At 41.0% G+C, this 111523-nt stretch overlaps 1 protein-coding gene across 6 annotated transcripts; it reads left to right on the forward strand.

Moving 5' to 3' along the window:
• The first annotated feature begins 1579 nt into the window (after positions 1-1579).
• tom1 (target of myb1 membrane trafficking protein) lies at positions 1580-107427 on the forward strand. 6 transcript variants are annotated; one of them, XM_072588494.1, is made up of 17 exons: positions 1612-1723; positions 10844-10976; positions 18983-19067; positions 44824-44902; positions 52991-53140; positions 58696-58830; positions 61900-62028; positions 62961-63077; positions 64139-64272; positions 65071-65110; positions 71098-71212; positions 76629-76758; positions 85136-85211; positions 88856-88924; positions 93766-93825; positions 102964-103006; positions 104227-107427. In XM_072588494.1, exons 3-17 carry the CDS (start codon positions 19030-19032, stop codon positions 104370-104372), a joined length of 1461 nt encoding a protein of 486 aa, XP_072444595.1. In that variant the 5' UTR covers positions 1612-1723; positions 10844-10976; positions 18983-19029; the 3' UTR covers positions 104373-107427. The 6 variants fall into 6 exon arrangements, with proteins under 6 accessions (XP_072444593.1, XP_072444594.1, XP_072444597.1 ...); XM_072588492.1 differs by lacking the exon at positions 10844-10976 and having other exon boundaries at positions 1580-1723; XM_072588493.1 differs by lacking the exons at positions 10844-10976; positions 88856-88924 and having other exon boundaries at positions 1580-1723.
• The last annotated feature ends 4096 nt before the right edge of the window (positions 107428-111523 follow it).

Here is a 111523-nt window from a genome sequence, read left to right on the forward strand (position 1 = left end):
GCAGTGACCTGAACTGTACTCATTACTCCAGATGTGGCCTTACTAGTGTCTTGTACTGTTTAGTAGAAAGCATCCTATCGGGATTAATCACAGCTTGGTGTAGCAACTGCTCTGTCCAGGACCATAAGAAACCAGAGCTGTGAACCACAGCCCAGTCCATTATACAAGTCAACCTTCCATCCATTGACTCCACCTATACGACTTGCTGCCTTGGAAAGGCAGCCAACATCATTAAAGACCCCTCCCATCCCAGTTATAATCTCTTTCAACTTCTTCTATCAGGCAGAAGATACAAAAGCTTAACCACTCCTACCAAAAGGCTGAAGAATGGTTATTAGACTTCTGAATGGACCTCTCAGTTTTCAAAGTTAAAGTTAATGTTGATCTTTTTGTGTTCCTTACAAACTTTGTATGGTATGATCTACCTGTACTGCATGCAAAACAAAACTTTTCACTATACCCAGGTACATGTGACAATAATAAATCAAATCAAAGTCAGCACCACCTCACAACTGTCTCTGCTGTCCCCAACCCTACAGGGTAGATAGGGAGAAAGTGTTCCCTCTTGTGAGAGGTCAAAGAATGAGAGGCCATAGATCTAAAGTGATTGGCAAAAGGAGCTAAAGTGACATGATGAAACACTTTCACGCAGCAAACTACTGGGTTCTGAAGCGCACTGTGCGAGAGTGGGGTGACCGAAAGTTTACCTTAGTCCTTGAAAGAACTATGGATGGAAAGCAGAAACAAAAACAGAAATTGCTGGAAAAACTCAGCATGTCTGGCAGCATCTGTGGAGAGAAATCAGAGTTAACATTTAAGGTCCAGTTACCCTTCTTCAGAGCAGACCATTCTTTGAAAATGGTGTTAAGTTGTAAATTAAAAGGGTATATGCGAGGTTACAGGATGCAGGAAAGTGGCCCAAATGAGATGCCCATTCCAAGAGCCAGCACAGACACAATGGACCGAATGGCCTTTTTTCCTGTGACAAAATTCTGATTTTTATTTTAAATGGACTATTGGAGCAGTGCAGTTGATTGTTGGACAACATTTCAGCAATAAAGTAGACAATAAAGTTGGGGCTCTTATGACACAGGGGTAGTGCCTACTTCTGAGCTAGTAAGCCCTGGTTCAAGTCCAGAAGAAGGGTCACACTCTAAACGTTGGCTTCTTCACCCCTGATGCTGCCTGGCCTGCTGTGTTCTTCCAACCTCCTGCTTGTCTACTTTGGATCCCAGCATCTGCAGTTTGACTTTCTCTCTCAGGGGGTTCAAGTTCAAGCTGCTCCAGTGAACTTGTCTTTTGACTCACCGCTGCGATTCCTCAGCCAAGGCAGCAGAGGGCGCCGCAGCACTCGGTTCATGGCGACGGTCATTTCTTGGTACCTCTGGGCACTTGTCACCAACTGTGTGCCTCAAAGAAAAAAAAAGGAGCGGAATGGAAACGAAAACAACGGGGTTTTTTTTTTAAATTAAAAACGTTTCTCTCGCTCTCGATATTTGTAATGAAGACGAAGGACATTTTCTGAGGAAATGTTATTTTTCCGCCGGTTTGACGGTTAATACCCACAGTGCCTTGCGATGGTTTGTAAACATCACGTGGCCAGGATCACGTGCCCCGGCGGGGGTCAGCTGCTCCCTCCCTCCCTCCGATTCACTCCGTCACTCTCTCGAGATGGAGTTTCTTTACGGCAATCCCTTCAGCACCCAAGTCGGGCAGCGGGTTGGTAAGAAACACGTAGACGTACATTCTCGCGAAACAGCGGCGTTGCTTCCCCGGTCCGCTCTCTCAGAGCCCGGTCGGGGGCTCTGGCCCGATTTGAAATCTATTTGCGAAGGGGTTTTCCTTCAACGGCTGAAGTTAATGGGACCGGTGAGAGGGAGAGGGGCAGTCGCGTTAGCCAATCACGTCAGGCCCTTCCTGACCGACGGCCAATGGGCATAGAGGTGGGCGGTGTCCTCCCGATTGATTGTCAGGTGGGGAGCTGGGGGTTTGTCAGTTCTCCTGCATTTGTTGTTTGGAGGAGCCAGTGTTTGTGTGGGGGGTGGGTGCAAACTTAAAGATTACACCATACCAGGTTATAGTCCAACAGGTTTATTTGGGAGCACTAGCTTTCGAAGCGCTGATTCTTCTTCAGGTGGTTGACCTGATGAAGAAGCAGTGCTTCTAAATAAACCTGTTGGTCTATAACCTGGTGTTGTGATTTTTTTTTAGCTTTCCTACAGTTGAGAGATTTCCAACCTGCCCTACCCAGCGTCCAGTTGTCAATATTACATATTCACACAGCGAGTGCACATCTTACAGGAACGTTTGAAGTTGCCTAAAGTGTGTAGTTTGTTTTTCACTTTTAAAAAATTTAATGGCATGTATCTAGAACGTGAAATATTTTGTTATATTTGAGACAAAGTCATTGGGCACATTCAGATCCTAATCTGCAGTGGCTGGTGAAATGTGAGTTCAGTTGATAAGTCTGGAATCATAAGGTAGCCTTAGTGGTGAAGATTGAAACTATCGTGGTTGCAAAATCCCAAATGGTTCACTGAAGTCCCTTAGGGAAGGAAACCTACTGCCCTTTACCTGGTCTGGCCTACAGGTTGTTGCTTAGTTGCTGTCTGAAATGGAGTACAAGTCACTCTGTCATCCATGTCCCATGACCCTTGAACAAATGGAGGTCTTGCCAATGCCATTCACATACCAAGTATGGGTGGGAATAGTATGTTTTTTTTTCAGGGGATGAATAGATGAGAAAGGAGTGGAAGAAATCAAAACAACAAAAATTCAGGTGGTCTAGCAGAGGGAAGATGAATTTTTATGTGCTGGAAAAAGTTCTGAACTTCCATTAAGTGCATAGCCAGGAGTAGGCTATGAGGAACAGTTGGTAGCAGGGTGCTAAGTAGCAAGAATTACATGGCTATCCAATGACTATTCCACTTCGTGTCCCTCTACCTGTTTAATTCCCATTAATCTTTAATTCTGATGAAAGGCTAACTCTGTTTTATGTTTCTGCTTTCCCTAAAGAACATTGGTGAACCAGATGAATTTTCACAACATTTGATCATAATTAGTACAGATGCCATTACTGATACTAGGTTTCAATTCCTGATATATTAATTGAAGTTAAATTCCACTAGTTACTGTGGATTTGAACACATGCCCATGGAGCATTTGCCTGTACCTCTGGATTACTGGTCCAGCATCATCAATCCTTACCTGAGATATACTTTGTGTTCTGTTTTAATTTCAGATTGCCAAGATATGGAGTATTTTACTTTAGTAGTAGAATATTATATTTAAGAATTACCAAGATATGCTTACAAGTATGGTGGGAGGAGGCTTGCTGGAACACAAACATCCCAGCAGACTGGTTGGGCAGAATGGCATGTTTCAGTGCAGCACATTGTGTGGTGCTGTGAGTATGACTCCTCTTGTCAAATTTTGATGTGTGTCACCGTCACTTTGTTTAGGTGCCAGATGTTAGATGTTAAATGTTTGGCTCTGTATTGTTTTGGAATACTCTGAGCTCATGGTTTATAAATACACAGTGGTTTGCTTCCTGTTTTTAACATGCTTGAAGAAGCTGAGTTTTCTGTGGAAGAGACTAACACAGTGAAGTTGCTGGATGAATTTAGTTTATTTTAAAATTACTAGTTGTATGCCCTTGGGTCAGATGTTTACTCAACATCGTATCACAATCACGTGCAGTTGGTCTGAATTTGGAAATGGTGAATTGTTCTTAAAAATTAGTTGATTTTTCTAGAAAGGACATAACTGTACGTTATGCTCTCCTGGATTTCCCAGTGGGACTGTTGTCTTAGATGCATGGGGAAGGGGGCACAACTGTTGCCTGAGATTTTATGCCAATATCTGATTTCCACCCTTAGCTGATATCATGATGTAGTAGGCAAAAGTGAGGATTGCAGATGCTGGAAACCAGAGATTTTAGATCAAAGTGGTGCTGGAAAAGCACAGCAGGTCAGGCAGCATCCAAGAAGCAGGAAGATCTACATTTTGGGCCAGAGCCCTTCGTCAGGAATAGCTATTCCTGACGAAGGGCTCATGTCCAAAATGTCTTTTTTTTTGTTTGTTTGTTTTTCCCCTGCTCCTCAGATGCTGCCTGACCTGCTGTGCTTTTCCAGCATCACTCTGATCTAAAATCATGATGTTGTAGCCAGGAATGGAAAGCTTGACAGATTCTCTTCCTCCAAGCCCAGGGTTTGAGACAGATTGTGCACCCACATCCACACCCACTTCAAAGGAAATCACTAACTCAGCACAGACCAGGAACTGGGACATGGCCATTTTCATAGCCTTCAGCAAATAGAACCATTGTGGAAGAAGGGAGTAATTCCTAACTCGGTCAGATGGGATGTGTATGAAAGCAAATGCTGCAAGTAGGAGAGGTCTGAAATAAATACAGAAGATGATGTGGATCACTTGTGGAGAGTTACAGAGAAACAGAGTTAATATTATGAATGGATGACCTTGCATTTGTAATTTCCTCCACTTAAGCATTTAAGTGCCTGTATAAAGTCAAGTAGGTTCTGTGAGGGAGATTGTAAAGAAGAGGAGGGCATATACAAGTAAGGCAGAATTATTTCTATACAGCATCTAAACATTTCTGAAATATACTTAGGCATGGGTTTGTCTATCAGTTTAGTATTATTAGGCCTGATGACAAGGTGACCAAAAGTATACCCCGCTACCTCCCAACATGTGCGCTTCTAATCAATGTTGTAAGTTGGGATCTTGCTGGTTTGTTTGCCTCATGAGCCCAGGGAAGTTTTGTTGATGCTACTGCGTCAGCCAAACTCAGTTGTTGATTGATTCTGGGTATGTTTGCAGGGATTATAGCTGTATCTCTTTGGGAAGCATTTACCTGTGACATTGTTGGGAGAGCCTAAAATGAATTTATGCAGCACAAACAGATACATTGTCATTGGATCTTCATTACACTCTTAATGCTGAGTATCTGTTGATATAACTGTCCATCAATGACACCTTGCGACAGGTTTCTCTGCTAACAGATGTTCATACCAGTGGAACATTTCATTAACTCAACAAAGCAAAAGAAGTTAGTTTACAGTGCCTATTTGAAGAATAAAATCTCTTCCTACTGTAGCAAACAGAACTTGAGAACAAAACTGGAGCAACTCAGTTTCCATACAGTACAGTGAGTGCAAGACAGTTATGTAGCACAAACAATTGATGAGGGTAATCAGTAGAGTGTATGCCTCCACCACATTTTGTTAACTCAATGTTAATTAATGCATTTGCTCCTAGAATTTTTTTTCTCTCTGGTTACTTGATACTCTGTAACTACAATGTTGGAGATTTTTTAAAGACCTTCCATCGCACTGAGAAAGCTTCAGGCCAATCCACATCCAATAACCTGCTGTGAAACCTCTGTAAATGCTTTACAGCTCTAACACCGTACCAACAACAATCCACAACATTCTAAAATAAAGCCAATTTGGCCATCTCTCAGTAACACATTGTTTTAAAATGTTCCAAGATCTTGATCCACATCATCAAAACCTATTAAACTCTTCCTAGGGCTGTTCCTTGTTTGTACAGCATGTTTTGTTAAAATATGTTCACTAGATTTTAGATATTTTGTTTATAGACATGGACAAGTTGGACTGAAGGGTCTGTCTGCTGTATGACTCTATGATTGACAGAAATGAAAACATTACATTGAGGTTAAGACATAAGGTATGAGTCTTAGGTTCATAAGATCAAGTCCAGTCACTTAAACCATGCAAGGTCCAGATGTGATCGGCATGGGAATTTCCCAATCATCTTCGATCTGTCCAAAAATCATGGTGTCTATATGTTTGACCACCTGCAGGCTATCAATTGAGCATGTTAAATCAAGATCAGAACTTGTCCCAGAATGGGTTGTCAAACACTTTTTTTTTTATTTTCTGATGTAGTGAAACCTAGATGAAGGTTTATAGCCATGAAAGTTGAAGTGAGCATGAGAGAAGCTGAAGTAAATTGAGAAGTTGTGATAAAGTGTAAAAGCAACCTTAGCCTTAATTTATTTTCAGCATTAATTCGTAATTCATTTTGTTTTTTGCCCTTTTGAAAGAGTGGTCAAATTTAGTTCTGTTTGCTGTTTCTCTGTATCCCGGGAAGCTTTTCCCTTGTGATGTCTGCATTACTGGTTCACAACTCTGTTTTTACCTAGGGTTAAGCCAGTGAATAACCTGCATTGTGAATCGTACCCATTCTGTTAGTTCAACGATTTTTTTTCTCTTGAGTCAATTTTAAATGAATAATCATTGTGAACCTCTACCATGAGGTACAGTGTAAATAGGTTTTTAAAACCTGCACACCCTAGTCTGAATAATGCAAAGCTGCTGAGATTTATACTAAACAGCCCACTGACCATTCCTGTTCGGTTGCTTTCATTATTGAAAATTTGTAGCATGTAATTTGATGAAGTGAGATTCTACTTATATTCAGCCTGAAAGAAATGCACCATCTCTGACCTTTAAAGGAATTTGAAAAATAGCATTACGATAAAATGTTAGATGCATTGGAAAATATTTGTTTGAGGCTGCAATATTTTTGGGTAAATTATTGTGCTCTCCAACATTGATAGTTTGGAGAAGGCAGTATTTTTCCATTCTGCCCATTAGGAATCTGATTTTTTTTAAAATCGGAGGCAGGGAACAGGAGTGAGGAAAGTTTTTTCCACTTGCATAAAAAGGGTGACTGGAGGAAACCTCAACAAGGAGGTTTCCTATCAGGCACTTTAAAAAAAATTTTAAATTAAAATGAAAATTGAAAATGCACCATGGTATGTTAATGGTACTCCCACTCAGACTTGGGGATGGTCTGCAATCCTACCAGGAGTGCAGGCTGTGTCCACTTCTAGGCGCATGGCCTGCACTAATCCTTGATCAGAGATTGCAGTGGAAAATAGGGAACCCATTAGCTCCTTTAAATCTTGATCATCAAGAGTCTTGATGGGTTTTATTGCCAACCTGCCACTCATGGCTTTGGGCAATCTCCCTGGGTACTGAACAGAAGTTGATCAAATGGCCAGGGTCAGGAAGTTACTGACCTTGTAATTTTTGGACTCTAATTGTTGGAAAAAGTAAATGTAGTGGAACAAAGTTGTTATTTAGTCAATCAGTTTGATTTGATCTTGTAATTTAAGTTGTTTAATCTTCTCTTTGTATTTATGATAATTGTGAAAAAAAACTTGCCAAACATATTGCTAGAGTACGTTAAGAAAATAAGCTTAATGCAAACTGGAGGAACCTCCTGAGGAAGGGTCACCAGATCCGAAATGTTAACTCTGATTTCTCTTCACAGATGCTGCCAGACCAGCTGAGCTTTTCCAGCAACTTCAGTTTTGTTTGTTGAGGAACCTCACCTCGTTTTCTACTTCGGCACTTTATAGTCTCTTGGACTTAATATGGGCTTTTACAAGTTCAGTGTTTGATTTCTAGTCCACGTTTCTCAAATCCCATAGCCATAGGACATTGGAGAAGCAGTACACCTTTGAACCCATCGAGTCTGCTCCATAATTCAATGAGATCATGGGTGATCGTATAATCCTCAATTTATTTTCCTGCCTTTTCCCTTACTGATTAAAATCTGTCTCATTCTCTTGGCTGTGACTTGTTGGCTTTATTCTCCTTTTTCACTGCCAGCATTTCCACCTATTTTATGTCTTTATCACCGTTATCACTGCCTTTGCCTTTTGTCTTGGGCGTACTCATTATCTATTCCACTTGGTCCATCTCACCTCTGTCACTAGTATATAAAACATAATTTTCCTGTAAAGGTGTGAGGAATGTTGGATTGAAAGGCAATGCAGGCTTGAGGGACTAGACACCTACTCCTCTACCTATTTCTCATGGCTTATCTCTATTAGCTTTTTCCAAGATGAGATTTCCTTATCATGTGGGTGTTTTTCCTGGCTGTAGTGAGTCGTGATGACATTTAGGCAATTTATGTAGGCTCCAGAATGGGAGGAAAAAACCATTGAAGTTTTGAGATTTAAAAAAAACACTCCACAAAAAGTCTCTTTGTGACTTAAAACTTTTAAATGCACGTCTCAATAAGCACATGCTTTTTCGTTCAAAATTTCTACCAGTCTGTGCTCTCAAAGTTTGCCACAGCATTGTTTTAAAAATAATAGAAATGGATAGTGATAACTTACAAGTTTTGTGAACTCTTTTAACTTGAAGCTATGACTCCATGTCATGTGTTGCTGTAGCTCTTTATTACTTTTTCAGAAAATCACGCCTGTCTGTGTTTTTATTTTACTAGTAATAACATGATCTCACCGCACCTGCCTTGTTTGTGTACTAATGTTAGATCATGCTGTTGTACAAAAGCATGCTAGTTCAGTTGAAAAAATATAAATGGCAGTAATTCTTGTCTGTAATCTGGTGTTTGCTCATAGCTCTTTTTGATAATTCAGAGAATCTGAGGTGTTAAGGGGTTAATTTGCTCTGCTAACCTGTAGAAATTGGATGCCCCAGGGATAGGGTGGTATATTTCTCTGTTTTGCAGATGCAATGTAGAAACATTGACATTATCATCTCCTATTATTCAGAGTAAAAACATTTACTTTATCACCTATTCAGAATCGATAAGAGCATTGCAGTTGGAATTCTGACCACACCCTGCCATTTAAAAAAGAATTTACATCAGAAACATTTGTCTTGAGTGGCATCTGACTCTGGTTGTCTTGTGGGCGTTACTGACTGTGATATGAGATTTTGTATAAAGGATGAACTGGTTCCTTTGTTCAGAGAGCTTCTCTTGACATGCTTTGCAAGTGTTGCGAAGAGTGTTAAGTGATCCTCCAAAGCTTGTACTGGCTTAATAAACTTTGGCTGTTCACAGAAGTTGGCATATTGCAGTTGCATTAAGTGTGCAAGAATCTCAAGAAAAAGAACCTAACACCTGGACGTCTCAGAATCCTGGATATTAAGTAAAGCTCTGTGGAAGAAAACAGAGGCTTTTGAAATGTGGATGTTGAGACCTCTGGCAAAAATTTCAATTCAGGATCATAAGACCAATGGGTGTAGAAATTGAGAGCAAAAAGGCTCCTGAAATATCAATTCCAAATAAGAAAGTCAGTATTTTTATAACTTGTTCAGAGCCAAAAACCACTAAGATCTCTTCTTTAAGAAGAAAGAAATGGAGGGCAGTGGAAGAAAGGCCCAGCCTCGGCATAGTTGAATGACTCAGCAGTGTAGACGAGCGACAGTGGATATGAGGATGGCGCAAACCATGTAACTGTGACACCATGCCAGCAGATCTCCTGACAGCTGTAGCTACTGGCAACACCAGTTCATTCATCTCCTGCAGATGGTTAGTTTAAGTCAAAGTCCTTTCTCTGTGTGAGATTGCTGAGTTAGTACATCTATATTATTGAGAATGTTCACCACCCACCAGTGTCCCTCTAAAGAACCATGAGGAAGCTGGAGAAATCTGTATAAAGGAAAAACTTGCAGAATGTTTCAGGGAACACCTCTGGGACACCCGCACCAACCGCCCCGTGGCTGAACACTTTAGCTCCCCCTCCCACTCCGTCAATGACACGCAGGTCCTTGGCCACCTCCATCGCCAGACCCTGGCCACACGCCGTCTGGAGGAAGAGCGCCTCATTTTCCGCCTAGGAACCCTCCAACCACACGGGATGAATGTAGATTTCTCCAGCTTCCTTATTTCCACCCCACCCCCCCCCCCCCCCCCCCCTCACCTTATCTCAGTCCCAACCCTTGGATTCAGCATCGCCCTCTTGACCTGCAATCATCTTCCCAACCTCTCTGCCCCCACCCCCTTGTCTGGCCTATAACCCTCACCCTCACCTCCTTCCACCTGTTGTATTCCCAGCACCCCTCCTCCCTACCTTTTATCTCAGCCAGCTTGGCACACCAGCCTCATCCCTGAAGAAGGGCTTATGCCCGAAACATCGATTCTCCTGCTCCTCGGATGCTGCCTGGTCTGCTGTGTTTTTCCAGCAACACATTTTTCAACTATTGGGATTAAAATCCCTGTTGTGACTTAGAAAAAGAAAATCAACCTGATTTGTGCAATTTCAATGAGAGTCATTCTTTACATTTGAGTAGCAACAAGATCTGCACTTGCACATTCTACCAGCAGTATGGTTTTTAAAGTACAATTGGATAGTAATAACTGCCTGGATCTTGAATTTTCTTTCAAGAAACTCTGAATCAAAGCTGTTTGCTAGTGAGCACACTCTAGCGATTTAAGTAAAAGTGAGATGTCCCTGTTGAGAACGACCTTTTATTTGGTGTTGGGCCAAAATAATTTACTAGTATGGATTGCTAAGCAACTTGGCTTTGGGTTTGTACGTATCTTAAGCCTGATTGGAACCATCCTTGTTATGTGTGGTGATTCAGATCCTTGCACATGAAGAGCAATACTGTGCTTGAGTATAGGTAGTACCTGTCATGAAGACCATCAGGTGGAGGAACATTGGATCCAAATCTAATCATATTCCAAGCAAGAATCCCATTTGTGGATGCTGTACGATCATCATTGGAGAGGCTTGACCCTGTTTTCCTTTTCCAGGTGAAAGGTCACTTGAACTGTTGTCCAACTGCTGGTATTTAACTGTGATAGTTTAGACAATTATTCTAGCATACTTTATCCTCCCCTAATCTGCAGAAATCTGACCTGTGGGGAATCGAGATCACAGACACTTGCATCAATGGGATAATGGCTATGATGTATATCTTTCCCATTTTACTTTGTGCCAAAGGCTGCCTGTGTCACAAGGGATTTTGTATGCTCACTATCTTGAAAATAATTGTTCTATTAATATTTGTTTTTTGAATTTATTCTACAGTTGAATAGTAAACTGGCCCAAAGTCCTTCAGAGGAATGGTATGAAGCAAATCTTAACATTGAGCCTCATTAAAAGTAAAATATATCATTCAGGAGCGCACTAGGCTTGTGGATTATTTGTTCATGCTGTTAAGGTTAGTAGTGTAAAGTTCCTATTCCGTCCTCCGACAAATTCTGATCTGTCATCTCCCACTGTCTATTTCCAGCTTGCTCATCTCAGTTCCAGCCCAACCTGATGAATCCCACTTTCAGGCCTTTATTATATGTAATTCCTTTTTAGCCAGCTTCCCAGCTTACACCAAATGTACACTAAAGCTCATCTGAAATTGCCTGTTCTAAACTGTTTATCTCATCTTGCTCCGTTCCTCTTTCAAATTGACTTCTTTCTGACCAAACTTTCAGTTACCTGTCCTAGTATCTCCTAATTTGGCTTCATGTCAAATATTCTTTGACCATTGCTACTTTAAACAGAGCAGCAAATTACTACAGATATTGGAATGTGTACTGAAAACAAGAAATGCTGGAGATCACAGTGGATCAGTCAGCATCCATGGAGAAAAAGAAAGCTAACATTTCGAGTCTAGATGACTCTTCAAAATTGAATGTCCCATGTAACATCTTTTACCATATTGAATAAAAGTTGCTGCTGAGTTGCAATTTCTCTTTTTCTTGTAAGGAAAGCCGGTATGCTCCGTTCTCCCAAATTACAGCAAGCAGTGAGGATGACACGCAATGTACAGAGGGATATAGAAAGATTTAAGTGGGCCAGAGATTGGCTGATGGGATGTAAAGTGGGAAAATGTGAGGCTTTGCACTTAAGCAGGAAATATAGAGCAGCTAGATGTTAAATGAGGAAAGACTGCAGAAAGTTGCAGGACAAATGTTGTTAGGATGCTCATCTGTGAATCACAAAAAGCTGACATCCAAGTTTGACAGGTAATAGGGAAGGCAAATGGAATTTTGGCCTTTATTTCAAAGGAATGGAATACAAGAAATAGGGCAGTTAGCCTGCATCCCCAGTAATGTGGACTTTTGATCCCTCTACTGAAGGAAATACATTGGCGTTCAAGGCATTTCAGAGAAGATTGACCCAAGTTGATTCCAGGGACAGAAGGATGATTTTATGCGAAAAGGTTAAGTTGGTAGGGCTTGTATTCATTGAAGATTAGAAGGATAAGAGGAGTCTTTATTGAGACACCAGATTCCTAGATGTCTTTACAGGATAGACATGGAGAGGTTGTTTCCCAATGTGAGAGTGTCTTGGTCTAAAAGGCGTAATCTCAGAGTAAGGGGTCAGCCATTTGCGAGAGAGAGAGAGAGAGACCAGGAGAAATTTCTTGAGGTTACTGAATCTCTGGAATTCTTTACCACAGAGTAGCTGAAATTACGACATTAAGTATTTAAAGATGAAAAAGGCAGATTTGTAATCTGTAAGGAAATTAGAAATTATGGGGAGAAGGAAGAGGAGTGGAGCTGAGAATGATCAGATTAGCCAATACCTCATTGAATGGCAGAGCAGACTTGACAGGCTGAATGGTCTACTTTTGCTCTGTCCTATCTGCCAAGATTTTGCCCACAAACATGTCCTTACATAGATACTTGGGGTCATCGTCACAACTTGCCTTCCCATCTATTTTTGTCATCTGCAAACTTGGCTTAGGATGTTCACTTTCCTTATCCAAATCATTAATATATATTGTAAATAATTGTGGCTCCAGTAGTGATCTCTAGCACTGCACTAGTTACAAATTGTCATCCTGAAAATGCCCACTTTATCGAACTCTGTCTTTTATTACTTGGCTAATCTCTTTCCTTACTATTGTACTGCTGCTAACCATGGGCTCTGATCTTAAGTATCCTGATGTGTAGTGTGTTATCAAATACCTTTTGAATATCCAAATACATTACATTTTCTGGTAGTCCCTCTTTATCTATCCTGCTTGTTATCTCCACAAAGATTTTTAACAAATTTGTCAAAAATGTTTTCTCCTTTGTGAAGCCATGCCGACTCTTCTTGACGATATACATTTCTAAATGATCTACCATTGTATCCTTTATAATAAACTAACATGTTTCCAGTGACAGATGTTGTACTAAGTGGGCCTACAGTTGCCTGTTTTTGTTTTTGTCTCCTTCCCTTTTTAAATAAAGGTGTTACATCGGTATGGGTGAGTTGAACCAAAGGGTCTGTTTCATTGCCCATGTCTATGACTCTATCAGCAATTTTCCAATGCTCTGAGACTTTTCCAGAATCCAAGGCTTCTTAGAACATTAGGCAGTCCCTTGAGACCAAGGATTTTTTTTCATTCTGGACTTGTGGATCTTGAGGTGAATAAATGTTGCAATGCTGGACCCATATACTCTGCTGTAGGTGATGGTTGAAGAGTAGGGTGCTTGGGCTTTTGCGTGCTCCTTTTGCTGTTTGCACTTAGCTGCCACCTAGGGTTCATTAGAAATACTACCAGTGGTTGACATATTCATGGATGCTTTTCCAGTTTGGACAGTCTTGGACATGTGATTCCCATGAGTCACATAAGGATATTACATGTTTCCATGGAGGCCAAGTTGGTGTCCGTGAAGTTTTTTTTTTCTGCCTTCCTGCTAAATACTTGTCATAATGATGGCGATTGGAGTAGAGGGCCTTTTTTTGGATGTCTTGTACTCCTACCAAAATTGTGGCCCTCCTGAAGCAGCTGATAGGCAGGAACCAGTGCCTCAATGTTGAAGATATTGGCTAGAGAGAGGACACTGATAGTGGAGGTCTTGTCTTGCCTTTGGATTTGCAGTATTTTGTGGAGGCATTGCTTCTTTGGGAACTAAAATGTTGTTTGTGTCTTTGCACATAGAAGGGTAGTTAACACTAGAGTCTTGTAGATAATTATCGGTTCAGGATTTCAGGTCTTTGTCATCAAACACTCTGTTCCTCTGGAAATTCTGACAAAAATAGTGCTGATCTTGGTCATTCAAAGCAGCAAGGCTCCAGGTCTTAACACTGAGTGATCAGATCTCAGCTGAAGATGAGGTAAGAGGACATAAAATTGACTGTATCCCCTTGATGGAGAAATGAATGGCTAATTGTCAGTCTAAAATTTCCTAATTGTGGACCCTTGTGTGTGAAGCGATTGTTACTCTGACTGAGAATTGAATAATTTTAGAATTATCAGCATAACTTGTGCATCTATTTCTCAAATTCACTATTGTGTCATTTGTATTTTACAAACCAAAGTTATTTACTTCATATAGAGTAAATTAATTGATTTTTATCTTTAATTATTTTTCTCTGTTCCTCTACTCTTCATCTTTGTGGATTATTCTTACAATTACTGAATGCAACAGTCCTTCCACCACTCCATGTATTTACTAATTCAGTAAGGGTCATCATAAAATAAAAAGTGGCCTCAGGTTTCTGCTACTTTGTGCAATTTGCTCAGGAGTTGGCCAGATCAGAATGTAGAACGAAGCAGTTTTAGATGGAAAAAAGATTTGGCATGAATTTTTATGCTGTTTTCTAAGACCTGTGGGAACAGGCCCCAACTACATGGCTATTCCATGTCCTTGGATTGAAGTAGCAAGCATGACAAGTTCTGCAAGTTGCACCTACTTGTAGTCATTAAACAGAATAATCAATTTTAGCTTTTTTCAGTAATGGGCATATTTAACTATTCCGCTTCCAATTTACAAAAAAAAAATGACCACTGTGCCAATGAAATAACTTTGTACAATTTTTCAAAGTCCCTTGCAATTATTTTAAATCTGGTTGCTTATAGGGAGAGGACTAGACACTCTTATTTTTAAAAAAAAAAAGTTTTTTCTTTCTTGACCCTATTTGAAGCTGTCTTAAATTGGTGCAATTTTATTATCATTTAAAAAATATACTCTTTGATGTCTTTAATGTGAGGCAGGGAAGAAAATATATCGGCTCCGACATTGTCTGATTGTGCTGGCTAGTGGAAAATGTTGTGCCTGGCACTTATACAAATATGTTTAAACAGAAGTATACACACACAGCCCTGCTTTAAGGTCAGTTGTTGTCCATTGTCCTCCTCACCCACCCCCTTTTCTGTTTTGAAAGAGGAGTGTGCTAGGCTTATTCCATAACCAGCCAGTTTTCTACTTTGTGTGGAGCATTTCTTATACTACTTATGGCAGTGTTTATTGGGACTCTCTGGACAACCTGTGTGTAAGGGAGGACTGTTGTGACTAAATCTGTGAGGGTTCAGAGAATGACTCTTCAGTTTTTACTCGTGTGATTCTCATGTCACTGACCCTCAGCGGTCTTATGACGTGTGTGCCAGGACATGTGTGCTTTTTCGATTTCAGCAAGGATCATTTAGTCAAATATTCTTTGTTCTTGGTGATTCTCTGCCAGAAGAACTCTGGATTTTTGCCTGGAGCACAGAGTAGATTTATGAACGGTTACCTGAGCTATGCAGGGAAGCTCTGGATGGTTACAGTACTTAACTACAGGGAATGAGTTCTGGTCATTAACACATTGGCTATGATGTGGTTCTGGTTGGTCCTGTCTTTCCTTCTACTACTGTACAGAGTTGATGGCAAACTGCAAAGGACGCAATGGGCTTCTGCCATGGTCCTGACTCTCCAACTTCGGAATTGGCAGTTAGCAGTCATGCCTTCAATGATTTCATGATTAAAAGTCTGTGTTTGAACTCTATGGGAATGACTGTATTGTGATGATCCTCCTAGACAGTGGATAGTGAACATTTGCAATGGTTTCCTTCAGCCAGCTGCACTGCCTGAATTATGGTAGCTCCTGATCATGGTCATTGTCCTAATGTTGCTTATGTTAAGTTTTTATTATTTTTGAATTGGAGCATGTTTGTTCCAAGCATTGATGCAGTCTGAAGAGGGTGTTTGTTTTCTCCAGTGAAAAATCAAAATCAACTAACTGACTTATATTTTGTTCTTAAGGTTTGAGCGGACTTCTCTGTGTCGTGGGAAAATCACACTGTGTTTTTCCTTTTATTGACAGACTGGTATTCAATTGACACTGCTGTTCCTCAATTTGCACTTGTAGAATTTTCTACAATATGAAGTGGCCATTACTGTTAATTATACTCCTTTTCTGGTTCTACAACTGTGTGTGTGTGTGTGTGTGTGCCATTTTACTTGTTGTCTCGTTCCGTCCCTTTTCCTGTCTTGATTGCAAAGCGAACAAATGGAACAACATTTTTTCTGAGATTCTTATGCACTTGATGCAATTGCAGATACCAACTTCTGTGAACAACCAAAATTTTATTAAGCACGGTACAGTACAAGCTTTCTGGAGAAACCCATAACACTTGGCAATGCTTGCAAAGCCATGTCAAGGGATCTCTCTGAACAATGGAAACAGTCATTCTTTTATACAAAATCTTGACCTCACACTCCGTGATGCCCACAAGACAATTCCATAGTCACGTGCCTCTGAAGAGACAGTGCAGTGACCACATCATTTCCAAAAATAATATAATGTAAATCATCCATCCCTTAATGGTCAAATCTGTTGTGAATCTTTTTTTTTAATTACAGAGAGTAGTCAAAATTCCACCTGCAATGTTCTTATGATTTTGAATAGGATGATGATGCAATTCTTTTACTCTAAACAACTAGGAAATGGACCTGAATGGCAAGGGATAGTAACGTGAATTCCTTACAATCTATATGTAAGTCAAAGGCATCCCACCCTAACCTCGGGACTTCCAATTTCCTGCAGGTCAGCAGAGCAAATTAACCCTTTAATGTCTCATTGGACAATTAAACAAGTAACAAAAGGTGGAGGTTCCACAAATGCTCCTATCCCCAAGAGTGGGGGATCCCAGAGCTTAATGCAAAAACGTGAGGTTGATATATTTACCTTGACCTTCAGCCAAAAATGCTGAGTAGGTGATCCATCTTGACCTCGCCCTCCTGTTGTGCCCAGAAGCTAATCTTAAACCAGTTTGATTTCAGATTATATCAAGAAATGACTGAAGATGCTGAGTAGTGCAAAAGCTTTGAGCCCTGACAACAGTTTAGCATTAGTATGAAGACCTGTGCTCCAGAACCAGCTATGTCCCTACCCAAGTTGTTCCAGTACAGCTTCACAACTGACATCTACCTGATGACAATGAAGAGAGTTGACCAAGTATAATCTGTGCATGTGAAACAGGATGAATCCAACCTTGACAATGATCAATCATCTTGGCCCTATGGCATCATTTCAGGAACAGGGGGTCTTGGTGTTCAAGTATATAAATCCCTCAAAGTTGCCACCCAAGTGGACAGAGTTGTAAAGAAAGCATTTGGTGTTTTGGCTTTCATTAACAGGGATCTAGTTTAAGAGCTGCGAGGTTTTGCTACAGCTCTGCAAGTCCCTGGTGAGACCACACTTGGAATATTGTGTCCAGTTCTGGTCGACCTACTATAGGAAAGATAGAGGCTTTGGAGAGGGTGCAAAGAAGGTTCACCAGGATGCTGCCTGGACTTGGAGGGCTTGCCTTATGAAAAGAGGTTGACTAAGCTCGGACTTTTCTCTCTGGAGAGAAGGAGGAAGAGAGGTAACCTGATCGAGGTATACAAGGTAATGAGAGGCATGGATAGAGTCAATAGCCAGAGACTTTTCCCCAGGGCAGAATTGACTGGCATGAGGGGTCATTCTTTTAAGATATTACGAGAAAGGTATAAAAGGGATGTCATAGGAAGGTTCTTTATGCTGAATGCATTGCTGGTGGTGGTGGAAGCAGAGTCATTAGGGACATTTAAGCAACTGCTGGACATGCATATGGATAGCAGTGAATTGAGGGGTGCATAGGTTGGTATTTTATTTTACATTAGGATACATCATGGGCCAAAGGGCCTGTTTCGTGATAGAACATAGAAAAGTATATTTCTATTTGTGGGAGATTACAGGGAACAAATTTGCGACTGCAGATTTTACATTATAGCAATTAACTTAATTGACTGGAAATGTGAGAGATGTGATTGTTGTGGCCATGTGCTATATAATTGCAAATCTTTTTTGCAATAAACAACACCTAAGACAATTCCCACTCATTTTTGCATTGCACCAGTGATTAAAGGGTTTGCCTGTTGACTGGAGGGTTTTTATAAGGAGAGGCTGGATAGCCTGGGATTTATTTCAGTGGAGGATAAGAGATTGAGGGATAACCTCAGGTTTATAAAATCATGAGGGGTATGGACAAGATGAATGGCAGGTGTCTTTTCCCGTGGATGGGGGATTCAAAACTAGAGGGCATATTTTTGAGACGGTGGGGGGTGTAAGATTTTTTAAAAAACAGAGACTTTTTTTAATGTAGAGTGGTCCATGTGTGGAATGAATTTCCAGAGGAAGTGGTGGACGCTGGTACAGTTAGAAAGCTTAAACATTTGGGTAGGTACACTAGTAAGAACGGTGTTTAAGGGATATGGCTAAGCGCAGGGAGGTGGGACTAGTTTAGTTTGGGATTATGGTTGGCATGGATTGGTTGGACCAAAGGGTCATACAACATGGAAACATACCCAATGCTGCACTTAATTTGAATATGTTTGGAAAATGTTAACCATAAGTCACCGTGATTGTCTGAAAATATGAAAGGAAATATGTGGATGAAAATGTTTCTGTTCTACAACAAGTCATCTGAGACTTGGTATTTCTGTTTGGTCTGTTATTTTGTATAAAATATTTATTGGGGTGGGAAGGAAATTAGAAAGGCAGCAAGAATGTTCTAAATGGGTGTAGACCCCTGGGTTAGGGAATTGGATTCCTGACATGAATGTGCACTTGTTAGTGTGTGCATGTCAGTCTTGGTTGAGGACAGAGTGGCGATTGGCTATAATGTGACATTATAGATTTTCCATTAAGGATTACCCAAAAGTGTGGACCTTTTTTGTAATGAGGTAACAGAGGGTAATTGCTAGCACTGAGTGTGTGGTTAGAGTAGGACCCACTATTCAGAAGGAAGAGCCAAATTGGCAAGGGAAAAGCTACAAAAAGATTAGATTAGAATGACAGAATAATTTTAGTTGCAAATTCTAACTTCCCTAATAAAGTACTAAAAGATTGTAAAACAATTTTATTTTGTGAGGCATTGGAGATGACTTGTTTTGCTGCTGATGGTTTTCACTTAAGATACTTCTTAACATATTGCATTTTTTCTTTCAGAACAAGCAACAGATGGCTCTTTGCAGACAGAGGATTGGGGCCTCAACATGGAGATATGTGATATCATTAATGAGACTGAGGAGGGGTGAGTAATATTATAAATTGAGCTACGATACAACAGGTGAACTTAAAGTGACAATGTAATATTGCTTGCAGAACTGTTGTTCTCTTGTGGAGGACAATAGTGAAACATTTGTTGGACATAATGGTTTGGATGTGGAGTATGTTGCTAGAAACTCTTGCAATAGCGATAATTATGTTTATAACGTAGAGCACAGTTAGAAAGAAAATACCAGGGTTTAATAAAAGGAATGTTGCTTTACTTGTTTAAGTTAATGACCTACACTTTTGACACAAAATTTAGTGTTATGAAGTGTGAGGCTTGTGATAGACTTCAAAAGGCTATTCTTTGATGGAATGAACAGATTTGTAATTAAGAAAATTTAATGTGGAGAAGTGTGAAATGATTCATTTTGATGCAAGATGAATTTTTTAAAAACTATGTAACGGGTTACAGACTCTAGTGAGGTAGATTCATTTTTGATTTTAAAAAAGGAATTCTGTAATTATTTGGAGAAATTTGCAAGCTTATAATACAAGTTGGGGGAAGGGAGTGGGGTTAGCTGAGTTGCTGTTACAGAGAGAGCCAACATAGACACCATGGTACTGAAGAGTGTCATTTGGCTTGGAACCATTCTCTGATTCATTGATTCCTTTCTCTCTCTTAACTTTGATTAAACTTATGCTATTTACCTCAACTACTATATAATAGTGAATTAAACTGTGTTAAGATGTTTCTCCCAAATGGCTTGTGAAATGTATTAGAGACAATTTATGTCTCCTTCAACATCTTTCCATATATTCTATTATACCCCTTAAGTAATTATAAAGACTGCTGTTAGGGAACCTGCAAATTCCCTTCTAAACCTGACCACATCCTGACTCAAAGCTATATTGTCATTTCTTCACTATTAGTTGATCACAATTCTGGAACTCTCTTCAAAACAGTACTGTAGTGTGCTTATAACAGATAGACTGTTCAGCGACACTTTCTCCAGGGCAATTGGAGATGGACAAAAAAACTGCAGCCTAAGCAGTGCCGATAATGTCTCAATTTTGCTTGTAAAAGTAAACTCTCTGCTTTATCTGAGAGTAGCCTGCAACCTGTTCAGTGTTTCCTGACAATTATAACTTCCCATATCAGCTATAAATAGAGTCACAGAGATATACTGCACAGAAAAAGAACCTTTTGGTCCAACTCCATGCTAATCAGATATCCTACATCAATCTAGTCCCATTTGCCAGCCCCATATCCCTCTAAACCCTTCCTATTCAATCCATATGCCTTTTGAAATGCCGTAATTATACGAGCCTTAATCACTTCCTCTGGCAGTTCATTCCATCTGTGCACCACCCTCTGAAAAGTTTGTGCCCCTTTGGTATCTTTTAAATCTTTCCCCTTTCACCTAAAACCCAAGCCCTCTAAGTTTTGGACTCCCCTACATATAGAACATAGAACATTAGACTCTTGGGGGGGGAAAAACCTTGACTTTTCACCCTATCCATGCCCCTCAAACATGAATTGAATTAATTAGCTTTATTGTCACATGTACTCATTTGATTACAGTGAAAAGTTCATAAGTTGTGACTTAAAGCACCATCTTAGATACAAAGGTACCTAGGTACAGCTTCAGTTACAGATTACTTACAGGGCAACAATATCACCAACACCCGGCACCATCTTAGGTACAGAGTATAGAAAACAAGAAACAAGTTAAAAGACAAACATCACCGTCTCACTGCAGCAGACAATGAAGCGAGCCTCCACGCGGTCTGTCATGGACTGCTGCTGCCATGTTCCATCCCTGGCTGCTGGTTGCTAACATCCCCGCACTGTGCCACTGGTCATGATTTTATAAACTTCCATAAGGTCATTCCTCAGCGTTCGCTCCAGGGAAAATAAATACAGCCTATTCATCCTTTGCCCATCGCTCAAATGTTCCAACCCTTGCAACGTCCTTGTAAATCTTTTCCAAACCCTTTCAAGTTTCGCTACATCCTTCCTATAGCAGGGAGACCAGAATTGGACACACTATTTCAAAACTGACCTAACCAATGTCCTGTACAGTCCCAATGTGACATCCCAGCTCCTATACTCAATGCGCTGACCAATAATGACAAGCATACCAAGCAACAACTTCGCCACCCTGTCTACCTGTGACTCCACTTTTAAGGAATAAAAACGTATGAACCTGCACTCCAAGGTTTCTTTGTTCAGCAACGCTCCCCAGGACCTTACCATTAAATATATAAGTCCTACCCTGAATTACCCTACCAAAATATAGCGCACCTCATTTATCTAAATTAAACTCCATCTGCTACTCCTCAGTCCATTGGCCCATCTGATCAAGGTCCCATCATACTCTTCGGTAACCTTTTTTGCTGTCCGCTATACCAACTATTTTGATGTCGTCTGCAAACTTGCCACCCGTGATCCTATGTTTACATCCAAATTATTTATATAAATGACAAAAGGCAGTGGACCCAGCACTGATCCTTGTGGTACATCTGTAGTCACAGGCCTTCAATCTGAAAAGCAACCCTCTTCCACCACCCTCTGACTCCTACCTTTGAGCCAATTTTGCATCCAAATGGCTAGTTCTCTGTATATTCCATGTGATATAACTTTGTTAACCAGTCTGCCATGAGGAACCTTATCGAATGCCTTACTGAAATCCTTATAGACAATGTCTCCCATGCTGCCTTCTTCAGTCCTCTTCGTTACTACTTCAAAAAACCCAATCAAGTTATTGAGACAAGACTTCCCACGCACAAAGCCATGTTGACTATCCCTAATGGCAGGTCTATAATACAATTCCAATAAGGTGATCATCCTTTTCTTATTTCTCAGTTTCACCCAAATGACTTCACTGGACACAATATCCTCCATAAGTACAGCCGTAATGTTACCCCAATCAAAAACGCCACTCCCAGCCGCCTCCTCCCTCTTTCTCCTCCTCTCTTCCCCCCCCCCCCCCCCCCCCCCCGTCATTTTCTATTCTTCCTATAACATGGAACATTAAGCTGCTAGTGCTGTCCATCCCTGAGCCACGTCTCTGTAACATCAATGAAATCCCAGTCCCATGTTCCCAACCATGCCCTAAGCTCATCTGCCTTGTCAGGCCTCTTGCATTTGAAATAAATGCAGTTTCAGTCCTACCTCATTTTCTGCTTTGCTCCTGCCTGCCTTAATTGTTTGGTTTGCTACTTTTCTCAAGTGCACCAGCCTCAGACTGATCAATTTTCTCGCTATCATTGAGGGTCACCAACACCACCACCAACCAACCTCCTCCCCAAAAACAAGCTTCAATCTTCTCTGGTGTCTCGAGCAAATCTCCCTTCCAATTCATGTGCAGCCCGTCCCTTTTATTAGATTAGATTAGATTACTTACAGTGTGGAAACCGGCCCTTCGGCCCAACAAGTCCACACCGCCCCGCCGAAGCGCAACCCACCCATACCCCTACATTTACCCCTTACCTAACACTACGGGCAATTTAGCATGGCCAATTCACCTGACCTGCACATCTTTGGACTGTGGGAGGAAACCGGAGCACCCGGAGGAAACCCACGCAGACACGGGGAGAACGTGCAAACTCCACACAGTTAGTCGCCTGAGGCGGGAATTGAACCCGGATCTCTGGCGCTGTGAGGCAGCAGTGCTAACCACTGTGCCACCATTATACATGTCAATTATTCCCTAAAAGACGTTCCAATGATCCAGAAGTGTGAATCCCTCTCTCCTGCGCCAACACCTCAGTCACGCATTCATCTACTGTATCCTGCTTTTCCTACACTCATTAGCTCATGGCACTGGGAGTAATCCAGACATTACTGCTCTTGAGGACCTACTTTTTAACCTCCTGCCTAATTTCCTATATTATCTCCTCAGACCTTTTCCTTTCCTGTGTTGTTGGTTCCATTATGTATAACGACCTCTTGCTGGTTACTTTCACCTTGGAGAATATTTTGCACCCTCTCCAAGACTTCCTTGACCCCAGCTGCCTGGAGGCAACACACCATTTTGGTATCTCATTGCCAGCCACAGAAACATCTGTCTGTGCCTCTGACTAAAGAGTCCCCGATTGTTTGGAATCTGGCCTACCCCTTGATACAGTAGAGCTAGTCTCAGTACTAGAAACTTAACTGTCAGTGCTACATTCCCCTGAGACTCCATCACCCCCTACATTTTCCAAAACAGCATACTTGTTTGAGATGGAGAGAGCCACAGGAGACAAATGCACTACCTGCCTATCTCTCTCCTACCTTTTCTACACTCTGTGGTTTTTCTACCTTCCTGAAACTTCCATTCATCACACCCTCTGGCTCCTATAAATTTCTCATTACCTTCAGCTGCTGCTCTAACCTTAACTATGCAATCCTGTAGGATTTGCAACCAAACACTTTTCCTGCCAACGCAATCATCAGGAACATTGAAATTCTCCCTAACTCCTACATCCGATAGAAAGAGCTCATCACTCTCTATTAAAGGCCATCTTTGTACCTTAACAATCTACAGATCCAGAAATTAACAAGTCTTGCTGCTTTAAAAACACTGTAGGATAACTTGGTACCTATGTTTATATTTTTAAAAAAATTAATCTGGAGACATATCTCAATAAAACATAAACCAAAAAAGCCATGCTACTCACTATTGGAGATTTACCAAAAAAATTAAGGCTAGACCTAAGACAAAAGACAGCTGTTCCCATGCTGTGAGCAGCTCCCATTACTGAGGTTTCTCCCAAGTCAGCTGTGAATTCCACTGTTTGTTTATCTTTTGTCGACCTAACTGGGATGTCCAGGGATGCTTGTAAGTACACAGCACGGGCAGTCAGTTGTTAAAGTTCACTGCCTGGTGAATCAGCTGTGCAAGTTCACTGCTTTTTGTTTTCACATCCCTGCTCTCCCTCTTTTCTCCAGTTTTAAAGTACCATTTTTTGATTTTCTTTTTCAAAGTTCCAAAACAATGCAGCAGTTTATAAAACAGTCATTCCTGCTCCAAGAAATAGGCGAAATCAGTTCCAACACTGAACAAAGAAAATTTACGGCCCAGGAACAGGCCCTTCAGCCCTCCAAGCCTGAGCCGATCCAAATGTACTGTCTAAATCTATTGGTCAATTCCTAAGCATCTGTATCCCTCTACTCCCCACCTACTCAAGCACTTATCCAGACGCATCTTAAATGAATCTACAGTGCCTGCCTCTACCAACTCTGCTGGCAATGCATTCCAAACGCCCACACCCTCTGTGTGAAGTACTTGGCACTTGTATCCCCCTTAAACTTTGGACAGGGTGGATAGAGACCAGCTTTTTCCCAGGGTGAGAAACCTCAAAAAAAAAAAGCAGCTCTTACAGCCACAAATTTCCCTCATTCTTCATCTTGGATTGTTAATCCTTATTCAGTGTCTCTCTACCCAATTACAGACTGGAATATTCTCACTTTTGCAAGTCATCAAATTTTGGTTTGAAAGAAGTTAAACGTGACGTCTCTGTTTTGATATCTGTTACTCAAGGAATAAACCTACGACTTTGGCATTTTTATAGCAACATTAACCTGCATATGTGAATCTGTTCCTCTCTCCCAGTTAGACTATATTTTGAATGTGATCCCCCCCCATTTCTTGTACCAAAGTTCACCACCTTGCATTTAACATTTCCTCATCCATTCTGTGTGCCTGTAAATGCTTTGTATTTCATTGCAGCCTTACATGCCAACTATATCCCCTCACTTTTGTTACCTTTAAATTTCTGTGTTGTGCTTCTGACACACAAATGCCAATCATTTCTATGAATAGTGACCAGCAGTGATCTCAGAATTTGATCCCCACAGACCATTATTTCACATCTTTTTCTGCCTGTCTGAATAACTACTTCTTAACCCCTACTCCATTTTCAGTGTTGTAGCCAGCTTGCTTATCCGTTCTTTCTCTTGCTCCTTGAATCTATTTTGCAGTATCTTATTTTGAAAATTCAAGTACATCATATCTGGTGTATTGCTCATGTCTGATCTTTGTTCCTTTGAAAAATGTATTCAAGTTAGTCAAGGTTGATCTCGGATTTTTTAAAATCTGTGTCTCTTGTATTATTTTGATTTATTCATTGTTTACTTTTCTATCCTTAGTGAATTAATTTTTATGCTGCTGAATTAAGCTAATTAGTCTGCTGTTCGCTGGATTTAGCTGTTTTATTTTTGTATATGCAGATGTGATCCATCTGGATTCCGGGTTTTATTCTTAAATTTATTTTTATCAGCATCCCCTGTCTTTTTATCTTAATACATATATATTTTTCTAATGCCCAGTTGGTTGCTGTACTGCATAAGTATTAGAGTAAAGCAAGCAGTTCTTGAGATTTTACTTGGATTACCTGTGATTTTATTGAGAGTATCTCAACAATGCTATCCCAATTCTGATTTTACATTTCTTCACTTTTCTTAAGAATACTTTACTATGTAGTTTTATAGTTGATCATTTACTTTGAGTTTCACTTTGTTTTTCTAATTGACGTATTTCCAAATGTGTCATCACTTTAATATATGTATGTTATTTTCTTTTATCTCCCTATTCATTTGTAATGTTTCATTATTGACTTGTTTTTGTTCTGAGCGAAATATTTTTCATGCAATGTTTGAGCAACTTTTAAAAATATTTGTTACACTGTTTAACAGACTAAAAGGTAGCAGGTAATGATTTGGGCAGCAAAGGATTTTCAGACATTTTCAGTTCCATTGGAAATCTATATTTTTTTTTCACTTGCATGAGGTCACTCTGTCTTGCCCTCTGTCTCTCCTCTTCTCACCTGCCTGCCCTCTGGTGTGCCTGCTCGCCTGGCCTCTTGTTTCTCTCTCCCCACAAGCCACTGTGCAAGAATCCTTTTTTTTTAAAAACTTCACAAGTTTTCATTTTAAACCAAATAATTCGTGGGATGAAGGTGCTGTTGGCTAGGCCAGCATTTAATACTATTACTAAATTGTTAACTGTCAGCCTCATGGCTGTAGGTCAGTAATCACATATAGGTCAAACCAGGTATGGGTGGCAGTTTCTTTGCTTGAAGGACTTTAGTGATCCAAACGGGTTTTCTAACAATCAACAGTTGTTTCACGGTCATCACTTGGCTCTTAATTCCAGGTTAGTTTATTGTGGGCAGCATGGTGGCTCAGTGGCTAGCACTGCTGCCTCACAGCACCAGGGACCCAGGTTCGATTCCAGCCTCTGGCAACTGTGTGGAGTTTGCACATTCTCTGTGTCTGCGTGAGTTTCCTCGAGGTGATCTGGTTTGCTCCCACGTTCTAAAGATGTGCCGGTTTGGAGAATTGGCCATGCAAAATTGCCCATAGTGTTCAGGGATATGTAGGTTAGGTGCATTAGTCAGGGGAAATATAGAATAATTGGGTAGGGAAATGTGTATGGGTGGGATGCTCTTTGGAGGGTGGGTGTGGACTTGTTGGGCCAAAAGGCCTGTTTCCACACTGTAGGGATTCTATAAATTCAAATCCCATCATTTTCTGTGGCAGGATTCAAACCTGGGTCCCCAGAACATCACTGTCTTAATGGTCTAGGGATAATATAATCACCTCCCGGTGCTATTTATTAACTTTTTGTTGTGTAGATTCACGATCTGCTTATATAGTGCTAGAGGAAGCCATTATAGCATGTAAAATCATACAGCACGGAAACAGACCCATCAGGCAAACTCCTCCATACTGACCAAGTTTCCCAAACTAAACTAATCCTACTTGCTTGTATTTGGCCTCTCTCTCCCTCTAAACTTTCCATATTCATGTACCTGTCCAAATGTCTTTTAAATGTTGTAACTGTACCTGCATCTATCACTTCCTCTGGCAGATCATTTCACATACAAGCCGCCTATTGTGTGGAAAAGGTAGCCCCTCAGGTCCCAATTAATTTTTTCTCCTCTTAAAAATATGTCCCCTAGTTTTGAATTCCCCAACATGAGGGAAAAGGTCTTTGCTACTCACTTTGTCAATGCCCCTCATGATTTTATAAACCTCGAAAAGGTCCCCCCTCAACCTCCCCTGTTCCAGTGGGGGGGGGAAGAAAAGTCCCAATTTATCCAAACCTTCCAGTCCCAGCAACATTCTGATAGATCTTTTTTGAGCCGCTTCCAATTTATTAATATCTTTCCTAAAGCAGGGTGACCAGAACTGTGCACAGTATTCCAGAAGGAGCCTCACCAACATCTTGTACAACATCAACATGATTTTTCAACTCCTATATTTGATCTGAGCAATGGAGGCAAGGGTGCTAAATGCTTCCTTAACCGTCTGTCTACCTGTGACATAATTTTCAAAGAACTATGTACCTAAACCCCTAGGTGTCTCTGTTTGACAGCATTGCTCAGGGTCCTACCATTCACTATAAGTCCTGCCATTATTGGCTTTACCAAAGTACAATACCTCACATTTGTCCAAATTCAATTCTGTCTGCCACTCCTCTGCCCAATTACTTAATTGATCAAGATGCTTTTGTAATCTCAAAGCTTTCCTCACTACCGACTACGTCACTAATTTTGGTGTCATGTGCAAACTTACTAGCCGTTCCTCCCAAATTCTCCTCCAAATAGTTCATACAAATGATAAACAGCACCAGATCTAGCACCGATCCCTGTGGAACGCGATTGGTCACAGGCTTCCAGTCCAAAAAAAAAATCCACCCCATCAACATCCTCTGTCTCCTATTGAAGCCAATTTTGTATCCAATTGACCAGCTCTCTCTGAATCCCATGTGATCCAACTTTACTAATCAGTCTACCGTGCAGAACCTTGTCAAAGGCTTGGTTGAAGTTTATTAGACCATGTGCAATGCACTGCCCTCATCAATCCTTTTGGTTGCATCCTCAAAAGATTCAATCAATCTGGGCTGCAGAATTGTCCTTCCAGGATTTCATTATTGAATCTGTGATATCCAACCTTCAGCTATCTATTACCACTTGTACCAGTTGTGTTTTACCCTTCGGACTCAATACATCATTTAAATATCCTCTTTCTGTTGGCAGAGTAGGCGCGTTTACTGCAGGTTAAATTCCTTGGCCTCACATTGGTTCTTGTCCTGCCTCTTACCAAATACTGATGTTCCCTTTTTAATTTTCACATGCACTCGAGGGGCCAGGTACAACTCAGTGAGCAACTCTTGTTCTGGAGATGTTCTGATTTACCTTGAAGGGGAAAACTTTATTTCCAGCTGATATTCTACATCTATTCCTTAATTTTATTCCAGTCCATTTTCCCTGAATACATGTCAACCCCTCAAAATAATCTGTTTTTCGATTGAGTACTTTGGCTTTTGTCTTTCTATGTCAATGTTTTTGTCGTTATCTTAAATTTTAATATATTATCATTACTTTTGTCGAGTTACACCTCATCCTTATTTGTCTTGTCTGTTGTGGTTCATTTCCCATTTCTATATTCAGCAACGGTTTTTCTATTGGGTCTCTTGCATACTAAGTAAGAAATTAAGCACGGTTTTAAAAAAAAGTTGCTTTTTTTCCCCTTTCACTACCTCTTGCCAGATTATTTAGTGGGTATAGAAATCTTCTGTAATGATTGTCATTTATTTATTTCATAGTGCCTACAGTTGAGGCCCTTTTTCTTTTGCTGCCATTTTGTTCTGGTTGACTGGTAGAAGAGTTTCTGTATCAGCAATATTTTAGTGGATTGCTCTTTTGCCTATTGGAAGGTTGTGGATTCAAGTCCCACTTCACGATTTGATTCCACCTTGTTTTTTTGTGTTCAAGGGAGTATTGCATTGTTGGATGAGACTTTGAACCACATCCTGTCTCCCTCACATATGGGTGTATAAGATTTGATTTTTGAATGAAAATGGCATATTATCCTGACTGATATGTATCCTCAATTAACCCCTCAAAAGCAGGTTGCCAGGTCATTGCTCCATTTGATTGTAGGAGCTTGGTATGTGCAATCTTAGTGTCCTGCTTTCTGTGTTGCCACAGTTACTACACTTTGTGAAAGCCATTTATAAATGCAGGTCATTTTTCTTCGTCCTCTTTTAGTTGTTCTTTTTCTTTTTCTAAATAAATTAAATACTGCATTTTTTAAGCTCCTAACTTATTTAAATGGAATCAATTTCCAAAATTCTTTTAATTTCTGGTTCCTTGCTACTGATTTTTACCCCAGTGCTTCATTTTATTTAAGATGCTGGGTATGTTGCTGAACAGAACTTAATTCATTGATCGCTCTTATATTTTCTTTGGTTTACACTTGTGTTCTAAAACATTTATCCATTTCTTGAGCTTTGTGTTACTCATTCCTTTCCTTGATCTCAGCTTTACTTTCACTTCCTGAAAATAAAAAGAAAATAGAAGTTAGGCTTTTGCAGTTTTCACCAGATATATTTCTCTTTTCTGTTTTTTACCCTCTCTCACTTTTTTTTTTCTCGCTTTTCTCTCTCTTTCTCTCCCTCTCTCGCTTTTCACACGCTCGCTCTTCTCGCTAACTCGCGCTTTTTTTCTATCTCTCTCTCTTTTCTCTTTCTCTGTCTCGCTTTTCACTCTATCTCTCGCGCTTCTCTATCTCTCGCTCTCTGCTCTCTCCCTCTCGCGCGCGCTCTCTGCTCTTGCTTTTACTCAGCTGAATTCAAGTTTTAATAGCTGCTCTTTTGGATTTTAAGCCCATGTCCCCAGAGCATTAGCTGGGCCCACATTATTGCCAGTTCAATAACATTATCACTTAGCCATCCCCATAAGGAGACAATGGCTTGAATAAGAGTCTTGAAATTATTAAGCTAGAGGTCTTCTTTTAAAAATAAAATTGCTTCAGCTTGTGCTATTTCCTCAACAGGAATTTTTCTTACTTATGTTATTCTCCCTCTTATGGACCATGTAACAAGTTCTCCTTCAGTTTTTCTGATGGATTGTTTTATTGCGGCACCACAGGCAATGCATTGCACTGTCCTGGGTCTTTATTTGCAACTGTAGAGGATGCTATCTATCCCTTTAATTAATCCACAGACTCCAACAAACTTCAATCCTGGCTAACTGATTATTTGCTAGTTCGTAGTTTATTTCTAGAACTAATTGAGGAACTTGCAGTCTAGACTTAGCCTTGTATTAAAATTAATTAGTAATTAATTTGTATACTTTACATAAAATGAAACAAGTAGTAATTAAAGTTTAAAATTTCAGTTAAACAGTTGGCTTAGGTTTATTTACTCCTTCTGTTACTGCATCACAATATTTTATATATGAATGAAGTTGAGTTGAATTATGCATCTGTAGGTGAACTGAATCATCTTGGTATTTTTTCTGGATTAATTTGCTTGTCTGTCCATAGTCATTGTGGTCCATGAATCAGATTAGCTAACTAAATTCAGAATAGTTGGCCCCTGTTTTCTTTCTCTCTCCACACATGCCAGATTTGCCAAGTTTCTCCAACACATTCTCTCTTTATTGCAGATTTCCAGCATCTGCAGTATTTGCTTTCACCACAATGCTTCAGCTGTTCATTGCCTAGTCCATAGCAGATCTTCTCGTACCTGTTATTCCAGGTTCACTCCCTCAGTTCAAGGATCTTTGGTCACTGGAAGTGTCCCTGCCTCTGAGTTAGAAGTTTTAGGTTTCAAATCCTAGACTCATGCCATAATGTATGTCAATAGTTGATTATAACTACCGACTCCTGTTTACAATTCACTTACTGTTGGAAGAGTATGTGGTGGATTACAGGTTGCTTTGCCCAGTTGTTAGACTGCGATCTGTCTCTGGAAATCTGAGTCAGTCTGTCAAGAAAGATTTTGCATTTCCATAGCACCTCTTCCCACCCTGGGTGATTATGAAGTGGTTCTCTGCCAATGGTGAACCCTCTACTGATGTGTGATGTAGAAAACCCAGCATCCAGTTTGTGGGCACAAGGAGTTCCACAAGCAGCTAACAGGAACTAAGTAGCCACCCTTTTGAGTATTGCGTGCAGTTCTGGTCACTGCATTATAGGAAGGATCTGAAAGCTTTGGAAAGGGTACAGAGGAGATTTACCAGGATGTTGCTTGGTATGAAGGGAAGGTCTTATGAGGAAAGGCTGAGGGACTTGAGACCCTTTTCATGAGAGAGGAGGTGGTTGAGAGGTGACTTAATTGACACATTATAAGATAATCAAAGGGTTATATTGGGTGGACAGTGAGTCGTTTTCCTAGGATGGTGATGGCTAGCACGAGGGGACATCACTTCAAATTGAGGGGTGATAGTTTCTTTACTCAATAATAGGGGTGTGGAATGCACTGCCTGTAACAGTTGTAGACCTGCCAATTTTAGGGGTATTTAAATGGTCATTGGAAAGGCATATGGACAAGAATGGAGTAGTGTAGGTTAGATGGGCTTCAGATTGGTTTCACAGGGTGCGCAACATTGAGAATGGAAGGAAGGGCCTGTCCTGTGCTGTAATGTTTTATGTCTGTGTTCTAGGATAGTTTACTTTTAATGATATTGGGTTCTTTCAAAACTGTGGCTGTGGGATCTGTCGTACTGCTTGAGAGGGCAGATCCAGCCACGGCTCAAAGTCCCATCTGAAAGATGGTACTGCCTCAGTATTGGCACTGAGTGTATCAACCTGCGTTTTGTGCTCCTGTCCAGGATTGGAGGTTTGAACTCCTAACTCCACTGACTCCAAAGGCAGCAAGCTGTTCACAGTTGTAGGTAGCCATGTTCTTGACTGGACATTTGGTGTGTATGATAGGTAGCGGAAGTGGCCAAGGGGGCAGTGAGAGTCCTGACATCTTGGCTCAGGAAGATAAGGTCAGCGTAGACCAGTTGTTGAATGTGGACTTGTGGTTCGCTGTCTGTCATTTCACCTCCATCCCTGACTGATTGCTGTTTGAAGCAGAGCGATGCTAATCTGAAGCTTTTGGGGCTGTTGTCAAGGACACTGGTGAGCAATAATCTGGTGATTGTCAGGAAATGAGAACATTGCACGTGCTGGGTTTTAGAATTTCAATTGGGTTTTAAAAATTTGGAAATAGTTCTTTTTAATAATTATAATAAATGGCCGAGTTTATTTAATAGAGTCATAGAGTGCTGCAGCACGGAGACTGGGCCAGTTTGGGCCAAAGGGCCTTTCTAGTCAAAATGGTGTAAAAACAATGACTGCAGATGCTGGAAAGCAAATACTGGATTAGTGGTGCTGGAAGAGCACAGCAGTTCAGGCAGCATCCATTTCGCTGCTCGTTGGATGCTGCCTGAACTGCTGTGCTCTTCCAGCACCACTAATCCAGTATATCCATTCTAGTCAAAATGTCCATCCACATTAATCCTATTTCCTTGCACTTGTCCCATATTCTTCTAAACCTTGCCTATCCATTCTGAACCTTTTTCATTCAACAGTAATGCTGTTTTTTTTTTGAAAGAGGTAAACCTGCTGATTTTGGGCCTATATGTCACTCCAGTCCCACACCAACCTGATTGATTTCCAACTGCCCTCGAGCAGGAGCTCAATCAGTCACTCAAATTGGATCAAACGTTTGGTAGAAGCTGAATGTTTCTCAGGACAGTTAAGGATTGGTGATTAATGCCAGCCTTGCCAATGATGTCCTCATCCTCAGAATTCATCACTGGGCTGTAATGGGGGAATGTCCCTCTGGTAGGAGATGTCATCTTGGGTTGTGCTGACTCTTTGTGCTTTTTTTTTGTTGTTTTAAATGCAGTTTTAATCTGGGATCTTGTTGACCTTTTGTTCTTGCTGACTGAAAGTGTAGCTGATAGTTACAATGCTGTGGATAGTCACTGTAGTTCAGAACGGTTTGGTACCACTCATGGGTCTTTACTCAACCAGAGTTCAATGTTCACTTGCAGCTGGGCCTGTAACCTGATGAAGCTGTTACCTTCCTATATTTGCAGCTGTCCATACTTCAGGCCCACTGAGTACATCAGCCTGTAAAGCTGTGCCCAGTGATGGGAGAATTCAACTATTTCCTTTATTTTGAAAATGATTTTCTTTGTTTGGGAAGTGGGTGGGTGTACGTAAAATCAGCAGAATTCTCCGAGTCGGGGGGGTTGCAATAAATTGTGGAGCCTTTTGACTAAGCTGTTTATCTCTCTCACTGTGAGCCTGAGATGAGCTTTGTTTTTAGACATAAGATGTAAACAAATTGTTACAGTCAGAATGGAGATTTCAAACACTGGTGGGCGAAGTTTCTCAGTTAGTCAGTCAGCCACTCGCGCACTCTCATTCACTCACTCTTTCTCACTTATCTCTTCACTCTCACCCCCTCACTCATCCCTTCTTACTTCTCAACTTGAAGTATTTGATGGTGACGATGTGGACAGGCAGGTGTCTGCTTTTGTATATCTGTTTGGAAGCCCATTCCTGCCCTTGGGAATATCAATTACTGGGAGGTTTCTGAATGTTGAGCATCTGTTAACTGAATGTGGGAATTCGCTCTTACACTGGGTTGGGGCATGTTGTTGCTGTCCAGGTTGTGGTGGTTTATTGGGGTGGAAAGAGACCACTCAGCTCATTGTCCCTCTGCTAAGAATGTTAAATGGGCATCATTGCCTCATGCCAATTGCCAGCTCCAATCCACGACCACCAGCACCGACCAAACCCCACCATACGTAAATACCTATTCATTGAATATTGCATGCAGTTCTGATCTCCTTCCTATCAGAAGGATGTTGTGAAACTTGAAAGTGTTCAGAAAAGATTTGCAAGGATGTTGCCAGGGTTTTGAGTATTTGAGCTCTAGGGAGAGGCTGAATAGGCTGAGGCTGTTTTCCCTGGAGTGCCGGAGGCTGAGAGATGACCTCGTCGAGGTTTATAAAATGGATAGGATAAATAGACAAAGTCTTTTCCCTGGGGTGGGGAAGTCCAGAACTAGAGGGCATAGGTTTTGGGTGAGAGGGGAAAGATTTAAAAGGGACCTAAGGGGCAACCTTTTCATGCAGAAGGTGGTATTTGTAAGGAATGAGCCACCAGAGGAAGTGGTGGAGGCTGGTACAGTTGCAACATTTAAAAGGCATTTGGATGGGTATATGAATAGGAAGGGTTTGGAGGGATATGGGCCGCATGTTGGCAGGTGGGATTAGATTGGGTTGGGATATCTGGTTGGTATGGACAAATTGGACCAAAGGATCTGTTTCTGTGCTGTACATCTCTACGACTCTAATAGCTGTTAAATCTGACCTTCCTAGTCTCTGTGGCTTAGTAATGCTTAGTCTGCATTTAATTAAGCCATTGTTGCGTACCTTTTCAGCCAGATATTTGGTAAATATAGGAACATATGGTAAGAATTTCAAGTTGGAGCCTCTTTTTGTTTTAAAAAGAAAATCTTCATGTTGTACAGCAAAGGACCAGGACAAGTGTGGCACAAAAATCTTGGCTATATATGTAGGGTTTGAGGTTCCAAATGTGCACTGGAACAGTACTGGAATTTAGCTAAAAAACTGCACCTTATTGGTGCAATCAGCAGTAGACGCCTGTCATGAGGACATCGGACTATGGGTTTTTCTGGAGCCAAGTAGGAAACATTCCATGCCTCAGTGAGAGGTCTACCTTACAAGTTCAACTGCTGGGCTAATCCAGATAACAGTATTATTTAAGAGCTGCCTGCTTTAATTATTTCACTATTGTTTTGAATCTTTCTTTTTCCAAGGCATGTCACTTTGGGCCATTTTAACTCCATTGGATCCATCCTACGTACTGAATTATCAAGGGAGCTAAGAATTACTTAACAATGTCAAGCCTGACAATTTTTTTCCCTGTTTGTCTTTAATGTAATCCCCTTTGGATCATTGTTTTGCAGCCATTTTAGTGGAACAAACAAGCTGGTTTATTGTAAGGAAATTATGCTGCTTTACATCAAAGAAAACCAGTTTGTTTTGTTAACTGTTTGTTTAACAGATGCTCTTGTGCATTTTATTGCATTTCCACTTCATATTGACTGAGAATTTTGCTAATTGAGAGGCAGAAAAGCATTAGTTGAGTGAGAAAATGGAAATGTTCATTTGCAACAGTGCATAGGATTCTCCTTGCACGTAAACTTCAGGTTGATGACCTTCTAGCATGCCCTGGAATCTCCCAAGAATTTCTGTTAACAACCCCAGAGATTTGTTGCCTGAGCTCTGGATCAGATTCAGCACACAGCCGGTTTCCATCTCATGACTGTCCATCGAGAATATGCTGACAAATGATTAATACCACAGAAATGTTGACAGTTTGGCATGTAAGTATTTGTCTGTTAAACCGCAGTGGGGAGCAGGGCACATCACTTCTATGATGGTCTTGCTGTTGGAAAATGTGTGATTGGCTTCACTTCATTTTAAGCCTTGATACTGATTAGAGGATTGCTCCAGTGGAATTACTTAGCGAAGAGGTGTGAGGTAAAAGGTGCAGAACCTCTGTTCTGGTCTCGAAAGTAGTCTGGGTTAATGGGTGCCAACATTGTCAGCTTGAATATCCATTGTTTGAGAGAGAGGAGAGGCCAGTCATCTGGAGGTTCACAAAGTAGTAAAGGGGAACCTCGATTATCTGAAGAACACAGGCAGGAAGAGTTTGTTTGGTTAATCAAATGCCGGATAACTGTTTAGCCAAGCATCTTGTGGATAATCCAATATTTGGGTAATCGAATGCCGGATAATTAAGGTTCCTCTGTACACACTTACTTTCCTAAGGAATTTCAAACCAAGAAAGAGAATGTCCTAAAATACTTTAAGGATAATTAAGCACTTTCAAACTGTAGCTCCCCAAGTACAGCGATCTATATGCAGATGTAAGGTTTCTAACTGTACCATGTGATATTGAGCAGATAATCCTTTTCTAGTCAAATCATTGAGCCATTATTGGCCACAGGACAGTCAAAATCTGCACTACTGCTTCTAATCCCACAGTTACTTTAGTTTACTTGATTTTATCTCCTCCCAAAAGCAGTACTTCTGACACTGTAACACACCCTTAATCTTCCAGTGGGATCAAATTCCAATGTTGAGCTGAAAGCATTGGAAAGGATCTTGAACTCTGAATCTTCAGAGATGACTGCTACAATTGAACCATTGAACAATGCTGCAGTGGCAGCATTAGCCAAAAGAACTTGTGGTACCATCATGCCAGAAGCTACTAGAGCACAAGTTCGAGCACAAGTTCTAGCACATGTATACATTCTGCATACCTGCAGCTTTCTGGAGCAATCTGGTACAAATTCAAATTTGTAAATTCATATTTATATATGTTGATAAGTGCGATCAATTAATTTTCTTAACTGGCATTAAGCTGGTGAGACACTCTGCTCACTAGCATTTGCCAAGTCACTAATTCTGACATTGTGTTTTTTTTAATTAATTTGTGGGATTGGGTGTCGCTGGCTGGACAGCATTGATAGCTCATCCTTATTTGCCCTTGAGAAGATGGTGGTGAGCTGCAGGGAGGGAATTCCAGGATTTTGACCGAACGACTGTGAAGGAACAGCGGTTTATTTCCAAGTCAGGGTTGTGAGTGGCTTGGAGGGGAACTTGCAGGTGGTGGTGTTCCCAAGTGCCCACTGCACTTGTCCTTCTGGATGGAAGTGGTCTTGGTTATGGAAGGTGCTGTCTAAGGATCTTTGGTCAACTTCTACAGTGCATCTTGTAGACAGTATACACTGCTGCTACTGCGTACCCATGGTGAAGGGATTGAATGTTTGTAGATGTGGTGCCAATCAAGTGGGTTGCTTTGTCCTGGATGGTGTCAAGCTTCTTGACTGTTGTTGGAGCTGCACCCATCCAGGCAAGTGGTGAGTATTCCATCACACAACTCACTTGTGCCTTGTAGGTGATAGACTTTGGGGTGTCAGGAGGTGAGTTACCTGCCACAGTATCCCTAGTCTCTGACCTGCTGTTGTAGCCATTGTGTTGATGTGGTGAGTCCAACTGAGTTTCTGGTCAATTGTAACCCTAAGGATGTTGACACTAATTGTGATGGTAATACCATTGAATGTCATGGGGTGATAATTAGTTTCTATTATTGGTGATGGTCACTGTCTGGCATTTGTGTGGCGCAAATGATACTTGCCAGTTGTCGGCCCAAGCCTGGATATTGTCCAGATCTTGTTGCATTTGAGCACTGCTTCAGTATCTGAGGAGTCACAAATGGTGCTGAACACTCTTCAATCATCTGCAAACATCCCCACTTCTGACCTTATGACAGAGGGAAGGTTGGGCCTAGAACATTACCCTGAGGGACGCCTGCAGAGATGCCCTGGAGCTGAGTTGACTAACCCTCTTCCTTTATGCCACATATGATTCTAACCAGCGAAGTGTTTGCCCCCGATACCCATTGATTCCAGTTTTGCCAGGGCTCCTTGATGCCATACTTGGTCAAATGCGGCCTTGATGTCAAGGGCTGCCACTCTCACTTCTGGAATTCAACCCTTTTGTCCATGCTTGAACCAAGGCTGTAATGAGATCAGGAGCTGAGTGACCCTAACAAAACCCAACCTGGTGTCACTGAGCAGGTGCTGTTTGATAACACTGTTGATGACCCCTTCCATCACCTTACTCGTGTTGGAGAGTAGACTGGCCAGTAATTGGCAGGGTGGGATTTGTCCTCCCTTTTTGTGTCTAGGACATAACTGAACACCTTTCCACGTTGTCAGGTAGATGCCAGTGTTGTAACTATACTGGAAGAGCTTGGCTAGGGAATCAGCAAATTCTGGAGTATAGGTCTTCAGTACAATTGCCGGAATGTTATCAGGGCCTATTGCCTTTGCAGTATCCAGTGCCTCCAGTTGTTTCTTAATACCACATGGAGTGAATCGAATTGGCTGGAGACTGGTATCTGTGATCCTGGGGAGGTCTGGATGAGCCTGAGATGAATCATCCACTTAGCACTTCTGACTGAAGATTGTTGCAATTGTATCAGCCTTATCATTTGCACTGATGTGCCGGGCTCCTCCATTGTCAAAGATAGGGATATTTGTGGAGTCGCCCCCTCCAGTGAGTTGTTTAATTGTTCACCACTTTCATGACTGGATGTGGAAGGATTGCAGAGCTTAGATCTGATCCATTGGTTATGAGATCACTTAGCTCTGTATACCACTTGCTGTTTGTTATTTGGCACACAAGTAATCCTGTTTGGTAGTTTCACCAGGTTAACACCTCATTTTTAGGAATGCGTGGTGCTGCTCTTGGCATGCCCTTCTACACTCTCCATTGATCCAGGGTTGATCCTCTGGATTGATGGTAATGGTTGAGTGGGGGATATGCCAAGCCATGAGGTTACAGATTGTGCTGGAGTACAGTTCTGCTGCTGTTGATGGTTCACAGCGCCTCATTGATGCCCAGTCTTCAACTGCTAGGTTTGAAGTCTGTCCTATTTAGCACAGTGGTAGTGCCACGCAACACGATGGTTATTCTCAATGTGAAGGTGGGATTTCATCTTCGCAAGGACAGTGTGGTGGTCGCTTTTACCTATACTGTTTTGGACAGGTACTTCTGCAGCTGGCAGATTAGTAAGGATGAGGTCAAGTAAGTTTTTTGCTCTTGTTGGTTCTTTCACCACCTGCCACAGACAGAGTCTAACACTCCTATCCTTTAGGACCTAATCACCTCAATCAGTAATGCTGCTGCCGAGCCACTCTTGGTGGTGGATATTGAAATCCCCCGCCCCCCCCCCCCCCACACAGTATATTTTGTGTCCTTGCCACCCTCCGTGCTTCCCCCAAGTGTTGCTCAACATGGAGGAGTACTGATTCGTCAGCCGAAGGATGACAGTACGTGGTAGCCAGTAAGAGATTTCCTTGCCCATCTTTAACATAAGATTTCATGAGATCCAGAGTTGATGTCAAGGATTCCCAGAGCAACTCCCTCCCAACTGTATCCTATCGTGCTGCCACCTCTGCTGGGTCTGTCCTGCCGATCAGACAGGACATATCCAGGGATTGTAATGGTAGTGTCTGGGGCGTTATCTGTGAGGTATGATTCAGTAAGATTGACTATGGCAGCTAGTTGATTGACTACTCTGTGAGACAGCTCTCCCAATTTCAGCACTAGCCCCCAGATGTTGGTAAGGAGGACTTTGCATGGTCGACAAGGCTGTTTGTGTCGCTGCCATTGACTTTTCCGGTTCCACGGTCGATGCCAGACGGTCTATCCAGTTTCATTTCTTTATGACTTTCTAATACTTGATACAATTGAGTGGCTTGCTAGGCCATTGCAGAGGGCAGTTGGTGGGGTGAGAGGATACAACTGTGAGAAAAAGGTCTCTGGTTTTACAAAATATTTAAAACCTATAATATTATTTACATGCAAACATCTCCAGGAGTGAATTTGCAAACTTGCTGATACCTGAATAATCAGTTATTAACCTTTTTTATTTACTCAGGGGACATGGGTGTCGCTGACTGGCTATCCCTAGTTCCTCTTGAGAGGGTGGTGAAGCACTGCAGTCCACGTACGTAAATAAAGCTAGTGTTACCGGGGAGAATTCCGGATTTTGAGTCAGCGACACTGAAGGAATGGCAAGATGTATTTGAGTCAGAATGGTGAGAGGCTTGAAGGGGAACTTGCAGGTGGTGTTCCTATGTGACTCCTTTCCAAAGGTGCTAAGGACCTTTGACAATTTCTGCTCTGCATCTTGTATTGCAACACACTATTACTGAGCAATGGTGGTGACCGAGTGGATTTTTTTGTGTAGATGGGTTGACAGTCAAACAGGCTACTTTGTCCAGATGGTATCAGGCTTTGTGTTATTGGAGCTGCACCCATTGAGGTAAATGGGGAGTGTTTCATCGTACTTCTGTTTTGTACTTTGTATGTTGTGATGATACTGTCACTTTAAAAGGTCATTTTCACCTGAGCGTTTTGAAGGGAGGTTGTAAATGCAGAGGTGCAGAACTGGCTACTAAAGACTGCTTAAGTAAATGATGTGTGAGGCCTTTAGGTTTTTTAAAATGTTGGAACAATGGAAGAAGCTTGAATGGGAGTGGCCAGCTATAATATCAGAAGCTGTTTGGAGTCTGAGTTGGAAGCTTCAGTGAATGATTCCTCACTGCTACTTTCGCTGGAATTTCTCTTGAGATATGTTCCTCCTCGATTAGAGAACGGCATGTCAGAATCTGTCTGCATTTTCCTTTTTGCCAAGGGGTGTGTTTATGGGATGTTACTATATTGTTACTTGGTATAGGTATTGTATCTGTTATTCAGTTAAGCTTTCCAATAGTTATAAATTCCTCTTTCTTTTGTTTGTATTTTAACTATAGTATTTAAATAAATTGTGTTTTGCTTAATATTATGTAGTTTGACCAGTCGCATCACATCTGGAACACTAACTTCACATCTACCTTTTAAAATAATAAAAAGTTAGGGTCTAGGCTTCCTTCTTAAATATTTTGAGGGGGTCTGGTCTGATCCATAACAAATGGTAGTTCATAGGCTTTGGGGCATCAATTGATAGGTAGCATTGTTAATGACATTGCTTTACTGATAACATACCTGTTGGGTAGATGCCATTATTGTAACTGTACTGGAACAGCTTTGCCAAGGGAACAGCAGGTTCTGGAGCACAAGTCTTCAGTACTAATGCTGGAATGTTGTCACGGCCCATAGCCTTTATAGTATCCAGTGCTTCCAACTATTTCTTGATATCATGTGTGGTGAATTGAATTGACTTAAGACTGGCATCTGTGATACTGAGAACCACTGGAGGAGGTAAATATATTTGTAAGCTGCTGAAATATAATCAATGTAACAACTTGACTTTTGTATCTTCTTTTGGAAAGAAAAGGGCAAGGACACTTATTAAGTGATTTAGTGTCTTCACATCTCAAAACGCTGACTTGCTTTGAGTTTTTCTGGTGCCGTATTTGTCCCTATTGCAGCAGCCATTCGGTACACAGTGATCCCAGGAGCAAATTTGATTTTTGTTCTTTGTATAAGATGGTTTGAATTACAATAGTGAATGTTTATAATTCCCATTTGGGTGGGAAATTGTTTGATGGAAATTGCTTCAGCTCTGTGACAGAACTAAACCACCCTGTTCCCTTTGTGATTGAACAACATTGTCTTCAGGTGGGAACATCTGGTTGTGCATTCTTGCCATACATGGCCCTTGGCAGTTTATCTTATGACAATCTAGGTGTGGCTGTTTGTGGAATGTGATATTAATTACACTAGGTATGAAAGATTGCATTACAGCTCTTGCAATTTAAGGTCATATTCTAGTGGTGAGAGTTCAAATTCAATCTTGTCAACTAGGAAATTTAAATTGTTAATTTGATAATTAAATTTGGGTTAAAAAATCTAATATCAATCATGGCAATCACAAAATTGATCTGTTCACTAACGTCCATTCTTTGAGGGGATAAAATTTGTTTCTTACCTCATTTGACTAGTATGAATTCTGGACAGCAATGATTTTTAACCACTTTTTTTGTAAATGACCTGTTAAGCCACTGTGTCTCAAGATGTGTGCAGACGTAGTGTTGGACTTGCCACTTATTTTCATCTTGTGAATCAGTTAATAAAAGAAAACCAGCTTGCTGTAGATTCTGTATGCTATTACTGATGCTTGGTTTACACCACTAATATTCTCTGAGACATATCAATGAGATACATCAATTTCCTCACCCAATATGTCCCCATTAACTACAACTTCTATCTACTAATCTTGATTTGAACTGTTTTGGTGTTGTTTGTATAAGCTTTTTCTTTCAATCAGTTTTTAATCAGCTGTATTGCAGTTTGTTTGCAATGAATCATAAATTTAAGTATTCATGCCTTGTGAATGTCTAGCTTATACCTATTGAAAGCCTTATGTTTTCAGCACTCAATCTGCAGGCAGGTGAAATCATTGAAAATTTACAGCCAATGCTGAGTATTTGATAAAAACTTCGAGGAGAAAGTGAGGACTGCAGATGCTGGAGATCAGAGCTGAAAATGTGTTGCTGGAAAAGCGCAGCAGGTCAGGCAGCATCCAAGGAACAGGAGAATCAATGTTTCGGGCATAAGTCCTACTTTCCCCATTCCTGAAGAAGGGCTTATGCCCGAAACGTCAATTCTCCTGTTCCTTGGATGCTGCCTGACCTGCGCTTTTCCAGCAATACATTTTCAGCCCCGTATTTGATAAAAAGCCATGCATCTTGTAAGTTTTTTTTATGAACCACCTGCATTGAATCACAACACCTCTTTAAAAATAAGGTTGCATGCAAATCTGTGGTCTTAAAAAGGAATGTGGCCTTTTCGTCATTTTCAACTCCTCCACCCAGAATGTTCAATTCTCACCGTCTTTTTAGCACTGAGTCAAGCAGCTAAAGACCTCCATTTATTGTCTGTTTAAAAGGATGGTGCTTTTAACAGTTCAAAAATTCTGCAGTTAAAGTTAAGCCCAAAATATTTTGATCCTGACTGATAGGGTTTCCAATTGAACAAAGGACATGAGTGAGTGACTGATCGGGGAAAAATAGTGTCTGTTTTTAAAAGGTTAAAATCTGAAGTTGATGTGATTACCTGTGTGAAACCCCTATAGGAATCAACTGAAATATTGCTGACCTTGTGCGCTGGGCAATAGATTGGCTGGCTTGATTTCCACGCTGTGATTTGTGTCTACTGAGTGGGAGGCTTGAGATGAAAAGTTCCCTAGGTTGGCCAGAGGTTTTGGAGGATGTTAATATCAAAAGCCCTTTCTCCCCAACAGTCCTATTCAAAGTTCATGCACCTGTGGCCCTAAGTCCAGAGAGCATACAATCCTTGGCTATCGCTTCTGAAAATAGTGTCAAGTTCCACAGGTACATGAGATAACAGTGGATATTGGCTACAGCTATCACTCTCAACCCCTCCACTGTTTCTGATTTTGTTTATACTGCTTTTCTGATATTCCAGTTTGGATGAACATAAATATATATAAATTACGAGAAGACTAAAGGCATTGTCAAACCCCATTTCTTAACCACTGCTTGATTTTAATTAGATTACCTATAGTATGGAAACAGGCGCTTTGGCCTAAGAGATCCACACTGACCCTCCGAAGAGTAACCCACCCAGACCCATTTCCCTACCCTATATTTACCCCTGACTAATCCACCTAACACTATGGGCAATTTAGCATGGCTAATTCACCTGATCTGCACATCTTTGGATTATGGGAGTAAACTGAAGCACCAGGAGGAAACCCACACAGACACAGGGAGAATGTGCAGACGCCACACTGACAGTCGCCTGAGGCGGGAATCGAACCCAGGTCCTTGGTGCTGTGAGGCAGCAGTGCTAACCACTGAGCCACGATGCCGCCCCCTCAAAAAACAAAGATGATCACAGCACAAAGAGGTCAGGCAAGCCTGTTCATGACCTTTTGACGTATTTTGTACCTTATTTAGTTCTGACCATATATCGAGTCCATTAGCAAGATCTCTGGAACCTCACACTGTACGTTTTCATCTGTTAAATACTTGATCTGTGTTTGTTACCTTTAGACTTGCCTATATTTATTCTAGCTGAAAATGTGTTGCTGGAAAAGCGCAGCAGGTTTTTATTCTACTAATTTACCTCAGCTCCCAGTCTGTTAATGTCACTGTAAACTTACCATTATGTTTTTGAATATTTGAGTTTGCTCTGTAATCTCTTCAACATGATGAGACAGTTGTTGCAATTTTCACATTTGCATCCCTGACTTCCTTTCTTCCATCTTTGGCAATACTGTTAGCTCCATAGGCTCTAAGCTCTAGAATGCCTTCCTTAATTATATCCATCTCTGTCCTCTTCTAAGATGCTTCTGAAAGCTTACTTCATTGACCAGCCTTACTACTTCTCTTAATAGTCATAAAGGTCTACTTCACAAAAAAAGGCCTTTAGCACATTGAGCTGCGCTGTTCAGAAGCAACCACCTAACTATTCTGGTTCCTCATGTGCCTTATTTTGTTTGATTATCCTTCTGTGAAGTAACTTGGAACATTTATGCTATATTAATGGTGCCAAATAAATCCAAATCATTGATTAGTAAGGTGGCTATGCCACTGAACAGCTGTCTTTCATTGTTGTTTTTAGAAGCATCTTGGTGGAGGAGAGATGAACTAGAATAAAGCTTGAAAATCACCACATTAGTTCCATTAACAGTGGATGATTATAAATTTAACCTTGTTTTGTCTATTGTATGTTAGACTTTGAGCATTACTTTGTTCTAACTATATTAGGTGAATGCCAAGTAATGCTGAGAAATGATGTTTTCTAAGTTTAGATTTGAGTCACTTAGATCTTTATTTTATTCTGTGATAGTCAGTAGTACCATCCTTGTAATCCCCAAATGTGAACCTTGTGATGGCATTAATTATGTTATTATGAGTATAGTCAGAGAAGGTGTTTATATTTATATCTTGCAACCATCTGGCAAATGAGTTGCACTTCACTCAGTGTTACGTAATAATCCTTATGGGACTGACCTAGTTTATTTACTCAGGTTTAAAGATTAGATTATGTGGGACGTTTTGAAGAAGGCTTGACTTGGTCAAAAGACCCAAAACTCTAGGCAAGGGGATTCTAAATCTTGGTCTAATATTCTGATACTTTGTTTAAAAGTGGTAGGGATGAAGTAAAGAAGTAGATCCAGTGGCTCATTAAATTGTGTGCTTATTATTTTAATCTGATTTTTCTTGCATAATGTAGAATTAAGTGTTCCTATTATGATGTAGCAGTGCTATAAAATTTGGAACCTCGTTGGACCCTGTATTTTTTTAATTCCAAAATCTTATGAATCATTTGGATGTTGAATGAACACTTAAAATCTATTGCTAATTATACCTTGTAAACTGTTGAGTCTTGTTGCCTTATTTCTTTTGTAAATATATTTCTGCTTCCTTTCTCAGACCAAAGGATGCAATCAGGGCCTTGAGGAAGAGGCTTTCAGGAAACAAAAACTTTCGGGAGGTGATGCTGTGCCTCACGGTTAGTCTTGTGATTTAATTTTAAGGTACAGGTAGTTCTCCTATAACGCCTTCGTTGCATTCCAGCAAAACCTCGCTTAATAGAAAATTGCTTAATAAAAATAATGGGGCCTATGAGAAAAGTGGGGTTAGGGGCTGACCAGCAAAAATATCACTCACGATTGCTCAAAAATCGCCCGAATGCAAAGTATAGCGCAGCCTGAATGAAGGTTGAAATTATTTATTAACGAAGCAAAAATAAATTTAACACAGTACATTTAAAAAAATGTAAGAAAGCTGCTGTCTATTCTCAGTACCTTTCAGAAAGCTGTTCTGTCAGCTGCTGAAATTGGCGCATGCGCAGGACGGCACAAAGACCGGCTCTGACAACGCACATGTGTAGAACGGCACAAAGACTTCGGCGTGGATATCAGCGCATGTGCAGAATGACATGAAGACCGGCACCGAATGTGCTCGTGCGCAGACACAGGCGTGTATGCAGAAGGGCAAGAACATTGGCGCGTGCGCAGCACAAAATGTGCAAACCGATCCCTGCTGGAATTGCGCTGTTGCCAACAGACGCAGGCATTCTCCAAAATACCATTCTCTAATTCTTCAGAAATGCTCTAGGCAAAACGTGCGTCATCACGGACTTATCTCTACTGGTTCTTTTGTGGCAAGAATATTGCAATGGCACTTGTTTTAGCAAGTGTGTTAGCTGCCATTAACTTAAGTAGTATCGCCTCTTTGCAATGCTACACGTAGGTCTTTGGTAGCATTGATTATATAGATGAATATTTTTGTGTAATGTTCTATTGTACCACATGACACACCGCATTCTGATTCAAAAGTGGAGCTGAGATTCAGGTGGCCTATCCCTCAGTCTAATTACTGAAAACAATGCCAGTCTGATAAATATGTGGAATAACTGGGCACATAATGTGCTTGCAAAAGAAGTGTCTCATTACAATATTCTGAACATTGAAGAGTCAGAAAGAATCCGCATAAAAATGTGAGGTGCTGCATTTTGGGAAAGCAAATCTTAGCAAGACTTATACACTTAATGGTTAGGTCTTAGGGAGTGTTGCTTAATAAAGAGACCTTGGAGTGCAGGTTTGTAGCTCCTTGAAAGTAGAGTTGCAGGTAGATGGGATAGTGCAAAAGGCGTTTGGTATGCTTTCATTTATTGGGCAGAGTATTGAGTACAGGAGTTGGGAGATCATGTTACGGCTGTATAGGACGTTGGTTAGGTCACTTGGAATATTGTGTACAATTCTGGTCTCCTTTCTATCAGAAAGATGTTGTGAAACTTGAAAGGGTTCAGAAAAGATTTGCAAGGATGTTGCTAGGGTTGGAGAATTTGAGTTGTAGGGAGAGGTTGGATAGGCTGGGGCTGTTTTTCCTGGACCGTCGGAGGCTGAGGGGTGACCTTTATAGAGATTTACAGAATTATGAGGGGCATGGATAGGATAAGTAGGCAAAGTCCAGAGCTAGAGGGCATAGTGAGAGGGGAATGATATAAAAGAGACCTAAGGGGCAACTTTTTCACGCAGAGGATGGTACGGGTATGGAATGAGTTGCCAGAGGAGGTGGTGGAGGCTGGTACAATTGCAGCATGTAAGAGGCATATGGATGGGTATATGAATTGGAAGGGTTTGGAGGGATATGGGCTGGGTGCTGGCAGGTGGGACTAGATTGGGTTGGGATATCTGGTCGGCATGGATGGGTTGGACTGAAGGGTCATTTCCATGCTGTACATCTCTGACTCTATGACTCTAATTGCCTTTATTTGTTGTTTTTGTAATATCCTTTTCACCTTGAATCATGGCAATTGAAACTTCTGTTCATAAAATAAAGTTAAGAATTAAAATACATTGATCCAAACTTGGTAATTTAAAGAAATCCAGGTCTGCCTTGTTAGATGGGCAGTTTTTGTTTTGACTTGTACACAGGTTGTACACAATCAAAAACATGGAACAAGCTTTGTGAATGTATGAGAAATGAAGTATCATAGAGTCACACAGCATAGAAACAAACCCATTGGCCCACCATGTCTGTGCTAGCCAACAAACGCTAAGCTGCATTAATCCTATTTACCTTCTGTTGGTCCATAGTCTACTGTGTCCTGGCATTTTAAGTACATGTCCAGATGCTGCTTAAATTCTGCGGGAGTATCTGCCTCCCCCACCCTCTCAGGCAGCCCATTCCATATTTCCACCATCCTCTGGGTGAATTTTTTATTTCCTTAGATCTCCTCTAAATCACTTACTCTTCATCTTTAAACTTATATCCTCTGGTCTTAGACAAACTTGCCTTGAGGAAGAAGTTCTCACAATCTACTCTGCATAATTTTGTACACTTCAATTAATCGCCTCTCAGCCTCTTCTACTCCAAGAAACACAAACCCAGCCTATCCAGTCTCTCCTCATAACTGAGGCTTTTCAACCCAGGCAACATCTTGGTAAATATCCTCTGCACCCTTTCCAGTGCAGTCACCTTTTCTGATATTGTGATGATCAAAACCGCACACAGTATTCCAACTGTGGCCTGCTTAAGGTTTTTATAAAGTTGGAGCAAGACATCCTTGCTCCTGTACCCTTCACCTTAGCTAATGAAGGCAAGCAACCCAAATGCTGCTTTCACTACTCTCTGTCTATGCTGACACCTTCAGGGATCTATGGATTTGCAGATCTTTGTTCCTCAGTACCCCCAAGGGATCTAGCATTCATTGTGTATACCCTTCCCTTGTTAGACCTCTCAAAAGGCCTCACCCCACACTTGGATTAAATTCCATCTGCCGTTGCTTTGTTCAATTTACCAGCTGATCAATATTAGTCTGTAGCCTGTGACCATCCTCCTCTCTATCAAGAACACCCATTTTCATGGTGTTACTGATTTAAATGTTTGAATATGAATGTAAAAGGTATAATGTAAATAACAAACAGCAAGGGTCCCAGTACTGATCCCTGTGGTTCATGAGCCAGGCTTCCAACTAAAACAAGAACCTTCCACCATCACTGTCTGCCTCCTATTTATAATCTAGTTTTGGATCCAGTTTGCAAACCTGCCTTAGATTCCATGGATCTTACCTTTTTGGCGCAACCTTTCATGTGGTACCTTGTCAAAGGCCTGACTGAACACATCAATTGCACTGCCCTCATAAGTATAGAGTTATAGAGACTAACAGTATGGAAACAGGCCTTTCGGTCCAACTCGTCCATGCTGACCAGATATCGTAAATTTATCTAGTCTCATTTGCCAGCACGTGGCACATATTTCTCAACTCTTCCTATTCATATACCCATCCAGGTGCTGTTTGAATGTTGTAATTGTTCCAGTCGTCCTCTGCTTCCTCTGGCAGCTCATTTCATACACTCACCACCCTCTGCATGAAAAAGTTGCCCCTTCATTCCCTTTTAAATCTTTCCCCTCTCACCCTAAACCCATATGCCCCCTAGTTCTCAAGTCCCCCAGCACAGGAAAAGATCTTGTTTATTTACCTTATAAGGTCACCCTGCAGCCTCTGATGCTCCAGGGAAAACAGCCCCACTCTATCATCTCTCCTTGTAGCTCAAACCTCCAACCCTGGCAACATTCTTGTAAATATTTTCTGAGCTCTTTCAGAAAGTTTCACAACAACCTTCCTGTAGGAGGGAGACCAGAATTTTGCACAATATTCCAAAACTGGCTTGTACAGCTGTATTTATTTTCCATTTTCAAAAAACAATTCAATTAGTCAGACAGGATCTCTCAAACAAATCCATGCTGACCTTCCCAGACTAATCTTTGCCTTTCTAAGTTTTGATTAATTCTGTCCTTCAGAATTTTTTCCAATAATTTCCCTACCACTTTCGTCAAACTAACTGGTCAGTAATTACTTGATCTATTCCTACTGCCCTTCTCGAACAAAGGAACTAAGTTAGCTCTCCTCCAGTCATCTAACACTTCATTTGTGGCCAGCAAGGTATTAATTATTATCCACGAGTGCTCCAGCAGTGTCTGTCCTTACCTCCCACAGCAGCCTAGAACACAATTTGTACACCTGTATATCTGTTAAATGTCTAATACCTCCTTGTTAATATTAGTGTTCTAGAACATTACTACTTCAACTGAAATCCCCAGCTACAATGTCTTTCTCCTCTAAATATGCTTGAGAAGTATTCATTTCAGACCTCACCCATGTCCACTGGCTCCACACACAGGATGCCTTTTTTTTCTAATAGGTCCCACCCTTTCTCTTACTCTTAATATACTTGAAGAAACCATGGGATTTTTCTTGATGCCATCTGTCAAAGATATTTCATGACCCTTCTTTGCCCTTCTAATTTCCTTTTTTAAGTAGCCTCCTAGACTTTCTATAATTTCAAGGGCCTTCCCTGTTTTTAATGCACTGTGTCTGAGATAGGCTTCCTTCCTTTTCTTTATCAAGCTCTGTATCCCTTGATATCCAGGTTTGCCTGGACCTGCTGCCCTTGCCCTTCAGTCTTGGAGGAACATACTGACCCTGAATTCTTGCTATCCTACTTTCAATGGGGAGGTGATGGCCTAGTGATGTTATCACTGGGCTGTTATACCGGGAACCTGGGTTTGAACCTCACCATGGCAGGTAGTGGAATTTTAATTCAATAAAATCTGGAGTTAAGAGTCTAATGATGATCATTAATCCATTGTCTGAAAAGCCCACTTGGTTTACTAGAGAAGGAAACTGCCATCCTTACCCAATCTGGACAACATATGGCACCAGACACTCAGCAATGTGGTGGACTCTCAACTGCCTTTTGGGCAATTAGGAAAGGGCAATAAATGTTGGCCCAGTCTGCAACACCCATCTCCTGTGAATGAATTTAAAAAAAGACCCCACTTTCCAAATGTAAACTTAACTGAATGTATCAGCTCCCAGTCGATGTTGCCAGATTTTATCTAATGACATTGAAATCAGCCTTGCCTTAAGTTGTGTGTTTTAACCTGTGCACTTATTGACTTTGAAACTGCATTTTGGTCACTGTTCCCAAAGTGTTTGTTCACTGGAACTTCAGCCATTTGATCAGCTTTGTTCCCAAGTATTCTGTCTAGTACTGCCCCCATCTCCAATAAGGCTATCTATGTGCTGCACTTCAAAAAATGTCTGATTCTTTCACACTAAGATGATCCTGGTTAATGTTAGGAAAGTTGTAATCTCCTGTTTCTCTCATAACTTTTTAAGATTTGCTTCAATATTTGCTGTTCTGTCTCTCTCTGACTGTTTGAAGGCCTGTGGTATAATCCCAAAAGATTAACTGTCCTTTTTTTATTTCTAATCTTTTAAAAATGGCTTCATTTGAAGGCCCTCTCAGGATGCCCTTCCTCATTACTGCAGTGATGGTTTCCTTTATCAATCATGTAAGGCCCCCACTTCTCAAACCACCACCACCCACAAATATCACACCTAAAACTTCTATATCCTGGAAAGTTAGCTACCAATTCTGTCCTTTGTTCAACTATGTCTCAGATTGTAACAACATTATATTCCCATGTACTGATCAGTGCTGTAAGTCCATCTGCTTTACCAATCAAGCTCCTTGCATTGAAATAGGCACAATTTAGCTTTCCAGACCTGCCAAGTGCCTTATCCTGCTCATGTCTTCTCCCTTTTATTGGACTGTACTGGCATTCCTTCTATATTTGATTGGACCTTCTTGCCAGTTATACATTGACTCTGGCTTTGTGCCCCATTTCCCTGCCTGATAATTTTAAAACTTCCCCAATAGCACAAGCAAAGCTCTCAGAAAGTTAATTGGACCCATTCCAGTTTAGGAATTACCTATCCAGCTTGTTCAGGTATCACCTATCTTGAAAGCTATCCCAATGATCCAAAAATCTAAAGACTGCCCTGACTCTGGTGTTAGTGAGACAACATAGCATTCAAGGTTCACATTTACTGCTGCAGAACCACCTGTCAGTTACCCTTACAATTGAATCCCCTGTCATGAAAGCTCTCTTGTCATTGATGGGAGAGAGTATGTAATTCAATACTGAGTGAGATATCTGTACCATCTTCCTCACAAATATCCCTTCCCTCAAAAATCATCTACAAAGCTGGCTGGAAGAAGAGCAAAAACCCAAGCCGAGAAGCAGACTGCATCCAATCTCCATTTTTGTATGATTTCAGCAGAGACTAACTTGAAAGGTGCATGAACAGTGGTAAATGCTATTTTAGTGTTACTAAATGTAACTCTTTTTGGTCTGCTCTCTGCCTCATTCCCTGCTGGTGAGCATTTAAGGTCTCATCTGGCTCTTTCTAGTTTTACTACTTAACTGAAAATAAAAAAAGAGAAGTTTTTTAAGTCCACTCTGCTGCGTGTCATTTATCTTAATACCCCACCCTCCCAGAAGGATAGAATTTGAATTGTGGCTCTGTCATGTAAAAGGTTACACAAATATTTATTGAATTGGCAAAGCAACAAATAAAAATGCCAGAAAAAGTGGTACCAAGGTTACCAAATAAACCCTAAAAAGAGGAAAACAGAAAATGAATGTAATTTGTGAAAACTGTAAAGGCAGACTGTAGAAGTTTCTTTGTGAAAAGGAAAAGATTAGGTAGAACAATGATAGTCCATTGCAGGAGACTGGTGAATTGGTGGTGGAGAACAGGGCAATGGTAAGAATGTAAACAATTACTTGGTCCCTATAGAACCCGAAACAGAGAGTCTCCCAGTAATGTTGTGCAGCCAACAGACTTGTGAAACTGAAGAACTGAAAGGAATTAGTAAAGGTGTCGTGTTTGAAAAATTTAACTGGATTCAAAGATCTTGGATGGAATAAGTTTTTTTTTATCCCAGAATTTTGAAGGAGGTAGATATAGACATAGAGGATGCATTGATGGATGTCTTTCAAGATTCTGGAAAGGTTCCTGCACACTGGAAAGTAGCAAATCTGATCCTAGCTAAAAACAGAAATTGCTGGAAAAGCTCAGCAGGTCTGGCAGCATCTGTAGAGAGAAATCAGAGTTAACATCGAGTGATCCGAAACCCTACCTCTGATTTCTCTCCACAAATGCTGCCAGACCTGCTGAGCTTTTTCAGCAATTTCTGTTTTTGGTTCGACTTTTATTTAGAATGTAACCCCAGTATTTAAAAAGGGAAGGAGAGGGAGCATTAAGAGCTCTCGATCTGTTCGTTTGTCAATACTTAGGAAAATGCCAGAATCTATTACAAAGGATGTAATAACTGAGCACTTGGGGAAAATCTCTCTCTCTTGAGGGTGATGAGTCTTTGGAAGTCTCTAGCCCAGTTATGGTCTCTCTTATACTACATCACTATAGTCTAGGCAGTCACTTTGATTTGGATGGGGCAAGCCCAAATTTATTCAAACATGGTCCTGGCAATGCAATAAGTAAATCACCAAATCCCTGGCTTTGCTGGTTTCTTCCTGTGCTTGTATGAATCCCCATTAAATGTTTGACCACTGTCTCTTGACGATAGCCTTGGTTTTGGCTGCTTTAAAATTTTGCCTAGTTTTGGGTGGTTTCCATATGTTGGGTCATACCTAGGTCTTAGGAAGTGCTTCCAGGAGGTGGTTATCCAGTTTAAAAGCCCTTAGTTACTATAGTTGACTGATTCACAGTGGAGCTTTCTTATTTTAGTAAAACATAGACTTGAAATTTTGATTGAGGTTGGTGAAATGAAGAGCATTAGATTCAATTCAAGTGGATTGGCTTAGTTTAGTTGGGATATTTTGGGCCCAAATACATACTATTTAGGATATATGTCAAGAAGAACCCCCATTATAGCCATTGTCTCATGGGCAAATTATTGTTTACAGAAAGTTGGTTTTGCATCAGGCATGAATGGGACTAACATAACTATGGGAAACACATTGTGTGGAGAACAGTTTTGTTCATAAAAATAAATGAAGTTTAAGACTAATTTGTTGACTGTAAGCTCTTTTTGAAGCATTCTAAAAATCTGATTTTAAAATTTCTTCCTTCCTCTTTCCCTACGTGCGCATTTGTAGCTTAGACAATTATATATCATGCAGTTTAGTTACAATTAGATTGGCTGCTTTTAAAATCCATGCTCAACATATGAACATGTTCTGTTTTGAATTTCTGAATTTTTAAAATCAAATACAGGTTCTAGAAACTTGTGTGAAGAACTGTGGTCATCGATTCCATGTCATGGTGGCAAGTCGAGACTTTGTGGAGGATGTCCTGGTAAAAACTATTCTCCCTAAGAATAATCCACCCACAATCGTGCAGGATAAAGTTTTGAGTTTAATCCAGGTAAGTGATGCTGATAGCTCACAAGTGTCTGGAACCTCTGAATAGTCAGCAGAGGTCATAAAAATATAAGAAAACAAGAGTTGGAGTTGGCCATTAGACCCCTCAAGCCTGATCTGCCATTCAGTAAGATCATGGTGAAGCTAATCATAGCCTTTACTCTTGGGTAGAAAAAAATCTATCTTGCTCAGCTGTGAATATATTTAGTCTGAAGAACCAAACCAATGAGCCTTCTCTGAACTGCCTGCTATGTGATTTCTTTCCCTCATAATGACATCTGAATTGTACATGGTAATCTAGGTGTGGACTTGCCAAAGTCGTGTACATTTAAAGCAAGACTTCCCTATTTCTTTATTCCATATCTCTTTCACTAAAGGTCACATTTCTAGGATGCAAGAAATACCTTATGTAAAAAAAAAAGTTGGCCTTACATTTTATATTAGAAAAATGAGAGTCTATTTTATTAAAGCGTATAAGATGCTACATGGTGGATACTGAAAGGATGCGTCACCTCTATAGGTAATCTGAAGTGTGGAGCACAGTTGCAAAATAAGGGATTTGTAATTTCAGACTAAAATGTACAGGAATCTTTTTTGAGGTTGGTATTTTTGGAATTCTCTACCCCCGAGAGCAACGGAGTCTGGGTGATTTTTAAAAAATATTTGTTCATGAGAAGTGTGGTATGTTGGCAAAGCCAACATTTGTCAACCATCTCTAACTGTTGTTTAAGAGGGTGGTCTCCAGCTGCTGACTGTAGGTCTAATTTCACCCAAGGTGTCCAACAGTTTATTGGGAAAGGAGTGCCAGGATCTTGACCCAATGACAAAAAGAATCATAGTATATTTAGAATGGTGTGTGGGTTGGAGGGGAATTTGCAGGTTGTGGTGTTCTTGTGCATCTAGTGTGCTTGTCCTTCCAGGTGTTAGCACTTTGTGTAACCACAACACTTTTGAAGGAGCCTGGTTGAGTTTCGACAGTGCGTTTTGTGGATGGTGCACACTGAAGCCAATGTGTTGGTACTGGTGTGAGATAATGATCATAATGGTGATTAGGGTACTCATAGAATCCCTGCATTGTGGAAGCAGGCCATTTGGCCCATCGAGTCCACACTGCCCCCTCTGAAGAGCATGCCACCCAAACCCCTACCTTATCCCTATAACACTGCATTTTTCCATGACTAATCCACCTAGTCTACTCAGCCCTGCATACTAGGGGCAACTTAGCATGGCCAATCCACCTAATCTGCACATCTTTAGACTATGGCAGGAACCTGGAGAAAACCCACGCAGACAGTCCCCGGAGGCTGAAATTGAACCTGGGTTCTCCCGCTGTGAGGCAGCAATGCTAACCACTGAGCTACCATGCACTCATCTAGCAGGCTGCTTTGTTTAGGATGGTGTCAAGCTACTTGAGTGGTGGAGTTGCACACATGCATGTGAAGTGTGTTTGATCACAAACCTGAATTGTGCCTTGTAGATGATGAACAGGCACTGAAGAGAGAGATTATTTTGCACACAATTCCTAAATATTGTGGTCACAGGTTTTGATTGGTCCAATTCTGTTTCTGGTCAATGGTAGCCTCAAGTATGTTGATTGTTGAGAATTCTGCTATGTGACTGCCATTGAACGTCCAAAGAGGATAGTTCCCTCCTTGGATATGGTCATTGTCTGGAACTTGAATGGCATGAATGCCATTTGCCACTTATTGGCTCAAGACTGGTGGTTGTCCAGGTCTTGCTGCGTATGGATTCGCACAGCTTCAGCTTGCAAGGAGTGGCGGTTGTTGCTGAGCATACAGCATTCATTAGAACATTTCCACTTCTGAGCTTTTATGATAGGAGGAAGGTAATTAATGATGTGGTTGGGCCAAGGACCCTACCCTGAGGAACTCCTGCAGTGATGACCTTGGCTTGAGATAATTGACCTCCAACAATCCCAGCCATCTCCCTTTGTGCTAGGTATGATTCCAGCCATCAGAGCAATGTATCCTTATTTCTTTTGGCTTCAGTTTGCTTGGGCTCCTCGGTGCTGTACTCAGTTAAATGCTGCTCTGATGTTGAGGACAGTTAGTCGTCCCATCTTTGGTGTTCAGGTCTTTTTCATCACATTGGCCCACTATAATATGGTCAGGGGCTGTGTGGTCCTGGCAGAACCCAAACTGAGCATGAGTGAATGGGTTACGGCTGAATATCCCAGTCTGAGCTAAACAGGGCTTTGATGATGAAGTCCAGGAGTGAGGGGACAGGCAGGCAAGTGGAGCTGAAGCAACAATTAACTGAGTCATTTTCCTTATTGAATGGTGGATTAGGCACAAACCCCCCCCCCCATTGTATTCTGAGTACTTCACAGCAGCCTTTTCAAACAACATTTGACCCTGATCCAAATAAGACCGTTTGGGATGGTAACCTAAAGCTTAGCCAAAGAGTTAAGTCTTGAGAAACGATTTAGATGAGGAGAAGGAAGTCATGAGATGTTAGGGAATGCCAGAATCCAGAGGTGAGGCAACCAAAAACATGGCAGCTATTGACAGAGCAATTCAGATCTGGGGTATTCAAGAGATTAGAATAGTAAAGGAACCAAGCTCCCACAAACTGCTATGTCATTTGGTAATAGAGAACTTTGAAAAGAAATGTGTGTTGCAGAAGCTCTTCATCTTACACTCAACAGGGCAAAAACAAGAATATCAAATTTCAAGCAGTCTCAACAGTTTAACATATTTGAGAAGAAAATTGTCAAGTCAACTCTGGCTGAGGTGTTATCAAGGGGAAAGCAATGGGAACTGTCGGCTTCCACCCAAGCCTTTTTCTCCTACATAGATTCTCCTATATAGATTCTCCCATAAACATTTGGAATTTTTGCACTTATCCTTAAGTGTAAGACTATTTTTGTTTGGGAATTTGACTCATTTAAGCAATAGGCAGTGATGTGGTGATGTCTAAATCCATTTTTGTGATTTTGGACAAGTGATAAATATTGACCCTGGATGCTCAGAGCTTCGCTATTTAGAATAGCCCATGCATCTGAAAAGGTGAAGGCACCTCTGGTCATCCAAATGGCAGCATCTCCAACAGTACCACACTCAGTCATAGGGATGTACAACACGGAAACAGACCCTGCCAACCACCTATCCCAATCCAATCTAGTCCCACCTGCCAGCACCTTGCCCATATCTCTCCAAACCTCCCTATTCATATACCCATCCAGATGCCTTTTTAAATGTTGCAATTGTACCAGCCTCCACCACTACTTCTGGCAGCTCATTCCATACACGCACCACCTTCTGTATGAAAATGTTGTCCCTTAGGTCTCTCTCATATCTTTCCCCTCACAACCTAAGCCTATGCCCTCTAGTTCTGGACTTCCCCGACCCCAGGAAAAACACTTTGTCTATCCTATCCATGCCCCTCATAATTTTATAAATATCTATAAGGTCACCCCTAAGCCTCCGACTCTCCAGGGAAAACGGCCCTAGTCTATTCAACTTCTCCCTACATCTCAAATTTTCCAACCTTGGCAATATCCTTGTAAATCTCTGAGCCCTTTCAAGTTTCACAACACTCTTCTGATAGGAGGGAGACTAGAATTGCAAGCAGTATTCCAACAGTGGCTTAACCTATGTCCTTTACAGCCACAACATAACCTCCCAACTCCTGTATTCAATACTCTGACCAATAAAGGAAAGCATACCAAACGTCGCCTTCACTGTCTACCTGCAACTCCACTTTCAAGGAGCTGTGAACCTGCAGTCCAAGGCCTCTTTGTTCAGCAACACTCCCTAGGATATTACCATTAAGCGTATAAGTCCTGCTAAGATTTGCTTTCCCAAAATGCACCACCTCTCATTTATCTGAATTAAACTCCATCTGCCACTTCTCAGCCCATTGGCCCATCTGATCAAGATCCTATTGTAATCTGAGGTAACCTTCTTTGCTGTCCACTACACCTCCAATTTTGGTGTCATCTGCAAACTTACTAACTGTACCTCTTATGCTCACATCCAAATCATTTATGTAAATGACAAAAGGTAGTGGCACTCCACTGGTCACAGGCCTCCACTCTGAAAAAGAACCCTCCACTACCACCCTCTGTCTTCTACCTTTTGAGCCAGTTCTGTATCCAAATGGCGGGTTTTCCCTGTATTTCATGAGATCTAACCTTGCTGATCAGTCTCCCATGGGGAACCTTGTCGGCTGCTTTACTGAAGTCCATATAGATCACATCTACCGCTCTGCCCTCATCAATCCTCTTTGTTACTACTTCAAAAAACACAATCAAGTTTGTGAGACATGATTTCCCTTGCACAAAGCCATGTTGACTATCCCTAATCAGTCTTTGCCTTTCCAAATACATGTGCACCTTGTCCCTCAGAATTCCCTCCAACAACTTGCCCACCACCGACATCAGGCTCACCAGTCTATAGTTCCCTGGCTTGTCCTTACCGCCCTTCTTAAACAGTGGCACCACGTTAGCCAAACTCCAGTCTTCCGGCACCTCACCTATGACTATCGATGATGCAAATATCTCAGCAAGAGGCCCAGCAATCACTTCCCTAGTTTCCCACAGAGTACTAGGGTACACCTAATCAGGTCCTGGGGATTTATCCACTTTTAAGAGATCCAGCATGTCCTCATAATGTGGACATTTTTCAAGATGTCACCATCTATTTCCCTACATTCTATATCTCCCATGTCCTTCTCCACGGCAAACACTGATACAAAATACACTCATTCAGAACTGCACTGAAATATCAGCCTCCATGATGGTTCTCAAATCTTGAGTAAGTATTGAACCAATAACCTTCTGCCTCAGAGTTGAGAGTGCTACCAACTGAGCTATGGCTGGCGTCTTTATAGTATATATAATATACTAGAATTGTAATAATTCTCTAAGGCTTTTCAACTTGTAGCTAACGTTTTAAATATCGCAAGGATCTTTGATGGTGTGAATCTGTTTATTTAATTTATTCTTTTATGGAATGTGGTCATCGCTGTCAAATCCAGCTTTGCTGCCGATCCCTGATCACACTTTAACTGAATGATATTACAAAGCTATTTTGGAAAACTATTAAAGCTCAAGCATGTTATTGTGGTAAGCCAGGCCAGATAAGAAAGGTGGTTTCCTTCCCTTTTTATAGAACAGAATCACCTTTAAAACACAAAACCATTACACACAAGGTTGGGGTATCTGTCAAAGAAATTAGGTGGATACTTGTGGTTCTTAATGTTTATTACCACCATGATCTCCAATTCTCTTGTTCTTGAAAGTGATGTAGTAGAGAGGATTGCTTCCTAATCTGAGTTGGGAGCTAAACTTAACTGGGTAATAATTGGGGAGTGATGCCACTGCCTTCTCAGTTCAGACCTTGTGCAGAAAACTGCACACGTAGAACTTTTGTGCAAGTCTAATCACATCAGTATGCTGGACTGAAAGAACCATACAGTACAAATGGTGGCCTATGAAAAGTCCATGCAGTTATTAGAGAATGGGAGGAAATTGGGAACAGGTGTTTATAAATATGACGTTATGTACTAATGCTGTGGTGTTGTTGTTGGATACAGGCTTGGGCAGATGCATTCCGGAGTTCTCCAGACCTCACTGGGGTCGTGACTGTGTATGAAGAACTGAGGAGGAAAGGGCTTGAGTTCCCTATGACTGACCTTGATGCATTGTCTCCCATTCACACACCTCAACGAGTAAGCTTGAATTGCGGTCTGGCTATTGTCATGGCCCTGATATGATTTTCATTTAGCTGAAAAAATGGCTGATTCTTTGTTTTCAAACTATTTAGGTTGAAAGTGACCTTGATGTTTTAGGTATTTGGTGCCATACTTCTAAAGCGGCTTTCTTTGATGCATACCATCTAGTTTATGACTGTGGTTGTTTGGAGACCTGTGCACGCAGTGCAAACCTAATTGGTGACCTTCAGATATGGGATTACAAAAACATTAGTTACAGATTAGAGAGGCCATCTCACTTTCAAGGACTTTGACAAAGAATAGATTTTTTTTTTAATTCACTGTCCTAAAGGAGTTCAGGTTTGACAACATTTGTGGATAGTGGAAAAAAAAGAGTTGACCTTTCAAATCTAACTCCTCAGAACTTGAGGACTGTTAGAGTTGGGGTGTAATTTTCTTAGGCCAAGAGCAGTTAAGAATAGGAACAAATTACTGCAGATGCTGGCATCTGTGCTAAAACCAACAAATGCTGGAGATCACTGGGTCAAATAGCATTCATGAGCGATAGTAAGGTAATGTTTCGAGTCCAGATGACTCTTCAGAGCTTTGAAGAGTCCTCTAGACTCAATGCTAGCTTGCGCTCTCAACGGATGCTGTCTTAACCCACTGTGATCTCTAGCATTTGTTGTTTTCAGCAGTCACGAGTGTTTGAGGAGAGGAATGATGAAACTGGTTTTGATTAAGGCTGTATCCAATTTATAATGTTGTCTGGTTTTGCAATCTAGATTGGGAAATTTGATAATCGTAGCTTGCATTGAAATGGGGTCAAATGAGCAAGGGGGGCTCCGAGACCAGATGAGCTTGGAGAGGAATGTGCAGACCAAAATTAGAACAAGAATGTACCCAAGGCGCGGGTTGCTTGGTGCTGTTTAACTTGGAAAGTGTGACGAAGGCAGCTGAGTAGGTGTTCTCAATGTTCATGACAAGAAGTTCTTGAGGCCTCTCCACACATTGAAGGGGAGTGAGATTCAGGAATTTGGGAATAAATGAAGTAGCTTTTCAAGAAATTGGGTTTTGCCAGTGGAAAAGGAGGCCCATTACTGCTTAATGTAGTCCAGCCAGGCCTGGCAATGGTTGATCAAACCAATCGTGCAGCAAGTACTTCACCTCCGGTTTGTTTGGACTTGTGACTAAAGGTGGGGGTTACACCAGAATAAGTGGATCAAAATGACAGATTTTAAGAGTTATATTGGCACTAATTATACCAAAGGTACCAGGGAGAGACTGGTTTGGTTTATCAGGGACTGCTAAAGTGTTGTAGGAGGTGAGGGCGAAATGCTTAACAGTTTGGACTTGAAAGTGAAGTTGCAAATTACTGAGGAACCTATATTTTTGTCCATCCCTCATTTCCCTCCAACTAAGTGGCATACTACCAATTAATAGTCAACAACATTGCTGTGGTTCTGGAGTCTCATGTAGACAAGGCCAGACCAGGCAATGATGGCAGACTCCTTCCATCAAAGACATTAGTGGGCCCAGTTTTTTAAAACTCTGATCAATGATAGTTTCATGGTCAATATCACTCAGATTAGTGTTATAGTCACAATTTAATAAAATAGAATCTAGTAGCCATTTTATCTCCCTAAGCATTAGTCTGGTCCTCTGGATTGCTAACCAATTGACATTTGTGCTGCAATATGAACAATATTTGAGTCAGCTGTGATGCATTGAACTCTGGCCACTTAGATTAAATAAAGTATGAATCTAGACTCTGTAACAAGGCTCAGATGAATTGTCTTGGTGTGGATCAAGCTGAGCACTCTTTCCTGCATATAATTGCTCAGCTAATGAAGTGGATGAGCTAACAGAGTTATTAAAGAATCTCCTAAATCTTACACAATATCCTGCTGAGTAAAGTGCGAAGAACGTGTTTTCCCAGTTAATTTGCGTAATTCAGGAACAGTAGTCCAACATCAGGCATTTGTTCAAAATGTACATCAGAATTTTGTCCTGCTGCTAACCCTGGATGTTAATGATGGAAACTTTTTGTCTTTTTTTTGGACCAGATGCCAGCATTTGTTGCTGTTCCCTAATTGCCTTTGAGAGCAGTTAAAAGGCAACTGTATTGTTATGCATCTGGGTGGAATTTTGGCATTTATTGCTGAAAGAATAGAGTAAAAAAAAAGTAAGAGGAAATTTAGCGTTGCAACTGTACAAAGTGTCAGGGAGACTGCGTCTGGAGTATTGCATACAATTTTAGAACACTTGAGGGATGTGTTGGATACATTTCAAAGGAAGTTCATTAGATTGATTCCAGAAATGAAAGGATTGTCTTCCAAAGAAAGATTAAGCAGTTGAGGTTTATACTCTTCAGAGTTGAGAAGAATGAGAGGAACCTAATTGAAGCACAAGATGCTAAAGGAGATTGGGAAGGGGGAGAAACAGGAGTAAAAAGGATGTTTCCTCATGTGGAGCAATCCAGAACAAGAGGTCCTACTTTGAGCAGAAGAGATAGCAGATTTAAAACAGATGAGAAATTATCCTTTTAAAGGATCTGTGGAATTCACCACCCCAGAGTGTGGTGGATGCTGGGACATTAAGGAGGAAATAAACTCATGACTAATTCAAAATTGGTTTAAGGGTTGCGAAAAGCAGGCAGGAAAATGAAGTTGAGACTGCGAGGAGATTGGCCATGATTTTGTCAAATGGCAGAATAGAGTTCAGGGGTCTGATAACCCACTCCTGCTTCTAGTCCTTGTGTTCTATATTCTTATGGAGTCTCATTTAAGCCAGAGCAGATAAAGATACGATTTCCTTCCCAAATACTAATGATCCAGATGGTATTTTACAACAGTTGCTGATAGTGACAATGAAACTGAGACTAGCTTTTGTTTCAGATTTATAAAATTGAATTTATTTATTAATTTCAGTTCTGCAACTGCTATATTGGGGTTTGAATGCACATCCCCTGCAGCAATAGTCTGGACCTTTTGGATTACAAGCTCAGAGACATTGCTGCCCCACTACCATCTCTTCTGGACTCCTCCTGTGCGCAAGTCTTCATTTTACTCTTGTTTTATTTTTCAGACTATTCCCGAGGTTGACCCAGCAGTCTCTCAAAATTCTTCCCCAGTGCAGCCAGCAATGTTCCCGGTCTCTGAGCAGCCCATTCCTGTGGTATCCACAGAAGGTGGAATCACACCTTCCCTTGAACAGGTAAAATCAGTTCGACTCCTGCCTCTGAAAATCCAGTACCAAAACTGCAGTCATGTTTCACTGATGCGTAGCACATTATGCGGTTTTTCTTTTGAGGTTCTTATGCTTAGCATGCATTTCTCATCTGCATTTCCTTCCTTTCAGGGAAAGCCACATTCACAGGAGGGAAATTCCATTGGGTTGAAACGTTCTTTCGCCCTGCCCTCCCCCCACCTGCTGCAAGACAGTATTTCCTGGCTATTCTTAAGAATTGTATTACAGTTAAAAGAGCTAGCCTTGGGTCAAGAAACTAGATTATCTGGGTAGTATTTCTTAGAGTAAAGCAAGTTAAGGAAAGACTTGATAGAAATGTTCAAAATTATGAAGGATTTTGATGAAAAGAAGCTGTTCTCACCGGCAGAAATATGAGAGCTAAATATTTTACAATGAATTCACAGAATGTGGAATATGCTTCCTTAAAAAGTGTAGCATCCACATTCTTTGGTAGATTGCAAAAGGGAACTAGATAAGTTCCTTGAAGGGGGAAGGATGGCACAGATATGGGATGGAGCGGGAGGAGTGAGACCAATTAAATGGCTGTGAAAGAACAGACAAAAGTTGGATAGGCCAGATGAGCTTCCTGCCCCCCACAAATCTATGATTCTGTAATTGAAAGGGGTTCTGTCATGGCTGACTGTGCCTTCAGCCTGCTTCCACTGATTAGCATTGCTATTTCGAAATGCAAGCTGCCATTGAACGGAATCAATTTTAACTGTCATATCATGACTCAAGTACTTGCTCTACTGTTAGTCATTAATAAAGACAGGCTAACTTATCAAATGATTTGTCATTCAGTCGCCACCTGCTGGTAGCACTTGGGATAATACAGCTGCAGTCAAATCCATTTGGTTATCCCTGACTTTGAAACTGTATTTTAAATGTATGTCTTGCAGGTCGCGAAACTGCGCAGTGAACTGGATGTTGTTAATGGTAATGTAAAGGTGATGTCTGAAATGCTGACCGAGATGGTCCCAGGTCAAGAAGATTCCTCCGATCTTGAACTTCTTCAGGTGAAGCAATGTTTTAAGATAAAAATAGAAGCAGGCTTTTCGATCACCTGAGCATCTTTTGCTGAATCTACACCTCAAATCCATTTGCCTGTCTTTGCTTCATATTTTTTCAAAAACAGGATTGTGCTGGTCCTAGGTGAAAAACATGATCCATCTGGCCACTCCCATAGTTAGTTTCAAAAAAAAGGTAAACTTTAACTCCCCTCAATTGGTTCTATTGCCAAAACCTAGACCCTTTCCTCTTTGTTGCCGCTGTCTCTTTTGATGTTATGTTCCCCACATACACAGTCAACTTGCAAAATATTCACCTTCAGCTTCTGACCTGGACCCCTTTCCCTTGGGTTCATTTTGTTCTTATCCCTTGGCATCTTTAATCTGTGATAGTTAATGCAACAAATCTCTTAAGCCATCTTTTCGATATAAGTGCTCCACACCCAGGACTTGATGACCATATGATTAGTCTTCAGCTCATAATTAAAACGTTATGTTCTTAACTTGATGTGCCCTTTTATTGCTAATCCTCCAAATTAGGACTATGTAATAAAAAGAATCGTGGAACAGGAGGGGAAGAGGAGGAGGAGGAGGAGGAGGAGAATGGCAGTTGATGTTAAAAATGTAAATACTAGCCCTGATAGCAGTTGAGTTCTGTTCAAATGGAAAGTATCGAGAACATCCCTTAATAACTCAAGAAGTTTAATAAGCCTTCGGGACTAGAAGGTTCCAGAATTCAATCATGTTCCCGGTTAGTGGTACAGATTAACATTTGATCTGAATACCCTAACATTAACATTGATTTTTATTAATGGCACTGGTAGCTATAGTTACTGATGTATGATCATAGGCAAGAATTGGACCAGGAGTACCAATTAGCCAGCTGATATTGTGTAGGCTTGTGCAGGAAGAATAGCCGCTTGCCTGAAGGTAGCTGGTACTCTTTGAACAAGGAGTCCAGATTTTCAAGGAGTCCAGATCAGCAATAATTTATCTTTGTCTGCCATGCCTGCAGAAAATATAACTGTTTAGTTCTTTAGCAGTTACCTATTACACATTTTCCACAACAGGAGCTGAACAGAACATGTCGAGCAATGCAGCAGAGGATCCTGGAGCTCATTTCAAGAGTTACTAATGAGCAAGTGACAGAGGACCTCTTGCATGTCAATGACAACCTTAATAACATATTTCTCCGATATGACAGGTAATCTAGTACACTTCCTCAGCAATGCTGAATGATTTTTTTCATGAAGTTATTTGCATATTTATATTTATTATGTATTTACATATAAACATGCATATATGAAAACAACTTTCACAACCTTGGGATGTCTGAAAGCACAGTTTTTAAAAGTATAGTCACTGGCCACGTAAGAATGTGGCAACCAACTGATGGGCAGCACCATCCCTTCCACTAATGTGATAATGGCCATTTAATCAGTTTTAGTATTGTTGGATCTGGAATACGTTATTAATGACTAGGACATGAGAAAAACCCTTCCTGTACACTTCTGAATGTTCACCTGACAGGGTAGGCAGGCCTCAGTCTGTCATTTCTGAAAAACAGCATCATACTGTGTTGCAGTGATTATGACATTTTGTGGAGCTTAAATGAACATTGTCTTCCAATTCATTGGTGAGATTAGAATTGAAATAAATGTAAAATTAATTTTAGTCTCCATTCCCATAAACTATGTTTAAACATGTTGCCAAGTTACAATTTCAATTTTTAATCTCCAGCATGCCCAGTATGTAACTTTTAGTTTGCAAAGATGTTGTGCAGTAAAAAGTTGAAGAGTTTTGAAAGATTTTAAACTGGTTGAGAACTAATGGTGCTTATGGAATCTGACTGCATTCTGGCTCAAAGTTGTAAAGTTGTAAAGACTGAAAATTCTCTGCTCCCTCATAGAATCATAAACTGATAGTCAGTCAGACATTTAGTATTTTTGTCTAGTGGTCCCCAATGTATATCTACGTCATTGTTTTGCACATTTTTATTCAGGTTTGAAAGGTTCAGAACTGGACAGAATACCACTAATCGGGTGAGTACAATTCAACTCCTTGGAGTAAAGCCACCTTATCTAGTTTGAGTTGCTACAGACACATGGTAAATATCTCAGATTAAAGATAGATGACATTTTGTATGTGTTGCTTGAAGTGTGAAGCACAGTTGCCTGTTATGGACTAGACCAAACACACTTCATATGAATCAAGGAGATAGTCCAGACCCTAATTTTTATCTTATTTAAAGGTGAGAGTAAGATGCTGTGCTCCAGGTGAAATGCAATTGGCCACGCTACTCAGCTTTAAGCAGAGCTCACCTTATTCATGCATCAAATTTAAAATAAAATCAAAGGAACGAAGAATTGTATAACTTTGATTGTAGTGGTAATCTTTACAAAGTAAGAGATTGTTTAACTTCTAAACTGCAACTGTTCCAATATAGTAACATCCCATAAACACCACCTTGGCGAAAGCAAATTCAGTAAAATAAATTGTTTCACATGCAATTCTGGCAGCAGAGTGAGAAAATTGTGGGAGAGAGAAAAAGAGAGCTCTTTTTGCTGTCACCAGGTGAGGTGTAACAGCTTCTACAGCTAACTTCAAACCCCAACAACTACTGAAAGCCTAGTTCTGTGGGAGTCTGACTCCACCCATTCATGCTGCTTCTATTGTTATAACTTTTTTTTAAACTACTGAAGGCCTCACAAGCTGTTTACTTTATTGGCTTTGAGTAGACGGCTTGATACCTCAATCTCAAACTCCCTTCACTTATATGAAAAAAAGGACAAAATGCACCTCTTATAGCCATCATATCATTACATCTCTCCCCTTTTAAAAAAAAAACTGAACCTTCAATATACAAATCCTCATTTTTAAAAACCTTTTGTCTTACACTGTTAGTACACTACAGTACGTATACTTTACTTAAACTCGAAGCATGCATACATTCAATCCTATGGTCCATTTCAATCAGTTTCTTCTGTCACTGAATATCTTTTGTCTTCCTTCACCACAATTGTCACAATGGGTCAATAATTACATTCTTTCGTTCTGTCACCTATATAATATTCAAATTGAATGGCTAGGTTAATCTGTTTTTAAGCAGTCTGGTATTTTTATCCTTAAATTTTTCCAAAAATTTTAAGGGGTTATAATCAATATATACAATTTCTCAGATATATTACTGACAACGTAAGTGTTGAAGTGTTGCAATGCCAACACCAAGCTCAAGGTTTCCCCCTCAACTGTGGAATATTTTTGTTGATGAATATTCAACTTTTGAAGAAAATACCCAACAGATATTTCTGTTCTCTCGTTTTGCAAGAGTACAGCATCAACACCCACATCATTCACAGGAATAGCCATCTTGAATAACTATGTGTAGTTATGTATGGCTCACAATGGGGCCATGATTAATGCAGCTTTTAGGTTGGCAAATGCCTTCACACTTTGTTCTGTCCACTGAAATTTTATGCAAACTCTTAGCCATGTTTATCACAAAGCCCGCCTTCCAAAGTAGAGTGAACAATTCTGATTCATGCTCCAAAAGTTCCTTCCACATGTGACTAAAAATCACCAGATCGTCTATGTACACCGCACAATTGCTCATCCCGAAATTACTTTTTTGGTCAGTCTTTGAAATGTGGCTGGTGTATTCTTCATACCAAACGATAGATTTTAAACTGCTACAGTCCATTCAGTGTCACAAAAGCCAAAACTTCCTTTGTTGCTTTGGATAAAGGTGTCTTCTAGTATCCTCTGAGTAAGTCAACTTAGACATCGATGTTGCTTGTCCCTTCTCAATGCAGTCTTCCAAACATGGCATATCAAGGCACGGCTTATACACTTAATGGTAATTTCCTGGCGCATGTTACTGAACAAAGAGACCTTGGAGTGAAGGTCCACAGTTCCTTGAAAGTGGAGTCGCAGGTCGCGAGGATAGTGAAGAAGGCATTTGGTATGCTTTCCTTCATGGGTCAGAGTATTGAGCACTGGAGTTGGGAGGTCATGTTGCAGGAGAAAGTGAGGACTGCAGATGCTGGAGATCAGAGCCGAAAATGTGTCGCTGGAAAAGCGCAGCAGGTCAGGCAGCATCCAAGGAACAGGAGAATCGACGTTTCGGGCAAGGGCTGATGCCTGAAATGTCGATTCTCCTGTTCCTTGGATGCTGCCTGGCCTGCTGCGCTTTTCCAGCGACACGTTTTCAGGTCATGTTGCAGCTGTGTGGGACATTGATTAGGTCTCATTTGGAATATTGTGTGCAATTCTGGTCTCCCTCCGATTGGAAGGATGTTGTGAAACTTGAAAGGGTTCAGAAAGGATTTACAAGGATGTTGCCAGGATTAGAGGGTTTGAGCTAATAGGGAGAGGCTGAATAGGCTGCGGCTGTTTTCCCTAAGGCTGAGGGGTGACCTTAGAATTTTATAAGATCATGAGGGGCATGGCTGTAGTAGATGGACAAGGTATTTTCCCTGGGGTGGTGGAGTCCAGAACTAGAGGGCATAGGTTTAGGGTGTGAGGGGAAAGATTTAAACAGGACATAAGGAGCAAATTTTTCATGCAAAGGGTGATCCATGGAATGAATTGCCAGAGGATGTGTTGGAAGCTGGTACAATTACATCATTTAAAAGGCATCTGGAAGGGTATATGAATAGGAAGGGTTTAAAGGGATACCAGCCAAGTGCTAGCAAATGGGACTAGATTAGGGTAACTAGTTGACATGGACAAGTTGGACCGAAGGGTCTGTTTCCTTGTTGTACATCTCCATGACTCTCTGTATTTTTAGATTAGTACTTCACAGTTTATTCCCACATAGCTCACCTGTAACAACTCTTTCAGGTCTTTGATTTTCCTCTGGAAGGTAACTCATTTTTATCCCAGTTTTGACAATTTCCTCATTGTCCTGTTTAATTTGAGGAATGTCCTCTCACCACCTGCCCCAAAGCTAATTCAAACAGACTGAATTTCGTTGACTCGTTAAGTGCATCCCTAATTGCAAAACATACAAATAGAATTCCGTTATCCCAATCCTGCAGATAGTCTTGGCTTTAGGCCCTCACCGTGGTCTTTAAGGTTTGATGTCACCATTGTAACAATCCCTGTGATTCTAGAAGGTAGATAGTGGATTTGAATTGTTTTATTCTGATGCTATCCATAACTTCCTTGAACAACTTAGATGTAAAATGTGACCCTTGATCTAACTGTATTTCTATGGATAGTCCACATGTGGTTAAACAAAAATTGAGTAACTCTTTTACAATCCTTTTAGCTGTGATATTGTGTAATGGAATGGCCTCCAGCAATCTAGTAGGCACGTCCATTATAGTCACCAAATACTGATTCCCACTTTTTGTTTGAGATAGGGGTCCGATGCAATTAAGACTCTTGTAAAAGATTCCTTAAATGCAGGAATAGGTATTAAAGGTCCTGGTTTTATCACTGTCAGAGGTTTTCCGATTATCTGACACACATGACACGTCCAGTAAAAGTTAACTACATCCTTATGCAGTCCAGGCCAATAAAAATATTTTATTATACTTTGGCTTGAGTTTTCAATATACTCAAATAACCTTCTGCTGGTAGTTCATGTGTTACCTGCAACACTTCCTTTCTATAAACCACCAGTAATACAACTTGATGAACTCCTGCACATTTTGCATCTGCCTGAAATGTGATGGTCTCCATTTCCACATCAAAACTTCATTTTTAAGATAGTAACATATTGCAATACGCTCAGACTCCTCTTCTATATGCTTTTTGATACAAAAATCTTTATTGTGGTTAAAACACCTGAGATTTCTTGTCTCTTTCCCCCTCATGAGTTTGCTTTTTATCCTGTGATAAAATATCTTTAATATAGTCAATGAGATCACCTTTTCCCTTACCACCTGAGGATTTCTCTTTCCCAATTTCTATCCCCCTCAGATTGAAATTGATGTCAGAAACCAAACTTTGATTTATGAACCAACTCATAATCATCTAACATTTCCATTGCTAATCTTGAGTTTTAACACACTGATCTTCCACAAGTTCTCACTACTTCAGGAAGCGAATTTTTGAACTCTTTCCAAAATAGTCAGTCTAAGAGCATCATGTATTTGATGTATTTTCAATGTTTTTATCCACCTATCAAAATTACTTTAATCCTTTCAAACTCTTTATACGTCTGACCAGTTTCCCCCCTCAGATTCTGAAAACGTTGTCTGTTGGCACTAGCTCCTATGCACTTAAGATGGCTTTTTCACCTCATCATACTGAAAATGTGTTGCTGGAAAAGCGCAGCAGGTCAGGCAGCATCCAAGGAACAGCAGAATCGAGGTTTCGGGCATAAGCCCTTCTTCAGGAATGTTGCTTTTCCAGCAACACATTTTCAGCTCTGATCTCCAGCATCTGCAGTCCTCACTTCCACCTCATCATACTACCCAGCTACCACCTCTGAAAGTGATGCAAATACCTCACCTAGCCCTACTTACCAAGTTTATTTTAATCAACAACACCCACATCGTCACTAGTCATTTTGTTTGTTTAGCCATTTTCTCAAATTAAATGGAAAAATCTTCTACATCCTGCTCATCAGACTTTAGTAACTCTAGGTTGTATTTAAACAGATCCCACCAGGCTTTTGGCTAGTATGGGTTTGTTCTTCAGCACTATTCCTATTATTACACTTACTTTTCTACCTTTGTCTCTGCCATTTTAAGTCCACTTTCCTCTTTCATTACTAAGTTAAGTTCAAACACTTTTTTCCCCCCCTTCTATTTTTTTTCCCCCTGTCTTCTGCTAGGGCCATCCTTTCCTTGCCCTTTTCCCTGCTCTTAATCATAATTCAAACTGTTTCATTTCCTTATGTTCTGTCAGGGGAACTCTTTTCCTTTTTTCCCTTGCCATGTCATTAATTCAAGGTGCTTCATTTGCAATTGAATTTTAGCCATTCTGAATGCATTCCAGGCAAATGTATATGTTAAGCTATTGCAGCAATTATCTCCCCTTTCCTCTCTCACACAGACATCTACAACCTCTGCTTACTTGCCAATTCCAAAAAGCTTTGCCTTGCTCACTTTCTGTAAACACCCGAAGTGACTATTTGCACCCTCAGGCAAAGTCTTAGCAACTGAAAGAGCCATTGTTAGATGAGGCCATTGTCCCGTTTAAACCAACCAAATACAACATCTGGACAAAAACCCACTAAAGCTCACCACTCACTATCCTTGAGTCTAACAGTCCTAAATTCAATCTAGAATTACAGAGATTTTGATCCTGGACAAGCCCTCAATTTGTTATAGACCAGACCAAACCCCCTTCAAATATGTCAAGGAGATATCTAAACACCAACTTTTATCTTATTTAAAGGCAAGTGTAAGGTGCTGTGTTCCAGATATAATTTGATTGGCCACACTCCTCAGCTTTCAGCAAAGCACACTTTATTCTAACCTTTAGTTAAGAAACAAGCAAAAGAAAGAAGCATTGGTATAACTTTAACTGGATTGAAAAACTTAACAAAATTATTGTTTATTTAACCAGCAATAGATATGTAGTAACAATATAGTAAAGTTCCATAAACATACCCTTGGCAAAGGCAAATTCAGTAGTATAGATCGTCTGACATGCAATTCTAGCAGCAGAGGGAGAACATCCTAGTAAAGTGAGAATTCCAGTTTGCTTTTTGGAGTGGCTGAGCGATGTAACTGCTTCTGCAGCCAACTTCAAACCCCAATAACTACTGAAAGCTAAACTAAAACCCCAGTTCTGTGGGAGTCTGACTCCACCCATCATGCTGTTCCTATTGTTCTAACTTTAAACCCCTAAGGCCTTACAGCTGTTTACTTTATTGGCTTTGTCAGCTTGTCACCTCTGTCCTAAAACCCCTTCAAAAAAAATGCCAAAATTAAACTTCAAGCCATAATATCATCACATACTTTTTAAGAATTAATTTGTCAGTGTATGCCCTCTTGAGTTAATTTTACATTAAGCAGTCAGTGTTGTAATAAATTGTTGCTTTATTTCTCTTCTCCGTCACTTTCTAAAGGTGTCCAGTGGTTCAGAGAACACAGATAATTTAATCAATCTTACACCAAGCTCTCCAGCTGTTGTCACTCCTCCAGTTACTGCCTCTAATCTTTCAACACAGTTAGCAGGGCTCAGTAAGTATTGGTTTCTTTTCATTATTAACACAGAATGGGTGAAAATACGGTTTTCCCCTCTGCATTTGTTTCATGGGTAGCATTACTCCTTGATACAGCATCTAGATGATAGTTTTCTCTTTGAGCCAGGGCAGTATTTCGAGGAGCGATCACAGCTAAGTCTGGTTCTGTCTTATTACGACTGGTTCCAATAAGATTCACCTGTTTGGTATGTCAAAATACGGTTCTGACTAGTTAGTCTATAGTCAATCGTCTTCCCATGCAGAATGTGAAATCTGTTTTAGTTGATAGTGTTTCATCTTTGGTTATTTGAGGTTGAAACTAATTATATGCTGAATAAATTCAACATCGGTTGAAGATTGTATGAAATGTATATGTATTAATATACTTTATTCTTAAAGAAAGATGGGTGTCAAAAGGGGCTGAAAGGTTTGGACTTGTAGGTACAGAGTATGCTGAAGGTCAGGAAAGAAAATAGCAAACTGGGAGATTCAAACCAGCCACACATCTCCCTTCTCAGCACCAGGATATTGAATGTAGCCACCTCCGCTGTACTCCTACTAACTGAGGTCAAAAACAGACTTTGAAGCTTGACCTTCCTAGTATCTTTGGTTCAGTCCACTGCAGTGATCACTTACTGAGCTATAAGGCAGCTGTGGAACGAAGTTGGTGACTTCCAAGAAGTATAAACATAAGAAATAAAAGCAGGAGTATGCCATTTGGCTTTTCATAGCTAATCCGATTATGGCTTTAACTCTACTTTCCTGCATGTCCTTGATAGACTTTGACTTTTTTTTTCAATCCAGAATCTGTTGAACTTGGACTGAAAAATATTCAATGACCCAGCCTTCACTGTATTCTAGAGAATTCCACAGATCAACTGCCCTCCTGAGAAATTTCTGTGTCTCATGCTAAATGGGAGACTCCTTATTTTTCGACACTCCCATATTCTAGTTTTTCCCACATGAGCAAGCATCCTTTCAGTATCCACTTTCTCAAGGATCTTGTTTCAAAAACAAATCACCTCTCAATTCTTTTAAATTATACATGCATGACCTAACCAATCTTTCCTATACCATTTCAAGCAATCATTTGAGTTAACTTGCGCTGTAATGTTTTTAAAAATATTTATTAATGGATGTGGGTGTTGCTGACAGGGCCAAAATTTAGTGTCCATCCGTAGTTCCTCTTGAGAAGGTGGTGATGAGCTACCCTCTTGAACTGTTGCACTCCATTTTCATTCAATCGACTGTTGGGGAGTTGTTCCATGGTTTTTATTCAGCAACACCATAAGAACACTATATATTTTAGTGGTGAGTGGCTTGCAAGAAACTTGAGGTGGTAGTATTTCCATGTATCTGCTGACCTTTTTTTTTCTTGATGATAGTGGTCACAGGTTTGGAAGGTTATTTGTAAGGAGCCTTGGTGAATTTCTGCAATGCATCTTGTAGGTGGTATGCCCAGCTGCTGCTGAGTATAAATGGTGGAGGGAGCGAGCATTTGTGGCTGTGACCGAAGTAAAATGAGTTGCTTTGTTCCGGATAGTGTCAACCACCTTGTATTGTTGGAGCTGCATTTCCCCAGGCATTTGGGGAGTATTCTATCACTCTACTGACTTGTGCCTTGTAGATGCTGTACAGGATTTGGGGAGTTGGGGGGTGAGTTACTTGCTGCAATACTCCTAGCTTCTGAACTGCAATTTTATGTAGCTTGGTCCAGCTCAATTTCTGGTTAATGGCATAACTTCTGAGAAAGGCAAATGGAATTTCATTGATTATTGCAGGTGAATGGGAAAAAATTTTGAAAAATTGTTGGGAATTGCAATCTTAATGTTGAGTTCGTGAATAACATATTTCCATTGTCCAGGAAAGCTGGGGCCCATACATTTTATAACAGTAAGGATGACAGGGAAAAAACCTTTACACTGATTTAAAATGTCAAATTTGATATTGCAAGAAATGGTTCAGATCAATTGCATAATACATGAGGCTAGATAAATGTACAAGGGTGAAAAGGGTACAAGGTACTTTACTGCAGTACTGAATGTTTCTAAACTTTATTAATCCGTTGTTGGAGGCTTTGGAGTTCATTTGGTGACCACTCAGATTCTAAAAAGGCCGATCAGATTCTGATGCGTTTTATGATTTTATTTCACTGGGTATGTGTGATGTAATACAGGAGGCCACTAACTTTGGATAAGGGGCTGATCATTCAGGACTGAGATGAGGAAAAAGGTCTTCAAAGGCTTCTGAATCTTTGGAATTCCTTCACCCAATGTGTAGCTCCAATATTGAGTCTGTTTTAGGCTAAGGTAGACCTATGTTGTGTCTCTCAGGGAAGTGGAGATTTTGGGAGCCAGTGGGAAAATGGAGTTGAGACTGAAAGTGATTCATGATCATACTGAATGATGTAGCATGGTCAAGGGACATGTTATCCTCTTGCTCCAGTTTACTTTATTTGTGTGTTCTTACCGGTAAAAACAATGACTGCAGATGCTGGAAACCAGATTCTGGATTAGTAATGCTGGAAAAGCGGTGCAGTTCAGACAGCATCTGAGGGGCAGTAAAATCGACGTTTTGGGCAAAAGCCCTTCATCAGCAATACAGGCAGAGTGCCTGAAGGGTGGAGAGATAAATGAGAGGAGGGTGGGGGTGGGGAGAAAGTAGCATAGAGTACAACAGGTGAGAAGGGGTGGGGATGGAGGTGATAGGTCAGGGAGGAGGGTGGAGTAGATAGGTGGAAAAGAAGATAGACAGGTAGGACAAGTCATGGGGACAATGGTGAGCTGGAAGTTTGGAACTGGGGTGAGGTGGTGAAGGGGAAATGAGGAAACTGTTGAAGTCCATATTGATGCCCTGGGGTTGAAGTGTTCCGAGGCGGAAGATGAGGCGTTCTTCCTCCAGGCGTCTGGTGGTGAGGGAGGCCCAGGACCTGCATGTCCTCGGCAGAGTGGGATGGGGAGTTAAAATGTGGGGCCACAGGGCGGTGTAGTTGATTGGTGCGGGTGTCCCAGAGATGTTCCCTAAAGCGCTCTGCTAGGAGGCGTCCACTCTCCCCAGTGTGGAGGAGACCGCATCGGGAGCAACGGATACAATAAATGATATTGGTGGATGTGCAGGTAAAACTTTGGATGTGGAAGGCTCCTTTAGGGCCTTGGAAGGCGGTGATGGAGGAGGTGTGGGTGCAGGTTTTGCCGGGGAAGGTGCCAGACGGGAGGGTGAGTCGTAAGGGTGGGGGGGGGGGTGCGTGGACCCGACCAGGTAGTCACGGAGGGAACGGTCTTTGCGGAAGGCGGAAAGGAGTGGGGAGGGAAATATATCCCTAGTGGTGGGGTCCGTTTGGAGGTGGCGGAAATGTCGGCGGATGATTTGGTTTATGCAAAGGTTGGTAGGGTGGAAAGTGAGCGCCAGGGCCGTTCTTTCCTTGTTACGGTTGGAGAGATGGGATCTGAGGGCAGAGGTGCGGGATGTGGACGAGATCTGTTGGAGGGCATCTTTAACCACGTGGAAAGGGAAATTGCAATCTCTAAAGAAGGAGGCCATCTGGTGTGTTCTGTGGTGGAACTGGTCCTCCTGCGATCAGATACGGCGGAAGCGAAGGAATTGGGAATACAGGATGGCATTTTTGCAGGAGGTAGGGAGGGAAGCACTGAGGATGTCACCTAGACAGGGGACGAAACGTTTGCAAGACAAATTCTCATCTCGGCAAACAGAACCACAACAACCTCCCTCACCTCCATCCAAGGCCCACAGGAGCCTTCCACATTCAAAGTTTTACCTGGACATCCACCAATATCATTTATTGTATCCGTTGCTACCGATGCAGTCTTCTCCAGTGGGGAGACTGGACACCTCCTAGCAGACCGCTTTAGGGAACATCTCTAGGACACCCGCACCAATCAACCACACCACCCTGTGGCCCAACATTTCAGCTCCCCCTCCCACTCTGCCAAGGACATGGAGGTCCTGGGCCTCCTCAACCGCCACTCCCTCACCACCCGACACCTGGAGGAAGAACGCCTCATCTTCTGCCTTGGAACACTTCAACCCCAGGGCAGCAATGTGGACTTCAACAGTTTCCTCATTTCCCCTTCCCCCACCTCACCCCAGTTCCAAACTTCCAGCTCAGCACTGTCCTCATGACTTGTCCTACCTGCCTATCTTCTTTTCCACCTATCCACTCCATCCTCCTCCCTGACCGATCACCTTCATCTCCTCCCCCACTCACCTATTGTACTCTATGCTACTTTCTCCCCACCCCCACCCTCCTCTCATTTATCTCTCCACCCTTCAGGCACTCTGCCTGTATTGCTGATGAAGGGTTTTTGCCCAAAACGTCGATTTTACTGCTCCTCGGATGCTGTCTGAACTGCTGTGTTTTTCCAGCACCGCTAATCCAGAATTGTGTGTTCTTATGTCGAATGCTATACTACATGTTAAGAGCAAATCAGCTAATCTCATTTCCCTGTCCTTTCCCCTTTAACCCTGCAAATAATTTCTCTTCAGTTGCTTTTCCAATCCTCTTTTTTGAAAGCACCAATTGTATCTGTCTCCACACTGAAGCAGTTCATTCCAGATCTTTTGCCTTGTCTTGCTGTTGGTTCTTTTACTGCCATTTTAAATCTGTCCCCTCTTGTTCTCAACCCCTTTGTCAATTAGAACAATTTCTCTCCATCTACACTCCATTCACCACGACGTTGAGTATCTGTATCAAATCTCCTTAACTTTCTCTTTTCTATCTTCTTGAATGGAAAAACTCAGCTTCTCTCCAGTCTCAGTGTAACCAAAGTGTCTCATCCCTGGAGCCATTCTGGTAAAGTTTATCTCTCAAGTCTGTACTTTCCAGTCACACAGCCACCTTCCTATCCATGCTGTTGATGTCCTTTTTATTTCATGTGCTTCAAGCTTGTACTTTATCATTTTTTGGACATCCTTGTATACGTCAATTGCATCAAGCATCCCTGTAATCTTATCAAAGATCTCTCAATTGAGTGAGCTAAACATGATTCACCTTTAACTACTGGTTTTCTCTAATTAATCAAAGTTTGTTTATGACAGTTAACTTCACTTAAAAACTAAAATTAAACTGAATGGCTTGTAGTTATTGGGTTGATCAAGTGAGATACAGAGCAATAGGAGGTGGTTTTTGTGTGGAGCACAAATGGTGGCACAGACCAGTTGGGCCCCACAGCCCCTCTTTGTGATATAACACCTCTGCAATTAATTCAAATCTTTCTCTAAACTAACATTGATAGGTTAAAAGACAGTTATGATACTTTCAAACCCTAAACCAGCGTCAAGTTTCCCTTTTAAAGCTGATCACTTGATGCAGTTTCCCAAGTGCTGACATGTAATCAGGCTTTTGAAATTACGTGTGTGATAAGTGTGCCATTAGTTGGGGATTTGTGTGTTTTTAGGTATTGCGGGAGAAAGTGTGAGTGGAACACTGAAGTCTTTGGAGGACAACAACCATCCAAAAACCGACGAAGAAGAGTTCGACATGTTTGCACAGACCAGAAGCAACTCATTGGCTGACCAGCGCAAGAAGTGAGTACGAATCCATCTGGTTTATGTATTGGTCTGTTTTGTAACTTGCCATCAGTTATGGAAATTGACGCTGAAATGTTAACATAAAATGTGCTGTATGGATATTGAAAGCGGAAATATGAATCCACATTGCTTGGAGTATACTAAAGCCCCCTAACAGACTGAGAGAAATAGGAGAGCAGTTATTCAAGGAAGTGTGAAAGTGGTCAGGTCGTGATAGGGAATTTCAACTTCTCCAACATTAACTGTGGCAATGAAGGGAAAGTCTTATGGTGTTTTACAGCTACAGCTAAAAGGATAACTGAGGGAAAGAGTAGTGTCCCTTAAGGACCACAGTGGTAAAACTGAGAGCCCATGGTACCCAAGGAAATTTTGCAAATTGAATACACAGTAGGCTGAGTGGCAAAAAGTAGAGGGTGATGTTGAGGGTTGTTTTTCTGACGGAGTGACTATGTCCATTGGTTTTGCAGTGATCACTGCTGAGGCCATTGGTGTCTATGGTTATGTAAATGATTTGCAATTGAGTATACGAGGGTTGATCAGCAAGTCAATGAATGACATAAAAATTGGTGGGTGTTAAGTAGTGAGGAGGATGGTCTTAGACTACACGATGTAGACCAGCTGGCGAGATGGGCTGATCAGTGGCAAATAAAATCCAATCTGGATAGATGTGAGTTGATGTACTTGGGCAGGACAAATAAGGCAAGAGAATACATAAACAGTAGGACCCTGGGAAGCACTGAGGATTAGAGAGACCTTGGTGTGCATGTAGACTGGTCTCTTCAGGATCAGTACTGGTGGATAAAGTGGCTAAGGAGGCAAATGATATACTTGTCTTTGGTGAAGGCATAGAGTTTAAGAGCAGTGGTGTATTATGGAACTATATTAAAAAATTGGTTTGGTCACAACTAGATTACTGTCTGCAGTTCTGGAACCCACATTATAGGAGTCATGTGATAGCACTGGAGAGAGTGCAGAATAGATTTACCATGATATTGTCTGGGCTGGAAAGTTTGTTATGAAGAGAGATTAGACCGACTGGGGTAGTTTTCCTTAGAGCAGACGAGATTTGAGAGGGGACATGACTGAAATGTGTAAAATTATGAGGGGCATAGTTAGGGAAAATTTTCTTGTCTAACCTATGTGGAGGGAGTGGTGACTTGGGGCCATAGATTTAAGGTAAGGGATAGAAGGTTAAGAGGTGATGCAAGGGAAATACCCAGAGGGTAGTGAGAATCTGTAACTCACTGCCAACAAGGATGTTAAGAATCAGAAACCCTCATAACATTTAAGTATTTAGCTGTGCACTTGCGATGCCAAGGCATACAAGGCTATGGACCAAATGCTGGATAATTGGATTAGAATACTTAGGAATAATTCTTTTTGACTGGTGCAGATGTGATCAAATATGTCTCTCAAAATACAACACCCCACCCCAAACACTCTCCGCATTTCATGTCAGCCACCATGTCCCAGAGCTCTTTATTTCCCCAGATGGAGATGTAGTTCCTTTACTCTTATAAGAAGTAGGCACAACATCCCTTCAGAGAGCAGTTTTACCACTTCTTTCTTCCACAGTCACCTTAAAAAGAATACCTTTCAAAACCTTAATTTCTACATTTGCTTAAATTAAATGACCTCTCAGCCGTGAAGTCCAATGTACAAATTCCTTTTTCAGAACCACCTTCATTTCACTTTAGATTAAGGTGAAATTTTAAGTTATTTCTCAAATACAAACTCTTTTACCAAGTGGAGATTTTGTCTTGAATCATGTAATTTGAGCTGATTCAAGTGCCATAAAAGCGAACACTGCATTGTCTTGAGGTACCGTCATTTGGATAAGAAGTTAAACCAAGACCCTATTTGCTCTCTTTGGAAAACATGAAAGATCAAATGGTAATATTTGAAGAGGAGCAGTGAGTTATTCGTGGTGTGTGCTGTATTTTTCCCTCAGCAGTTTCTCCAAATCAATTATCTGGACACCATAGTGTTTGCAGTTTGTGAAAACGTGCAGGGCATAAGCACAGTACTGCACCTTATTGAGAAATGGAGATCTACAGCAAAAAAAACCTCCCATCTGCACCATACAAAAGTAACCACCTAACTATTCTAATCTCAATCGTCTTTTATTGGTCTGGGGTGCTAAGTTCCTTGACAAATGCTCAACAGTAGAGAGATGAATACCTGGATTTTATTTTCTCTCAACTTTCTTCCTCCTTTTGGGCTACACTTAAACCAGTCCTACTTTATACTCTTGTGATGGTAGCCAGTTAACTTGTGCAAATTCCATGATGGTTAAGATAATATGCTTACTAACAAAATTCCATTGATTTAACGTCAAATGCTTTAAAGTACTTGGAAACAAGTTAATTTGTTGAGCGTGTCTCAAATTTACAGTTCTTGACCATAGTATTTTCAGATGAGAGTCACATTTCCTATTGAATCTTAACCCTAAAACAGTTTTTTTTTAATCCGAATGTCAGAGATATACAGCATGGAAACAGATCCTGTCATCCAACTCGTCCATGCTGACCAGATATCATAAATTAGTCGAGTACCATTTGCCACATTTGGCCCAGATCCCCCTTCCTATTCATATATCTATTTGGATGCCTTTTAAATCTTATAATTGTACTAACCTCTACCACCACCTCTGGCAGCTCATTCCATATACGCACCACCCTCTGCGTGAAAACGTTACCTTTTAGATCCCTTTTAAATCTTTCCCCTCTCACCTTAAACCTATGACCTGTAGTTTTGGTCTCCACTATCCTGGGGAAAAGACCTTGACTATTTGCCCTGTCCATGATTTTATAAACTTCCATAAGGTCACCCCTCAGCCTTTGATGCTTCAGAACTAAACAGGATATGTGGGAAAACCCTAGCCTAGTTAGCCTCTCCCTATAGCTCAAATCCCTCCAATCCTGGCAATATGCTTGTAAATGTTTTCTGAACCTTTTCAAGTTTCATAACATCTTTCCTATAGCAGGGATACCAGAATTTAATGCAGTATTTCAAAAGTGGCCACACTAATGTCCTGTGCAGTCACAAGATGACCTCCTAACTCTTATACTTAGTGCACTGACCAATAAAGGCAAGTGTGCCAAGCGCTTTCTTCACCACGCTGCCTATCTGTGACTTTCAAAGAACTATTAGCCTATACCACAAGATCTTTGTTTGGCCACATTCCCTTGAACCTTACCATTAAGTGTATATGTTCAGCCCTGATACATCCTATCAAAATGCAGCACCTCACATTTATCTAAATTCAACTCCTTGGCCCATTGGCCCATCTGAACAAGGTTCCATTGTCCACTACACCACCAATTTTGGTGTCATATACAAACTTACTAACCATACCTCCAATGTTCACATCCAAGTCGTTTACATAAATGATGAGAAACAGTGGACCCAGCACTGATCTTTGTGGCACGCTGCTGGTCACAGGCCTCTGGTCTGAAAGGCAACCCTTCACCACCACTCTGTCTCCTACCTTAAAGCCCATTTTGTACCCAAATGGTGAGCTATCTCTGTGTTCCATGTGATCTAACCTTACTAACTTGTCTATCATGTAGAACCTTGTTGAATGTCTTACTGAAGCCCATACAGACAATGTCCAATGCTCTGCCCTCATCAATCATCTTTGGTACTTTTTCAAAAAAACTCAATTAAGTTCATAAGACACGATTTCCCACGCACAAAGCCATGTTGACTAACCTAATCAGTCCTTGCCTTTCCAAATAAATGTAAATCCTGTCCCTTAGAATTCCCTCCTCATACATTTAATCGTAAGGTCTTGGGGAATATTGCTAAACAAAGTCAGCTTGGTGTGCTGATTCACGATTCCTTGAAAGTGGAGTCACATGTAGATAGTATGGTAAAGAAGGTATGCTTGCCTTTATTGGTAAGTGCATTGAGTATAGAAGTTGGGAGGTCAAGTTGTGGCTATATAGGACAATGGTTAGGCCACTATCGGAATGTGTATATGTAGCAGACTCCACGTGACCTGACCATTTTTTTAAAATTTGGAATCTTGCCTCAAACTATTAAAGCGAGTAATTTATAATGCTGTTTGCTTGACTGTGTGGAAGACTACTTCAATTATTTTGCCTTTTCTCCTGTTCTTGGTCACAATATCTCTCCTTCACCACAAGTTCATTTGAACATAACTTTAGGTCTTAACCAAACATGGTTTCTCTCTAGGTCTGAAAAACAGGCAGGTGTTATCTGCATCAGTGAGGTCAGATCTAGTCATTCAAAAGAGACTCATGAAATTCTGTACTGTGAAAAATGTTGGATAGATTACAACTTTGCAATTCAACCCATCTTAGCCATCAGTCTCTGTGTAACTTAGTCATATCCTTTGCAAGTTGGTACAGGATCATTGTTGCAGTTCAAGCAGAGGGTGCACATATAAGATCATTTGCCTTTGGCATGAGCTACAGACAGTGGTTTGGACTCCAGTGCCAATGACAGGTGGCAACTGATCAGTTTACAGTATTACTTTTTAATGAAGGAATGTGCATATCACAAATGAAAGTAAGGAGTAAATATTTTTTCTCCTGTTATATAAAGAAAAATTCCAAGTGATCCAAAGCAAATCTAAATTGGAACTAACAATCACATAAGAGATTAAAAATTCCAATGCAAACGTCAATCAATTAGAATGACTATCCGTTGCCAACATTAAATCACTAACATCAGAAAAGTGATCTGTGAACTTTAACCCTGCATGCAGACCTTTTTTAATTTCATACTTAAATGATAATTTTACTTTCCATTTTAAACTTGTGTGACAGCGAGGCTGAAAGAAATTGATGATATTGATCTAAATACTTTATTTAGGCTTTATTTTAAAAGTTAGGAATAAGATGATAGTTGGTCAAAACGTTTTCTAATTCAAAGACCTGAGAGTTGTGGAATAAGTTACCAGGTGTGGCGTTTGATGGTTCAAAGGTTTGCAGTTGCGGGATTCTGACCCTTTTCCAACATGCATGCTTTGTTTTCTTGTGAACAATCATCGCCATTTATAAAAATGAAATGTTATTATCATTAGCCAAATGGGAAGGCTACTTCCCAGTCAGATTGTAATAATGCAGCAGCTGGTATGGTTTATATGGCAGTGGCACAATACTGATCTAATCCAGTGGAAATGAAGTAAGCAGTTTCATACTGAATGCAGCCACTGAGGAATCTGTTTTGGTCAAAAGAATTTGACCAAGAGCAGTGTAATATGTAATCACCATCATGGGCAATACGATGGTTTGGTAATTAGTACTGCTGTGCGAGGGACCCAGATTTGACTCCAGTCTGGAGACGCATCTGTGCAGAGTTCGCAAATTCTCCCTCTGTCTGTGTGGGTTTCCTCCCATAGTCCAAAGATGTGTAGAGTAGATTGATTGATGGGTCGTGACCAGGCTAGATTGCATTCCCCACAGCTAACCAATGTTGTAGGGATTGGGTAAGGGGTGGAATGCTATTCAGGTCAGTGTAGACTTATTGGGTTGAATGACCTGCTTTCACACTGTAAGAATTCTATACCAAAGGGACTGCAGGATTTCAAGAAGGCATCTCACCACCATCTTCTCAATAGTAATTAAGAATGGGCAATAAATGCTGGCTAGTTAAATGTTGTGAATGAATACAAAAAAAACCTGCGGTTTGCAGTGTATCAGCAGTCAGGCATGAATATTGAAGGTGATTGGGCTGCATTTCTTGGATGGTATCAAGTGTTTTGTCAAGCTGTCTTCTTAAGATATTATTTGGTCTGGGTGGGATGTTCTTTGGAGGGTCGGTGTGGACTCGATGGGCCGAAAGGCCTGCTTCCATACTTTTTAGGATTCTATGATCAAGACAAGATGTATTTGTGGATGATGAGCATGGACCACATTACCCAGTTGTTATTTAAGCTTCGATAAGATACTCCTGATTCTAGGTGAAGTAAGGTGTGTGGATAATTAAGCGTTAACTGTAGATTGCAGACCTCAGATAAGAAAACAGTAGAGAATCTCATGCCTTTGCTTTCTTTGAAATGCGAATTGTTTGCAAGTGGAGGGTGGTAGAGAGGTTATGTCTTAACTAAATTGATGCACATGCTGAGTAACCAGTTCTTCCTAATTCTGGTACAGCATTAAGAACATAGTAACTAGTATGGACCATTCAGTTCAGCGATAGCTGATGGACTCCACAACTCTCTTTGCCCACATGAACTCCATATCCCTTACAATTCTTTCAACAAACACCTGGCGAATTCTGACTTGGAAGCTCCTGTCGTTCCCTGTGGTCATTTAAGATAGAGAATTCCAGATTTCCATTATCCTTTGCTGCTTGATTTTCTCTCATTTTAAGGTGATGTTGCCTTGTTCTTGATTTCCTCAACAAAGAAACACATTTCTCTGTACTTATCTCATTGGATTCCATTTAACATTTTGATCACTTTGATCACTGAACCATTACAGTGCAAAAGAACTGATTTGCAAAGAGAGTGCATGGCCAGGGCATCACTGTCTTAATTACAGAAGACTGAAGAATCTGAGGTGTGTAAGATGATTAAGAAATTAATATAAAAAAACTATATTTTTTCTAGTCAAATCCAGCTTATGGTGAGAGAACCTTAAAGCTAGAGTTTGGTTACTTGGTTGATGTCACAGAATTATAGAACCCCTACAAAGAGGCCAGTCTGCACTGACCCTCTGAAGAGCATCCTGCCCAGAACCAGTCCCCTAACCTTTTCCCATAACCTCATTTTTACCATGGCTAGTCCACCTATATTGTACATCTTTGGACTGTGGGGGGAAAAGCTGGAGCACCCAACGGAAGCCCACACAGACATGGGGCGAATATGCAAACAGTCAGCTAAAGCTGGAATCAAACCCAGATCCCTGGCACTATGAAGCACCAGTACTCACCAGTGAGCCACTGTGTTGCTCCAGGAAGTACTTCCATGTTTACAGAATAGTAGAGATGTAGAACTTCATCTACCTTCCACCAAACCAACCTTCCCCCAAAAAACGTTGTTAAAACCGTTGAGTCACTGTCATGGTAGGTTATTACACCAACTCCACTTTGAGTAGAGGAAATGTGGACTGGAGCTTGAGTGGAGCTCTGCTACCTGTACACGACCAGTAGGACATGGCATACTTGGGATCTTTCCACTTTTTCATCAATTTCCCTGATGATGGAAGGCTTTTCTTTTTCTGTTTCCCTCCTTCTGTACGACTGGAATATTTGAATGTGACTTGAGAGGAGATTTTGTTTCTCTTTTCTCTTCTATAGGGGGTAATGCTGATGCTGTGTAAATTCTAAATCAAGGGAGTGGACGGCAATTACTGTTTGTCAGAATCAAATATATGTAAGGAAAATGGAGCTCTTGAAGTGAAATCCTGTGCTATGCTGGGGGTTATTCATTGAAAATTTGAGCCCATACTAAATAACGAAAGCATGTGTGACAGCAGTTGTAGCTATGCAACTATTTGGCAATATCACTTAAAGCAAGATCTCTGAATTTAATCCTCGTGTGCTTGAGACTATTTTCAGACATTCTATTTTTGTTTGGAACCTATCATATGAAAATTCTTCATCCATTGCAAAGTAGTTAACTCGTCCTCGGCTCTTGGTGGAGATGTGTTTAAAATTCCTGAAGCCTTTCATACCGTTTTTCCTTGTTAGTTCAATTATTGTTGCACTTTTCTTCAGCATTAAAGCCATTGTTCACAGCGGCCCATTCACCGATCCCCACTTTTTCGAAAAGTTCAACAAGAAACCCAAGCCAGTTTCTTTTAATTGGACTGGGGTGAGATGAAATGGATTTGGCTGAACACTTCATTTCAGAACCTTTATAAATTTGGGCTAAGTTCCAGTGATAGCAGCAGCAGCAGTGATTTTTGGTCGAGAATCTGGAATTGGTGCACTGTGCCATTTTGTTTAGGTATGTTTAGAGCAACCTGTCATATGAAAATTCTTCATACATCTCAAGGAAGTTAGCAGTGAGTTCTGAAGTCTGTGTTTCTGCATTTGTCGGTACTTAGATTGTGATGATTCCCAATGTACATCAGTAGATTTGCATGTTCTTAATTGCATTGTTTAATGTGAAATTAGAATGTAAAAGGCAAACAACAATGCTGAGGCAATTCAAAAATCGGAAGTACATGAGGTTAGAGTTGGAGAACTGTAGAGATTTTGTAGAGCAGGTGGAGGCTACAGAGTAGAGATGTGAATAGAAGGTAAAAATGTTGATATTTGCTATTTGTGAGCTGCTTTCAAACTCTTCATTCCTGTACTCAGAAGGTGCAACAAATTTAAATTCAAAGGCTGGTTATGGGGCCTGGTTAAGCAACTGTCACTTGGCTTAACTGCGAATATTGGATTTTTTTTCCAGCGTGAAGTATGAGGAACCACAGGCAATTGAAGGACTGGCAGGGGCTTTGGATACTCGACAGCAGAACACTGGAGCGGTGAGTGTTTCAAATGTATTTTCTACTCACAGCCCGTTTAATATCATGACCAATCTATCTTTCTCGATATTGGTCTATTTGTGTTTTTCTGGTTGTATAATACAATGCAAGTTTTACATCATCAAAATCATTTAAGAATTTCTGTAATTAAAAATAAATTATCCATTGTTTTTTTCAGAAATGGTTTAGACATATTTCAATTTTAGTTTTTAAAATACAGAAGAAAATTGAATATTTGGAAGTATTGAAATATTCCTAAGTTTTTTTTTTCTGGTGAGTAGTAATGGAGAATCATACTGGTGCCAAAGTGGTGGAATTTCAGTCTGGCTTCAGTGCCTAGACAGTGTAGTTCAGTTATGCTTGATTGAATAGAAGGAAGAGTGTGAATATGGACTGTGACTTGGCATAATTCGCAATAGTCAATTTTACGACAATAATTCTTTATGAACAGCACAGTATGATAACCAGTCTATTTTTGAAAAGAAAGTCCCTATCAAATGATAATGGAAGTTAGAACCAAAATGTACAGCAACGTCCCTTAATGAACCAAGGTTATTGTACCAGAAAAAGGCGGTGAGTAGAGAATAATTATATAATGCAATTTAAATGTGAAATAAATCCCATTCACTTGGTTTGATTAGGGAAGTTCTCCCTTGCTATCTCCATTCTAGCTGGCAACAGTGGTGTCACGTCCACTTGGTGAGCTTGTGAAGTCAAAAATTGATTTTGCGAACATCCTGAGAATGTGAAAGGCACAATATAAATGCAAACTTTGTGTTGCTGCGGTCCCTCCCCCCTCTCCAGTGTTGCAATTACAGAAAACATTAATTGGTAATGCTGCAAGATAAATTCAATTCTTAATTTTTTATAGATATTTTTGTTGAAAGATTTTTATAAAATTTCAGAAAATTACAATACCAAAAAACTACTCTATATGTATATAATAACAAGAAAACAGTAGCACAAACAAAACAGAACTATACTCGTATGCAATAAGAAAATCAGTTAAAGGCAATAATGAATAAATTAAACAGCTCAGCACAACAAAGCATTAGCTCCTGACCTCCAAGACCATTGAGTATTGCTCATACATTTATTTGAAATTCTTCCTTCAAGTGCATAAACTACGCTAAATCTAACAGCCATGGCTACACACAAACCCTGGTTAAGATGGCAGATAAATCTACACCCAGATAGGATATGGCAGCCTTTTTTGGACTATAAAGATTTTCAGTCTTCCAGTGTACCATATTCGTAAAAACGTCCAGAAGAATATGTTCCATGATGAGCCTAAGCCAACCCGCCGGCCCTGGGGGGTTTTCAGAAATCTAACACATTTAGAATATTTTTCCTTGCACAAAAAGTGAGAATATTAAAAAGTTTTTTTTTTCCCATGAGCATCCAGGGAAGGTATATTGGGTAGGCCCAGGAGAAGAGAGATAGAGGTCCATCTTAATCTCTGTCCCCAAGGCCCCCTCTATAACTCCTGCCACAGCACTCCAGTATGTATGGAGCCTGTGGCAAGACCATAAGCAATGAATACCAATACTTATTTTACACTTAGGACACAATGAAGATGCTCTCACCTTAAATTTTGAGACTCGGTCTGGGGCCAAATGGACCCAATGCAGAATTAACGGCATGTCATGGGTCCTATTACGGATTGAAATCTCAATTCTTAATTGTTAATTACGATTCATTAAGCTTTGCATTTAATTTAGAAATCCCAACACAGAAGTTTATGTTGCTGACAAAGACATACTTGTCTAAGATTTTCGTCTTGCACTCATCAAAGTAATTCACTAGATATTGATAAAGGGGAAAACAGCTCTCCTTCACTGATGGAGGCATTGCCATTGGAGAATGCAGCAGCTAGTGATGATTAACAGCTAAATACCCAATTTTTGCTTACATTTCAAACCATGCAAGTTGACTCTGGCCATATAGGTGATAGTCATTAATTAGTTATTTTTTCAGGGCAAAGGTCTGACCAGTCAGTGACTCAGAGGAAACACTTGTGCAAATTTATCAACATTCTTCCTTTTTTTTCCCTCTCCCTCCCAATTACAGAATTTTCTAGTATTTATATTCTTGCAAATTATCCTATTGAGTGCAAGATGACATGCTTTGACAATGGTACTTTTTTCTCTAAGTAATACTTAGACAATGAACCCTTTGCCAAGCTCCATAATTCTTTATGGTAATGAATTGGAGCCAATCAGCACTCAAACAGGTAGCATGTATTTGAGCCCTGTTTATTGTTCAATTGCCATTAAGGCTATGGGGATATAGGATCACTACTGAACAGAAGAGGTCAAAGAATAGCCCTTGTCCTGAATACTTCATCTTTTAAAATATGTAATTTGACATAAAGATTATTTTGTAGAATGTTTAATCTTTGTTCTAACACTGAAAGGGGAGAAAGCTGATGTGGATGAAGCTGAGCTAATGACAATAATGATGTAAGCGTTAACATTACTTAATCTTTTTAGGTGCTTCAGTAGTTCTCTTTGGTGATTCTTGTTCACACCCTGCAAATCAACGTTGTGAAGGAAGTTGTCTGGAAAAAAAAACACTTCCGACTTCAGAGGTCTTCTAATAGTAGAAAGCAAAAATAATTCATTTATATAGTACCGTTTAATGTAGCAGAATCTCCTGAGCTGCTTCTTGGGAGTATTATTGCCCAAAATTTGAGAAAGACCCATAGATCTCAGGATAGGCTTTAAAAAGTGTCGTAAAGGAAAAGAGATTTTCAAGGTTGAGGCACAGAAACCTAGCACCAATGCTAGTGTGAAAGAAATTGAGGAATACACAAGAGACGAAGATTGGAAGAATGCACAGGTTCTGGGCTTGGAGGGGCAGCAAAATTTAGCAGAGAGGGACACGTTTGTGGAAAGATTTAGAATGCAAAGACAATGTTTTGTTTTTAAATTTTGAGGCATTGTTAATCTAGGAGCCAGAGTGCATCATAGAGTACTGAGGTGATGGATGTACATGGACTTGGTCAGAGTTGGGATATATGCAGAAGAAAGTTCAACTTGTGAGCAAATTTGAGGCATTTTTTGGTTTTGTTTCGTATCATCTCCTGAAGATAAATAATAGTTGACGTAGTCCTACCAGGCCATAAAAAGGGCGTTCCCTCCTGAGGATAATCATTCTTTGAAAGGGTCCATCTCAGTGAAGATTCTGACCTTGATACTTTGGAAAAGCAGTTATTGTGAGCCTTGATAATGTCGGTAAACTATCTAGCTGCTAAGAAAATCCCAGCCAAGATCAATACTGTTCTTAATCTGGCACACAAGTTCTTCCTTGGGTTTATTGTTTAGCAAGCAGGTGTAGCAACTTCTATTATTTTCCCTCAATTATCCAGAAACTGCAGTGAATTGCATTATCCTTATTACAGAGATCTGTTAACTCAAACAGGTCTGTCTCTTTCTAAACTACATAATGCAGAGGTGACTACTTTTATGAAGAGCATGATTCACCACCATCTTAACCGAGGTAATTTTGAGGTAGACAACAAATGCTGGCCTTGCTAATGACCTTCTCACCCCATGAAAGGTTTAAAAAAAAGTCCTTTGAAACACAGGTGAGTTGACTACAGATTTTAAGTTTTTAATTATATGATGATTTCTCTGAAATAGACGGAGAATACATTGAATGAGCACACAAACAGAACAACGTTAGACAACTGGATGTTAAACCAAGGAATGGTGAGAGTTCACCATATTCTCTGGCTGGTTTGGCTTCTACACTTAGGATCTTGTGGGCTGTTCGGTGAAGGTGCAAACAGTATTGGGTGATGACCTTGCCTGAGATGCCATTGGTCATGTCACCAATCTGCTGTTTGTTCTTTTACATTTTACATAATTTTTTTAAAAAAGCTTTTGGGCTTTAAAAAACTATTGTCAAAATGCTGAGACCGATGAAGCCCTGCATTCTTGCAATTCTCCTCTTTCTCCCCCCCCCCCCCCCGAAAGAAGTACCATTTTCCTGTTTTCGCTTTCTTTTCCATGCAAAAAAGAAGCTACTTGCTGGGACACGACTAAAAAAGTGAGGAGTTCTACAGCTGATGAACTGTGTGGTAATTGCAGCAAAGAAGCAGGCCATTGAGTCCACCTGTTCGAAGCTGATGTTTGTGCATGACACCTGTCCTCCTACCCTACTTTATCCGACTCTTGCCAGTATATTGTTCCTTTCTCCTTTTGAGGTAACGTTATGTGCTTTTCACCCTAGAGAGGAAGCATCTAAAAAACAAACTCTACAGCACTATAAAATGGTGAAATATTAATGTTACACCTCCCCACTTTCACTTATGCAGTACCCTGAGTTCTGACTACCTATTAGGCAGCATGGTGATTCAGATAGCACTACTGCCTCATAGCACTAGGGACTCTGCATGGGTTTCCTCCGGGTGCTTCGGTTTCCTTCCATCGTCCAAGATGTGCAGGATAGATGGATTGGCCATGCTCAATTGCCTGAATATGTCCACAGATATACAAGCTAGGTGGGTTAGTCATGCTAAATGCTGGGTTATAGATTAGGGTAGGGGGCTAGGTCTGGGTGAAATGCTCTTCAGAGGGTTAGTGTGGACATAATGGGCTGAATGGCCTCTTTCCGCACTGTAGTGATTGAATGAATCGATTATTTCTGATTGGGTAATCTGACCTGTTGAGTTTTGCCCAGCTATGATGAGGGAAGGAAGTGGGAGTCTTTCTGAATCTGAATTGCAAAAGTCATTGGATAGCACAGTTGGACCTCAAATGGCTTTCAATCTTTTGAGTGTACCTCCCCCATAATCAAAAGGAAAATCCAATTAAAGCAGTTCTTGTGAACAAAGTCTTTAAAAAAAACACACGCTACGTGTCGAGCAGGTTTATTTGGAAGTACAAGCTTTTAGAGTGCTGCTCCTGTCAGCACCTCCACATCATATTGCGTTGTAATGTCGCATCATTCTCTTTTCATTTTAAGAATAAAATTCCTTCAGTTCTTTGCTGAATTCTTATTCTGGTCAGTTGATTTAAACACAAACATTCTTTGCATCTTCAGAGGATGAAAAGTATTCTATTGTCAGAATGAGTTCTTCTAATTGTATACATCCAGGCTGCTGACAATCCCTCAATACTGTCTGTGTCCTGGGATATTGTAACTCAATCCAAACTCTTGAGTTCACAGTAATTTAAGCAAGCTAGTTTCTGCTTTCTTTTACTGGGGACAACTTATAATTTTTTTAACAGACATTTATTTCACTTAAAACAGTTGACAAAGTGCTAACACGGGACATTTGTGTTAGGACATCTGTACCTGCAGTTTCCAATCCTGAAACAGTTGTGTGGGATGATCTTATAGAACTGTTGGCCTTCTCTCAAATGATTGATCTATTTAAATTGTGGAAATTATTTTAAATAATGTGAAATATTTAACTTTTCATTGACCTTTCTGAAATATATTTTTCCTTCCTGTGGGTGGTGGCTATGGACTATTTTCAGAATCCTAGATACGTATCAAGTCTACCAGTTTATTTTCAGGTTCCAACAAAAGGAGTTCAGGGCTCCTATAAAAAGGAAGTAATTGCTGTTATTAGCGATGGACTGGGATATTTTGACATCAGATCTCTTCCTCATGATCACTTGTGAACTGTGACCATGCTGTGCTGCTGCAATATGAGACCATCACTGTGGCCAATCTTAGCTTTTCAGATTACACCAGTGTTTGACAGACCTCCTTTTTTAAAATAAGTCAGTATCCGTATTCGTTGTTAGAGGCTGTGAGTCCTGTGACCACAGGACGTCAGTGTCTTTCAGACCCTCATGGTGGAGAGTTGCTGAAAAGTTTGAATATCAAAGCACCAAGCAGTGCAATGTGTCAAGTCCTCTATTAATTGGGTGCTGCTCCTGAAATAGGGATTTAGGACAGAGTAGAAGAAGCATTATACCTTCAAATTGTCTCATACTTTCACTGAGGGTTTTGTTTTTCACCCTGACCAACCACAATGGTATTTCGAAAACTCCTGTGTACTAGCTCTTCTGACTGACCGAGCATAAGTGCAAACCTGTGGCTAGTTGCATTACTGATTATTTGTTCTGGAACCAGATTGTCCTGTCATGCAGCTTGCTAAGTACTTAACTGCTACATGCAAGGTTTCCAGGCTTAGCTGTCATTCATAACATCCTTGCCCCAGGTACGTTTCAGTTCCAGTTGGGTTATGCAGCATATTCTGGTTTTGCTTGTTTGGAAAAGAAAAGGTGAGTCACTTCCTCAGAGTTGCTCACTTAGTAGTAGAAAGAGAAATGATGTATGCATAGTATTATAAAAGCAAAATACTTCTTCAGGTCCTGTAAATCTGAAATAGGAATAAAAAATGTCAGAAGAATTCAGCACGTTAGGCAGCATCTGTGGAGACGGATCAAAAAGTGTGATGCTGGAAAAGCTCAGCAGGTCAGGCAGCATCCGAGGAGCAGGAGAATCCTTGTTTTGGATAGAAATCAATCATCTGGGCTGGGGGTTGCAGGGTGCTGAGAGAGAAATATGGAGGTGAGGTAGTTGACAAGGTGATAGGTAGATGGAGATGGGGCTTATAGGTTGATGGGGGGGATGGAGTGGATAGGTGGGAAGGAAGATGGATGATAGGACAGCTCAAGAGGATGATGCCAAGTTGGAGGGTTGGATCTGGGATGAGGTGGTGGAAGGGGAGATGAGGAAATTTGTGAAGTCAAAGTCAATGCTGTCGTTGGAGGGTCCCAAGGGGGAAGATGAGGGGTTCTTCACCAGGCGTCGGGTGACTTGGACTTGGTGGTGGAAGAGGCCCAGGACTTGCACGTCCTTGGCGGAATGGGAGGAGGAATTGAAGTGCTTAACCACAGGGGATGGGGTTGTCTAATGTTTATGCCCCAAAGGTGTTCTCTGTGTGGAGAGAAAGAGAGTTAGCATTTCTGGCCAATGAGCTTTCATCAGAAGTGATGAGAAATAGAAATGTAAGAGTTTTTAAACCAGAGGAGTATAGGAGCAGGGGAGAAAAGAAACAAGGAAAACTTCTTTTGGCAGAGTGGAGGCCATGTGAGTGTAAATAACAGAAGATTTTCTGATGCAACAGCCAAACAGATTGGTGATGGATATAGTGAACAAAGGTTGTGTTCAGTGAAGCATGAATTGCAAAGTAAAAAGTGCCAATGTAGCGGGAAGGGATAAATAAAGAGAAAAGACAAAGACCAATTCATCAAAACAAAGAAAGGCAAGAAAATTTAAAATGACAAGCATTTGGAAGTTCAGGATCATGCTTGCAGATACAGCAGAGATGCTCTGTAAAGCAGTAACCTAAAATATAAGTTTGATCACCACTTTGCAGCACATGCCTTGAGTTTGTAAACATGACCCCAAGCTTCCAGTTATTTGTCATTATAATTTCTTCACATTAGCTCCCAGTGTGACTTTTGACAGTGGCCTGCTCCAGTGAAACTTGATGAAGTTGTTCTGTTTTGCCTCAGCACTCCGTAGCCAACATAGTATCCAGCAATGTTTGATCATAACTTCTGTCTCCCATTTTGTTCTACATGTTTTATTTCTCCGTGTTGTGATGAGTTAGTCTTTACCTGAATGCAACATGAAGGTTAGTTTTTTATTTAGCTATCCACCCCTCATTTGGACACAGTCTTTGTTTCTTCACTATATCTGTCACCAGTTTCTTTTTTAACTGTTGTACAATAAGATATTTTATAATCTACCCTGGCTTTCAACCCATGAGCCCATATGAACAGAAATAGGCTGTTTGGCCCCTCAAGCCTGCTGTGACATTCATCATATTCATTTTCCTGCTCTTTTCCCATAACCCTTGATTCCTGACTGATCAAGAATCTATCTATCTCAACCCTATCACAGATTTTCCCCTTAATTCTTACTGCCTTTCTCCCCTTTTCCATAAGCTTAGAAACTTCAAAGTTTCCATTTCTCTTCTGCAAAGTTATCAATCAGAAACATTAACTCTGTTTGTCTCCACTGATGCTGCCTGACCTGCTGAGTTTTTCCTTCTCCTCCTTCCTTCCCCCCCCCCCCCCCCCCCCCCCTGCTGCCAGCTTCTTTGTTCTTGTCTGGTCTTGAACAGGCTGTACACGTGGTATGTGATTTATCAAATTTTTCCTGTATCCTTTTGGGTGGACATCTTTTGAAACTATTTTTAAAGAGCCTAATCATCACCACCTCTCTTACCAGGCTGACTCATTCCTATTTTAAAATTAATTTATTGACTTTTTAATTTACTTTTGGAATATTGTGACCAATCTGTGTGTATGGTGAAACGGATCATAATTTATCAATTTAATTTTTGGAAAGCAAGGTGTGAAGTTCCAACTACTTCAGAAACTCACTGGAATATTGTCTTAAACTGAGCATTTTACAAGTGCTTAAATGATGGATCTTATAATTGACCTTTTTATATGAATCCGGAATTAAAATAAAATCAAGGAACTTTATACCTTGCTTATACATGAACTTTATTATCAATTTTATTTTTTTTTTGATTGTTTAACTTCCACCTGCCCTTCCCATTTATGTGTAACAGATTCCAGTCACTCAGACCAGTCTAATGGATGATATTGAACAGTGGCTGTCCACAGATGTGGTGAGAATTTTGAGTATCTTTTTCATTGCTTTAACCCCATTGAAGTTTGAGTTTGATTTTGGTGATATACCATTAGACCTTTCAGAGTTTTGGCAAGGCTATTTTATGGATTCCAAGCTTTGTCTGAGAAATCTGTTTTCTAATCCCGACCAGAGATCCGGTCTTATTCCCCTTTCATTTTCCATCTATTCAACTCTGTTGTTAAGCACCTTGGTGTGCTTTGGAAATATTCTCGCACATGACATTTTTTGTTAATGTCAGAGTACAGGGGTTGCCTAACAGAGCGCTGTTGAATTCTGCAGGTTCAAACCCCAACTAACAGCTTGACAATGATTATGGTGCATGCACTGAGCCATACTGGCCAGAGTGTAATCAACATAAGAAGTAGGAGGAGTAAACTCTTTGGAAAAGCTCAGTTCATTTCCCAGCCTGTGGTTGGTTGATTGTCATGGGGTTGTGACAAGTGACACCACAATTTGCCTGTGTACACCAGTGCCCTCTCCTGGCCACAGTGGTCCAAGATTTCCAATTCTTATTGGGCAATGAACCATGCTGTTGTGTGTACGAGCCGCGATTAGGTACTGCATAAACTCTGAATACCTCCTCCATCACTACCAGTGGTCAAACAGCAGTCACTGTTTAGATTTGGACATGAAAACTGGACACTTAGGCAATATCTGAGAATGGCTAGTGCTTGTGAAATAACGCAACAGGAAGAGAATATTTTATGGGGGGGCTCTTGAGGTTCTGCCCTGTTAGGATTGGCCCGTTTGGAGCTTTCACCACTAAGAGCCATGATTGAGCTGACCTCATACAAATGTAGATATTTAGCATGGACCAAAGCATTGTTCTTTCAGCTCACCAGGAAAACCTGAAGCACATTGATTTGCTACTGGAAGAGGAATGTGGTTTATTAAAATCTCTTTTGTTCTTAACTCAGCATTGATTTGGTCTACTTTATCTCTCTTTATAGCACGATTTGTTGATCCCAGGGATCAGTCTAGTGAACCTTCATCTTCATTGTATTCTCTCTCTCTCCCCCTCTCTCTCTCTCTCCCCCCCCTCTCTCTCCCCCCCTCTCTCTCTCTCCCCCTCTCTCTCTCTCCCCCTCTCTCTCTCCCCCCCTCTCTCTCTCTCTCTCCCCCTCTCTCTCTCTCTCTCTCCCCCTCTCTCTCTCTCTCTCTCTCCCCCTCTCTCTCTCTCCCCCTCTCTCTCTCTCCCCCTCTCTCTCTCTCCCCCTCTCTCTCTGTGTATCTTTCCTTGTATAAGGAATCAGCAGCTGTACGCAGCACTCCACGTGTGTTCTCATTAGTTATGAGCAATCTTTACTTTTGTATGCCAATCACTTTGTAGAAAGGGTTTGCATACCATTTGCATCCTAATTGTTTGATGTGCCTGCACTCTCGCTTTCATATATGCGTTCCCACTCTTTCTCCATTTAAGTATCCTATTTGTTAACTCTTTTTTTTGCCACAGTGAATAACTTCATACTTCCCCACATCGTATTCCATTTGTTGTATTCCTGCCCACTTGCTCAACTTCATTACAATTGGTCCCCATTCAAAATTTCATACCCCTAAGTTGTTCACCTCCAAAGTGGAGAGAGATGAACTGGCTCTATATTGGTAACTTTAATTTTAAAAGGATATGCTTTCCCAATCCAAATATATTCCATATAAAAGGGGTCAAATTAACTAGGCTTTCTTGAGTTAAAATGAGTGAATTTGTTAGCAATTAAATATGCAGGAATATAATGAAATATGACACACCAATTAGAAAGGTGAATTGAGTAAAAAGGCAAGTTAAAATATCTATAAATCCGTCTCTGGGGTCATTAAAGGGTAGATAGTGGAACATTACCATTAATTTAGATACTGGTAATACACAAATAATGCAGTTGATTTTCATATTCTTGGCTTTTTAGGTTAGCTGAGACTTTTATTGTGTTTCACTTTTGATGGTGCCTTCACTGATACACCTGGCTTGTAGCACTCAGCAAGAGTCTTTTATTTAGCACAAGGATGTCTAATGGCTATTCCTTATGTGGAGACTTTCTCAGCACACTAGTCCATGTTGGCATACCAGCCAACTAAGACAGAGGCTGCGGGGATTTTTAGCCATGTTCTTGAGTATTTCTGAGAGGGCAAAACACAAACATGACTTTCAACTCCAGTCCACAGTCTGGGACGTAACCCACAAGGGATGGTTTTTTTGTTGAAAGGGGTCATCTATAATTGCCTTGCATCTCTTCCTTTTAAGCCCCTCTGAGATTTCCTTGACAATCTACAGACATGCTGTTCGAGGTGTTAAACTAGGGACTTAGTTATCAGTGAATTCCATTCTCTGGATTTACGTTATCAGTGATTCTTGGTTTGGCCCGTAAGTAATTTGGGGTTATGATACATTGTCATCACAACCCGTCTATATATCCTCAACCTCCTACCTTCTCACCGTGTACTTTCTCACAAGTTTATATTGTCAGAAAGCTTGGTTCAGTGCACTCAGTCATTCATATTATTCATTATTATAGATTGTACATAGCTGAGGTTCAAATACTGATCCTTACGAAAACCCTGCTAGCTACTGTCTGTCAACCCTAAAATGTCTGTTTTATTCCTGTATCTGTTTTCAATATGTTACACAATCCATGAATCCATGCAAATATATTACAACTATTTCTAGGAGCTGTAATTATCAGTAATAACTTTGTGTGACGTTTTCTTAAATATCCAGCCAATCTAAGTGGAATTTGTCACAATGGAAACTTTCCCTCATTTCCAAGGGTTAATGCCAATAGCCCAAGAGACAAAATGCCAATCTCCCAAAATGCTCCATTAGGCAGATGTTCAACATTCTGATATGTTTATCCCTATGCCAATTTGCTTGTGGTTAAGGTAGCAATAAGATTATATTGGTAGTGAGATTTAGTGTTTAAATGAAGACTTGGACTCTCAGTAGAATCTCAGTCATCATGTTGTGGAGGGATTTGAATTCTGGGGAAGGTGAAGCTACTGAATGTTGGGAGTTTTGGGAGATTCTTGGCCCTGTTATTTTGATTGAATTGATCACCGTCTCACCTGTTCTTTTGAGTTTAAGAATATTGTTACAGTACATCCAATGATTGTTGTAAAAAATGGACAGCTGTTGCCAGTCCACATCATATAATTTGCAGGCTTCATTGTATATACTGTGTTCAAAGTAAGATTTTGTAAGACTGAAAGGTAAGCAGCAGAGGGAATGGGACGAATTGGATAGTTGTTTCAAAAAGCAGGCACAGGTGCAATGGTCTGGAAGACCATCTCCTGAGGTGGATGGTTCTATGATCATTTGCATGTTACCTCCAAGCAGTTGTTTCAATTTCCTCAAAGATCATAATTCATAATGCCAGTATTATGATGGATGGGATAATCAGGAGTGTGCACTCCCAATTGATTTATACTAGTGTTTAAAGGCCTTTCAAGACTTTTGCTCTGCCACATAGGAGGTACAGTTTGTAGAGGGGGAGTTGAGAAGGTCTTATTAATATTCAGGTAAATAATTTCATTTGTATGTGTAGATGGGTTTTTTGAGAGGATGAACACAAACTATACTACAATATTTTAATTGTAGTATAATGCCTGTTTGTTGAGATATCTCTGAACCTAATGGGGTGGGGATATTCTGAGGATGGGGATTTTTGCATCCTGAAAGACTGGTTAGAATGAGCTAAATTGAGGTCAGTGCTATTAGTCTGCTCTATAGCACTAGAGATGCAGGGCTTTTGCCAACTTTGGGTAAATTTGGCAAGGGAGGGAGAGTTGACTCTCCATCTAGTTCTGATTCAGGAAACTTATGAAAAGCTGAGGTTTGAATCTGCATCATTTTGATGCTTTCTTATTGTAATCTCTCTACCTCCAAAGAAGCAACGAACCAGAATTGATCAGGGACCTCGATGTGAAGGAGCCATTAGGTGGTAGTGACCATAATACAATAAGCTTCAATCTGCACTTTGAAAGGGAGAGGGTATAATTGGAAGTGACTTTATTTCAGTTGAATAAAGGGAACTATGGAGCTATGAGGGAGGAGCTGGCCAAAGTTCAGTGGTGCAATACCTTAGCAGGGATGACCGTGGAGGAACAATGGCAGATATTTCTGGGTATAATGCAGAAGATGCAGGATCAGTTCATTCCAAAAAGGAAGAAAGATCCTATGAGGAGGCAGGGGTGGCCGTGGCTGACGAGGGAAGTTAAGAAACGTATAAAGTCAAAAGAGAAAAAGTATAACATAGCAAAGATGAGTGGGAAAACGGAGGACTGGGAAGCTTGGAAAGAACAACAGAGGATTACTAAGAAGGAAATACGCAGAGAAAAAAATGAGATACGAAGATAAACTGGCCAAAAATATGGAGGGTAGTAAAAGCTTTTTTAGGTATGTGAAAGGGAAAAAAATGGTTAAGACTAAAATTGGGCCCTTGAAGACAGAATATATTATGGAGAACAAAGAAATGGCAGAAGAGTTGTGTTCACTGGGGAAGACACAAGCAATCTCCCTGAGGTAATAGTGGCTGAAGGAAATTTATATTTGCCAGGAATTGGTGCTGGAGAGACTGTTAGGTCTGAAGGCTGATAAGTCCCCAGGGCCTGATGGTCTACGTCCCAGGGGACTGAAGGAGGTGGCTCGAGAAATCATGGATGCGTTGGTGATTATTTTCCAGAGTTCGACAGATTCAGGATCAGTTCCTGTGGATTGGAGGGTGGCTAATGTTGTACCACTTTTTAAGAAAGGAGCGAGAGAGAAAGCAGGAAATTATAGACCAGTTAGTCTGACCTCCATGATGGGAAAGATGCTGGAGTCGATTATAAAGGATGAAATTACAACACATCTGGATAGCAGTAACAGGATAGGTCAGAGTCAGCATGGATTTATGAAGGGGAAATCGTGCTTGACTAATCTTCTGGAATATTTTGAGGATGTAACTCTGAACATGGACGAGGGAGATCCAGTGGTGCTGGAAGAGCACAGCAGTTCAGGCAGCATCCGAGGAACAGCACAATCGACATTTCGGGCAAAAGCCCTTCATCAGGAATACAGGCAGAGCCTGAAGGGTGGAGAGATAAGTGAGAGGAGAATGGGGGTGGGGAGAAAGTAGCATAGAGTACAATAGTTGAGTGGGGAGGGGATGAAGGTGATAGGTCAGGGAGGAGTGTGGAGTAGATAGGTGGAAAAGAAGATAGGCAGATAGGACAAGTCATGGGGACAGTGCTGAGCTGGAAGTTTGGAACTAAGGTGAGGTGGGGGAAGGGGAAATGAGTAAACTGTTGAAGTCCATATTGATGCCCTGGGGTTGAAGTGTTCCGAGGTGGAAGATGAGGCGTTCTTCCTGCAGGCGTCTGGTGGTGAGGGAGCAGCAGTGAAGGAGGCCCAGGACCTCCATGTCCTCGGCTGAGTGGGAGGGGGAGTTGAAATGTTGGGCCACGGGGCGGTGTGGTTGATTGGTGCGGGTGTCCTGGAGATGTTCCCTGAAGCGCTCTGCTAGGAGGCGTCCAGTCTCCCCAGTGTAGAGGAGACCGCATTGGGAGCAACGGATACAATAAATGATATTGGTGGATGTGTCCTTTAGGGTCTTGGATGGAGGTGAGGGAGGTGGTGTGGGCGCAGGTTTTGCAATTCCTGCGGTGCCAGGGGAGGGTGGGTTGTAGGGGAGCGTGGACCTGACCAGGTAGTCATGGAGGGAACGGTCTTTGCGGAAGGCAGAAAGGGGTGGGGAGGGAAATATATCCCTGGTGGTGGGGTCCATTTGGAGGTGGCGGAAATGTCGGTGGATGATTTGGTTTATGCGAAGGTTGGTAGGGTGGAAGGTGAACACCAGGGGCATTCCGTCCTTGTTACGATTGGAGGGGTGGGGTCTGAGGGCGGAGGTGCAGGATGTGGACGAGATGTGTTGGAAGGCATCTTTATCCACGTGGGAAGGGAAATTGCAGTCTCTAAAGAAGGAGGCCATCTGGTGTTCTGTGGTGGAACTGGTCCTCCTGGGAGCAGATACGGCGGAGGAATTGGGAATACGGGATGGCATTTGTGCAAGAGGTAGGGTGGGAAGAGGTGTAATCCAGGTAGCTGTGGGAGTCGGTGGGTTTGTAAAAAATGTCAGTGTCAAGTCGGTCATCATTAATGGAGATGGAGTGGTCCAGGAAGGGGAGGGAGGTGTCAGAGATGGTCCAGGTAAATTTAAGGTCAGGGCGGAATGTGTTGGTGAAGTTGATGAATTGCTCAACCTCCTCGCGGGAGCACGAGGTGGCGCCAATGCAGTCATCAATGTAGCGGAGGAAGAGGTGCGGAGTGGTGCCGGTGTAATTACGGAAGATCAACTGCTCTATGTAGCCAACAAAGAGGCAGGCATAGCTGGGGCCCATACGTGTGCCCATGGCTACCCCTTTGGTCTGGAGGAAGTGGGAGGATTCGAAGGAGAAATTGTTAAGGGTAACACAGAACGCCCCTGGTGCTCACCTTCCTGCCTACCAACCTTCGCATAAACCAAATCATCCGCCGACATTTCCGCCACCTCCTAACAGACCCCACCACTAGGGATATATTTCCCTCCCCACCCCTTTCCGCCTTCCGCAAAGACCGTTCCTTCCGTGACTACCTGGTCAGGTCCACGCCCCCCCCCCTACAACCCACCCTCCCATCCTGGCACCTTTCCATGCCACCGCAAGAATTGCAAAACCTGCGCCCACACCTCCTCCCTCACCTCCATCCAAGGCCCTAAAGGAGCCTTCCACATCCATCAAGTTTTACCTGGACATCCACCAATATCATTTATTGTATCTGCTCCCGATGCGGTCTCCTCTACATTGGGGAGACTGGACGCCTCCTAGCAGAGCGCTTCAGGGAACATCTCTGGGACACCCGTACCAATCAACCACACTGCCCTGTGGCCCAACACTTCAATTCCCCCTCCCACTCTGCCAAGGACATGGAGGTTCTGGGACGCCTCCATCGCCGCTCCCTCACCACCAGATGCCTGCAGGAGGAACACCTCATCTTCCAGCTCGGAATACTTCAACCCCAGGGCATCAATGTGGACTTCAACAGTTTACTCATTTCCCCTTCCCCCACCTCACCCTAGTTCCAAACTTCCAGCTCATCACAGTACCCAAGACTTGTCCTACTTGCCTATCTTCTTTTCCACCTATCCACTCCACCCTCTTCCCTGACATATCACCTTCATCCCCTCCCTCACTCACCTGTTGTACTCTATGCTACTTTCTCCCCACCCCCACCATCCTCTCATTTATCTCTCCACACTTCAGGCTCTCGGCCTTTATTTCTGATGAAGGGCTTTTGCCCGAAATGTCGATTTTACTGCTCCTCCGATGCTGCCTGAACTGCTGTGCTCTTCCAGCACCACTAATCCAGAATCAAGTTTCCAGCATCTGCAGTTATTATTTTTACCAAGGGAGATCCAGTGGATGTAGTGTACCTAGACTTTCAGAAAGCCTTTGATAAAGTCCCGCATAGGATGTTAGTGAGCAAAATTAGGGCGCATGGAATTGGGGGCAAAGTACTGACTTGGATTGAAAATTGGTTGGCTGACAGGAAACAAACAGTAGTGATAAACGGCTCCCTTTTGGAATGGCAGGCGGTGACCAGTGGGGTACCGCAGGGATCAGTGCTGGGACTGCAGCTTTTTATAATATATATTAATGATATAGAAGATGGTATTAATAGTAACATTAGCAAATTTGCTGATGATACAAAGCTGGGTGGCAGGATGAAATGTAAGGAGGTTGTTTGGAGATTACAGGGTGACCTGGACAGGTTAGGTGAGTGGACAGATATATGGCAGATGCAGTTTAACGTGGATAAATGTATGGTTATCCACTTTGGTGGCAAGAACAGGAGGGCAGATTACTACCTAAATGGAGTCAAGTTAGGTAAAGGGGCAGTATAAAGAAATTGGGTGTTCTTGTACACCAGTCAATGAAGGCAAGCATGCAGGCACAGCAGGTAGTGAAGAAAGCTAATAGCATGCTGGCCTTCATAACAAGTGTGTGATTGAGTATAGAAGCAAAGAGGTTCTTCTGCAGCTGTACAGGGCCCTGGTGAGACCGCACCTGGAATATTGTGTGCAGTTCTGGTCTCCAAATTTGAGGAGAGACATTCTGGCTATTGAGAGAGTGCTGTGTAGGTTCACGAGGTCAATTCCTGGAATGGCGGGGACTATCTTATGTTGAGAGATTGAAACAACTGGGCTTGTATACCCTTGAGTTTAGAAGACTGAGAGGGGATCTGATTGAGACACATAAGATTATTAAAGGATTGGAACACTATGGAGGCAGGAAACATGTTTCCGCTGATGGGTGAGTCCCGAACCAGAGGACACAGCTTAAAAATAAGGGGTATGCCATTTAGGACAGAGATGAGGAGAAACTTCTTCACCCAGAGAGTGGTGGGTTTGTGGAATGTTCTGTCTCCGAGGGCAGTGGAGGCCCAGTCTCTAGATTTGTTTAAGAAAGAGTTGGCTAGAGCTCTCAAGGATAGTGGAATCAAGGGTTATGGAGATAAGGCAGGAACAGGATACTGATTGAGGATGATCAGCCATGATCATAATGAATGGTGGTGCAGGCTCGAAGGGCAGAATGGCCTACTCCTGCACCTATTGTCTATTGTCTATTTTGGTGTTTGTGAAGCCCATGTGGCTGTGGGTTTTTTTTAAAACATTGATCAAACATGAATCAGCCGGTTGGATTTAATCCGATCTTTGAGATAGACCTGTTGTGTGCACCGTGAAGACTCTGTTTTCTCAACCTCTCCCCACACCTGAGGTGACCACCTCTGGTTACATTCCCCACCAGCCAACTCTTTTTCTAAAGAGAGAGCATGTTATAATCCTCTGTGTGACTATGCAACTTTCACTTCAAGTTATTGTGCAATTATAACAGCTAAAGTAGAATGTCTGTTTTGTGTCTGACTTTCAAATATCAGTGGCTACTTCAGCTACTAGTGACGGAGTACATGTCCCATTGACTCTGCTCGTGTTACCAAATGCTCCTAGTTCAATGCAGTTTTCATTGTTTTTCTTCGATCCCAAGTAACATCAAAAGACAGAATTCTAGTGTTACATTAGAAATTACTAATAAATACTATCTTTAATTTTAGAAAGGTGAATTTGGAGATGATTCTGAAGGAGTAACAAGTGAAGGTAATTTTAGTTTTTTTTTATTCTATTTTTGTTTTGTAATGGATATATTTCTTCATATTGAAGCTCATTGTGGAACTGTTTGAATGTTCAGTGGCTGTCATATCACCAATTGTTGAACCCCTCTAATCGTGATCTGATTTTCTTTTCCCCTTAAACATCACAACCTTATTTCTTGTAAACTGAAGCTGTTTATTGAAAGTGAAATAAAAATGTCAAACTAAAATCTTTGTTACTGGTCACATGATAACAATGACTAAGTTTCTACATGGGTTTCTGCTGAGTACTCCAGTTTCCTCCCAGAGTCCAAAGATGTGCAACTTAGATGGGTTGGCTGTGCTAAATTGACCAGTGTTCAGGGATGTGCAGGTTAGTTGGGTTAGCCATAGGAAATCCAAGGTTACGGGGGTGGGTGGGTGGGGGGGTGGGGGGGTGGGGGAGTGGGGGGGGGGGGGGCGTGGTCTGGGTAGGATGCTAGATTAGAGTGGTGGAGAGATAAATGGGAGGAGGTGGGGCTGGGGAAAAAGTAGTTGGATGGAAGAAGGGCCAAAGGTGATAGGTCAGAGAGGAGGGTGGAGCAGATAGGTGGGAAGGAAGATTGACAGGTGGGACAGGTCATGAGGATGGTGCTGAGCTGGAAGTTTGGAGCTGGGCTAAGATGGGGGGAGGGGGGGAAAGAGAGGGTAAATGAGTCCACATTGATGCCCTAGGGTTGAATGTTCCCCCTCCTATTTATCTCTCCACCCCTGAGGCTTCCAGCCTCATTCCTGATGAAGGGCTTCTGCCTGAAACTTTGATTTTCCTGCTCCTCAGATGATGCCTGACCTGCTGTGCTTTTCCAGCACACTCTAATCTTCTAATTTACATACAAATAATGACAAACAAGAAATGACCTTTGGTTCCTCCAGCTTGTCCCACATAATTGTGATACCTTGTTTACCACAATTCACAAACTCTGTAGTGCACCCATAGCCAAATGATCTCCAGGGAGAGGTGAAATAAAATCTCCAGTTTTGGGGAAATTGTCTTGGAAATTTCTCTCCATCCCATGCTCCCCACGTTGATCAGAATTAGTGCAGGGTTGTCTATCCCATGCAATACTTTGCCTTTATAAGTAATCTCCATCCCATCTAGAAGCTGGACCAGTGTCTTGCTTGATCTAAGATGCTAAGCTGTGGGGAAGTTGTGTTTTTCATAATGAATAAAGCAATTTTTTTTTCCAGAATTTGATAAATTCCTGGAAGAGCGAGCAAAAGCAGCAGAACGGCTGCCAACCCTCCCATCACCTCCAACTGAGGCTCCTGGTTCCGTTACTATAACCAAAAAAAAGAAACAGGAAAAGGTGGAGGATGCCCTCTTTACACTGTGATGCCTCGGGTCCACCCTCTGCCTGCCACCTTGAATGAAGGAACACATTGGGGCAGTCCTGTGCGCTCTCTCTCTCGCGCTCTCTCTCTCCCTCCCTCTCTCTCTCTCTCTCTCTCACGCGCGCTCTCTCTCTCGCTCTCTCGCACGCGCGTGCTCTCTCCCTCTCTCCCTCTCTCCCTCCCTCTCTCTCTCTCTCTCTCTCGCGCGCTCTCTCAATCCACACCTGTTGCTCCCATACAGGGGACGGTACGAAAACAGAGTGCACAGTCTTTCCTGTGGAACTGTGTTTCAAGGTGGACCCTATTTTAAAATATTTATCCCGAATGGCCACAGCTCCTAAAATACGGATAAAGTCAAGATGTGACCCTTTGTTGAAGTTGTGGCAATGCCATCCAATTACAGAATGATGCTGTGGGCTGACGGTACTTAGAAGTTCAAAATAGGTGGTGTTAAGATAATTTAAACTGGAGATTACTTTTTACGTGTATCCTCCTCAAAAATCCATGTACATTTTATTGTTCTTTTGTATGCTGATATGAAAAATGATTTCCAAGCATTAACTTATTCTGTTTTAAATGCTGTAACACAAAAATAGTGATGTCATTGGGGGGTTTGTGGGAATGCTGGAGAATAAAAGATGGCGGTTACAAGTGAAGCAGTGGGTCACAATCCACACTTTAGTCTGACTTAAGGGAGCTCTGAGGTAGATTCCATTGATGTGCTACTTTTTGAGGGGGGGGGGGGGGGCGGGATGGGAGTTGGAGGTGGAGTGTACATCTTTATCCTCTTGTCTATGCAATGAGACTTTTCCTTCCTTCTACAAGCTTTAAAAATGGAGCACGTCCCTGGCTGTAAGCAGAAATATCAAAGCTGTGGAAATTGTAGGGTTGCCAATGTTCCCGATTTGTCTTTGTGTTTCCAGGAATGAGAGATTTACCTCCAGAGAAAAGTATAGAAGACATTAACCAAATAGTGGGAGATTGGTGGACAAAACACACTTTTATGAGTAGTCAAAATTCATTCAATTAAGACATCAGGTTTGGTTCTTTTTCTTCGGCCATGGGAAGGCAGCATGTCCAGAAGATGCCCCAATGACAGGAGTGTGGGAGCTCATGTGATGAAACCTACAGGAGAACACTCAATTAGAGTTGGCAACCCTATGACAGTGGCCAAATTGCACTTGGTGTTTTAATTCTATCAATTCCTAGACCAATTCTAGCGGTGTAGGGAGGGAAGAAAATGTATAATTTAGGAAAATAATTTAATGCAAAATCAATAAAAATGATTTTTCTGGGCAGTGGCTCACACAGAAATTTCTAGTGTTTTAGACCTCTTAGTAAGACTCATCTCTCCTTCTCTATATGGGTGTATAACCATGCAAATATATTCCTGGCTAAGATTCCGCAACAGTGTTGTGCTGGACCTTGTGTTTTCGATGTTGTTCAGTGCAGTAACTTTACACTTCTGCGTCTGTACATTTGGTAAATGTAACTATTCAAAATTGTCCAAGGTATTATTTGTGTTGACCATTCCTCCTGTGCTGTTTTGAGTTTTGTATTCTGGCTTGGAAGAAATCCTTCCATCAAATGTTCAAAAGATTGCTATGAAGAACCATCCCATTTTACAAGAAGATATGGAGGCACTGGATAAATTGCTATAAAAAGTTTTATAAGAATGATTGCAGAACTGAAAGGGTGTAATTATCAGGAAATCTGAATGAGTTGATAAAGAGATAGTAGTTTGTGCAGGTAGGGTTTGTTGAAGTGGAATAGGAGAATTTTTGTGTGGAGTGTAATTGGTTGACCAAAGGACCTGCTTCTGTCTGTCAATCAGAACAGTCAAGAATTACTGAATAATAGCAAAAGTTATTCATCAAATCAGCATTTTTCAGTTAGTGTCTTAGAAACTGATCTCCCTTTCACGAGTTGGCACTTGTTTTGTAATCCTGAAAATTTAGAACATCCTCTAACATTTGCATGCAGAATCTTGAGGTAAGCTTGCACTTAAAATAATGACCAGTTCCCCTTTTCAATAAACTACACATCACTGGAAAAAAATAGAATTTGAGATTGATTCTTGTTTCAGGGCTGATCCAGCAGAATCTAGAATTCCAGCCAGCTTTTACATTCAGAAATTTGCCTTCAGCATATTGCTGGAGAGAACCTATGACTAAAGACCCAGAGTAAAATTTGTTGTTTCTTGATTAATTCAGGGTGTATATTACACTTTTTAATAGAAATAACTTAAAACATGCAATCATAAGTAATATGACATCTAACCTATCCTCCACTTATTTACAGAATCTTATGCCAATGAGGTTTTTTGAAGCATTTTTCATGTTGATTTGATAATCAGATATTTGCAGCTTTTTATTGGTTGATTAACCAAGGTTCAGTATTTGTACAAAACTGCAGTTACAGAAACTGGCTATTTTTGAACCTTGAAAGTTTATGCAGTCCAAACAGAAATTGAATAAGTTCCACATTGTACAAACTTACTCTGGGCAAATTGGCCATTGTGTTTCCCTACTTGAGTGATTATTGTGTTTAATTAGCAAAGGAATATCCTAAAGTCATGAAAGGTACTATTTAAATGCAATTGTCTACCTTTAGCGAGTTTGATTTCTAAAACCTTACAGCTGGAATTTGACAGTGAATTAACATGTGTTAAGCATTAAAAAGCAGTGTCTCAAATTTAGTTTCAGATTTAGTATTTGAAATACTTTAGATAATTAAATGGATGTGAACAAGCTTTCCTTGAATGACAATCTGAATTATCTGCTTTTAACTAGCATTAACTCCGACTAAGCAAAATGTAAACTCTGTTCTTTGAGCTGCTTCTCTCTTCTCCACCGACCCCCCTCCTTAAAACACACTGTCCTGTGTCAATCATGGCATGTTTTGTTCACCAAAAGATAGTTGTGCTGTTTGAAACATGTTTTTTTTTCTATAAATGTGGAATATTTTAAAAATTGGGTTTGTCACTTTCTCAGCAGACTTCACAAAATTTCTCTACAAATCTTAATGAATAAAGCAATTTATTTATGTGTGATGAAATGCAGTCTTGGAGCAAGATGCTTTTTATTTGACTGGGATTTGTAATTAAGGTGGAAAGTAATCTCTTTGACATGTCCTTCCCCTTTGACAAAACACCACAATGCAAATATATGCAAGCAAATAACTGACCTAAGTGCAGAATGCCATTAGAATACAAGTTCATGTGTTAAGTAAATGCCTCTGATTATCTAAAACTGGAGCAGGGGAAATGTCAGCAGCCATATTAGGGGCTAATGTACAAAAGAAATGACAGGCAAGCTGGCATCAGCAAAATACACCACAGCCACAGAAGAACATAAGCAGGTTTCCACCCCCATTTCCAGCATAGAACATCTCTCCTGCAATGTGGTAATACCTTCAGATCACAGAATCCAACAGGCAGAATCCTCTAGCCTGTCTTCAGAGTGAGAAACACCACAAAGCATGATGCTGACATAAAATACATAACTATTCAACCATTGTAGGCCATTCAGCCTCTTGAGCCAATTCTTGCATTAAATTCAAGTTTAGATGATCTGAATCTCCGTTTGCATCAGTTCCCTATTTCAAGAATCAAATTCTCATTTCGTCACTCTCCAATTCCAATCTCTTTTTGTCTTTTTGTATTCGTACAGTAGCTTTTGGTAAATTTCTTTTTAGACCTGGAAACCTAAATCCCTCCCCTTCTCCATGATTGCTATCTCCTGACCAATAAGAACATATTGATTTTAATTTTTTTTGCTGTCATGCCTGTTCACATAATGTCAATATGTAAACCTAGACATAGACTCTCTACTTTGTTATTCATATTATTAACACTTATGATCTAAAGGTTTGATCTCAAGGTCCCTGACCTGTCTCCATGTAAGTGGTCTTGCATGCAGGGATACAGAGCAGGGTCAAGTCAACTCCATCAACTCTCAGAAGCAATTTGAATGATTAGGCGATGCCGGTGTTGGGCTGGGGTGTACACAAATAAAAATCTCACGACACAGGTTATAGTCCGACAGGTCTATTTGAAAGCACTAGCTTTCGGAGTGCTGCTCCAAAAGCTAGTGCTTCCACATAAACTTGTTGGACTATAACATGGTGTCCTGTGATTTTTAACTTAAAGCAGTTTGAATCCAGCCACGAGGCAGGCTGGTTAAAGTTTGGCTTTGGTTTCTGGGGCTTCATCCCAGTTGTTTTAAAAGATGTTAAGCTCTCACCCTTTGCATTCCATTATTCTCCATACTCCTCAATGTCATCCCTGTCCTCTTCACCCAATATGCACGTTAAAACCAATGAGCCATATAATAACGTGGCAATTCTTTGAGTGCATTTAAATCTCCTTTTGGGGGGGGGGGGGGGGAAAGAAACAATGCTCTTGCAACCCCAGAAAAATGTTTTTCCAAACTGTTATAGTATCAGCAGCAAACTTCACCTCACTTGAAAAATCTTAATATTTGTCCATCTGAACATACAAAGTAACCGTTCAAATAATAACTCCTTACAACCTCAAAGATGTCAGTCAACCAAACAACTTCAGCAAATATAAACTGGCCGTGAATCTTGGATTTCAGACAAACATTCACAATGCTGTTTATTGATATGGTTCTCACTTGGCTTCATTAGGTAGCCTTGGAGCCAAGATGAGCATTCATAATGGATTCGCTGAAAAGGAGTCTGTTTTCACAAGTGGAAGTAGAATGTCTACTTTGACATCGGAGGCTATTGTATGATGTTATTTCTTTAAAATCTTGCTTTCAATGTATAATTATTTGGACCAAGTTTACCTATTGAGGAAAGATTATGTTATTGGTGTTATTAATGGTTGTGTCACACTGACTCTCTTATCGGGTTATAATTCAACATTTTAAAAGAAAATTTTGGAATTTTTAAAAAACTCACTTAGAGCATAGAACATTACAGCACAATACAGGCCCTTCAGCCCTCGATGTTGCGCCAACCTATAGAACTACTGTGAAGCCTATCTACACTATTGCATTTTCTTCATATGTTTATCCAATGACCATTTAAATACCCTAAAGTTGGTGAGTCTACTACTGTTGCAGGTAGTGCATTCCACGCCCTAACTACCGAGTAAAGAAACATCTGTCCTATATCAATCCTCAATTTAAAGCTATGTCCCCATGTGCTAGCCATCACCATCTGAGGAAAAAGGCTCTCACTGTCCACCCTATCTAACCCTCTGAGTATCTTAGATGCATCAGTAGCTGTGAAGAGCTTTGGGATGTTCTGCAATGATATGTTTTATATAAATACACATACTTGATTTCAATCAGCACAGCCTGTCATTTTGTTAGGACTCCTTGATGCCATACTTGGTCAAATGTTGTCCTGATGTTAATGGCAGTCACTTTTACCTTCCCTCTTGTGTTCAGTCCTTTTCTCTAAACATATGAACATACATTTAAATTAGGAGCAGCAGTAAGCCTTTCAGCCCCTCAAAACTGCAATGCCAGTCAAGAAAGTCATGGTTATCTGTTTGTTCCACATTGTTGCCTACCCTGATAACCTGTCACACCTTTTACTTATCAACAATCAATCCACAGTTGCCTTTGAAATATTCAAGGGCTCTGAAGCTAGGTTTGCTCGCTGAGCTGGAAGGTTCATTTTCAGACGTTTTGTCACCCCATTAGGTAACATCTTCAGTGATCCTCCGGAGGAAGCTTCAAGGACACTGCTTCCACTATCTTTCTCTGAGAGAAAAACAGATTTCTCCTCACCTCTGCTTCCTTTTCCTGATTTACAGCTATTTCTAAGAACTTGGAACCTTCAAGGGTAGGGCTTGCTGCTATTTCTGGTGCCCTCGGCTGATGCTGGGTGGTCCTCCCACTTCCATAACCCTTTGTCTTTGGCAGTTTGAAACAATGGAGTGGCTCACTCAGACAGTTCAGTTAACTAGATGTGGGGTAATGTGTAGGTCAGCCTGAGCAAGGTCAGATCTTCTTTCCTAAGGGGAGGACGATGAGCTGGATTTGTTTAAATGGCAAACCACTGGTCTCATCAGTACTGTGATATTTTATTCCCAGGTTTTCTAATTAAATTTCTACTCCAACAACTGCAGCTTGCTCTGGTGATTTGCATTTTAAAACCCAAATTTTCAAACCAATGCTGACCTTGAACGAGTTTGATAAATCCTTTATTTCAGTTGTTAAAGTGCCTGAAATGGTGTACCATATCCCTGTCCATTAGTTGTTACATGGTTTATTGGTTCTGTATTGCTTATTGAGTAAATGGACGTGGAGAATGTAACACTGCTTGGATGGGGTATAGGCAAGACTTTTCAGACTTGTTTCATAATGCTGTGAATCCACACTATGGTTCATAACTCTCAGAGGCCTTGATCACATGACATCAAAATTGGCCTAACACCATGAAAATTGTGGAGGAGAGATGTTGCCTACCCCCAAATTGGAACAGAGCATTTCGGGAGAGCAGCTTCTGGGCTCACAACCCAGTAAAAGCCTCGAGGAAAAAGAACAGAATGGAAATCCCAGAATTTAATCCTGGTCACTATTTTCAATGGCCTCCAAGAAAATCTGCCTCCTAGTTTCCTTTTGCTACTGGTATTTCAGCCTCTGCCTTGTACTATGAAAATGGATTTGAAACCGTCATTTAGCAAGTCTGCTGTTTCCTTGTGGTGTTAGAGTGTGCAACCTCACTACAAATCCTCTACCTGACCCAGTCAAGCATTATCAAATCCGCATGTTGTAGAGTTTACAGATTACTCATTGAAATTACATACCTCATAGCCCATTGAACTGACGTGGAAACTAGGCACCTTCAATTCCCCAAAAAGAAGACAACAGTTTGGCTTGCATCTGTCTTTTTAGGGGGTCACTGTTCCACTTCAGCACTTTCTCAACTACTTTTTGCTATAATCTTTGATATCCCAGCCATGTATTCTTATTCTTTTCACTATGTTACTTAGTACTTTTTAGAATTCCTGTGGGTTTCCTCTGGATGCTCCAATTTCTTCCCAGAATCCAAAGATGTGCAGGTTATGTGGATTGGCCATGCTAAGTTGTTCATAGTGCTCAGGGATATGTAAGTTAGGTGGATTAGCCTTGGGAATGCAGGGTTACAGGGATAAGGTAGGGGGACGGGTCTG

Source organism: Chiloscyllium punctatum, chromosome 18, assembly GCF_047496795.1.
Source record: "Chiloscyllium punctatum isolate Juve2018m chromosome 18, sChiPun1.3, whole genome shotgun sequence".
Lineage (NCBI taxonomy): Eukaryota > Metazoa > Chordata > Chondrichthyes > Orectolobiformes > Hemiscylliidae > Chiloscyllium > Chiloscyllium punctatum.

Bases quoted from the DNA above. Each gene is read 5' to 3' on its own strand.
- tom1 (XM_072588492.1), top strand. From the start codon at position 1,672: ATGGAGTTTCTTTACGGCAATCCCTTCAGCACCCAAGTCGGGCAGCGG. The intron at 53,141-58,695 runs GTAAGTGATGCT...TGTTGGATACAG, and splicing joins AAGTTTTGAGTTTAATCCAG to GCTTGGGCAGATGCATTCCG. The intron at 103,007-104,226 runs GTAATTTTAGTT...TTTTTTTTCCAG, and splicing joins TGAAGGAGTAACAAGTGAAG to AATTTGATAAATTCCTGGAA.